This window comes from Amblyomma mixtum, chromosome 8 (assembly GCF_055824585.1).
Source record: "Amblyomma mixtum isolate Tamu chromosome 8, ASM5582458v1, whole genome shotgun sequence".
NCBI classification, from domain to species: Eukaryota; Metazoa; Arthropoda; class Arachnida; order Ixodida; family Ixodidae; genus Amblyomma; species Amblyomma mixtum.
Genome location: NC_143019.1, coordinates 122,793,822 through 122,938,000, shown reverse-complemented (window position 1 = coordinate 122,938,000; position 144,179 = coordinate 122,793,822). Strand labels below are relative to the sequence as shown.

Genomic DNA, 144,179 nt, shown 5'->3' with positions numbered 1-144,179 from the left:
CTTGCCATCACCTCGGCTACATCGAAATTCCGCCCCTACCTGTACGGACAACCTTTGAAGGTGCTCAGAGCTCACCCCGCGCTGTACTAGCTTGCCAATCTGAAGGCCCTTCTGGCTGCCTCGCTCAATGGAGCCTGCGCCTCCAGGATTTTGACGTCACCGTCGTTTACAAGTCCGGATGCAAGCACTCTGACGCCACTGCTTGTCACGAGTCGCTGTAGACGCACCGCCGCCGGACGACGATGAAGACGCTTTACTGGGACCCATCAGCTCCTGCTCTTTTGCACAGCAGCAACGTTCGGACTCCGATCTAAACGCCTCATCGAGTATCTGCAAGGCATGGTTTCTTCACTGCCCACCGTTACTGAAGAAGATAACGGCGACGTCGCCTGCCTTCAACGCGCACAATCTCGAAGACTTCCCCGATTACGGATCAAATAACAGCAGCGGAACGAAGCCAGACGTTGCAACCTAAGGAAACGCAGTGATGAATACAAGCCAGGAGACGGAGTCTGGGTTTGGACGCTCATTCGCCGCCTCGGCGCACAGCTTTTCCGCCGCTATTTTGGTCCCTTCAGGTATTTTCGTCGGGTAGGTGTGCTGTACTATGGAGTCGTCGCTGACGAAATGACTGCATCCCAGCGACGCCACATACGAGAAGTGGTCCATGTCGTACGTCTTATGCGCTATTATGCGCGCTAAAGGACGCTGTGTTTCCACACTCGATTTATTTTTGCACAATTCATTTTATTTTTTTGTTGTCGCCTTAGGTTTTAAAGAATAGGGCGGCGCTTCTTTGAGAGGGGAGAAGTTCTACGAAGCTTTGTAGTGTTTGCTCATTTTTCGAGGCTCGCGGCAGGCCGCTTTATCACTTTGTGACGCAAGAAGCAACCACATTTATCTCGACTGATCGTATCCAGGCGCAGCCGATTTTAAGTTGTTCCAGAATGTTCTATTAACTTTGCGCACTTCATCTCTAAAACTCGCTATCAGCTTTCAATTCAGCACTGCCGAGAGCATTCGTTTCGCCGATCATCGAGCACACTTGTCGCTGCGTTGCCGGCGTCTCATTATTTTTTTGTGGGGGCAGGTCAGCCCAAATAAATAGTTATGTTCAGAAGCCATTTTCGCAGTTTTCCTGCTCTCCAGACTGCAATCACCACTATGCGACAATACTTTTGAATTGGCCAAAGCTCAACTCCTCTCGCAGAAATACTAAACCGCACCAGCAGAAGCTGGTACCGGGTAACCCCTATCTTCCAAAAACAAAGCATGGACCCAAACGAGCACTGTCGCAGGAGGCAAGCAAGACCCCAATAAAACGAAAAGAAATTTATATGTATGAATGCAGTCCGATGAATGCAGCGCACCTTTGTTGAAACTCCTCTAGGATACTGTAGTATGTACGTGCCGTACTAGAAGAGCGACCTTTTCCAGCGTTAGCACCATGACCCTGCATGCGTCAAGGAATCCAGAAAAGAGACAGGCTGTCCACTTAAATGCAGGCACGGCGCGGCAGACCTTGCCGCACTCGGGGCAGTAGAATAAGTTCCAGGCACGTGTCCTTCAGGAATCACACGAACGTCGTTGTTTTCCAAAATTGACACCACTTACACTCTGAGCACGTACCTCTGAGTTAAAGAGAAGAACATGAAATCAACGGTAAAAAGAACTGTGAGGATAACAAGCATTAGCATTCTGATGGACAGAACTAATGCCAATCATAGGTATACCTGGCAAATATCGCATGATGGCAGGCTGTGATGGCAACACGAAACAGATGACGAGGAACGCTTGTCGACAACGGATTGTCACACGTGGTATAAGATGTCATGCGTGGTTCGGGGCATCTGAAAGACTAAGAAACGCAGGGCGTCGACTGAGGATGCCGGTAAGATGAAATTGTGACTTCATGCACTGGAGAAATAATTCAGTTTTCTTGCCTAACGAACACCGGGTGGTCCTGGTCCCATCAAAGTGACGACTGCCAATGCACTGCGTCATTACCCACCAACCCCCATCCCCCGTGAAAAATTAAAAAAAAAGCAACGTCCAGACGTTACAGAGGAAGTTGGAAAAGATGCCGAAGGGAAGCGGTTGGCCGCACTGAAAGTATTACTGAGCAATGTTGTGACTCGCAATAACTTTTGTACACGTTAAAGAAAATAAATAATTAATTACAATTACAATACCTCAATCTGAAATGTTTATGGATTTACAGAGTTTTGCGTCCCAAAGAGGCTGAGGCTCTGGGGACGCCGTAGTGAAAGGCTCCGGATATGGCCACCACCTGGTGTTGTTTAACATGAGCTGGCGTAGCACAGTACATTCACCTCTAGAATTTCGCCTTCATCGAAATTAGACCGTCGGGGCTGGGATCAGCCGAGTCAGCAGCCCAGTGTCATAACCACTGAGCCACCGCGGCGGCCCACCTGAAATGTAACTGCTTACAACAGCGAGTATGAGCCCCACAAAAGTAACTGAACAATTACAGAACAGTAACTAATTACTTTTGAGTTAGTTTCCTTCGAAACTTTCATTGTCATAATATCATTTTACAAAGGACAAATATTTTGCGCCATATTCTGTTACCCATTGTAAGTTTTCAAGAAGTTTTCGCATGTTTCCTCGTGAAAACACTCAGCAGCTAAACTGAATACTGCCAGAATACATGGAGTGGAGGGCAGGGAATGGTGGTGCTATAACGTAAGAACACTTTGCACATCTGATCACGTTGCGCAATGATTCGATGCTAGTCTCGAATATGAAGGTCCTCGCTTCCTTGTCGCCCTGTGCTTTGTGTGGAAGCCTCCGAGTTGAATTCACTGGGATTTAACTTACCGCGCCATCTCACGAGATGTGGTGTCCCGAGAGAGTGGTCACATGTATCAGTCGGAGCGAGAGCTGCAGTAGAAGATGGGGTGACTCGTTTGTGGTCCGGACATGATGGCGCACTATGCTTCCGCTGCCTGATCGTTGTCGTTTTGTGGCAAAGGAAATATCCTCTCTAGTGCCAGCGTTTGCCATTAGCTTGGGGTTCTTAAAGGTGTACCGTTCGTTAAAATTTGTTTTGAGAAAAATAACTGATTACCAGTAACCAATCAGACTAAAGTAGTTGAACAGTGATTGATTACAAATTACAAAAAAATCAGTACAAGTAATCAATTAGAACTATTTTCGCATTGAGGCTTGAAGTGCACCGCATCGACGACCTCAGGTTTCAGTGGATTGTTGGGGCTTCCGATATTCATCTGGAATTGGTTCGCTAAATGGAGGTCGCTAATGGCCTGATCACTCAGATTGAGCACGGTCCGAAGTATCGATGGAGGAGTCTACGAGGTCAATTAGAAAAGTATCCGACCTTTGGCCGAAGAATAAAAAATGACATAACTGGAGCGTTGAAAACCTAATCACCTTCAAAGCAGTCTCCATGGGACTCCACACACTTCTCCGAGCGGTGCTGCCACTGTTGGAAGTATTCCGAAAAGGCCTCTTTCAGAGTGGAGTTTAGCTCAGCTGTCATTGCAGCCATAATGTCCTCTCTTGTCTGAAATCGCGCTCCTTTCAATGGCCTCTTGATTTTGGGAAGCAGCCAGTAGTCGTAAGGGGCCATATCAAGAGAGTAAGGCGCCTATTGAACTACAGGAGTCTGGTTTTCGCCAAAAAAGTCTGAATCAAGTGAGAGGAATGTGCAGGAGCATTGTCATGATGGAAGCTCCAATTTCCTGTTGACCTCAACTCCGGCCTCTTGCACCACACAGCACCACTAGGCGACGGAGGACATCCCTATAGTACTCTTTGATCATTGTTTGACCCTGTAGGGTGCGTGCTCGTGGTGTGCCACACAGAGGGAGTCAAAGACAGCTGTCAGCATCACTTTGTCATTGCTGCGCACTTGGCGGGCCTTCTTTGGTCTTGGTGACGTGGAATGCTTCCACTGTGACGACTGGGATTTGGTTTCCGGGTCGTATCAGTACACTCAAGACTCGTCACCAGTGATTATGGTGTTGATGAAGTCGGGGTCACTGTTTGTGGAATCCAGCATGTCTTGTGAGACTTCCACACTAAGCTGCTTTTGCTCCACCGTGAGCAGCTTCGGCGCGAATTTCGCCGCAACTCTCTTCATGGCCAAATATTCGGTGATAATGGAATACGCAGAAAAAGTGCTGATGTCCACCTCTTCCGCAATTTCTCGGATAGTCACACGACGGTACCGCATCACCACAGCGTTCACTTCGGCAATGACCTGGCCATTTAGGCATGTTGATGGCCGACTGGAGCGTGCCTCGCTCTCCACCGATGTGCGGCCATCTTGAAACCAGTTGTACCACTGCTTAATCTGTGTGCTGCTCATAGCATCGTCACCGAAAGTCGTCTGAATATTCCGAATGGTTTTCATTTGGCTGTAGCCTCGTTTCAGGCAAAATTTGATGCATTAACGCTGCTCCTGTCGCTCCGCCGTTTTCCTTCCAATAAAAAACCGACGAGAGCACTGCGCACTACTTCACTCAAACGCTGCGTCAGAGCGACTGACGCTATTGGCTGGCGGGAAAAAATTTGTGCATGTGCTCGAAGGTTCAAGGTCGGCTGATGCAAGCGCACTTGTTTCATATCCTTCAGGTGTTCGCAAAAAAAAATAAGGTCGGATACTTTTCTAACAGACCTCGTATATCTCAGCCCTCGTCGCCGCGTAACGAACCAGACCCATACAGAGTCACCCTGTGCGTAATGGGTATCGCGGCGTCGGAGATTGTATCGCTTGGCATTCCGGCATTGCTGATCCTTAATTTGCACCTCGGACAACTCATGAACATCTTCAGCGTGTTCCAGGAATACGTGGACATCACCGTGCAGGAAGGAGTCGTCCTGATGTGGTAGCATGGCGTCGAGCATTGTTATCTCATTGTGTTCGTAACATTTTCACGCGTTAGCGTTAAGGAGCTCATGTCGCAATAAAGCCGGTGTAGGCGTTGTGGGCCTTTTCGTCGTAACACGAGAATATCCAAATAAAATGTCCTGTGAACATAAAGGGAACCGAACCAATGTCTTTAAGACTGCCAGGCGAGCACGCGAAGAACACGCTACGAAGGCTCTTTTTTTCTTTATTGCCTGTTTCAACAATTTACGATATGTAACAAGCTTATGATGCTCTGCACTGCTGTCTCAAATATCAGGAGCGGAGACGTGTTTCACTCACATGAAAAAATCAGAACTGTATCAAGGAACACAACTTCCTCATGTAACTGATAACTTCATCTCGAAAACAAAGTTACTTGTAGACTACACGCAGCTTAAATACGTTTTCTTTGAGGTAACCTCGGACAGACCGCGTAACTCCATCGCAGTGACCTACAACCATCCAGCATCTATCTGAAGTCCATTCTGTCGTATCTATTGAACCTTCCACATAGAGCATTCTAGATAATATATTTACAGGGCTACCCCTGGAAGTAAAGTAACTTCCTATTTTATTAAGAGAAGAAGATGCATCGATCCAACTAGCTGGAGCTAGTACTCATATGATAACATACCTTAAACGCATATTAGAGAATGTTGGTAGCCAGTGCGAACGCAACTTTATAGTATCTATTATCTTAGCTTTTTTCTGAATTTTAGTTATCAACGGTATGCTACGCTTGGCTTGTCGTGGGAGGTGCGCATCAGGCGACAGTTCTGCATGGAAGTGTAGAGGTCACAGGTCATATAGTGACTACTCATACCCCGGTGCCATGCGTATATTTCAAGTCGACAGACTCTTGCTTCCCCCCATTCCCGATGAAGGTCGCGATACTAGCCCAAACCTTTTTATTTAGCTTTTGCACATACAAGCATTTGTACATATGAGACTGATTAGGAAATGATTATAGCGAGTGCACAATACAATACAAAAAATAGTGAGCGCAAAGTACAACCATGCTGTGCTAGCTCAGACGTTTTTAAATAACGGGTTATCATAAATGGTAACAGAGTTAGATAGAAGGAGATTCGAATTCTGACATTTTCAATGTGAAAAATAGGAAACACTTTTCTTTTATCCATGGCTAAGCAGCAATTTTACAGGCTAATTCACGCAGCAGTTAAATATCGAACGAGGCCAGTGAATGATTCCTAAAATCCTGTAGTGTAAAACGAGAAAAGTTTTGCACCAACATGCCTTACAGTGCTCGATACTGCAGAATGACCTTATCGCAATATGTCGGTTGGAATTGGAATAGAAGAAATCACCTTTAAATAAATTTATGGCGCCATTTAATCACATATAGGAAACTCACACGTGAAACACCAAGTGCAGCTATAGCCTAAGTCCTGGCAATATTGATGCGCCAGTTTCACAACTCTTTGTAGAAGGCTTCCTCAAAATGACAAACTTAATTCGCCTTAACTCTGCAAAGCTGCTGGCTTGTTCAGAGACGCACTTTTGCTCACTGCTGTCTTCTCACTGTTCGCTGTTTGTTTCGTGCTGTTTATTGCGTTAATTCTTCCCTCCGACCTTTTCCGCTTTTTAATTTCAAGAGGTGACACTGTGCGTATGCATATTGATAAATGCACGATTACAAAGCAGTGCTTGCGTGCCCTTGAAAAAGAAGGCGCAAATTACCTATGCCGAAATGAATAACACTTGATTTGTTTTTAGCGGTTCTCTTACAGAGCCTGCCAATAAGGAAGAAAGTGACTTTTCGAACGTGTATGTTCCCTATTTCAGGCTAACAACTAATGCGACCGTCCAAGCTGCAAGCAACCAAGATCTTTATCTCACTTCTGAGAGAGGTGAGTTTATGAAGTCAGAAGCATATCCGCGCCAGTATTCTCAATGCCACATAAATGTTCTTACCTTTGCGCAAGAACACATAAATGTTACATAAATGTTACATAAATATTCTTACCTTTACCTTTGCTAGAGGTGTTTTTCCCGCGTTAGTGAGAAAGCGCACCGATTCTGAAAAATTTCGGCATAACCATGCGCTCGTGCGCCGAGGAGCAGCGTTTTTTTATTATTTCGTAAATTTCCCTTAAAAGCCAAATGCCGAAATTTTTCATAATCGGTGCGCTTTCTCTTCCAAGTCCGCTGTAGGTGAGGAACATTTCCCACCGGAGCCGGTATGGAAAACCTCGGGAAAGTGGTGTGTCCTGCGGCTTCTACAGAGCCCCGTCGGCCGGGGGAAGCGATCCCAAACGCGCAATTCATTAACGTAACCACGTTCAATGGCGCCGAAGAAGTAGCGCGCCGGAGCTATGAGCTGTTCGAAAGCAAGCCGTGCCACCTAGCCGTGTTCAGTGAGAAAAAAAAACAGCATTCGCGCTAGCACCCGATACCGATACGCAGGTGGCAGCACTAAAAAACGCTCCTAGATATCATTCAGGGGTTACGCCGATAAGAACGAAGAAAAACACGCGATTTCAAAATCAAGGCAATGCGTCGTAACCCAAAGGGGCGCTGCGCAGTGCTTCGATGTATGTGTCGCTATCGGGAACCAGCGCACACGCTGTTTTCCGCACTCAACGCGACAATATCACAGAGGTACTGTGACCATACGTAGATGTGAACAGCTTTAGCATGACTATATTTCGCCGAATATAGTTTCTATACATGAAGAACCCTTGGAAGTCTCCCAACACAGCTACGTACAAGCAGCTTCACGCCAAATAAGTCTACACCATCTCGAAAAGTGCTTCAGCTTTTTCCAGGTGTTGCGTGGGAACAATTCTGACAGAGGATTTTAAACGCCGAAGTTGCGGGGACCACGGAAGCCGACCCTGAGCTTGCAGATTTAGTATTTTTTGGACAGGGCGTCGGCAGGGAACTGCCGAAGACTCAGGATTCCTAGTTAGCCGTATACTACAGGCAGACGATGCCACCCTTTGTGGAACTAATTTTCTCTGCAGATAAACGCTGTGAATGCTGACTTCTTTAGAGAGAAAAAAGAAATATATGACTTCAAAACATATTGCTAGTCCTAGCGCTTAGATGTTCGACGTATCCTAACTCTAAATTTAGCGTAAGCTGGAAATGGCGCCAAAAATGAACAAAACCCGCTGAATTTTGTGTCTTTAGAATGAAAAATATTATATATTTGGCACTGGCTTCCAGATTCAGGAGTCAACCAACTAAGGATTTTTTATTTCGTTAAGAAGACCTGCTATGTTGCACAGTCAAACCAAACTAAAGGTGAGTACAAGTTAAGCCGCCAATTTGCTAACACGTATTTGCATGTTTAGAGTTTGCGTCATGTGGTACTTGTGTTCAAGGCCACACTGGCCGAATTTCACACTACGACAGCGGGGCACTACAATTTTGAAATAAAATTATGACCATAGCACAGAGCCTCACAACCTTGGAATAGCAGAACGCCTGGCTCCCCTCTTATCAGCTTTCAAACTGAGAACGTCAAGCATTGTGGGAGCATTTTTATCCTGCGCTTGCAAACGACCCCGGAGCATTACTCACTCCTAGTTAACTAGTTGACTCACAGCATTCCGGCGCACCGCTCTGAGATAAACTGCGGGAGATCGTTAGCTGCCCTCGCAGGTGTCACGCGGGAATCTGCTCGGGCCACCTAAAAATCACAGTTTAACATGTGCCTTCAGTTAGTGTTCAGTACAGGGCGAGTCGCACTTGAGTGCCGACGTCAGTGGAAGTTGCAGCAACGCATAAATAGCAAATAGCTGAATACTACCAGAACGTCAGGAAAAACCGCAGTCTTACCCCAGAGCCCCCCCGTCACACAATACGGAATAAGCGCACCTCCTTCACAAAGTTTAAACTACTACCTTAAATTTAAGGTAGTAGTAGAATTAATTACTACTACCTTAAATTTAGATGTACACTGCGGGGTCTATATACGTGTAAAAGTTAAAAGTTCGGGCTTTTGGACGACATATAGGTGAGGAATATGCAGCTGTCTTTTCAGTATTGCACAGTTAAGCATCAAATGGCCAACTTGATTTGAGGCGCCAGGTGCTGACAATGCACCGCTTGTGGAAAATGTGCGTAGTGCGTATAATGCATAATGATCTGTTGCGGACAACGTACCGCGTATGAACTATTGGCCAGGTGCGCAGCGTATACTATACCAAAATTTACAGTGCGACTACTTACTGCACTCAGAGCTGAGACCGGATAAACTAAGAGTACGGGGACTATGTGAAGTGGACTATGGACAATCACTTCACCAGCAGCCTATGCGAGTACCTCGCCGAAACTGGTCTACACTCCTTCTTTTAACTTTCTGTAACCTACATTCCACTCCCCCTTTTCTCAACTTATGCCTCAAGGCAGACTTCACGAATAAAAAAAAAAAAACTGCACCGCTAAGCCATCAAGTCTTCACACGGACTTCTCAAGACCAGTCCTCGCGGTGACCATATGCGGCTGATGTTTTATTACAGTTAGCACTTAAGCGAGTCACGTTGCCTCTTTTCAGGAAACAATGGCCCTGACAATACAATTACTCCAAAGGAACTGCATCCTTTGTTGTTTTTAGTGAATTCTAGATTACAATGTTCTTGCGCTACTGCCGATCGCGCAAAAAGGGAAGGGGATGATAGCTTCATGGCTGCATAATTCGTTTAGACTGCGAATCTTGTATGGCTTCTACATATTTCGCTGACTCAGTGCCCGTTTCCTTCTTGTATTCACACACACACACACACAATGTGCATTTGCTTACCTAGACAAGGTGCCACTACGCGCGATGAAGTAACGATAGTGTCTTTATAAAGCAACCACCTCGAACCGTAGATAAGCAAGTGGTCTGACGAGATAGCGCATAGAGCTACACGCAGACCTGCATTGCTTTTAGTATCCGATCAAATACTTCCTCATGCTTAAAAGTAGCTGGGTTCTATGTTGCGGTTAAAACTTCCGGAGTGAAGTACTGGCACATAGCATTTCGCTATGTTATGGAAGCGGCTTTTCTGGCAAGCAGAGATCTATAATGCCTGGCACAAATTTCAACGTCGTCTTTTATTCGACGCGCTTTACAGACGCGTGCTTGGCCCCAGTAGTTTTCTGCGCTGCTTCGCAGATTTCATTCAGTACGGCGTGCAAGCTCCTTTTCGTCGTCTTGTCGTCTCTTCGGGACCCCGTGATCTTGTGTAAAATTGCATTGTTTTCGTCTCCTTAGCATTTTATTGCATTAAAGACCCTTTTAGGGGCATATCAGACGTCGCGAGAGTACGAGATTCTATAGCGCAAAACGAAGTGGCAATACACTACCCCTAAACTTCCAGTAAGCGCTTTATTGGCGCTCACAGGGTTTATAAATGTGCATAAAAACTGAGATTGTGGGATTGAGGAGGGGGCGGAGGGTGCACATGAAGGGCTATGAGGCTGACAGTGTGAAAAAGACATCTAAGAGTCAAAAATGAAACTAAACCAATTGCAACCGAAGGAACCCAAAAACTTGTATGCGCGTTTCACGAGTTCGGACAGTGCCCTGCATCCAAGTAGGAGATCTTTTTACTGAGATTACTTGTCGATTGTGATTACTTTTTTCGATAATGAGAAGTCACTGTCGTCTCAAGTTTAGCAATATGAAAAGGGAAGGTAGTGAGGTAAAGTATTTCTGACCGTTGTATTTTGTACAAGGGGTCATTAATCAAATTGTGAAATACATTACAAAACCGGCAAAGGCTGGCGATATAGCTAGTTTTGGCAATGCTTAAAAACTCCGATTGAAATTTTAATGCTTCCACGTAGGTATTAATGACTGGTGAGATTTAATCAATATTACATAAAGACCCTGAGAAGTTTCAAATGCGTTGGTTATGCACGCTTAATGTGGAAACCACATTGGAAATTCGTATTCAGCTTCGATATGCTGGGTGATTTAAATTCCAGTCCACGGACTGTAGTGCATGGCGCTGGTAGTGTGTGAGAAGATGTGTTTGCAGGTCATATGATCATAGGAAGGTTGTGCCATGATATTGATGATATGATGAAGTTCATTTCGGGAGGTGGTGACAGTGCAGTTAAATACGAGGGGCTCTTGGTGACGGTCAAACGATACAAACCTAGCGTTTAGTTTCATGAAGCATTGGTTACACTACCTCTAAACATGATTAAATTTGTTTTGAACAGCTTCTTGGGAGGATATGCGATTCATTCTGCGACAGTTGACGCATTCGTAGGGAAACATATAATCTCTTGCTCGATTGACGCCATTTTAAATCACTAAATGAGTGCAGGAACAACAGTGCACCAATTACAGAGACTTCTCAGACGTCTCATGTTACACAATGGAGGGAGGAATTTTTTTGTTGATGAAAACTATGCAGCTTCCAGTGGTTAGTTACGACACCTAAATCCATGCTAGCGTGTTAAGACGGAAATTTAGCTCTTCTAACTTTTGCAGTAAACGAGCGTAGGGGAAGTTGAGAAGGTCTTTGCACAGCCTAAAAAAATGGGATGGCATCAGTCTAGATATTGCATTAAATATTAAATATTTTTATATTGAAGAGTTTAAAATGCCACGTGTGTATTCTGCATAATCTAAAGCAGTTTGCTATCAATTAAATGCTCACGAAGGTGAAGGCGAAACATCGGTCACTAAAGAATTTATTTTGCGTTTCAGTTCCTGCATGCTTTTTCACATTCTTGAAACATCAAGAACATTTAATCACTTTCCAGTATTTTTCCATCCCATTCATGTTTATCCTGGAGCGGACGGGTTTCCGTCAAACCTTAGATTTGAGCAAATGTTAATTTTGGGCTTTTTTTTTCCAGCCTTTTACTTGTGTGACAATTTTCTTAAGGGAATCGAGAATGACCATACATGCTTTGTGAAGCTCTTGGAGTACTCAGGTGGCAGCATCACATATTTGCGGGATCAATACCAGTGCAAGAATATACCGACTAACCCATGACACCAATCTGCGGGAAGCGCTAACAGCGTCCTCTGTCTTGAAAAACTGAACTGCAGATTTTTGGAAAACACGAAGGCTGCCAACTGCTTTGCTGTGTTTCTTTGAGTTATTTTACAATTATTTTAACTGTTTTTCTCTTTTGGAAATAAACACTCTTTCCTGATGTGGCTTCAATTCGTTATGCAAGTCGGGTGCGCATTTCCTTAGTGATGGATGGAGCGCGAGCTCTATTCGTATACTGCTCACAAAATTTGTTCTTCATTTAAAGCCGCATCTTCCATAGAGAAACCGTTCGCCTTCCTTCTTTATTTAATTAAACGTACTGAATTATACCGTCTCGTACTATTCAATCTATGCGATAGCCAAGTATATTGTGAACTTTAATGGTTCGCAATGTGATGCTGTTTGCTTCACTAAACATTGCCGGACACTACACTCTTAGCAAGGTGAGCTGGGAACGCTTTTTGATTGAACATACGCTTGTCCTGTTCTTGACTCCTGTTTTCAGAATCGCCGCTTTCCTTGTACACCTGAGCACAGCACACGACCTCGGCAAAATTGGATATCATCAGTGCATGACGAAACTTTCGGGAAAAAAAGCAGCTTTAACCGAGTGGCTTATCGAACAGTTGAACTTTTCGTAGTTAGACGGCGCCCTACCCCCTAACGAACGCTTTTTTATTACCTGAATATCATAAACACTTTTTGCAGAACACTAAAACTGAAAATAACAAATAAGACAGTGGCACCTGTGAACTGACCGACACTGAAACTTCAGTATTATTTAAGGCCTGACAGGGGTTCCACCCTAGGCAGCCACTGCTGCACACACACAACTACTCTTTTGTTTTCGATAAACCGGATACACTCTCTCAGATATGTATTGTCGTGGGCGTCGCCTCGGAAGCAGTGGAAACCGGCCACCTATGACGCCATAAATTGCTCAGGCCGGTGATAAAAATAAAGTTAATTGAAAATCCGTCGTCAGTTCTATCGCCAAGTACCTAATACCGTATGAATCCTACGAAAAATCTTTTTTGGCTGTGCTGCGAAGAACATCCGAAAAACGCATCTTCTCCGAGAAATGCAAAAAAGCCTGATACAAAAGTTACGTCTTAAGATACTAGGTAGGGAATGGGTAATGACAATGGGCATATCGTTGGTAACGCTGGAACGAAAATCAGTGCTTCAGAGCACTTATTTATGCATAACTTTCAGTCTCGCGGGGCTTTCTGCGTACATTTTGTCATCTCCAGTGCTAGAACTGGCCTGTAATTTCTAGATCGCTTCCGCGGTAGGGTTGGCATAGCCCCATCAACAAAGAGACAGTCTAGGCATCAGGTGTACAATGGAGAAAACATTCGCTGGAAAAGAATTTAATGTGCCACGTTACGTTGATTGCTAGCCTTTCTTGAATGGAGATTACTGGCACCCTGCTGCGTAATTCAGTGCAATGGGCTTGGCAGCACCGCAGCTATGTCGACTACAACTCACCTGCGACGTTTGTTCGTCCTGCAGGTATCCGTCTGCCTCCTGCGATGCAGTGACTCTCGCCCGAGCGAACCCTGGAACCCGACTTGGACCACAGTCTGGCTGCCAACGGTAGACCGTCCGACCCCCGTACCGCTGCATCGCTTCCGTCCTCCTGACTACATGCCAGCAGCAAAGCCCCGTCAGTGCCCGGCAACACCCATTCAAGAACAAGCTCCGAGATTATCGCTGCCACTGTCAGCATCAGCGATAACTAACGACCGGAAGTCAACCTCCTCGCCGCATCACCCCTTTATAAGTCCAGCATCACCCCGCGCCGCCTTCAATGGGCTTGGCAGCACCGCAGCTATGTCGACTACAACTCACCTGCGACGTTTGTTCGTCCTGCAGGTATCCGTCTGCCTCCTGCGATGCAGTGACTCTCGCCCGAGCGAACCCTGGAACCCGACTTGGACCACAGTCTGGCTGCCAACGGTAGACCGTCCGACCCCCGTACCGCTGCATCGCTTCCGTCCTCCTGACTACATGCCAGCAGCAAAGCCCCGTCAGTGCCCGGCAACACCCATTCAAGAACAAGCTCCGAGATTATCGCTGCCACTGTCAGCATCAGCGATAACTAACGACCGGAAGTCAACCTCCTCGCCGCATCACCCCTTTATAAGTCCAGCATCACCCCGCGCCGCCTTCAATGGGCTTGGCAGCACCGCAGCTATGTCGACTACAACTCACCTGCGACGTTTGTTCGTCCTGCAGGTAAACACTTCATGTTCCCTATTTGCCCGCCGCACCCGCTATGCGGCTTTAGTGGTGCTGCCAAGCCCAATGTGTTGTATTGGTATTGCCTGTGATTGCTATCATGTTATCATGCGCTTACTAATTTTATCAGGCGACGTAGAACTCAACCCTGGTCCCACCACTCGCCACTGCGATGGTCAGCCACCTAACGATATACTTAAGGCCCTGAATGAAATCCAGTCCAGTCAAGCCACGCTCCTAACCGAAATGAAATCCATCCGCCTTAAGCTCTCCGAAAATGACCAAACGTTTGCAGAAATCAAAAATCGACTTACCAAAATTGAAACCGACTGCTCATCACTATTAGCAATAAAGGAACAGGTAGACGACATCCAGGCGCTGTCTGAGCAAAACGCGAATGACATTGCCACTATCACAGCTAGACTTGATATCTCAGAAAATCAGTCCCGAAGGTCAAACCTACTTTTCTTTGGCCACGAAGATAACGAGCAGGAAACATGGGCCCAGTCAGAGGCCACTATTATCGAACACTGCAGCTCAAAATTAAAGACGACTATTCTTCCTGTGGACATTGAAAGAGCCCACAGATTAGGAAAGTTTAGGGCGGACAGGAATAGACCGATCATTGTTAAATTTGCACATTTTAAAGTGAAGGAAAAGGTTCTTTCATGCGCCAAAATGTTGAAAGGTACAGAGTTTAGCATATCTGAGGACTACTGCCCAAACACCGTCAAGGCCAGGAAGCATCTTGTTGAATTCTGCAAAGCACAAGACGAAAAAAAATTCAAACTTCGACAAGACAAGCTAATCATCGGGAAGAAAACATACACGTTCGATCACAGTACTCAGAAGGTAGTGCCGCACGCTTTAAACTCGTAGAAGCCAATTGTCCCCGCTCTAGCCCTTCCAACACTTCCTTTTTATACACTAATATTAGAAGCCTCCTGCCTAAACTTGATGCTCTTCGTAATCTGATTCACACCACAGAGTCTAACCTCATTATTCTCACAGAAACATGGTTAAACTCTTCAATTGCCGACTCGGAGATCCTTTCTCTCTCTTCCGATTTAAATGTTTTTCGCCGTGACAGAACTAACAAAAGGGGAGGTGGCGTTCTAATTGCTGCCAAGAGAAGCCTTCAATGCATCGAAATTAAAACTTCATCCGCACTGGAAATAATATTCGTTCTCAGCAACTCCTGTTATCCCCCCTTAGTAATCGGCGCTTGTTATAATCCCCCAGACGCTAGTAGTTCTTTTGTCGCTGAATTTCACGAGGTGCTTTTTTCCGTTACCGCAACCTATCATCAATCTCCCATTCTGATTTTCGGTGACTTTAACTTCCCTTCCATTAACTGGTCAAACCCCGCCTCAACCCTATCCAAAAACAATGCTGAAAGCGATTTCGTAAACACATGCCTTAACTTTGGACTAACACAAGTAGTTTCACAGCCGACGCGGTCTGGCATAAATTCATCCAATACGTTAGACCTGATACTTACAACTCAATCTGACAAGCTTTCCCCAATCACATACTTGCCTGGTCTTAGCGATCATTCTGTTGTTCATGGTTCCTTATACTGTAAATTACTGCATCCATCGAAAATAACAAAAACAATAACACTTTATGAGAAAGGCAATTATTCTGCAATTAACACAGCACTCGAAGAATTTTCCATCTGGCTGCTTCGTGACTTTTCGATACGCTCCGTAGAAACTAACTGGTTGCTGTTCAAGACTAAAATACGTGACCTGGTACTAACATACATACCCACTATCACTGTAACAGAAAAACAGTCATCACCATGGTTCAATCATGCGCTCAAACGCCTCAATAATAAAAAAAAAAGACTTTTCCGCTCTGCTAAACGAACTAACACGCAGTGCACCTGGCAAAAGTATTACGCTGCAGAAAAGGAATTCGAATCACAAGCTAACAAAACAAAGCGCCATTTTTATTCTGAAATTCTTCCGAACATGATAAAAACTAATCCTAAAAAATTCTGGAATACGATTAACCCAAAGCGCTCTCAGCCATTAAAACTGTACGACAGCCAGAATTGTCCTATTCCAGACAGTCAAGCAGCCGAAGAACTTAACACCGCATTTTGCTCTGTTTTCACAAAAGAACCTGATCATAATTTACCAGATTTTCCCCAGTGCCACCATTCATTCATGTCCGACATCACTTTTAATGCCTCCGGTATAGCCAAAATAATTGAATCACTAAAGCTAACATCCTCATCCGGAATTGATGGTATCAACACTAAAGTACTAAAGAGCACAAAAACTGTTGTAAGTGTGATCCTATGCAATATTTTTCAGCAGTCATTGTCATCAGGAGTGGTGCCGGAAGACTGGAAAGTGGGCAAAATAGTTCCAGTCCCGAAAAAAGGTCCTTCACATTTATGTTCCAGTTATCGTCCCATTTCACTAACAAGTGTTTGTTCCAAGGTAATGGAACACGTCCTCTACTCTCACATAGTAAAATTTTTAATATCTGTTAATTTTTTCAATCCTAGACAACATGGCTTTCGCAAGGGCCTCTCATGTGATACACAATTAGCTTCATTCATAAATGACATAAGCTCTAACCTAGACCTGAACATACCTGTAGACGCGCTGTTCTTAGATTTCGAAAAGGCCTTCGATAAAGTTCCCCATCAGAGACTACTACTTAAACTCTCAAGATTGTGCATTAACCCCCTTGTATTAGATTGGATTTCTAATTTCCTTACGAACCGAAAGCAATTTGTGTACGCTAACAACTGCTCCTCGTCTTTTTCTCCAGTCCTCTCCGGAGTCCCCCAAGGTACAGTACTCGGACCATTGCTGTTTCTAATTTATATTAATGACCTGCCTAGTAACATATCCTCTAACATCCGCCTTTTCGCAGACGACTGCGTACTTTACCGCCCCATCCACACCACCTCTGACTCTAGAATTTTACAGGATGACCTTAAACGAATTGAAACTTGGTGCGACAAATGGTTAATGTGCCTAAACACTAACAAAACGTCTTTGCTTTCCTTTCACCGTCGGAAAAACTATCAGGCATCAAGTTACACCATTTGTGGCTCGGTAATCTTATCTGTCCACTCTTACAAATACCTTGGCGTCACCCTTTCAGATACACTAACCTGGTCAGAGCATATAATGAAAGTTACTAACGAAGCCAATCGCACTCTTGGTTGCCTCCGTCGAAACTTGCGCCTAGCCTCTGCATCCGTGAAAACACTTACTTATCTTACATTTATCAGACCTAAAATAGAATACGCATGCTCAGTCTGGGATCCCCATCAAGCTAATCTTTCTAACACCCTCGAAGCTCTACAAAATCGCGCTGCAAGGTTTATTTTCTCAGACTACTCCTATCATTCCAGTGTCACTGCACTCAAATCACGGGCTAATCTTACTAATCTTGAAAAGCGACGCTGCATCTTCAGGCTGTGCCTTTTTCACAAATTCTACCATACGCCACTTAATGTTTCAGCAATCTTACCACTTCATCGACAGTCAAGCCGCACCAGCCATCCTAAAGCCGTCTATCCGCCCCCAGCACATACCACAGCACATCTTCGTTCGTTTTTTGTTCAGACCGCTCGGGACTGGAACAAACTGCCTGTCGACGCTGTGCGCCACTCCGACCCACATTCCTTCAAGACTGCCATCGAACCACTCTTCACTTGAACATTATGCCCATCCCTCATGTAATACCCCACACCAAGGGGCATTTGAGGTACTAATAATAATAATAATAATAATAATAATAATAATAATAATTCTCCGCAGTAAAAATTTCTGTGCTGCTTCACTTGCGTTCACGCCGAGCCCTGGTTGTGTAGAATAGCACTGCAATATAAAGTGTTCATAGCTATGTTTCATTTATAAAACTTATTCACTTATTAGTACCCTCAAGGCCATTTGACATTGAAACACGTTAAACAAAAGGAAGAAACGCAGCAAAAGAAAAAAATACTAGTTGTTAGGCTCCGAATCATACAATGCTAGCTAGTGTGTTTTTAAAACATTGTCTTCAAAGGCGGCGATGTGAGTGGAATAAAACTGTGGGAACAAGCCTCAGTGCGACAAGACATAATTCCAACTTTGTGAGAGGGATCAATGCGGGCACATCGATAAGACGGATTAGAGATTAGTTCATTGCGCAGGTGTGTGTTATGGAAGTGTACTTCGTGAAAAAGGCGGAGGCGTGAACTACAGCGGCGATAGGCAAGTGACGGTAGACTCAGGTTCTATTTCATCGCAGCGATACTGGCCGTCCGATTGTAGCTATCAAGAAGGAACCGAGCAGAAGGATTCTGAACAAGTTCGAGTGAGTTGGCTTTGAAGAGCTCGAGTCCCATGCAGAGGTGGCGTACTCAAGCTTAGTGCGGACTACTGCTTTTTTAAGGAGCGATTTTAGTCATGCGGGTGCAGAAGAAAAATTACGTCACAGATATCCGAGCATTCGATTAGCTTTGGATATTATATGGTAAATATGAAGGTACCATCTTAGGTTTTACGCAATATGTAGGCCAAGGTAGCGATAAGATGTTACTGACTCAAGCATAGTGTTACTAAGATGGTAGGCAGCTGGACGTGATTCACTACGAGATACGCGCAAGACTTTACATTTATTGTCATTGAGTGACATAAGCCAATGACTGCATCAATCAAAAATAGCGTTATGATCAGTTTTTAACTTGTTAACATCGCGGTCACTAGTAATCTCTCGAGACACTACGTAGTCATCGGCAAATAGGTAGATTTTAGAAGTAATATGCTTAGCTAAGTAAGTCGTTAATGCAGATTAAGGAAAGAAGGCGACCCAAAACCGGGCCTTGAGGCACTGCAGAGCAGACAGCGCTAAAAGATGATGTATGATTGTTAAAAGACACAAACTGAGAACGGTGACAAAGGAATTTTTCTAGCCTCGTAATAATTTTGGAGTCAAGGTTAAGTTGCGCTAACTTTAAGGGTAGTAGTTTGTGACCAACTTTACCGAAGGCCGTGCAAAATATAACAAAATGCAATGGGCGAGGTATCGGCGGTCAAGGTTTAGGTGGAGACTTTGCGTAAAGGTTCACAAGAGAGTGTTTTTCGAAAGCCGTATTGTGCGTGTGAGAAAAACGAATTTGAAGCAAGAATGTGAAAAAATTGGGAATAAAGAATGTGCTCTAAAATTCTGCATAGGATACTGGTTAGGGATATTGGGCGGTAGTTATATGAAGAAATGGTACTGCCGAATTTTTTACCGAGTCGTCAGGACTTTCATCTGTATCAAAACACTGTTGAAAAATTGATAACACAGTGAGGAGTAAACCTTTGTACCCTTCAGGAACTCGGCATTAATGAGGTCCATATCTGGCCATGCAGACACATCCCAAGGCTGTTATTTTCTCGATACCACAACTATCAACAATTGGAACCATAGGCAAATAATTGTAGGAGGGCGGATTTGGTAAAAATAACCCATCATAAAAGGCAAACTTCATGCAAACTATATTATGTAAAACGGGTTGGGCGATGGAGCCTCTGCTAGAGTAAGTTCGGGTTACTTAGGTCTTAGACGGAGGGTTAACAACGCGCCAGAATTTTTTAGGGCTATCTTGGAGCATGCGTTGCTTTGCATCTTTCAGTGCCAGAATATAAGCTTTGTCGGCGTCTTTATAAGCAGCCCAACGGTCGTTTGAAGGCGCCAGTTTTTTGCCGCGTGATAAAATCACTTCTTTCGGTTAGATTATTGGCGCAAGTAAGCGTTATACCAGGGTGTTCGAGCACGAATGCTGCGAAAAACATTGCGGGAGGTCTCTCCCTTAAACCTAAGATTTTCCGCCTCTGCGAAGTGCTTTTGCTCGTAAGGGCGACGTTTGTAAAATATGTGAGAAAATGTAAAAAGCACCCACGAAGTGCCTAAAATATTGTCACCACTGAATTACCTACATTGTTTTGGCAAAGTTACAGTTACAAGACGGTCTCTTTATACAATTATGTGCGCAAGGCGATGCTATCACTTAATGGTACTTAGTGAGAACTTTAGAGTCAGATTTATTGTATTTTAATGACCGTTCAGAAGCTCAATTCATATGTGTTCAGCGGAATCAGCGATGGGCGTATTTAGCATGAAACGCGGTTCTCAGGCGACCTTAAAGTGCCGCTGCATTGCCCAAACTAAGAAGGTAAGTGTAATCCAACTTCTTTTTGCCGAAGACCGAGTGCACTGGCGATTGTGCTCTTTGTCGAAGGAAGCGTTTCAACCTTTGAGGGGTAGCCATAGCACCTGCAAACCTAACTGGTGTCTTTGAGATGGCACAAAGAATGAAGGAGAAGCATTGGCACTACCGCTTGTGCCGCCCCGGTGGCTCAGTGGTTATTGTGCTCGGCTACTGTCCTGAAAGACGCAGGTTCGATTGCGGCTTCAGCGGTCACATTACGATGGAGGCGAAATTTGCAGGCCCGTGTACTGTGCGATGTTAGTGCACGTTAAATGCCCTCAGGTGGTCAATATTTACCTCAGCCCTCCGTTATGGCGCCCCTCACAGCTGGAGCCTCTTTGGTACGTTAAAGCCCACACAACCACTACCGCGTCAGTTTTAGCGGGAATCTGCGGCAATGTGCAGAATTTCAACTAGACATAGAAACTGCTTCTTTTAGAACTCAGTGAACCCGGTAGTCAGTAAAGCCTCTACAGCAGCGTAAAAGTATTCCTGACCGCTAGCTTATAGGTCCCTAAGGCGTGCTTTTAGAAAATGTCTCGGTAGGAGAGTGATTTTGTTGTTGGTGCTGATAATTATGATGATCCCTTGTAATGGCGTATACGCTACTTTAGCCAAAACGTCTCATGGCACAAGATATGTTTAGTCTCCACAAAGTAAGGTGTAAGATCCAATTTCAAGCATTCCACTCTAGAAAAGCTGATCACCATGCCAGGAAAAAGCTTCTAACTGCTGTGGTTTTTCCGGCTACGCGGGAATTTAACCTTGCGCCTCTCACATAGGAGACTGATGCTAAAAGACTTTGTTAGTAAGCATTAGCGTTAGACGAGAAAAGGAAATTTAGTATGCGAGACGACAAATTGTTCGGAATTTATTCTTCCCAATCTGGCAAGGAATCGGCTCAACCACGGCAAAACCTGCTCTCATAATTTTTCACTAGAAAGGTAAAAGGAAAGATAAATGACGTGTTGTGCTCTCTGTCGAACACTTTCGGGTTAAAGGTGGAGCTTTTCTTCCGTAGAATAAAGAAGGAATCTTGCCTTTGCTCAAAATGATGAGATAATATTGTGAAGAAGAAGATGAAGCTGGCAGTGGCGCGGGACAGAGCACTCGCGCTAGGCCAGCGGCCATATATCGTTTTTACCTTCGTTCATCGCGCCTCATTCCTCGTCTCGCCGCAACGTATCATTTCGTGGAGGTGCGGGGTTATCATCGCCTTTCTTGTGCCGGAGCTTCGGCGTCCTGCTTCTGCAGGGGTCATGGGCGTGTTCCTGGTCCACACCGAACGGCTGTGCCCCAGAACACCCGACCAGAACCAACCTCGCCGCTGAACTCAGCCTCATCTCCCGGCCCGACCAGTAGACACGAAGAAATTACGGCGCTCCGTGACCAGAACCATTCACCCCACCGGCCGGAGAAGCTGCCCATACTTGAGGACACCACCCCCTGGACCATGACGTTCGATGCGTCCAAGAGCTTCGACCGTCGGCTCCTGGTGACCTGTGGTCGGAAAGCTTCGCGGACAACGAGACATTCGTCCATCTCTTTCATTGTAGCAGTCAGTACTTCGCCATTTTTCATTCGTAATCTACCATTCTGTCAAGCCCATCAACATTTCGCGCGTCTCTTTGTCAACGATCGCGACGATCGCGCGGTGGCATCTGGTAGTGTGGCGAAGAAGACGAAGCTGGCAGTGGCGCGAGACAGAGCACACACGCTAAGTCAGCTGCCATAAATCGTTTCTTTGCCACCGTTGTTGCGGACGGAGGAGCCCTGGAGTTGGGAGGGTATCGTTCAGGGCCGCAGGTCCAGGCTCCGAAGGAAGATGACGAACTCCATTAGAGAGGAAACTGTACAGAAGGTTTATTCTACATATTTACAGTCGAAACGGGAGTGCTCTGATCACAGAGCAACATACTGTTAAATACGCTTCGTATTCCCCAGATCCCTGACTGGGGAATTTAGTCCGAAGGAAGCTGTCCAATCCGATGGGCAGTTGATGACGCTGGTGGAACCACCCACGGCAGAGGCGGTTTCGGGCTCTCTCGCTCTCTCGCAGCTCGGGGGTTGGGAAGGGGTAGATCAACAAACACTGATGTGTCGCCTTGATCACCGCGGCAAGTCCTCTGCTCGCTCCCTCCCAGCAGGTGAACGACCGTCCTCGTATTCCCTCGTCGGATGTCCGAAGCACGAGGCCTCTGTCGACGGACACAGCCGTCTCTCAATTAGCAGCACCGCTCCGTCGTTCGGCGACCTGAGGGTAGACTCGACCACTGCTCGTCGCCGCCGTCGCTGGTACTTCCGCCGGTGCTTAGCCTTCGCCGCATCTTTGTTTAACGACGACCCACGTCTGGTAGTAATCTCTCCCAGGCCCGTGTTTTCCGACCTTGACTCCGCATCTTGCTTCACGATGACAAACGTCTGGAAGCAATCTTTCCAGGCCCGTGTACTACGACCTTAACAGCCCCTCCGCGGCCAGGAGAATCTCGACCGGCCAGTGGTCACAATCACTCGCCGAGGAGAGATGGGCTTGAGTTGTAGAGTGGGATGCCTGTCCTGATTTTGTCTGCGAGCACACAGCAGAATCCTAATCCTCGCACAAGGGAGGCATTAGTCGAAACCAACCACAGAACATAGCGCCACTCCCCAGGCAGTGCAAGGAAATTCACCTGAGATCCACCAGGCTGTTAAGCAATACAAATGGGAAGCCTAAAATTGAACTCAGAATTTTGCAGTTGACAGCAACAGTCGTGGCCATAAAGCGAAACTACATGTAACCTCATAACGGCCTAAGTCAAACCGCCACGTAGCACGATTGAGGTGCTGTCTTTCAAAGCTTTGACCCACAACTAAAATTTCGATGAAAACTGCAAAGCTGAGATCACCCTAATACCCACTGCAAAACTAAAAGGATCATCAAAAGTAAGTGTAAAGTTTTGCCCAGGCTGTCCTGCACTAGCCTTCTGAGGAAACACTGTCGAAAGCTTGCTGTCTCGAAGTTGAGAGTACATTGAAGCATAAAGATATAATTCTGCGCCCTGTCATTGAAGCAGCGTGCCCGTACATCATGCTCTGCCGGCCTCTTTCCGTCAGAGTCCATGAACACTATCGGCTACAAATTGTAAAAGCAGTGTTGCAAAACTGCACCGCAAATGCACTCGCAAGACACAATTTATTCTCAATTTCCCTGACTGGACATAACATCACATTCTGTCCCAACATGACAGTTCGTTACACATGTGAGAGTCAACTATGTTCTTGGCAAAATGAACTAACTCTACTTTTCACTGCTGTCTGCTTTTCGTCCTAAGGTAGCATTATAAACTCAACTAAAAAGACAGTCCTTGGTCCTGACAATTTACTCTCCAGGACCCAGCAGAAAATTTCAATGAGCTGGAGCCTGTCACCGCGAGTTCAGTCAACACAGCCAACATGTTGAAAAACTCCCCAAAAATAAGAAAAGGATTAGCCTAAGTACCCTCTCTTTTGTGTTCAGGGATTAACATTTCAGCCGCGCCCTTCGGGGTCGCGTCCGTCTGACTTACCCTCTGGCTGCGGAAGCGTGACGAATGAAGTCGCCCCTCGCGTTATTCACTTCCTGACCACTGTCTCCGTCTGTGTGCCCCGTCCAGACACTGGGAAAGCCTCGGTTGCGCGCGCAGTGCGGAACCGTACTACACAATGGTGTGCCAGCAAGAGGATGGCCTGTCCCCCCTGCACAGTTTGAGCTGGCTGCACTGTCCCGCTTCCTACCCGTCTGTTGACACGGCAGACAGAATCGAGTTTTCCGCGCCCTTTTCAGTAGCCTGGTACTACAAACTTGCCGTCATAGCTTTCGACGTTGTTTTCTTCGCCTGGGGATCGTGCCACTCATTTTCAGGGAATCGCGTGGTCGGATATTTTTGCAACGAGAGTTCTTTGCTTTTACTTCTCTCCCTTTTCGATGGCTGACCGCACTTGTCTGAAGACACCACGATTTTGCTTCTTTCGCACGTCGCGGCCTTTTTCTGGGCTCACTACCACTTTCATCTCTAGACGACCAATTCCTAGCAATTTTGGGGGTTTGTTCTCGGACCTATCCGAACGCGTCGCACGATCAGAATTTGCTTTCTTACACGCAATGCGGTTCTTTCCTTTAGGCTTTAAACCAACCCCATCTCTCTCTACGTTAGTGACAGTTAGCACTGCTAACTCAAGACGAGAGCCTTGCAGTCCTTTTTGCTCCGGCAGTGGCGCGCTCTTTCCTCCGCTTTGCTGAGAGACTCCCCTGTGCACCTCGGGATCAACCACCCACTCATTAGGTTTCCCGCACATACTAATGGTGCACTTCTCTCCGGGTTGACAAGACACTATCTTGTTGGTGTCGCAGCTACTCACTAACTCCATGCAAGCTACCTCCGGACGTTTCATTGCCTATGGGTTATTCGACCCATACCTCCGAGGATTGTCCTGTTGCATTTGCGCGCCTACCTGACTGCCCTCGAGCACGCGTGGCTCTTATTTGTCATCCACCCTGCGGTGGGACCATTCTATACGGTTTAGTGCACACTTTTTAAGGTTACCCTCGTTTTCACTGTCTGAACCTGTAGATATGGGCACCTCTACTTTTTCCTTTTCACGCCCGTGCCACGGTCTCGCGTGCCTTTGCCTTAAGCTGTCGGGTCGGGTGTTCCCCGTTTTCAGCTTTACCTCTTTGCCGGTCACACGCTTGCACTGCCCCGGTTTCTTGTCAACGCGGTGACCCGGCTCGGGGACGGTTTCGTGTGCCTTTTTCTTACACTCTGGTGTCAGGTTCTCCCCTTTTCCTGCACCTTCTCCCTCTATCCGAGCGTCCTGTCGATCCGGCTCGGGAACGGTATCTCTGGCATCTTTGGAACCTCGCTCTTGAGTTGCCGTGTTTCGTTCCCACTCGGGCTGATCACGCGCCTGTTTCGTTTTTGCAGCGTTGAGATCTTTACATTCCGCGGCAGTCTGATTCTTAGCGGGCGTTCTCTGGACAGAAGCCGCATCGCGCATGCCTTCTTTCTTCACTCTAGCGTTTGAGCGCTTCTGGCCATTCACGCAATCTGTCCTAACTCCGAAGTGACGGAAGAAAGCTGTCTTAACTGTGCCGTAATTATCCATATCCTCGTCGGACAGGCTCATTACTACATATGTCATTACTACATATTTTTTGACATAGCTCCAAATGTCTTTGTCCAATTTTGACTTCTCACAGCTACTTTCAAATATCTCAAGAAATTTTGAAATGCTTTCGCCTCTCTTGAAAGCTCGCAGCTGAGATTGCGGCACATCCCAGTTTCCCTCGCCAGTGCTCTGGCTGACTTTTGCCATTCTGCGCTTGTGTTCTGTCTGTTGCGCCTTTTCGCACAGTTTAAGACTACCTCCTCCTTGTACATGTTCTAGGCACCCCGCTTTCTCACTCTCCGTTTTTGTTGAAGTTACGCGTCATTCATTCTTGACTGTGCCTCGTAGCATTTAAACTTTAAGCTGCAATCTTTTCCACTCCCGCTCCTGTTCCTCTATTTGCCGCTTCTCTAGCTCTGGCTTTAGCCGTTGCTCTTCTACTCTTTTCCACTTATCCTCTGCTTTCTTGAGCTCGGGTTTGAGTAGTTCCCACGTAAACCTGATTGTTACCTCATCGGCAGTTTCAAAAAGCGATTTACAAATATCGGCTTTCTCCAGCTCTTCCTGTACAACCGCACCCAACTCCTCGCACAGCGCTAGCAAATCTGCCTCCGGCCATGTCACGAGGTCCATGCTGGCTGCTCCTAGCGCCGGCTTTGGTGTTCAACTGTTGTCGTGAGGTTAACACACACACGCCTCATCGAACAACTTCCCTCGATTCCCAGCAGTTCAAAGTTATAACCCAAACGTTTGAAGCCTGGCAAATCTCAAGCAAAGTCCGAGCACTCACCCAAAGAAGTAGCACCACGAAGCATGGTCGATCCACCCGCTGCCAACTAGTTCTTGCTGTCGGAGGGGCCCTGGAGTTGGGAGGGTATCGTTCAGGGCCGCAGGTCCGGGCTCCGAAGGAAGATGGCGAACTCCATTAAGGAGGAAACAGTATAGAACGTTTCTTCTACATATTTACAGCGGAAACGGGAGTGCTCTGATCACAGCACAACATCCTGTTAAATACGGTTCGTATTCCCCAGATCCCTGACTGGGGAGTTTAGTCCGAAGAAAGCTGTCCAATCGGGTGGGCAGTTGATGACGCTGGTGGAACCACCCACGGCAGAGGTGGTGCTGGGCTCTCTCGCTCTCTCGTAGCTCGGGGGTTGGAAAGCGGTAGATCAACAAACACTGATGTGTCGCCTTGATCACTGCGGCAAGTCCTCTGCTCGATCCCTCCCAGCAGGTGAACGACCGTCCTCGTATTCCCACGCCGGATGGCCGAAGCACGAGGCCTCTGTCGACGGACACAGCCGGCTTTCAATTAGCAGCACCGCTCCGTCGTTCGGCGACCCGAGCGTAGACTCGACCACTGGACGTCGGCGCCGTCGCTGCTGCTTCCGCCGGTGCTTAGCCTTAGGCGCATCTTTGTTTAACGACGACCCACGTGTGGTAGTAATCTCTCCCAGGCCCGTGTTTTCCGACCTTGACACCGCATCTTGCTTCACGATGATACACGTATGGAAGCAATCTTTACAGGCCCGTGTACTACGATCTTAACACCGTTCATCGCGCCTCATTCTTCCACTGGCCGCCACGTAAAAAAATCAAGAAATACGAGAGTTCGAAGCTGAAGTTGTGAAGCTTCTTGCAGATTAAGATCTAATGACACTTTAACTGCACTAATTCCTGGAAAGGCGATAAGCTACTCGCATTCGTTACAGCGAAAGTCCGCACAGTCCACTACCCGCTTAGAACTGTCACCCTGGAGACTTTTAATTCATTCACATTTAGAAATTTGTATTAGTTAATTGTGGTGCTTAAAAAAAATTTAAATGCCTATATTCCCTTCTCCATAAACAAAGAAGAACTAAACTAGTTGGTGCGATATGACCAGTTGCTGTGGGTAAGATGGACCTCGTCGAAGAATCATTTGCGGTAAAATTCAAGAACCTGTGTGCATACTGCTTTGAATGATTCTCAGGAGCTAATACGTCCTGCCTGTCATCGATTGTTATTTACTTATTAGTCGCGCGTGTTTCCAAAAGAAAGGAATTGCTGTATGGTTTAGTGGAATGTCAGTTTTACCTTTCTATGATGTTCTTCTTCATTTTTTCCGAATATTAATTATTAAATTGTTGAAAGACTGTTTTTGTGCGCATCAAGTCGTTCCTTTGTAGGCCACTGTGTGTTGTACACCAACAAATTTCAGTGGCTTGCTGCTCGATCTCTTTATCGTAGCGTTTGCAGGCAAACCTGACATCCTCATACCATGCCATTTATCGCAGCGCCCGTACTTTGGCGCAAAGGTTTTTCTACTTGGTATTCGCTATCTCTCCAACCTCCGCAATTCCCTGTGTTTACTTATGCTCAGCTGGCCTATTCCTGAATGGACAACCGGCACTTCAAGATCGTGTTCCGCATCTCTCGATTTCACACCATCCTCCCCTCTTAACTTGTCCAGTTCGTTTGGTGTCATCAAGAATTCCATCTTCCGATCCTCTGTCTGCCGAGGGGGTGCGTCGCAATATTGGCTGTTCGGATAAGAAAACTTACCTCCATACTTCGCTGGCACATTTTAATGGTGCGAAAGCTGTGGCATGGCGCTTAATGGAAAGAAGACAAATTTCCATTACGTGACACGTAAAAAGGATACGTTTACTCGCGCCCATCAAGGTTAACAATAAAATTGTATAAAGACAGAAGCCATAATCTAGGTTTGACATTTACTGGCCATCTATCCTCGAATCCAAGTGTGGAAAATATGAGGCTTGTACCCAAATTGATGCACGAGTTGGTGCAATGTTTTTATTAACTGACGTACTTCGCTCATAATCTGCATGCTTGTATGCCAGTTATATATCCATACAAATGTACCACTCAGAGTGGCCTTTCTCTCGAGTGACATATTTTGGTCATTGTAATTTGATATACTCACTGACGATTCATGTCATTGAGACGAGACGAGCTAAGTGCATTTAACAATGCACATATTTCTTGTCAGTGGCTGCGTTCTCGTAAGCATTCAATTGCCTTCTGCGAATTTCAGGCAGCCTACATCCTTCCTTTGTCAAGAAGTGCATGAGGACCGGTAGCTTCTTCTTTGCACATTTACGTACATAAAAATATCCGTTAGTTACTTTCTAAAACAATAAGCTTCTCGCAAAAAAACCTTGCTGCAACCCTGCTGTATCTACGTAATCTCTTTTCGGAAACAACGCTGTTTTGAGGATTATCCTTGGAATGCCCACTTTCAGGTAAAACTACTCGGATATGATACGCTAACCGACAAACGTTCTAGTACGAATGCATCAGACGGTATGCTTACGGAAAAATAATATTAATCATTTTAAAGAACCAAAAGGAAATACATACGTAAGAAATATTTTATGCTTTAACCGTCTGACCTTTACCAGAGCTCATAAAATCTCACGGCATCCAACCACTCGAAGCAAGAAGAAAACAAAGGCATCGGGGATAGCTTCCTTCGGAATTACTAAACAAGAAACTGGCGCTTGATTTTACTTGCATTTATCGCCTTTGGAGCCACGACTGACCTATTATCAACGACTCGAATAACCTCATCCGCACTTTGCTCGCTCAAATGCATTGACAATTTCTACGATAATTGATACGATAATTGAGCAGAATTTCTTAAGATAGCGAATTTTTTTTCGAGCTCGCTTTGATGTTTCTTTGTTTTCATGTAAATATACTAGCTGTCTTTTTCCTTGGGTCTCTAAAATATTAAGCGATATGCATTAAACGAAAATAAAAAATATAAAAACTTCATCAGTTTCGAGAACCTTTTTACACATATTTTCGACAAGAACCCTTTATACAGCGACGCCGGATGTACACAGAGTGTTTACAGGGTGTTTCGTCTTTGAATTTACACAATTTTTTAAAATAGAATTTTTAGTTATGAGAGTGCTCTTTTCGGCATACCGTGTCAGTGGTGCAGTGTGTCAGAATACAGCTAAGATGTGCTAGCATGGTTGTTTGCTAATACTGAATAGTAAACTTTTAACTATTACCTAAAAGTTCCATAATTACTGAGAGGCGTGTAGCACATGGTAAGTATTATTCATATTAGTTTCTAGAACTTCAAAAACGCTGTTACCCTCAGCGCTATTACGACCAGTTACGTGCACTGGTGAGGTTGCTTTCCCTGCAAAGCTTCTCGAAAGCGCATGCATTTTGCGGCGGTATTGGCAAAATTTGTTCGGCCACAGCGGCGATTGTAACAGTGTTTTCTAAATTCTAAGAACTGATATGGCTATTACTTATGGCTGGCTATAAGCCTCTAAGTTGTTAAAAATCCCAACAGTAATAGTGAAAAAGTTAACTATTCATTGTCAGTTATCCAGCCTGCTAGTTAGCACCTCTTAGCTGTATTCTGATGTATTACACCACTCGCAATGCTTTGCTGAAAAAAGCGCTCTTTTAACTCAAAAAGCCTATTTCTAAAAATTGTGTAAAGTCTTAGGTGAAACATTGCATTTATTACATTTGAGCAGTTTTGGATGCTTTACCCACTGACAGTGCAGAGAGCGCCGACAAGGGTTTCCGCATGAACTTGTTTCATACCGGCGCTGTTCATACGCTAAGGGGTCTATGAGACAACAGGGCGGGGAAATGACCAGGGGCCGTATTCTATAAGCTGTCAGGTTTAAAATGGCCATTTCACGTCTGTATTATATCCTGCCATTCATAACTCAGATATGCCCGGGCTTTCAAGCATTCTTGTGGAGGAACCCGGCCATTGGGTGGTTGTCGATCGGACCTCACCCTTGGCTCCATACCGCAACCAATGGCAGCCAGTGCTCATGACCGGTTGCCTCCTGTTGAGAGAGCGCTGCGATGCACCGCACCATCCATTGCATATCGCAAGCAATGCAAGCCAATGGTGAGCTCCGGAAGCCAACCGACCAATGACCTGGTAGTTTTCCGCATAAGCTTGAAAGCCGCGGGTATATCAGAGTGGCCAATGACAGAGGATTCGACGGACACAAAATCCCAATTTTAAAATGGACAGGTTATGGAGCACAGCCCCAGACTACGGTAAAGTTGCAATTTTACTACTCGCAAGAAATTTCGTACGTGCATTTTAACCGAAAAAAACCCAACTAAATTCCATGTATTTATGCACTCAATAGTAACATTGTACTTTTTTTTTACTACAGAATAGTTTTCAAAGCATTTTAATCCACTATAGTCCCACCTCAATTTCTAGGGGTCCTTATAAATGCACTTTTGCAGTTGGTGTTACTGGCAATAACTTATGCTCCGCGTTGCTACCAGTTCATGGACCTGCACACTGTTCCGCACCCAATCAGCACATTCTGAACCTATCATATTGAAGTGATAATTCCCTGTTTCCGACCTTGGCTTCCCAATTTGAGTGCAATAAGGTGGATAAAAGTTTAAATCAAGGTTTCTGGAATAAAAAAAGTCTTGCAGAACTTTATTTGTCCATAATTGTCACTTAACGTTAAGAAGTATTATCTTAAAGTTGCGAACACAAACTTTGGTATAGCTTAGGACATAATCAGCCAAACCAATGGTGCGCAACGTTTTGGAAGAATTTTTATTATTTTCTTTTCAAATGAATTCCCCTATCAGCTTAGCTGAAAGTCAGCGTGAAGCCATGTTTTTTCTTCTAACGCTCTCATCCAGTTTTCGGATAGAATAAGTGTTTTATACAGTAATATGCGCTGTGGGGCTAGTTGCTTCATACTCAAATTTCTTTTATGCGCACAGAAAGACGACACAATAAGACAAGGTAGACAGGACGGAGCGCAAACTTTCAACTGTTTTATTCCGGAAAAAGTACACGAAATTTATACCAAAAAGAATGGATAGTCATCAGTGCCACGTGCAAGCCAACACCCGGGAAAAGCACATAGGAAGGGCACAGGTGACTCACCTCTTATGTAATTTATCTAAAAATGCAAAATCTTTATCATATATTGTCACAGATGGTGCACTGACACATGAACTACCGCTTTTCCTTATATGGTAGGCTTCAGCCAATTCTCGCGCAAGCGTGTCAGTGCTCCTGCACTAGATGCTTGTGCCTTGGAGCGTTGCATCACACAGTTTTCGTGCTTTCTGTTTTTTGTCGTTATCTTTTCCCAACTCACTGATGTGCGCCGGCAGGTGCGAACCGGTACCGTTCTTCAAAGACAAATTGTGTTCCTTTAGCCGCTCATTAACACATCGGCCCGACTGCCCAATGTACACCTTTCCACACTTCAACGGAATTTTGTACACTACCCCCTTTTCACACTTCACAAACTTATTAACATGTTTGATTTTGCAATCTGAGTTGCGGCTACCATCTTGCGAAACTAGACGACACATTGAAGAGAGTTTCCTTGGGGCCGAGAAAACCACGGGTATACCTTAAACTTGCTAGGCACGCGTTTGAGGTTATGAGCCACTTTATGCTGATATGGGATGACCACAGGTATCACTTTCTTTTTTGCAACTGCAACCATTCTCTGGTTCCCATTCCTTTCTTGTTTGATCTTTTTGAGAAGAGCTTCAGCAACTGAACTCACTACTATCTGGGGAAAGCCTGCCTGTTTTAGCTTAGCGATCTGATCGTTAAAGCTTCCCTGCGCCATGTGACAACAGGACTTTCTTAGAGATGACTCAAGGCACATCAAAGCGATAGCACGTTTAACAGTTTTCGTTATGCTTGGAATCAAAAGGCAACAATTTCTTCTGTGCACGCGGTTGGTACTTCCAGCAAAAGCCTTCATCCTTAAGGGATATTTTCAAGTCTAAAAATTGCAAACAGCTGTCATTGGCGAGTTCAAAAGTAAAATTCAATCCTTTGGAGAGTCGTCTAAAATTAGTAAGTATGTCCTCCACGACTTGTGGATAGGTCAAAGGTGATAGTTTCTTCGAAACAATGCAAAAGTCGTCTACATATCTAAAAATCTTTAGCGTGCTACCGTTTTGATGCGCCTCGGCCAATGATCTGTCCACACCTGCGAGAAAAATGTTGCGTGTGAGAGTCGAATTAATCATTGGTCGCTAGAGGTTGCTCGGGGACAGTAACATGTGTCGTACAGGGCCCACCGGTAGCAGCACTTGCCATCGCAGGGCTGTAGAGAATCTGCAGCACCACTGCTCCAAAAATGGTATCAGAACTCCCGACCATCTATGAATATATAGTAAGACAAATTCTGCATGAATTAAAACTATTCTACTAACGCTATCGCGTCGTACCCTGAAGGCGGAGCTTACGTGTACTTTACACTTTCTGAATTCGATTTGAGTTTCGATTTTTCCTTCTGGTGGTGCCATAGCCTTGAAGAAGGTGGAGGCCATGGCAGGGTGGAGGCAGGTAGTTTCGAGCAGCGTGGCGCTCGTGGTGAGTACAGGTTACACTCGCAGATATTTCACGTGGACAAAGCGAGTATTTTCTTTTAGTGCCGCTAGTACTGTTATCGCAATAAGACTATTTGGGGTTAGGCTTAGTGTGGATCACGTTTACTTCAGGCACTTGTGGCGGTATGAAGCGTAGTGGTCTTGAAATATCGGGCAATTTGGTAGAACAAGCACTTATCCGGAGGGCTAGACTTGAAACTAGAAACTGTTTTAGACGGCAATCTCTACAAGGGAAATTTGGAGTTTGTGTTAGCGATGTGCACATCGAAATCATTACCTGCGTACAGTTTGTTTGTTTCTTTCTAGTTCCTGTATTGAGAAGCTTACAAGATCCGATGTTAAACAGACAAGATTGCAGGAACATAGTGTTCGGTGTTATGAAAATGATCAAGTATGATGAAGTATATCGTAATGCTAGTTTTCTATTGCCCATAGCGTTCATGTCGTCAATGTTTACTGAAGGTGATATTGTTAGGCTGACCAGCCGATAGGAGTGCCCGTTGTGAAATACAGTTAATCTGCAGCCTCTGTGAGGGCAAAATGGCGGAATGCTTTTTTTTTCAGAAATGGAGTGGTTGTATTGAAAGAGTATCGAGTGTGCACCCAGAAAATGTTCAATGGTGCAAACTGTAAATGTTTATTTTTGACACATGCCCAATAAATGTCCACGGGGGTAGGAAAAAATTAAAGAACCGTTCTCCGACTGTGCTTTTGGAAGCTTTTCTTTCACTATTGCCACAGATGTTTTCATCAATACTGCGGCTTTCTGGTTTATTTAAGGGGTAGGCGGTATCTTCTTGCACAAGTACTGGTCCCGCAGATGTGTAATGTTGCCGCGTGCGTACTCCATCAGCTTCTCATAACATGCGTGGTCATTCTTGATGCCCTTGAGAAAATTGTCGCACAAATAATAGGCTGAAAAAAGAAGGAAATGAACCTTTGATTATACAATTGACACAACTAGCGTTTTCTCATAATGGCGCATAAAGAATGTTCTGTATAGATATTTTCAATAGTGCACAATGAGCGCAGCCATCTTGGGTACTGGGCTGTGCTGGCAGTACCGAAAACAGCTTAGGGATAAGTTCTCCTGCGATATCCCCGCCGCCCAGAGAACCGGTTTTACCGAGGATCGTGAAAAGGTCCATAGGTGGCACTAGAAAGGACACACTATGTAATGCTATTGTTACGAGTTAACATCTAAACGCTTTTTCTCGGTCTCTTGAAATGAGGACAATTTTTTTAGGCTTTCTAATATTCTCAGAATAAACTTGAAATAGAGATGAAAACTTCTCCTTATTGATATATCCTCCGCTTTTGTGCATTTTGCTTCACTTGGGACCAGAGATGCAGAGCACGACAGAATGGTGAACGACGCGAGGTTGCTCTTCCGGACCAACATCGCATGCCAGATTGCATGAGAACGTCATTTTTTATGGCTGCCATCGAGTCTTGACGCACACACATAGACCGGTTTTCGCTCAATGGGGCATGTAGAGCTTACGCCTTGAAACTGCTTTATGCCATGGCGCGCTTTACAAAGCGGTTTCACTAAATTGAAATCTGTCATCAAAATCACCACGTGAGGTTGCCCGGGAGCAGTCTGAATCGCACAGGTATCACCGATGACAGCACCTGCCATTCCAGGGCAGTGGCGCACCGCTTAACCACTGCACACTGCTCCAGGAGTGGTGTGGGGACCTCTAGGGATGCATGAAATTTAAGTGCAGAAAGACCAATTCTGCATATATGCGCATTAACACACTAGCTATCGCGTCATACCCTTAAGGCGGATGAGCGCGCAGATCGAAAGGGGTGCGGCGGCGTCGCGGCGGCAGCTACGTAAGCCATGCAGAGGTAGAATTGCCATATGCGTGGCATCGGGTTGCACCAAGCAGCACGGCGACTGCATTCACAAAGTTAGCGTGAAGGCTGACGCCTTCTCATACGTAAGCAGCTTTAAATGTCTCTGCTGACTTTTTTTCGACGCACGAGGCTCGTTTTCCGATCATTTTGACGCAAAGCAGCCGAGAACGGGGCTAGGGCAAAGCTTGCAAGCATTGTTTCATAGCTTTTTACCACTCGAAAATGCGGATCGAACCCTGTACCTCCCGCATACAAGACGGATGCTGAAACCACTACGTCCCCGTGGCGCTCCAAGTGTTGAACGCGCTTTGGGGTTGTGCTATAAGACTAATATCACCGCACAGCACACAAGGTAAACCTTTTTTTTTTATCTAGACTAGTTGCCGGCATTGAACACGTTACACCAGCCAATTGGCAATATATTTTCGTCAGTATTCCTCCGTACGTTAAGCTTTTCACGGATATTCGAATAGAAATGGGGATAACACATAGTATACCCGAGTACTCTCTTTAGCATTGTAATTCACGATCGTAAACTCTTCCCTGGAAAGTGAAATATTTTCAGCTGATATTCTTGAGCGTTGACGCTCCTTCATTGCTTCAGCAGTATGCGGGATGGGGGCGCTTCACTGCTGGCAGTGCATAAATATTGCTGTTGGAGGGATTAGCTCTGCGTCTTTCACGCAGAAGCTCGTCCTGCACTTCTCATATTTTCGAAGTAAAAGGTGTGGACCACGCTTAGAGAAGGGAACGCGAAGGTCAGAGGAGGCTCACGTGCGCCTCCCGCCCTTCGTGGTCCGTTTGCGTTGATACAGCGGGAGCAGCTGTGGTCGAGGATGAGTGCCAGGCAAGAAGTTCCAACGTTGCAGTTTTATCTGCATCCGCAAACTGATGATGTGTTCGAAGGCAGGTTTACTCGCCCCTGTTGCCGTGAGCGTCATTAGCGCAGAGGCGCTATTTATTCCGGCGAGCAGAAAATTAATGGTTACGAAGCCATGAGTACAGTAGATCTTCATTTAATTTGAGCAGTAAAACAGGCGATAATAGCCGAATGTACACGCATTACGGTGACATTTGTGCTCTGGTGAAGCGGTGTAGGTAGCGACGAATAGCGTGCTGCACTTCATCAGGAGGCACCACTCACAGAGTAGGCGTTGCTCAGTGTAGTGCGCTCGCGGGTCGGTCCTGCATCTCTTTTCCTCGACCATATACTGAGCCGCTGCCTTCTGCGGGAGCTGAGCGAGCGGCGTAGGAATGGTGTCAGTGTTCCATAGTTGTGTAGCTGTGTTCCCAAGCGCTACAGCCCACTCTACGTCTTCACGCGAATCGGCTCTTCAAAAAGAGAAGCTTTAAAATGTTTGAGCAGTAGCTAGTTGCACGATAATTCGGGGTTCCGACGGTGAGTCACATAACTTAATTCCCAGTAAGATGTAGGCCTATTGGAAAGTGATGGCTTGACGTGGCACTCACCTTCAGTTTGATTTGACTGTGCAACAAAGCAGATATTGTTGACTAGATAAACAATATTCAGTTCTTCTACTTCCGGATCTGAAAAGAAAAATCAAATGTGAAATGAAACTTGTTTACTAAATAATAAAAAACAACTATAAGCTTTATGTCCGCATTTTGATCCGTCATGAGCTCTTAAAAAATTGCAATTTAAAGGCTCCATGAATGACTAACACCATAAAAATTAGCCGTACGAGCATGTTTTCAAGTGATACGTTTTTTTTCTATTCGAAAACCCTCTCGTATTTCATGTGTGGGCACTCCGATCACAGCATGCCTTCTCGATGTGTTTTTGGTCACAAACACATGAATACAGGTCCTGCACATCCATTGGGCCTCTGCCGGCGCACTCAGCCGTGACACCAATGCCCTCACTTCAGGCCTTCCATTATCCGCAGGCACATTGCGCCGTTTCTTTGGGACATGCGTAATAAAATTAACGAACAGATATGGTTTCAGCCAAACCATAGAAGTTGTGATCTACATTTCGTCGATCCGTTGCTGCGGTTTAATAGTATATTACCTATCAGCAGAAGTTTAGAAACCCTCGTTCACCGCTTGCGTTTAGGAAAGGCTTACACAAAGCCCTTTCTTGATAGAATTACTCACGCAGACAGCCGACGGTGTGCGTAGGGCCCAGAAAACGACGATCTGGCTCACCTGTTATTGGATTTACGAGTGCAGGCAACTTCACGTCGCGATTGAAGAGAAACTTGAGTGCTATAGACCAAAGACCCTTAAGTCTACAAATTTTATTTGGCCCGTGGCCGACGTGTGCACTCCAAAGGCGAGCACTTGTAGCATAGATTTCATCTCTAGGGGACAGCGGCATCCTTGGGAAATACTAGTTTAGTAGTGTGTGAGTGAGCGCTCTTATGTTGATGTGTTTGCTGCAAACAAGCTTTGTTTTTATTTGGGAGTGACTGCTTAAGTAGAATGGTAGGCAAACCAGCGCGACTCCAACCAGCCCGACTCAGCCCTCTCCTTGGACTGCTTAAGTAGCGTTGTTATTTACTTTTGCTGTGTGTATCGCAAATGATTTTTTTTTGTTCTTCTGTCCTTGTTTACTCATATCTGTTAGTATATCGCATTGTGTACTGTTATATTAACATGTACAGCGTTTCTGCTGGCTCAATAATATTACTTCTCCTGACGCTTGTACTTTGGTTTATAGGTTGTGTACTGTTTGTATTTGAACTGTATACCGTCGGGCGAAGTGGTTTCTAAGAATTGGCGGGAATGAGTAGCCAGAGCCGCTATGCGGCACTAACCTCTCCTTTCTTGTTCATATAAATAAAAAAAACTTCTTAGTTCTCAGACTCACCTTTCTCTGAACTGGAATGCAGAACCGTCTTGTTTACTGCTTTGAAGGTAGCATTATCTCTAAGCCTGAAATAGAAGGTGTAATCATCCCAAATATACCTTCTAAGATTTAAATATAGGAACAGCAAGGAAACCACCGACAGGAAAGCAAAATTATTAACGTTTTTCAGATGTTGTAAATTATTCAATACAGATTTTTGCTGGAAACGGCGTGAAAGATACGTATGTGCTGCATGCCCAGACTATTTGTACGACAAAACGGAGAATATTTACTTATACAAATGCTATGAAAAGCCGATTAAGGAAAAATAGCTACTAAAATTTTCATTTTCGCTGCTAGCGCTCAAAGTTTAGTCGCGATTTGAAAGCATTCTACTCCGAAACAAAGCCCAAATTATAAACTTGCTCGTCAAGTTGGCTCTTTCATGAGAACTTTCTTTCGCTTTGTCCAACACGTAAACAACATATTTATTGCATTGAAGTGATGCCAGTTTAAATCTGTGCAACACGGGAATACTAACTAGAACAGCTTTCAAAGGCGCGTTTATTCTAGATCCGATATGTCGAACTACAACGCCGGTTATGAAATTTTATTAACTATACGGGCTTCCCATTTGGTATCCCTCAGTTTTTCAGTATAACCTTCCACCCTATAACCAAAATAAAGAAAATAATATTATTTAAGTAATGATCGTGTTACTAAACGCTGACCGCCTGAGCGTAAAGTCTATCTTCATAGACCTAACCCCAATACATTTCGATAATATCAAAAGAAAAGTCTGCATTGAACTTCTCCGAAAACCTCGTATATATCATATTGTCACGTAGTGGTGACTGCAGTCCAGCGAACAGGAACACAGCGAGAATGTCTTCGATACGAAACTATTTATTCGGGCTGACTTACGCCCGCAAAGAACTGAATGACTTGGCGGCGGCGTAGCAACAAGCGTGCTCGGCGGTCGTCGAACAGAATGACCGCCGCTGTCGGCCGTGCTCTTTTAAAGCTGACAGCGAACCTTCGAGATAAAGCTTTAGAAGTTACTAGAACATTCTGGCGCAAACTAGAAACGGCTCCGTTCGGTTGCGATCAATCGAGATAATTCTAGGCGTGTCTTGCGTCACAAACGAAGCGATAAAGTGGCTTACCGGAAGCCTTGAAGCATGAACAATTAAACACAACAAACAAACGCTACAATGATTCGCGCCATTACTCCCCTCTCAAAGAAGCATCGACTCGATGCTTTAGAACATAATGCGGCTATCAACAATCAAAAACGGATTGTGCAAAAATAAAAACCGAATGTGGAAACACGGCGTCCTTTAGCGTGCATGATAGGGCTTTAGGCGTACGACATGGACTACTTCGGGTCGTACGCGGCGTCGCTGAGGTGCAGTTATTTGGTCAGGGACGACTTCGTTGTCCAATTCACCTAGCCGACGAAGAACCTTGTACGGGCCGAAATAGCGTCGCAAAAGCTTTTCGCTCAATCCTCGGCGGCGAATGGGCGTCCAAATTCAGACTCGGTCTCCCGGCTTGTATTATTCCGCGTTGCGTCTTCGTAGGTTGTAGCGTGTGGCGTCGGTCCGCTGCTGGTCTTTGATCCTTAATCGGGCAAGTCTGCGGGCTTCTTCTGCGCGTTGTAGGTAGGCGGCGACGTTATCTTCCTCGGTAACGTTCGGCAGCATGGCGTCCAGCGTGGTCGTGGCCTCTCTGCCATGGACGAGCCTAAAAGGCGTCATCTGGGTGGTCTCCTGCACTGCAGCGTTGTAGGCCAAGACTACGTAAGGCAAGATGACGTCCCAGGTCTTGTGTTCGGCATCGACATACATGGCGAGCATATCGGCGATGGTTTTGTTGTGGCGCTCGGTCAGTCCGTTGGTCTGCGGGTGGTATGCAGTTGCTCTCCGGTGGCTGGTTTGGCTGTAATGGAGGATGGCTTGCGTCAGTTGCGCAGTGAATGCTGTTCCTCTGTCAGTGATGAGCACATCGGGGGCGCCGTGTCACAGAAGAATGTTCTCCACAAATTTGGCGAGTTCTGCTGCTGTTCCGTTCGGTTGGGCTTTTGCCTCGGCGTAGCGGGTCAGGTAGTCGGTCGCTATAATGATCCACGTATTTCCAGATGTTGATTTCGGGAAAGGGCCAAGCACGTCCATGCCAATCTGCTGAAAGGGCCTTGAGGGGGGTTCAATGGGGTTCAGAAATACTGCTGGTCGGGTTGGAGGGGTCTTTCGTCACTGACAATCTCGGCAGGTTTTCACATAATGTGCGACATCGGCAGACAGTCGGGGCCAGTAATACCTGTCGAATGCGGCGGAGGGTGCGAGAAAACCCGAGACGTCCAGCTGACGGCACGTCGTGTGAGGCCTGAAGAACTTCTCCGCGGAGATTTACAGGTACAACTAGGAGGTGGCTGTCTTGTTCACTGCAAAATTCTTCTTCACGAGGACATCGTTCTGTAAAGAGAACGAAGACAATTCTCGCTTGAACGAGGTGGGGGTGAAGAAACCTTGCCTTCCAAGTATTCGATGAGGCATTTTGTGTCGGGGTCCGCGTGCTGCTGTTGTACAAAAGAGCTGAAGCTGATGGGTCCCAGGAAGGCGTCCTCATCGTCGTCCGGCGGTGGTGCATCTACAGGGGCTCATGTCAGGCGGTCGGCGTCAGAGTGCTTGCGTCCGGACTTGTAAACGACGGTTACATCAAACTCCTGGAGCCGCAGGCTCCATCGAGCGAGGCGGCCGGAGGGGTCCTTCAAACTGGCGAGCCAGCACAGTGCGTGGTGATCGCTGACCACCTTGAACGGTCGTCCGTAGAGGTAGGGGCGGAATTTCGACGTAGCCCAGATGATGGCAAGGCACTCCTTCTCAGTTGTCGAATAATTAGCTTCGGCTTTGGACAGGGAACGGCTAGCGTACGCGATGACCTTCTCCACTCCGTCAATTTTCTGCACGAGGACAGCGCTTAAGCCCACCCTACTTGCGTCGGTATGAATTTCTGTCTCGGCGTTTTCATCAAAATGCGCAAGGATCGGTGGGGTCTGTAAACGGCGCTCAAGTTCCTTGAAGGCTTGTATTTGCAGCGCTTCCCATTTAAATGACACATCTGCCTTTGTCAAGTGGGTCAGTGGCTCGGCGATGCGCGAAAAGTTTTTGACGAAACGTCGGCAATGCGCGCACAGTCCGAGGAATCTGCGCACAGCTTTTTTATCGGCCGGTGGCGGAAACATTGCGATAGTAGCTGTTTTCTGCCGGTCTGGGCGTACTCCCTCCTTGCTAACGATGTGGCCTAGAAACAGCAGCTCTTCATAGGCAAAGTGGCACTTCTCTGCTTTCAAGGTTAGCCCGGACGATTTGATTGCGTCTAGTACTGTTTGAAGCCTTTTCAGGTGCTCCTCAAAGCTCGAGGCGAAGACAACGACGTCATCTAAATATACCAGACAAATCTGCCAATTCAGGCCTGAAAGCACTGTATCCATTACTCGTTGAAATGTCGCTGGTGCGGAACAGAGACCAAACGGCATCACCTTGAACTCGAAGAGGCCATATGGAGTGATGAATGCGGTCTTCTCGCGATCTCTTTCATCGACCTCAATTTGCCAGTAGCTGCTCTTGAGGTCCATCGATGAAAAATATCTGGCGTTGCAGAGTCGGTCCAGCGTGTCGCCGATGCGAGGGAGGGGGTAGACGTCCTTCTTTGTGATGTTGTTCAAGCGCCGGTAATCAACGCAGAATCGAAGTGCACCGTCTTTCTTTCTCACTAGAACAACAAGTGCCGCCCAGGGGCTCTTTGAAGGCTGGATAACGTCGTCGCGCAGCATTTCTTCCACTTGGTCCCGGATGGCTTGTCGTTCTCGCGGCGACACTCGGTATGGGCTGTGGCGGAGAGGTCGGGCGTGCTGGTCGGTTATAATGCGATGTTTTGCAATTGTCGTTTGTCGGACTTTTGGCGACGACGAAAAGCACTGGCTGTAGCTCCGAAGGAGGTTGCGGATCTGTTCTTGTCTGGTCCGGGGCAGGGCTGGGTTTATGTCGAAAGTGGGCGAGTTCTCTCGGTCAGGTGAATCTTCAATGGATGGATCGGAGAGGGCGAATGAGTCTCGTACGTCGGATATTTCGTCGAGGAAATCAATCGTCGTTCCTCTGTTAACGTGCCGGTATTCTTCGCTGAAGTTTGTCAGGAGTACTTCGGCTTGTCCTTTCCGGAAATGTGCGATGCCTCTGGCGATGCCGATTCCTCGGTCGAGAAGCAACTGCATGTTCCCCTCGATAATGGCCTCTGTGTTATTCGCTTCCGTGGCGCCTACGGTGACAATGACGCTTGAGCGGGGTGGGACACTCACTTGTTCCTCCAGGACACTGAGTGCAACATGATGTTCCCGAGTTCTCATCGATGGAATGGCCTCGTCCGTGGAAAGTGTGATCATCTTAGATCGCAGGTCGATGATCGCCTGATGCTCATTGAGGAAATCCATGCCCAAGATCACATCGCGGGAACATTTCGTAGCACTACAAAGGTCGCGGGATAGGTATGTCCTTGAGAGTCACTCGCGCTGTGCATCGTCCTGATGGCGTAATGAGGTGGCCCCCTGCGGTGCGAATTTGTGGGCCGTCCCAAGCGGTCGTTACATTCCTCAGTTGCGCAGCAAATGGTCCGCTCATCACCGAATAATGGGCTCCTGTGTCGACTAGAGCGGTGACTTTCCAGCCGTCGATAACCACTTTTAAGTCGGATGTCCTGGCTCTGGAGTTACACGTCGTCCTCGGAGTCGGATTACGGCTTCGTCGGGTATGTGAATCGTGGGCGGAGCGTGTGGTCGGAGATTTTCTTGATGGCGGCGTAATTTGGAAGGCGGTTTGCGTCGTGATCGAGGTTGTTGTATGCGTCGTCGGTGTAGTAGGTGCGGCGTCTTCATACGGCGTGGTCGCTGGAGGATCTTCGTCGTTTCCTCGGCAAGCAACCTGACCTCCACAGGTTGCTTTGTATAGTTCCCCCTACGGGGTTTGGGGACCTTCCTCGGGCAGCCGCGGCGTAGCTGCGGCCCGGTGATGCAAAACGTGCGGTGGACGGCGACGGTGAGTGGGAAAAACGGCTTGACGACGCGTACTCCCCTCTATGCAAGTAGTCGTCGATTTCGCGTGGTCGCTGGCCGGGGAATGGTCGTGGGGCGTCGATGGCGAAGCCACGCAGGCCGATGCGTCTGTATGGGCAGTGGCGAAGTACATGACCGGCTTCGCCGCAATGGAAGCACAGCGGGCGGTTGTTGGCAGTCCTCCAGGCGTCGCACTTCCTGGGGCTTGGTCGTCGTTCGTAGGTTGGGCGGGCGAGGGCAGGGGGACGGCGTTCGGGAACAGCTGGTTCACGTCGAAGAGGCGGACTTCGGCTCTCGCGTTGGGGCTGAGGACTGCGTAGTGCAGCGGCATAGGTTAAGGGTGGAACTTCAGCAGGAGGCGGAGATGACGGGGTGCCCAGCGCATGCTGGACTTCTTCACGTACGATCTCCTCAAGGGTCGCGACTTGAGGCTGGTTGGAAGATGGTAGCAGGCGACGCAGCTCTTCCCGTACAATTTCGCGGATAACATCCCGCAGGTTGCTTCCGAATGCTGTGCCATCCGAGAGGACAGTCGAGGTCACTTGGGCCTCTCGAGGAAAATGACGGGCTCGTGCTTCTAGGAGTTTCTCAATTTCGGCTGCTTCAGTGGTGAATTCCGCGACCGTCGTCGGTGGGCTGCGGGTCAGACCGCCGACAAGTGCCTCTTTAGCACCACGCATCAAAAGCTGCACCTTCTTCTCCTCCGTCATGTCAGGATTGACACGTTGAAAAAGGCGCTTCATGTCTTCTACGTACGCGGTCACAGTCTCATTCGGGTGTTGGATGCGTGATTCTAGAAGCAGCTGAGCTCTTTCTTGGCGTACGACGCTAGTAAACGTACCAAGGAGCTGCTTCTTGAAGGTCGCCCAGGTCGTGAGAGAAGATTCGTGGTTTTCAAATCACGTTCTGGCAGGGCCGTCCAATGCAAAGTAAACGTTTCGGAACTTAAAGCTGTCGTCCCAGGCGTTCAGTGCTGCCACACGGTCGTACATGTCCAGCCAGTCTTCTACATCTTCGTGTGGCTCTCCACGAAACGTCGGTGGCTCCCGGGGCTGGCGAAGCACGACAGGCGTTGGCTGTGCACCAGGTTCCATCTTGAGGGGCATAGCTGGATAGCAGATCAGCACCTCCACCAGATGTCACGTAGTGGTGACTGCAGTCCAGCGAACAGGAACACAGCGAGAATGTCTTCGAAACGGAACTCTTTATTCTGGCAGACTTGCGCCCGCAAAGAACTGAATCACTTGGCGGCGGCGTAGCAACAAGCGTGCTCGGCGGTCGTCGAACAGAGTGACCGCCGCTGTCGGCCGTGCTCTTTTTAAAGCTGATAGGGAACCTTCGAGATAAAGCTTTATAAGTTACTAGCAAATTCTGGCGCAAACTAGAAATGGCTCCGTCCGGTTGCGATCAATCCAGATAATTCTAGGCGTGTCTTGCGTCACAAACGAAGCGATAAATGGCGTGCCGGCAGCCTTGAAGCATGAACAAATAAACACAACAAACAAACGCTACAAAGATTCGCGGAAATATTCGCAATCCGATCGCCATGATTTATCTATTTCTTTACTGAACGCAAAACAAATGAAGGAATGGACTTGCAGTCAACAGTGGGACGGATAACGTATTTCATAATAAAACCACGGAACACGAAAAAAACAACGAAGAGTGATGAAGTATTCTACAGAATAAATTTTACAGAATTGAGTTAAGCTTGATTATGGTTTTTATGGTTTTATGGGGTTTAACGTCCCAAAGCGACTAAGGCTATGAGAGACGCCGTAGTGGAGGGCTCCGGAAATTTCGACCACCTGGGGTTCTTTAACGTGCACTGACATCGCACAGTACACGGGCCTCGAATTTCTCCTCCAAAGAAATTCAACCGCCACGGCCGGGATCGAACCCGCGTCTTTCGGGACAGCAGCCGAGCACCATAGCCACTGAGCCACCGCGGCGGCCTTAAGCTTGATTAATAACCTTATACCCTCTACCGCAGACTGCTAGCAGCTGCCGTGTCCGCAGCGCGATATGACAACACCCCTCATTGTATAAAAATGTTCGCGTAAGTTTTTCTGCTCATTAGCTATTATGAATTATGATTATCTTGTTACACTGTGCACCTTGAGTCCAAAAACTGCGCCAACCCTTGGCTATAATTTGTCTACATCAAAAGACCGACGTCGCGCAATTTGTCGAACCCTGCATAGGATTTTTATGATGCAAGATGACACATATAACATAATAGCAACCGTCAGAATCTACGAAATCCCTCGTGCGATAACGAACTTTTCGGACATTTTTAAAAAATCATCTGAGGAGATAAACGAACGTATATAAACCTGAGGCATTACAAAAGGTGATACGCCCAACCTTGTGGTACTCGATTGTAACCGCTGATTATTTCGCAAAGTGCTGTCCTGTGGCATCGCGCGCACCGCCGTAATTAAAAGGACACACGCTCACCTATAGAGCCCTGATTACAGGCGAAATTCCTGGCTGCTGCCCCAGAAACTAGTGGAAGAGGAAACAGAGCAACACGCTAGCAAAAACTATCATAGAGGGCTACATAAATGCACAAGATCACAAGAACACTAGTAATGTATAGAGCAACTGTAGAAGCAATTGAGGAGTGATATTATAGATAGAACGGAGACAACGTACAAGATACTGCGCGACTTGATCCCTGACAAACAAGTTACCTCCGCTCACTCCGCATGAAGTGAGCTGAGGTTACTCGCCCTTTCCATGCGGCTGCAGTTCCTGCTGAGCCTGTTCTCTTCCTTCCGCAGGACACTATCAGGCTTCACCAGCACTCATAACGACTTTCAAGCTAGGGACCCCTAATTATAGCGCAGCGAAAGTTCCCTCTCAATGCTTTGTCACCTGCCAACCATTGCAGCTGGAGGCTCCACCTAACAGTCTTTGCACTAGCGGTATGCTTTGCTCCTGCGATACATCTAGTGTTGGCGCACTACAAAGGGGTCACCACAGCAAAGACGTATACTGCGCCTAAAAGTCACGGTGCCACACTCGAGACAAAGATTGGGTCGAGTTTTAATCTAGTTCTTTTTCGAGCAGTTTTGTAGTCTAGCAGCCACAGTGCCACTGTCGCGACAACTTTAGTCGGGTTTTCAACCAGTTTGTTTCGGGAAGTTTTGTTGCTCCAAATTCATACTTTGTGCCCCTTGATGTAAGGTCTTTAAATGGAAATTGATAATTCGAGAGTAACAGTTCTCCGAAGGTAGCTTACGGGGTGTCATCGCAACCGGCATTCTTGTACACCACCTTGTAATAGGCCGTGGTGCCGTCTTCAGAGACAGAGGTTTTCTGGTACCGCTGGCAAAAGCGCTTCGGGTCGGCGTTGGTGGTCGTCACGAAGTCGCAGCCACCGAATCCCGAAATCACCTGCAGAAGCCGACGTACATGCATTCGAGATGAAGGATAAGCATGCGAAACTAGAGTTGCAGAAAAATGGCGGAAACAGAACACTAGGAAACATGGAACGGATTTCAGTGTTTCCATTGCTTTCTAAACAATTGGAGATGCCATTTTCTTGAGGGTAATGCTTTTATTGGCAGCCACTCAATTATTTTTGTTTGCCCATATGAGTTTATCTCCCAACGCCACCTTAAAAAAATCATTTTTGATATACAGAGGGAAAAATGAGCGCAAAGTTATTTTGTTGATTTTACTAATCTTTCGCTGATCTAAGTTATATTACGCCCGCAGAAAAATTATCTGGCTACTGTAGCTATGAAAGTCGAGCCCATTTAAGAATAAGTGGTTAGAGGGTTGGTATGAAAAACTTTTCATCAGGGTAGAAACAGAGCATTAAGATATGGTTCTTGATAGCGTTAAGCAAAGTGGACAAGGGTTAAGCGGAGTTTGTTTCTCCAACGTTTCGACAAATAGAGAGAGGAGTTGCTGTCATCTGATCCAAGACGACCTGTCTTTGTAATCAGAGCTGAATAAATCTGCTTTTGCTCACGACAATATTTTCGATCATGTTGTTTACTTGTAAGCTGTATAGCTCTGGTCAATTATGTTTTTTACGCCTTTCAAGCAAGCTACTTTTTTTAACAGAAGCAGACCTAGACGACCACGAGCGCTTAAGAAAACGAACACGGTTATATTCAGGGTTGTGTAAAGAAAATTTATACACCAGTTTGTCCAGAAAAAAAGCTGCTCTCTCAAACTCTAAAACAACACCCTTCTGCATTCTGTTGCTTTTAAATATCTCTGTGATTTTCATTTGTAAAATAATTTCGTATTTTATTTCATGCATCTATGCTATTCGACTAGTATGCTGACTGCATGTCCACGAAATTTTATGGCTTTCCGATATGGTTAGATGGAAGAGCGGAGGACGGAGTGCATTAAAAGAGAGGGCAAGCGTGGCAGAGTGCGGCAGAAAGTTAGGGGCGCGGATGAGATTTAGAAGTTTGCGGGGATACTATGGCCGCAACTGGCGAAGGACATGGTTAATTGGAGGGACATGGGAGAGGCCTTTGCCCTGCAATGGGCGTAGTCGGGCTAATGACGATGACAAGGACGGCGGACGAACACATCAAACCAACTTCCTCTGAACCGCTGTTCACAGTTTTATTAGCGTTGTTGTCAATTTGCATCGTCAAACATCACAACGAAAGCTGTTCGAAAATTTTAGTTGCGTAGGAAGATACCTATCTACACTTATGCAAACACTGAAATCTGTACTCAAAATCTTCACGGTAATGACAATCAATGAGTATAAACTTTTCAGATTCTTTAAGTCTGGAATATAAAAGCGCCACAAAACAGACCGTTTCGGTCCACTTGACATAGGCGACATGCCTCCGTGCGTAGATATCGCACATGCAGATGATGCCATTTATTCTTCCACAATCTCTCGCTCAATGAGACTTTACTGCAGGAGGCTTATAGAAGTTGCGAAGAGGACTTTTCTTCCATAATACTATGTCATGCGCAGCGACTTATGTTTGCCTCACTGTGATTTTTATGATATCGTGTGACTAGTTTTTATTGATAGCCACTTTGATTCTTTATTGATTTCGTTTTTGCCATGTCTCTCCACAATTCCACTGGTGTAGAAGTGTTACCATTAAGCCATATAGTCATGACTTTCTCCATGTCTTTTATTCACCAGCTTATGGTGACTGCTTTTCCTATTTTGTGGATTATTATGCTGCAGGATTTGTGAAAGTTACAGCGCACCGAACCGTTGCAACAAAAATAAGACTCGGTGAGCAGTGAATCGGAAGTCTGGCTCAGAAGTATTTTCAAGCACAGAATTTGCTGATTGAATGATGTCTGAGTGTGTTCTGACTACAAGACTTTTCCACTTTAAAAGTGAAAGGACCCAATATGTTTGTTCCGAAAGGTACAATAGGCTTTTCAAGAATAAAGCAGCTTCCCACTCAGGAAATGATCAAAATTTATCAATTCAATAAACACCACTGCGCCAATCAGACAACGTTTGGTGGCCCTGATGTAGAACACAGTGTGTCTTGCAATCTCACAAGAATGTCCACCCTGCTGACACCGTTCTATGCTGTAAACATCGCTTTCGTATATTGCTTAACATAGCTTATTTTATGCGGGGCTAAAATTGAACAGGCGCTGGGGAAGATACACCACGGCGTGACACTAACCCCAAGCTAAGCGCATAAGCATGGATCATAAAGCAAAGTACAGAACTTCGCATTGAAGTCCCTGGGCTTGTGTCTCTCACAAGAACTAGCCAAAGCTACTCCACCACATCTCTTAACTTTTTAAGGAGCCTTTTTTCTAATGTGAAATGAGAAACAAGATACCAGCAAGACCCTTGTTTCTCGGCGTTTATTGATATGTTATGGTTCCGCAACCTATCTTTCATTTCCAATAAGCCATTCCAGAACATTGCAGTCAGGGTGGGGAAAGCACCTTTATGATGGTTTGCAACACAGGACTTTTTCTGGCTCTTTTTGCAGCTTGAGGGCAAAAATTAAGAGATGAATTTATTCGTTTCAACCCCTGCGCGCCGCATTCTCAGGAGCACAGGCATGTATATCATCGACTACTGTGTGGTGTCAGTGGATTTCCAAATTGCGTTTCACCGTGATTGTCGCACCAGCCACTACAACCTAGAATGTGCACCAGCTCGTACTCATACAAAAAATGGCAGCTTATGTTGCATGTTTGTTAAATGATACAAGTAGGTAAAGGTAAACGGCAGTGAAGCTTTCCTTGAGGCCTACTCACCAAATCAAATGCACACGGGGTATTAAGAGTCCCGTCGATGGTGGGTCGGTACTTTATTTTGCGCGATAAAATCTTATGTTTTAGGGAAACTTGTTACACTTTTCTTGAAGTTTGCAATCTTGGCAGGCTCAAGTCACCGCGCACTTATACTTTCGTCATTTAGCGCACACAAGCCTCAATACTCTCACGATTGAACCCGCTGCTTCCGAACATGTAGAGCGGTCCTACTTGACATCATTTTTTAAATGAAGCGCTGAAATCCCAGCCATCACCGGCACATGTAGGGAAGGCGGCCAAAAGGACCGGGTTTCACCACAAGGCGTAGCCGTGGTAAGAAACCGAAACCTGCTGCCTTGATTTGACAGTTACAGTCGTTTAGAAAATACCCGTTCCAAGGCTCCGGTGAAAGGAGTGCCTGCGGGACCGCACCGCGGGGCTGCTATCTTCGTCGGGTTATCCAGCGCTCTTTGCCAGGGTGCACCGAGTGACGACAATCTTCGCCCTCACTCTCGCGCGGCCACGTAACCGGCTTGACAAGTAAATATGTCGCTTCAGTCTGTGGTGGGGATAGGGCGGACGCAGCTGGCAAAGGACAGGGTTAATTAGAGAGACATGGGAGAGAACTTTGCCTGCAGTGGACGTAGTAAGGCTTATGATAATAATGTTGATGACTGCTGAGGTTCGCTGCGAAGGAGGTCAGGCCGGATGCTTTCTCGGCTTTACGCGAGTCGTGGGTGGGGCACGACGCGCGTGCATAGAAGCGCACAAAAAAACATGCGCCAGAGAAAGTTGGTGTCGCCCGTTGCACCCCATTGTGTCTATATTGTAACGGAAAATAGGGCGACAGGACGCTAACCGGCAGAATACAGCAAGCAGGCAGCCAGCCAGCGCGAGACACTTCAACGTCTTCCAAGACACTTCAGCGCCACCTGAGAACACCAAGTGGCATTACTCCCCCTCCCAAAAAAAAGGAAAACATAAAAGCGGGGTTGCAGTACGGGCAGTGGAAAGAGAAAAAAAACAGCACAAGCACATAAAAATGTACAAGGGAGGTGGGCGAAGGTGTCCCACGCGAAAACTAGCGGAACACTGAGCGTACTATCCATTACCGCGTGAAGTAGGGTTTCATGCGGACAACGTGCACAACCTCAGAGCGGGGTGGACGACGCTGAGGCTGCACAGTCGCGTCAGGAAGAACTTCGTAGGTCACTTCGGTGACGCGGCGCAAAATTCGGTACGGTCCAAAATAACGGCACATCAGTTTTTCAGACAAGCCTGGGCGGCGTACCGGGGTCCACACCCAAACTTGGTCACCCGGATGGTATTCGACGTGCCGATGACGGAGGTTGTAGCGGCGCGCATCCGTGCTCTGCTGCCGCTGAATGCGAATACGGGCAAGTTGACGTGCTTCCTCGGCGCGCTGCGCGAACTGCTCGGCGTCTGGCGTGAGTGGGTGGTCATCAGTGCAGCATGGAAGCATTGCATCCAGCATCGTCTGAACGTCACGTCCGTAGACCAGACGAAATGGTGTAAATCGGGTCGTCTCCTGGGTGGCCGTGTTGTAAGCGTATGTGACGTACGGGAGAATCTCGTCCCAGGTTTTGTGCTGCGAGTCTATGTACATTGCGATCATGTCGGCGATCGTTCTGTTGAGTCTCTCTGTGAGCCCGTTCGTCTGTGGGTGATAGGCAGTGGTTTTGCGATGGTTCGTGTGACTGAGCTCGAACACGTCGCGCATGAGCTGTGCCGTAAACGCCGTACCTCGATCAGTGATTACGTGGGACGGTGCGCCATGACGCAGCACGATTTGTTGCATAAAAAACTGGGCGATCTCAGATGACGTACCGCGCTGCACCGCCTTAGTTTCCGCATACCTTGTTAAATAGTCGGTCGCGACTATGATCCATTTATGACCGGCCGATGACACAGGGAATGGGCCCAGAAGATCGATGCCGACTTGATCAAATGGCGTCCGAGGCGGTTCAATAGGTTGGAGCAAGCCCGCTGGCTTGAGAGGAGGCGCCTTACGACGTTGGCAATCGCGGCAGCCTCTGACGTAAAGCTGGACGGCGTGAGAAAGTTTGGGCCAATAATACGCCTGGCGCACGCGTGCAAGTGTGCGGGCAAAGCCCAAGTGGCCGGAGGTCGGCTCATCGTGACAAGCAAGAAGGATATCGGCGCGGAGATCTGCCGGAACGACGAGGAGGTGCGCTCGGTCAACAGTGCTGGAGTTTTTCTTAAACAAAATGCCGTTCCGGAGACAGAAGACTGGCAGGTTTCTAGAAAATTGTCGGGGTACGACAGAAACTCGGCCCTCCAGATAATCAATGAGAGGTCGCAGGTCTGGGTCAGCTCGCTGTCGGGTCATTAGGTCTAAGTCGCTGACAACTCCAATAAAACCACTCTCGTCCTCTATGCTATCATCCGCTAACCCGACGGGTGCGCGAGAGAGTGCGTCAGCGTCTTCGTGCGTCTGACCAGATTTGTGCACAATGGTGTAGTCGAATTCTTGGAGGCGGAGGCTCCATCGGGCTAGGCGCCCCGATGGGTCGCGAAGATTGGCAAGCCAGCACAACGAATGGTGGTCGGTAACTGCTTTGAACGGGCGGCCGTAGAGGTACGGACGAAATTTCATGGTTGCCCACACAACCGCAAGGCATTCTTTTTCTGTGGTCGAATAGTTTGTTTCAGCGCGAGAAAGCGTGCGGCTTGCATACGCGATGACCCTTTCCACGCCACCTTGGTGTTGGACGAGTACGGCGCCGAGGTCGACGTTGCTCGCGTCGGTGTGGACTTCGGTTTCAGCCTCTTCATCAAAGTGCGCAAGAACAGGGGTTGTTAGCAGTCGTCTGCGCAGCTCGGCAAAAGCCTCCTGCTGCTCGGCAGCCCACACGAACTGTGTATCATTGCGCGTGAGGTGGTACAGGGGTGCGGCAATCTTTGAAAAGTCGGCGATGAAGCGGCGGTAATATGCGCACAGACCCAAAAAACGTTGCACACTTTTCTTTGTTGCAGGAACAGGAAAGTTGGCGACGGCAGCAGTTTTCTCGGGGTCGGGCTTAACGCCATCGGCACTCACGAGGTGACCGAGAAACTTCAACTCTTTGTACCCAAAGTGGCACTTCTCTGGCTTTAGCGTTAAGTCGGCCGATCGGAGGGCATCTAATACTGTCCTCAGGCGTTCAAGGTGTTCGGCAAAGGTTTCGGAAAATACGACGACATCATCGAGATAAACCAAACAAGTTTGCCATTTTAGTCCAGCGAGAACGGTATCCATCATCCGCTGGAAAGTTGCCGGCGCTGAACATAGCCCAAAAGGTAGCACTTTAAATTCGTACAGTCCGTCGGGTGTCACGAACGCCGTTTTTTCGCGGTCCCGCTCGTCGACCTCTATCTGCCAGTACCCACTCTTTAAATCAATGGAGGAGAAGTACTGGGCGCGACGAAGTCTGTCGAGCGAGTCGTCGATACGAGGCAGCGGGTAGACGTCTTTTTTAGTGATGTTGTTCAGTTTTCGATAATCCACGCAGAAGCGGAGTGTCCCATCCTTTTTCTTCACCAGCACGACAGGTGAAGACCAGGGGCTGCTGGAAGGTTGAATGATTCCATCTGAAAGCATCTCCTTCACCTGCGTTTGGATCGCCTCACGCTCCTTCGGTGAGATACGGTACGGCTGCTGATGGATGGGGCGGGCATCGTCGGGCGTAATGATGCGGTGCTTGAGAAGAGCCGTTTGCCGGACTTTCGACGAAGAAGCGAAACAGGCAGCGTATTCGAGTAGGAGGGCACGTAGTTCTCGCTGTTGAGTCACCGAAAGGTCCGGGCTGATGCCAAGGGATGGGCGCACAGGTCTAACAGCTTCGAACGCGAAACATTCAGAAACCTCCGCTAAGGGGTCGGCGAATGCGATGGCAGTAGCACGAAAAAGGTGCCGGGGCTCGTTAGAGAAGTTAGTCACCAGGAGCTCAGAGCAGCCGTCGCGGAGATGGATGAGACTTCGCGCTGAGCAGATGCCGTGGGTGAGCAAAAGGGACAGGTTGCCCTCTGCGACCACAGTCCCTTCACGTAGTGCGTCGCAGTGAACACTCACAAAAACACTGGCGCGTGGCGGAATCCAAACGCTCTCGGCGGATATTCGAAGGGCGGCGCGGCGTGGACAGTCCTCGGAGTAAACATCAGCTTTCTCGGTAGAAAATGTGACAGTGCGCTTTCGGAGGTCAATAATAGCTCCATACTCTCGCAGAAAATCAACGCCAAGGATACAGTCACGGGAGCAGTCAGGTAGAACTAGGCAGCTGACAACAAATGTGGAGCTGCGAATTTGGACTCTTGCTGTGCATAGGCCAAGCGGAGTCACGACATGTCCGCCAGCCGTGCGAATCTGCGTGCCGGACCATGGCGTCATTACTTTTTTAAGAAGCGCCGCTAGCTTTCCGCTTAAAATCGAGAAATCAGCGCCAGTGTCCACCAAAGCACTAACCTTATAGCCATCGAGAAGCACGGGTATATCCAACGAGAATCGATCTCCGAGTTCAGGTACTGCAGTCGTTGCCTTTAAATCGCGGTCGGTCGCTGTTGGCGTTGTCGGGGGGTCTTGTTCGCATCGATTGCCAGCGGCCTCGCCCCCTGAGGTCGCTCTCTTTAGTTTTCCCGGCGGGGACTTGGCGACCGTCTCTGCGCCATCCAGGAGGAGCTTTGGGGCTGTGGCGAAGGTCGGCGTGGTGATGGAGACCGAGACTGCCGCTGGGGAATTGTCGCCATGCGCTGCTGGGCTACGTAGTCCTCGATCTCCCGGGGTCGTTGACCTCTTGGTGGACGGGGCATGTCGATAGGGAACCCCTGCAGCCCAAGCTGTCGATACGGGCACTGGCGATACAGATGACCGGGTTCCCCGCAGTGAAAGCAGAGACGCCGCCGATCTGGAGCACGCCACAGGTCCGTCTTCCGCTGGGGCGATCGTCGATTGTCGATGTAGTGCGTGTCGGGGTGTGCGGAAAACAGCGAGCCTTGATTGGACGGAGGAAACTGCGCCGAAGAGGGCGCAGGACGTTGCAAGGCTTCAGCATACGTTGGGCGACGGCACTCCGTGGGTAAAGGCGGCGGGTCAATGGACGGGAACGAAGGTCTCAAGGCTTGAACCTCTTCGCGGACGAGGCTAGCGAGAGAGCCGGCCGTCGGCAGGGGAGCACCGAAAAGCGCCTGGAGCTCTTCGCGCACAACAGAGCGGATCAGGTCGCGGAGAAGACCAGGGTTAGCCCCGAAGGCAGGAAGCGGCTCTGTAAGTGAAGCGGCGAGTACCGGCCGGTCGTAGGTGGTAGACCGCCGCAAGAGCATCTTCTCCATCGCGACCGCTTCCGTGAGAAACTCAGCAACAGTCCCAGGTGGACTGCGCACGAGGCCAGCGAAAAGTTGCTCCTTAACGCCGCGCATGAGTTGGCGCACCTTTTTATCTTCGGGCATGGCCGGGTCAGCTCGCCGGAAGAGCCGAGTCATATCCTCCACGTACATGCTTACAGTCTCATTAGGCATCTGAATGCGAGACTGCAAAGCCCTTTCAGCCCGTTCTCGACGATCCGTGCTGGTGTAGGTCTCCAGCAGGCGTCGGCGGAACTCGTGCCATGATGTTAGGGCGTCTTCTCGGTTTTCGTACCAGGTACGCGCACCATCCTCGAGACTAAAGAAGACGTTTCGAAGCTTGGCGGCGTCGTCCCACTGGTTGAATGAGGCCACGCGTTCAAACTCGAGAAGCCAGTCTTCTACGTCTTCGAGCTGACTGCCGTGGAATGGTTTGGGCAGTCGCGTATTCTGCAAGGTGTAGTAGGCTGCAGCTGGCATGGCAGGTCGATGAGTGGGTGCTCTGGCAGATTCCAAAAGCCCGTGTTCGGGAGGTAGGCCTTGGTTTCTCCGGCTAGCACGGTGCACGGGGGTGTCCACTAGCGAAGGACTGGAGCCCAGGGTGTCCGGAGGAGTATGAGACATATACGGGGATCTTTACCCAGCGCCTACACCAAAATATGTAACGGAAAATAGGGCGACAGGACGCTAACCGGCAGAATACAGCAAGCAGGCAGCCAGCCAGCGCGAGACACTTCAACGTCTTCCAAGACACTTCAGCGCCACCTGAGAACACCAAGTGGCAATATTTGAAGTTATAATTTATGGAACATGAAGACCAGGAAAACAGCGAAATAACGTTTAAACAAAAGCAAGTTAACTGTGTTTTGTGAATAAATATTCAACTCAAGGTGAATGGCATGGTTTCTAATCTCCTGCGTCGAGTTCGAACGCACGAATAAGACTACGCTGGTTTGCGACATTTATTGACTTCGGCAAGTTCGTAACAACAGATAGGAATCTCCAATTTATAAAAGGAGTTCTATGCGGCGTTCCTTACCTAGAGGAAAAGCTGCCTGAACCTTGTTAATTGCTGTTTACTTTCATTTGTCATCGGGGATATGCAGTAAGCTAATGAGCTTTAAAAAATGCATTCCATTTGATTTGCTTCTGGATAACGGACATCTTTACTGGAAAATGGTATTCTAATATTGGTATCTGAATTACGGTCGGGACAGGATGTAGTGTTTTAGTATTAGCTGGCTTTAAGGAGTTGTTTCGAAGCAGCTTCCTGGCTAGCAGAGTTATCATGGATCATCAAAAAATCCTGTTATTCATGAGCTAACAGACACTTTCTTTATATTTTTTCTAAGACGATAGAGGAGACAGCTGCCTTAGCGACAGCGATTTCGATTAAAATCCTACTTAAGAGGCGAATGGTGCTGAAGGGAAATACGTCAGCTCAGGAAAATCTCAGATCCAGTTCTTAGGTGCACTCTGGCCGGTAATGCGGAAATGACGACAAAATGAAGGCGAAATTATTAAGAGAAAAATACCTTTGTCAATGGAGTAGATGCCAGGGTCTACTAATATTACGATAAGCGTTGGCGTAACTCTGGCCAGCACATTCTACAATGCTGCGTGAATAAAACAATACAAGAGGTGTGTAGGTGTATCTTTCACCGCGAGCATCCATGGCCAAGCAGAACATTACCCACATAAGGATTTTTTCAAGCATGTTTCATAGCCACTTTCTTGGTCCTTATGCTGCCTAAATTATACGTTCTAATGTACGCACAGTGCAGAGTAGCGGACGCTGTCTTAAAGATTCAACACAAAAAATATCAAACGCGCTTTTTTCATGACTAGACATGCGAAGCGGCTATCATAAAAGAAAAACCAGGCTACACCACAACTCGGCCCAAGAGTTGCTTCTAGAGCGCAACCGAAGACAAACAACAAATCATCCTGGCCCTGGAGCAATTTTTGGGGGCATCGATGCACGCTCCGTGCGCCGTATGCCTCTCACGGCGTACTCAAGACATGCGAGCACTCAGGCGCCCTCCTTTATAGGAACCGCAAGCGGCGAAGCCGACGAAAGCCGCCCGTGAAATTTTTCAACCTCTTCACGTGTCAATACGCGAGACATGAGGAACTTTTCCGCCATTCGTGGAAAGCTCGCAGAGAGCACCCGACAGCCCGACGGAGGTAGCAGCGCAGTGGTGCATCCCCACAGCCGCTACTGCCGCTGACGCCGTCGCTTGTGAATTTTTGAAAACGACTGTACTTCCACGTATTGGATAGCTGTTTTAAATAGCCTTGGAAACGAAAGTTTTTAAGAGTATTGTGCTAGTAATATATTGGTCGCAATAAACATGAAAGCAACCAGAATTTCTTGGAATAAACTACGAACAACACAGCGTGGTATCGAAAGGAAAGGGCGAAAGTTGAGCCTGGGATAGTAAACAAACAACGGTTGTCAATGACGCAGCTGAAATATTGATTAGATGGAGATGGGGAGGGTATGTCCTGCGCAGAACAGGCAACCCTTGCTGATCAACATCTCCAACACCATCAGCAGCCTGACAACGACAACTGCAGGGCAAAGGCCTCTCCCATATGTCTTCGATTAACCCTGTCCTTGACAGCTGCGGCCAACGTATCCCTGCAACCTTCTTAATCTCATCCGCCTACTTACCTTTCTGCCGCCCCCTGCTGCGCTTGCCAACTCTTGAATCCAACTCCGCTATCCTTATGGACCAGCGGTTATCTTGCCTTCTTATTTATTACATGCCCTACCCAAGCCCATTTCCTCCTCCTGATTTCGACTAGGATGTCATTAACGCGCGTTTGTTCCCTCACCTAATCCGCCCGCTTCCGGTCTCTTAACGTAATACCTATCTTTTTGCTTTCCATTGCTCGCTGCGTTGACCTTAACTTAAGGTCAGCCCTCTTTGTTAGCCTCCACGTTTCTGCCCAATAGATAAATACCGGTAAGATACAGCTGTTGTATACTTTTATCTTGAGGGATATTGGTAAACTGCTTTTCATAATCTGAGAGAACCTGCCATATTTGCTCCACCCCATTTTTATACTTCTAGCTATTTCTCTCTCATGATCCGGATCAACAGTCACTGCCTTTCCTAAGTACACATATTTCCTTACCACTTCCGGCCCCAGAGCCAGTTGTGAACTGCTGTTCCCTTACGAGACTTTTGAACATTGCTTTCGTTGTCTGCATGTTAATTTTTAGACCCAGTGCTATGCTAGGCCTGCCTAACTCAGTGATCATGCATTTCAGTTCACTTCCTGAGTTATTAGGAAGGAAATGTCCTCAGCAAATAGCAATTTCCTCAGGTATTTTTCATAACTCTTTTACCCAACTGTTACCAATTCAGGCCTCGGAATAGGTCCTGTAGAGACGCGGTGAATAGCATTGGCAAGATTATGTCTTCCTATCTGACGCCTTTCCTTTTTAGAAACCCCTGCTAAGTGATGGTGATGGATTTGGTTTCAAGACGTGGTAAACATAGTAACGTAGCAAACGTAGTTACGTAGTAAACGTAGTAGAGTGCCTCGCGGACAGAGTAGCGGTGCTTACCACAGGAACCGTTTATTGACAGGTCAACAGGAGCGGCACTTTCTCGCAGAAATGTTCCGGTGCTCCTAATAGTGGTACTCATGATTATTATTAATGATCCCAGAGAAGGTGAACTTATCAGACGGTGACAGGGATTCAGGTCAGTGGATGCGAATGGAGTGTTTTTGCAGCCAGTGCGGTTGCATCCGTGCGGTTCGTAATCATGATAAAGACGACAAATTGTCAATGGTCCGACAGACGTCACGAAAACACTTAGAGCCATCGTTCAGTGAAGCCCTATCGTTGTTTATTCAGCATGAATCAACTGCTAGGCAACTTGTCCCATTCACGCAGTCCTGAGACCCAGCCCGCAATGGTCTCCGTACCTCTGTGCCTGCTGCAAGATATCCAGGAGATCTTATTTCATTAAGCTTACGAGAACAGATGAATTCTCGGTGGGAGCGCCCTGTAAGGGTATCTGCAGGGTATGAGTGGCCGCCCGTGGTACTCCAACTAGCCCCGCCAAGTGTGAGGCCTCAGTTAGCATTTTTTTTTCTCTAGAGCATTCGTGTGCCTAAATGCATTCAAATTGGGTTCTAATAACTTCCAGAAGTAAACACTGCCTGAGTTTTAATCACGAATCTGCGCTTTGCCTAACCTTGAAAGATGATCTCCTCGGGCTCTCTGCCACTTTTGCTAACTGCGCAAAATTAAACTCGATTAACTTTTTTTTTCTCCGATAAATACGTCAGGCGTATCTCCTGTATAGGATTGTTTATAAAGACACTCACATTTGAGGAGTCGCAGCTGTCTAGACTTTGCTGGCAATCTTGTGCCTTGATGTCAGTGAACAGGACTGCTGTGGCTGCCATGAGGGCCAAAAAAAACCATGCCGAAATTTCTGCGCGGCGGAATCTTGCAGAGCTCGCAGTCAGCTTGAACTGGAAAATATGAAAATTCATGCGTAGAAGTGAAAAAAAGGGACGTTACCTTTTTATGGGCACAATACATGTGCAATGAGTGAGGATAATGAAACATTCAGCTGGTCTATATGTCCTAGAAGAAGCAGGTATAGAACAGTTCATGATTGCTTACCAAAATGAACAGTAATTACAATTTATGAGGACTACTCAACACAAGCGGTCACTGCAAGCGTGCTCCTGAATATGAGCCTCAACAAATGTCGATGAGGTCTCAAATATTTAAACCTCTTTTAAGTATCTTAGCTATCGCGGTTATGTACCAAATTTACAAATTAGTAGGAGCTAAACTTCATTTTCATGCATACAGAAATATAAATAAAACTTACTTTCTTCGTAGTGGATGCTTTAAACAATGGCGTAAGGTTTTTAGCGAAAAATTAATAAACTATACCTGACACCTGAATGGACGCTGGCCAAAAGACGGAGACGAGCTTTGGGGCGTTCAGGGCTCTGATGTCTAATTTCTCCGCTATTTAAACAAGGTTTTGGCGGGAACGGATTGCCTTCAGACCCGTTCTGATTTCAACATGTCAGAATTCTCAACATACCTTATTCCTGGAAAGCACACGTGTGGCATGTACAGGAAAAACGAACGTAGCATGCCATAATACTGTGGAGAACAGCTGCTCAAGTTTTATTTTTTCGTTGAGACACAGAGGCTGCTTGGCGACGCCATTAAGAGGCAACCGGTATATTACAGCCTAGTGTTTCCTGTTTTTTTTCTCCCGCTGTCGCCAGTACTTTTAATAATATACCGACGAGACGATTACCCGCTCATGTGACTCTTTTTTTTGGGCTTTCGGGTTCGTATTGCGTTATGGCAATCTAACGTTGTACGCCAGCGGCTGAAGGACATCAAGTTAACGTGAACATTACGTCAACGGCCGGAGGACATCAAGTTAACGTGAACATTAATTGCATATAATTCTTCTTTGAATGACTAGCAGTACGCAGAAACAAGAGGTCCCTCAAACGTCAAGCTACGTATGGACGCAGATCGCGCCTGGACCTCTTCAGATTTCATATTTTAAATAAATCTATTTGATGAGACGGCTAAGAGGCGTTAATGCTAGTGTCAGGTAAGAAGTTAGAGAACTGAATACCGTTTGAGGCGGCTACAGTTGAATGAAGGAGAATTTTAAGTGTGTCCTAGTACTATGCCCTGTTGCTCCACGTTAAAAAACCTAACATGGTCGCAAGATAAATCGAAGCCGGAGACTACGGCTTCCCTGCGTATCCTACGTGCAGGTTCTGCATGTGGCACTCAGATACCTGAACACCACCCACAGCTGCCTAAAGAGGCCCCTTTGACAAATGGACTTCAGATATAAAAAAATTATTGCCTTTAGTCGGCTTCGAGTTCTACTGTGAACTAGAGCTGTCGTAAGAAAAGCAGCCGCTTCCTATAAGGGTCGTAGCCTGGGGGTGTTTCAGTGTCAGAAACCCCCCCGAAATTTTCTGAGTGCGACATGCCTTTCCTCCAAGCCTCCTTTCGCCCTTTTATTCGCGCATGCTATTTACACGCCGCATCGATATAATAAAATGTAGATACGAAAACAAGAGTGTAGGCTTATTCTCTAAAACACTGATGTACGTTGTCGTGGCTCTATACTAGGAAGGGGAATGTATTGCCGAAAACACTCACTTTTCTTCAATATCCCACGACGCATGGCACTCCATTTGATTGTAGCATGGTTCACCCAATTAAACACAACTTTTCATCTCAGACTACTTTTTGATTCCTTTCATTGTCCGCAAATGACCTTAACCTCTCGCGAAAATAAAAAAAGTGCTTTTTTAAAAAGCGCCTCTGCGGCCGGATGCAGTTTCGCATGCATGGGGTAGATGTTTTGACAAAAGCCGTTCGGTCGCAGTTGCTGAATGTGTTTGGAGCAGAGGCTTTTGTGTTGTTCTATATGACGTTGAAATATTGTCAATAGTCACGATTTTTGATGAGGGGTTTTAGCAATGATGAGAGGGGTTTTAGCAATAACACAACACACACGACAAAGTGGTGAAGTCCTGGCCGCTACGATGAGAGGTATGAGCAAATGAGTGCCGGTTGACGAAGCTTCAAGGCTGCAGGTCGTCATGAGCCGACGGCCGCGGCCCCAGGACGTGCCGAAATGCAGGGGCAGGGGAATAGTGTCTGCACATGTAAGCGGCGTTTCGTTTCGTTTATGAAGGTTTAGCGTCCCAAAGCGACTCAGGCTATGAGGGACGCCGTAGTGAAGGGCTCCGGAAATTTCGACCACCTGGGGTTCTTTAACGTGCACTGACATCGCACAGCACACGGGCATCTGGAATTTCGCCTTCATCGAAAATCAGCTCCGCGGCCGGGATCGAACCCGCATCTTTCGGGTTAGCAGCCGAGCGCCGTAACCACTGAGCCACCGCGGCGGGGCGGTAAACTAATACGGAATAGTGAACGCTTAACTATTACTGTTAGGTTCATTAATCAGTGAGAGCAGTGTAGCCGACACTAAGCAACAGCCATATCAGGTTTTAGAATTTCGAAAAGGCGGTTACCGTCGGGGCTGTGGCCGAACAAATTCTGCCTATTTGTGTGATTTACGTGCACTGGAGACGTTGCTTTGGCTGCAAGCTTGTCCAAACAGCATGTATTTTGTAACCATGTTGCCAAAATTTGTTGGGCCACAGCGTTGAGGGTAAAATCGTTTTCAAAATTCTAAAAACTTGACTGGATATTACTTACAATGGGCTAGACGCCTTTCAATAAATAGAGCCCAAAAACAATACTTAAAAGGTCAACTATTCAATATCACTTAACCAGCAGGATAGCACAGTTTTGCCGTATCCTGATGTAATACACCGCTGACAATGTTATGCCGAAAAACACCCTGTTCCAATTCAGAAAGCCTTTGTGTAAAATCTTCGGTAAAACAACCCAGATTTCGAATACAAAAGAAGTCTATATCAGTAAACTACAAACGAGAAAGAAAAATACCAGCCTTCCTAGTCTGTCGACATATCTTATTACACCCACCAAGCAAACGAGAAAAATGTGAAGTTGGCGCATGTGCTTTTTTCTTCTGCTAGGAAAGGCGAATACCGCGCAGCTTGTATGGCTGTACGGTTTTACTGCACCGCGTTCCTGGTTGTGCCGACTGCCTCGACAGCAGACTATCAACAGGTGTTCTTGGATGATGGATGATGATTTGAGCAAATGTTCTTGCTTTTTTCTTGTATTTAACTCCATACCGCAACTACTTTGTCAGACAGCTTCCACGTGCAGGACTGCAGGCCAAAAAATAAAGTACAAACCTCAGTCTGCAAAAAAGCCCGATCCACTATTCACTGTAAACCTCTTCTTTCCCCCAAATAGCACATGTAGTGTTCATGACTGGGGCCGTTGCTATGGGCTGGGTATTCAAAATTAGGATCATAGGATTTTGGTAAAGGGACACGGTAAACCGTACGCTAAACCTTACGCTAAACCCGTTTTCATAATTTAGTTATTCGACCGGGCAAAGGCAAAATGAGAAGATAAAAATAGTGATTCCATGCGTATTAGTTCCCCAACAAATGTGAACAATTAAGAAAGGGGCTTGTTGAACGCTAGTTGCAAGTAGCATACCCGCGCTGTCCTGACTGTGGTGCTCAATATTTTTGTCAGAATACGCTCGTTATTGGCAAAATATTAAAATCAGTATGTGATTTCATATACATATGAAGACACGTGGCGCAAAGGGCATTTCGCAAACGTCTGACACTGGACGAGGGAGCGTGTAAGGCTATTTCTTACGTAATGAAGGCTCCTATTTGACAAACTTATTAGACATTCATATTTTAACGACGTTTGTGTTGTGTGTTCCTCATTTGCTGTCTTATCGCATTGTTAAACCGTTATTCATGCATAACAGCTTAACTATGCCTTTTTCAGACGCATACGTTATTGAAAAACGTAGAAATTACCTGCATACTGTTTGCCGCCGAAGTATTTTGAAACATTTGAGACAAAAACGATTTTCCTCACAGTGGCAGCAGCGCGTCAAGCTCAAACTGCGGCCTGAAGACATTGTACCGCAAGCGGCCAGCTTTGCTCAGATTGCTACGCAAGGTGGCTCACCCAGTGCTCCAGGTACTCTCTCCGAATAAATAATTTCATGTTACCACCTGTGTTTGGAAAACTAACACAGATATTGTTTCAATACCAAACTCGAACCCTAATATTCAACAACAAGGCGATCATTGTACTCTTCAATAAGTCCAAAGCTCTGCGTCAAGCTCATTTAGAAACTCCGAATGTTACTGTCTCATTTGGCAAACCCCCCCCTCCCCCATACTATTTTATAGCGTTGCTCAGAAGTGGTGTGGTTATTATATACAAATCGCGCTACAATAAGAAAAAGTGGCTTGCGGAAAATGTGCCAATATTATGTGACAAAAACTATACCAAGTGGACGAGCTACGAATTGCCCTAAATATATAAAATGCAGCTCGGGACACATCGGTAGGTCACCGGGATCTATGCCGGGCCGTTGTAAGGTTTCCTTTCGGGGCGGCTGAAAGGAGTTGGGGCGAATACAATGCCTGGCAAAAATGATTCCCCTCATTCATAAGCTTATATTCGATTGTTTACTATTACTACATCACACAAGAAGTGTGTGTATCTAGCAAGGTCTCTGCGACAAAAAGTAAAATACGGCCGTGAGTATACGCCTCGATCATTAAATAATAAGCACTGCTTTGTGGCAATGATCTCCTGCCATTGCGCAAGTTAGAGAGTTATTGTCGCCAGGTCACCTCGCCCCACTTTACTCTGTCCATTTCATGACTTCGTGTAGAAGATGATCGTTCCAGGATATCACTGCGACCCACCGCCGCCCAATTGCGAGACCACGTGTTTCGTGAACAGGTTCTACAAACCATCAGCGGTGACTATGGTTCGCTTATGGAGAAGGCTGCTAGTCCGGCGGGAAAAGTAAGATTGGGGAGCTATACGAATCACTTTCAAGAACACTTCGAAGAATTATTTATTTTTAATACAGAAAACAGTAAGGCCGTTACAGGGTGTATGCAGATGAATAAGCTCAGCAGGTATGCGCAGTCAGAAGTGTGAAATATATGCTCACTTAGATCAATAAACTAGAAATGAGCAATTATCATGACCCAGTCGTATCGCTACAGAGACACAGCCACAAGTGCACAATATAGGACTAATATTCACAACAATATTTTCGGTTCGAAACCACCGAAAATCGGAACCGCAGGTAATTAATAGAAAACAAGAAATAAAAAGGTTTCCATACGATTAAATAACGGGAGAAACGGTTTTCAGTTTTGGAGTATATTGTCTGCTTATAAAAGGGCCTGAGGCAATCAATTCCAAACCGCCGTGGTGGCTCAGTGGTTACGGCGCTCGGCTGCTGACCCGAAAGACGCGGGTTCGATCCCGGCCGCGGCGGCTGAATTTCTTGAAGGCGAAATTCTAGAGGACCGTGTGCTGTGCGATGTCAGTGCACGTTAAAGAACCCCAGGTGGTCGAAATTTCCGGAGCCCTTAACTACGCCGTCTCTCATAGCCTCAGTCGATTTGGGACGTTAAACCCCAATAAACCAACCTAAACCAGCAATCAATTCCATTCTGCTATTGTTCTGGGAGAGGAAAGGTTTATGAAGCAGTTGATTCAGGCCATCCTGACTGCAACATTATCCTTATGAGATCTCACAGCTGGAGAGAAATGCTGTTTCAAGTTGAGGCTTGTGTTTAATCTGAAGTGGTTTTTGCACGACACAAAAAAAAATTTAGCCTGGCGACCTCCCTTTGTTTTGAAGCTTCAGCTAAGCTTTGTTCACATTGCATGTCAGTCAATGAATCTGCAAACCTGTATTTTGAGTGACTGAACCTAGCCGCCGTTTTTTGAGCTTTGTCAGACTTTTCACCTTCGTTTGTCTTATGCGGATCCTATATGACCCTGCATACGCCGGGATAGGTCGTACAAGCGCGAGTTCGCTGCTAGTTTTGCTCTTGTGGAAGCAAGCTTCAGTTTCCTTGAGATCAGAAACACACTTACATTTCAGCTTTTGTGCATGTATATTATTGATGCGTGCATGCCAGTTTTGTTTTGAGATATAGTGGCGTCTAAATGTTTGAAATGATTGGCATGTGTTGTACAGTCAGAGGCTATTACATAATAAAAGGAAAATATATTTGTGGTTTTATTACTAACTTTAATATATGAAGTTTTTGCATAATCCATTTCGATTTCGGGTAAAGTGCACCATTGATTATTAGCACTGAATGTCGAATTTAGTGGGAACTGTTTTTCTTGGTTCGCGATAAAGGAATGAATTAAAGAATCATCTTCAAGAAGCCAGACCAACATGGGGTGGTACAGAAACTGCAATGTCCTTGATATAACGTAAAAATAACCCAAGACCCAACACAGACCCTTCGGAACTACCGATGGTACCCCAAGAATGCCCGATTTCGCGCCCTTCGCTCCCACGAGCTGAGTTCTGTTAGTTGGGTAAGCCTGTATCCACCACACAGTATTCCTCTTGATGCCAAGGTAGAGCAGCCTATTAACAAGTTCGCCATGCGGAACACTGTGGAATGCCTCAAATATGTCTGGGAAAATTGCGTCTACTTGATCTCTGCTGTTTATTGGTTTAGAAAAACTGTGCAGCTTTTCTACAAGATGAGTAAGAGTAGACAACATACCTCTGACACCATGCTGATTAGGAAATGGCTTTTTCGTGTAGTAAAGATAACCGGATAAGCTGTTTGCCAGGTCAGGCTCAAGTATCTTGCAACAGGTGTAGAAATATGTTTTCAGAAAAATTAATTGAAAAAACTTTTGTGGCATTGCTCCACTCTTGCGGCTCATGACTAGAAAGGGGGAATAGCACGTTTTCCGTAATAAATTGTCAATTTAATTCTCATTTTTATTCTTTAGGTAGACAGCCGAGTTTTCCAGGGCTCTGATTAAGTCACAAGAAGCTGTTTTGAATTTATAAATGAGACATGGCTCACGGACATCTCTACCATGATGCATAAGGAAGTTTGATTCAATGATGAAAATTTTCAGGTTACTCAGTTCGTGACCAGCATGTGAATTATCAGGAATGTGCTTGCTTCCAGATTTGTATATCGCTACTATCCTAGCCTGGAGCCAATCAATTTGTAAAAGATGTTGCTCTAGAACTGGTTTAAACATAATTAGTATACACATAGTGACCCTTTTCGCATACTATCTAAAAAACTCATTACGAATAGAATGAGGAACAGAAGACTTTTTGTGTCTAATACAAGCAGGAAGGGAATTATACCCTGCTCAGAAAAAGTACCATCTGGCATGTCGGATGGCGGTGTGTACTTTTCTGAACTATAATTTCATTTCATTTCATTTATTTCATTTATTTCATTTATTTCGTCCTTAAAGGCCCGAGGGCATTACATAAGGAGGGGGTTACAAATTGTTTTGTGTGAACGCACTCATGATGAAAACATAGACAATAAAAGAAACACTGCAACTGCAAACACTAAAAATAAAGATAAAAAGTATCAAGTGGTTATATAAAAAAAAAAAAACACAAGCGAAGAAAGCACAGAAAAATACAAGAAAAACTCAGGGAAAATACAGAAAAAAAGTAAAGGCCAGCAAATGATTCACGTGTTCTGAAAATGACTGGTGAGTTTCGCGCGAAATGATTTGCGATCGTTGCATGATACTATGTCGTTGGGCAGGGCATTCCAATGGTTTATTGCGTCAGGAAAAAAGGAACTGCTCATTGCTAAAGTACGACTCTTGATGCTGGCTATGGGGTGGCTGTGGCTGAGGCGACTGGAAGTTCGGATCGGTGGTTTCAGCAGGGGATGTTTTGATATCGGATGGTAGAAAAAGCTGTGTAGTAGGCAAAGGCGTGAGATGATGCGGCGTGATTCAAGTGTGGGGAGGGAGATAGAATGTTTGAGTGCAGTGATGCTACTTTCTTTTGAGTATTCAGAGGTAATAAAACGGGTCGCGCGGTTTTGGATGGCCTCAAGTTCGGTGCTAAGGTACGCTTGAGAGGGATGCCAGATGGATGATGCAAATTCAAGTTTGGGACGAACAAATGTTAGGTAAGCAAGCTTTTTTACTTCAAGAGATGCTGACTTGAGGTTACGTCGGAGATAACCCAAGACACGGGAGGCATCAGAACATATTCTTTGGACATGGTTCACCCAAGATAGTGAAGATGTCAGATGTAATCCAAGATACTTATATGACGTTGTTGAGGCAATCGGGATTGAGTTAATATTGTATGAATGATGAATAACTGCGCGTTTGCGAGAGAATGACAACAGTTGGCATTTATCTAGGTTTAAAGGCATGAGCCATCGGTCGCACCATGTGGCTATTATGTCAATATCTTTTTGTAGTAGGTGACTGTCGGTGGGATCACGAATGGGGCTGTAAATTACGCAGTCGTCCGCGAACAGTCTTAATTTGGCGTTTGTGTTTACTGAAAGATCGTTGATGTAAATGAGGAATAGCAGTGGTGATAATCCAGCGCCCTGGGGGACACCTGATGATACATCGGTAAGGGGTGAGCGGTAACCATTGCATGAAGTGAATTGCATGCGCCCATTTAAGAAATGATCGATCCAGGTTATTAGGTTACCAGGAATGCCTAGGGAGGAGAGTTTTGCGAGCAGGTGCGAGTGAGGAACACGGTCGAATGCTTTCGAAAAATCTAAAAAAACGGCGTCTATTTGAAGGTTATTGTCCATAAAGTGTAGGATGTCATGAGTGAATTCGGCCAATTGGGTTTCACAGGAATAGTGTTTTCGAAAACCGTGTTGGTGGGGATAAAAGAAGTTAATTGAGTCTAGATGGCTCATTAAGTTAGATGATATAACATGTTCGAGTAATTTTGAAGGAATGCTGGTCAAGGAAATGGGGCGATAGTTGGACGGATTTGTGCGGTCACCTTTCTTGAATATCGGAATGATATTCATAGATGAAGAAGCAGGATGGCTGAATACGGAAAGAAAATAAGTATTGCACCTGTTGGCAATTTCTCACTGATCAGTAATAACCTGGCCATCCACTTCAGTAAACTTCCGAATCTTCATACAAGGGTGAAAGGTGACACCAAAATCGCTGTGGAGAAGATTTCATAAAATGTATTAGCTTTTTGAAAAAGTATTTTTCCTTCGCTGGCGCCAGCATCTGTTTAAGCATCAAGGAAAGACGAAAAATTTCGCTGTGATTCATTTCTTGATCACTTTTCTGCGTTTTAATTTGCGCCTTAGTTGAATAATTAAGAGAATTTTCCAAGGGTTCTGCTTTCTGACAGTTTTAATTCAATGGGGAAAAATTTTGCAGACATTAGTTGACAATGGGCAGAAACGTGGCCGCTGTGTTTTGATATCATCCCCCACATCAAATGAGTCTAATGCCATTTTTGAACAGTCTAAGATGCCTTCATCCTCAGCTCTTGAAAAATGTTATACAAAAATAGTTGGCCTTTTTTCATGTTTTGGTGGTCTAATCTGTTCGAGGGAAACTAAGAGAAGCTTATGATCAGAAAGCCATTCCTGAACAGACGCCTCATAATCCGTTATTTTAGGGCTTATAAATGCCAAGCCTAATATTGTTTCCATAGTTGCTGTTATCTTTCTTGCTTGCTTAACAATTAGTGTGAGATGGTTATTAAACGCAAAGCCCAGCAAATCATCACAGTGCTCAGCATCAGTTGGATCTATGTCAAATGACTGCCAACCGACATGTGGCAAACTGAAATCACCTGCAATGATTACTCTTGGTCAACTGTTCAGGGGAGTCCCCCAAGATGGAGTAGCAGGAAAGGAATTCTACTCCATCTTCGGGGATTCCCCTAAATATTTGACCAACACAGTTCCCACTTCGAGTTATTGATCATTTCGCTCTCGCCCTACCATAAGCTTGCCATTCCGGTTCGCTGAATTGGTAAAGCGACTGCTCCGGTGAAGCGATGGTCCCGAGTTCGAACCCCAGACCAGGATGAATTTTTCTTCAACTACGAAGTTTCTAAGAAAGCTGTATAGCTTTCCTTTGTAGCCGTATCGCTGCGCTCAGGCGGATGTCAATGAGTAATTATTCCCTTATTAATGATTACTCTTGCAATGACAGAAACATGTCTTAAAAGATACTCTTACACACCGCTGCAATGAAGCCGGAAGAAACACCATGTTTTATCCTGCACCAGAGGGTCTCGGTGTTAGGGCTCTTTCGTAGGACCAAATTCAATTCTTTCTTTAAAAAAAAGTGCGACACCACCATATGTAGCGCGATCCTTCCAAATAATTCTGTATGCATTCGGTATAATCTCACTATCAGAAATTTCAGGACGTAACCCCGTTTATGTAACTGCGATGACGTCCGGCGGATGATTCATGATGTGTTCGATTTGGTAGTCTTATTGCATGCACTGACATTTGTCAAAGCAAAATACCATTCTTCTGCCCCACATTGTCACGTTCTTTTACTCCATGTCACAAGCGCCCGCTCTACCTTCATGCGGCAGTTGTTTTCGTCATCCCCCAAAAAAGCTCCTTGTTCGAGCGGAACCATTGCGCCATTGACCTTTTCATAATTTGCATTGTTGCCAATTTCATACGCTTTTGTAAAGTTGCCTGAGAATAACTATGTGTTAACGAAAATTCGCTGTCCTTTAATTTCTTGCAGTTGCCAAATAATTGCATCCTTTCGTCAAAAAATCGAATTATCACTGGACGCACCCTCTCCACACGATTCATTGCAAGTCTGGGTACCCGCTCAACTCTCTTAACTTCAGCACCAAGGCGTTCATGAAAGACATCATGCAACGCTTTCTTCATGAGAAAATAACTGGTTTCGATATTGGTTTCGATCATGGCGAAAATGAGAAGGTTATTTCTGCGACTTCGCCCCTCAAACTGAATTGTCTCCTGTTACTGTGAGCGGAGAGTTTCTAGCATGCTCTGCACCAAAGTGTCAAGTCAGTCTACCTTTTTTTGTACATTCACAAAAGTGTTCTCTACCTCAAGTATTTTTTTAACTGACTTTTTCCAAATTTTTCAGAATGAGAGCTCTTTTTTTCTTGAACTGCCCTGGTAAGTTCCATTAGTGTTTTGTGCTCTTCCAAGAGTTCACTATTAATTTGCACGACATTTTCATGTCCAGTGCTCAGCTCAACATCCCCAGCAAGCATTAAAACAGTGAAATGCACTCCACCACTATACCAACACAATATACGGGCCAAGGCAGAAAAACAACCAACCAACCGATCAGGCAACGGCTCGCAATAAGAGAACTAAACACGGCTATCACTGAGTAAAACAAGAGAACGTCTCCGGGCAATGATAAGATGAGCTATGAAGCTCTTGCAAAGCTACATAGAAGCTGCCTGCTTTGCCTGCTATATTACAGCTCTTCCTGGCTTATTGGTGAGGTTCCTGCGGACTAGAAGCTGGCTAAAATTATGCCCATTTTGAAACCCGCAAAGCAGCGAACCAATTACTCATCTTCCCGGCCCATTGCCCTACTGACTTTTCTAGGGAAACTTACGGAGCTGATGATCCACAACTGCATAATATGGTTTCTCGAAAGCCATAATGAATACCCCCAAGAAATGAACGGCCTGTGTCAGCAGAGATCTGCCATTGTCAACGTAGTTGCCTTCGTCACGTTACTTGAAGAAAACATACATGCGGGCTGCATCTCTATCACTGTTTTTCTCGACGACAAGGCTGCTTTTGGTTCTGCTTTCAACCACGCCATTTTCGCAGCCTTGGGCAGTTTGTAGGCAAGCTGTAAAAGTGGATCGAAAAACTATTTGAAAGAGCGACAAACTTTTGTGAGCACTCCAGAAAGCCCAATGCTGTATCACGCAGTAGAGAATGGTGTACCTCAGGGCACTGTGCTCAGCCCCTTGTTATTCATTATCAACCTAATACAAATAACACATAACCTACCACAAGGTGTAGACATCACATTATCAAGATCGCGCCACGTCACGCAGCGACGTCTTCACGAAGCATTACTAAACATCTCTACGTACTTGACTCCCCAATGCCTTCATCGCTTCTCGTAAAAAACAGTGTTGCCATGGCACACACCAGCAAAAAAAAAATGACTAAATATTCGTTGCTGCTTGATGCGAAGCTGCAACTCTAAGTACGTGAAGGCCAAACGATTTCGCGGTATTGTCATTGACCGAAACCTCTCTTAGACACCCCTCGTTAAAAACCTCCGTGAGAGAATATCAGCAGCATCACAAATCTAATTTATGGCAGGAACACGTTGGGGCTGCAATCGCCCCTCTATGGTGCTCCCTCACGAGGTTAATGGTCTTTAGCGATACAGCTTACCGATTTTGCTGAAAATGTCTCCAACAGATAAGAGGACCCTGGAGGCAGCGCTCAACACCATCCTGCAGATCTGTCTCAGCCTCCCGAACAGCTCCTTCACCTTGTGAACAGTTATGGAATCAGGATCTCTGCTGCTCGAAGTCATCGCCGCACAGGTAAAAATTCTAACCCATTAACGTCATGTACTTCAAGGAAATAAACACTGCGTGGACCGAGTCCATACAACGCACAGGAAATCTGGCTTTCGCCAAGCTGTGCAGCTATTGCACCTTCCTGCCAACAGTCAGCCACGTAAACTACTGCCTCCAACTTTTCCACCTTGGGCACTCACACCTCTTAAAATAAGTCCGTTGATACCAGGCGTCTCTGCAAAGAATATCATGCGGCCTTTATGTGCCCTCATTGGGCCAAATGCTTTCATGGCAACTGCAGCGTAGGACTTCCTCGACCACAGCAGAGCTTTACGGAATAAAAGAAGCTCTTTCCTATATCTTGCGCCATAATCCAGGACACTGGGTAATCTTCACGGACTCACAAGGAGCGCTACAAACCTTGTCCAACCTACTGAGGGGAATAAATCACTAGCCAATTTCTCATGCCAGTGAATACCTGCATCACTTGGCTGTTGCTGAACGCCACAGTATTGTTTTTCAAGATTCCAGCTCACAGCGGTATCGTGACCAAGGAGAGAGCAGATGAAGCTGCCCGCAAAGGTCTACAGGGTCGTAACTAAAAGTGCATCTTCACAAAATCAAATGCGTCCCAACTGGCCAAAAAATATACCCGGGATGAAAAGCACCGCCACTGCATCTTTCCACGTCATCATTACCCTTTTCCTTGTTCCATCGACCGACAGCTCAGATCAAGTCTACCACTCGGGCTTCCGCGTCATCTACAAACAATGTATCATCGCCTTCGTGTTAATGTTGACTGTACGAACAGTCTGTGATACCGTTTTAAGCAAGCGGACAGTCCGTACTGTGGCAAATACGGCTCAATAACGACTGTATTTCATATTCTCTTCGAATGTCCGAAGTACGCGAACGAACGTGCGCACTAACAAAAATGCATGCAGTCCTTCACCCAAGTACCACGAGTAGTCGACAATATTAGGTCCTTCAAGCTGCTACAGACGGCAGCGACGTTCAATGATATTCTTATTAGCCTTTTTCGACGCTATTGATATTTTAGACAAACTTGACCCCCCCCCCCCCCCCCCCACACACACACACCGGCTGTACATGCACACGGCTTGATTTAAGTCTCATCCAGAGAGGCCATTATGCCGTGAACTATTGTGTTGCAACCCTCTGCACTCTTTTCCAGCACCCTTCTTCTCTATTTATTCCCTTATTGCCTCCTCTAGCAGAGTAACATGTGATGGAACATTCACGCCGGCTAAAATCTGTTTTTCATTAAAGTGCTTTCTCTCTCACAATGAAGCTATTATCACTTCTTAAATATGTTACAAGCTTACTGCAACAGTATAAACGGCTCTGCAAGCTTCTTTCTGAAAGCTTCGCCGTGTCCGCGAGCCGGCTGGATATCTAGAGAGCTGAAGTAGCTGGTGCTGTCCGTAATCATTGCCGCGGTATCCAGACAAGAAAACGCTGATGCAGGTTCACTCCAGGTGGAAGCTTTCCACGTAGGCAGCCGTGAAAGGTCGTCGTATTAGCCTGTAATGACAAAGCGCGTACTTAAGTCGTGACCCAAATTTGAAGCATTGCACAGAAAGGCCTGTGAAAACAGGATAAACTGTTTAGCAGGCTTCATTCTGGAGGCCTTGCCGTGCCCCCTGCGTTCATATTGATCATAGTAACATCCTATGCCTATGTCTTAATAGGGATCATAGTAATATTCATCGGTCCGGCTCTATGCACAAGGGCCCCTGTTTGATGTGTTGGAAATCAAGGTGTGCTTCGGCGGCGTGGATTCGGAGATAACGGCAACGCTTAAGGATCCCAACGCCTAAGCACTTGGAGATACAAAAAACTAATTTTCTTGCTGTTTTCAAGATGGGGGAATCTCGATGGGTAGCGTCCTTTGAGTCAATGCATCCTGACGTCCACTGACACGCGCAAGCGTTACTTGGCTCCAATATACGGCAAAATGACATGTGCTCGGTATCTGCTGCATCACGCTGCCGTGGAAGTCCTACACCTAAAAGCCTTTCTTCACAAGCCACGTCACTTCGTTCTTCTAATCTGCAACGAGTTGACAGGATTGCTGTCCCATCTGCCTGACAATGTCTGCCCGGCTACCCACATTTAGCCACAACCGTTCCTCAACAGACACCAGTGCACTCTAATCTCAAAACCCTTCCTGAAGCACTTAAGTGCAGTGTGCGCTAAATGTTTCCAGACCACAGGGTCTTGTTTCCAGCAGTATAATAGGCTTTTATGATGGTTATCAAGCTAGCAGCGTCACTAACGCTGAGAATGGCACTTCGCTTTCACCATTCCAAGGGGTTCAGATTCGAGGGTGTGCCGTAAAACACCAGTAGACGCCTCGAAAGCTCTCCCTGTGACTTGGGAATTTCTGAAGGGCCCTGCATAAACATACTTTACAATCCTTTGCAAACAGAGCCAATCTACAAGAATACACTCAGGAGAATAGCTGCCATAAAAACATCTGCTGCATGAGTTTTCAGTTCAGGCGGAAATAGAGTAAAGCCCATTTCAGTATCGCCGAAAGCGTTGGCGTTCTATTTACACCAGTTTGGCATAGCAGCCGTGCCCAATATGTTAATGATTTTAAACACCGAACCTTTGTTAAAAATTTCTGAAAGTAAATTCGCTCATGCTGGTACTCAGTAAGCTCGTTCTGTGCTGGATGCACAGCCGTCACCTCTTATGCAGGAAGCATTCGACTCCAATAGTCGACTCTCGATGCCATTGAAAACGAGCGTGTTTCCCCAGCAAAAACAGGCGCCCACGCACGAAGCGCCCAGCTTTGCCGGTATTAAACTGTTGAAAGTCTCCACTGGCTCTTTCGCCGACTTTTCCCAGTCTGCGAACTGGGGTTAAAAAGGCTGCATATGCTTAAAAACCTCGAAAACATTGCTGGAGCATGGCCACAGGTATTGCCATTGCACGCAACCGAACGTCCACTTTCTTCTAAAAGACCTGATATTTGTTCCTCTGCTCTGAGCGTTTCAGTGGTAACTTCTAATTGATGCAATGTTTGAACAAGCCGTACTTTATGCTTATGTCTTCTCGAGAAGGAAATATTTTCTTCTCATTGAACCTTTATAGCCTACTTATAGGGACATTAAGAGAACAGCTGACTTCAGCCTCATCAAAAGAATCTATCATGCAGTGAACTATTGCACAACAACGCTCTTCAATAGCCGCACTCTTTTCTAGCACCATTCTTTAATCTTTACCACTCTATTCCCTCCTCTAAGCAGGTTGGCATGTCAGCGAATATTCACGCCGGCTGAAATCTGTTGTTCATTAAAGAGCTCTCTCTCTCACTCTAACTCCAATGCGTAAAAAAATTATTGCGTTAACCAGGAGAGCATATTATTGGCAAAAGTTCCAGCATGTCGGGTCTCTCAATTGGGTTTAACTCGCGTTCTTTTCTCTACCTCTCCTTCTTTCAACTTGTTCAATCTTATTGCGTGCAACATAAGAATGCGACATAAAGCAATACCAAACGCTATTGACATCCTCCAAGAGCCGACAGGTTGTACTTCAAAGCTACGTCCATTATTTCTGGCTGAGCTATAGGTTTTAACGGATCCAGTACAGGTGTTTCGCGCACAATCAACACAGCTCGCACCTGCAGCTGCAACAGCGGTTATATCTTTTTCCGCCGCCGCCGAATGCAGGGATGCTCATGAGAGGAAACAACTAAAGAAGCATTAAATACAGAATGTAGGCCAAGGTGAGCGTATACAAAGCGATTTGTGATTCGTTCGTCAGTGGGCCTAGCGACAAGCTGCAGTGGTGCAAAAAGACGGTAGAGCCCCGCGCAGGCTCTGAAGCTGCAGTGCGGGCGAAGCATTGTGCAATCAGGCTTGCTATGCCTGCCCCAGCGATAAAAAGGAAGAGTGGTTGAGCAGTGTCCTGATATCTATACTTCTTTTGAATGTTTTGCTTTTTATGTGCAGCCCACCTGGCGAGAGACACGGTATCACACAGATGTCTATGAAAGGCTAAAAAAGAAATGAAATGCGCAGCGCTTTTTGGCTCTACGAATTGTAGTCGAAGTGGTGAACAAATAGACAAGACACCACAATGAAGAAATGCGCACATAGCGCCTCGTTACATCTTATCCGCTTGTGGAAGCAATTTAAGAAAAGATATGCAACAAAAGTACGCTTTTGCTCATGACAAAGCGCCGTGTTTTCGTCTAGGTTCCTGAAAACATTGAGATCACTGCGACGACCCGCATTAGAGCAGTGCCAAAGCAAAACGTGCACATACTATATCGACGTGTGTGGCTGTTCTGACGTCCATGACACTATATCGACGTCCATGGCTAGTTTGACGTCTAAGTGAATTTTTTCGCGTTCGCGTTTAATTAATTAACTAAATACACACCATCAACCAAATTTCTCCCACGGAACATTTTATAACGCACTACTTGTCATAATCGCACTTTCTCACAACTTCAGAGTACGACGTAATCGTGCGGACAAAATTTCCGGACACAATTTCCCGACACTTTTTGCTCATTCGACAGAGCGATATAAAGATTTCCGTTAATAACACCTGGAAATATTCACCTACTTTTCTTTGCAGCTGTTTATAGAAGCCATTTTAGCATAAATTATAAACGCGAACAGTTTTTGAGTGTTGTGAATAAAAGTTATACTCTGCATTTCCTCGAATCTTAGCAAAATTTTCTATTGTCCAAATCACAAAAATTGCTCTTCTAACTTGACCACTACTGTTTTCTCAGAAACAAAAGTCATATATGTTTTGTAACTAGTTTACAACAACAATCTCGGCCCATAATACCATTTTTCATCTTAAATGGATCAAATCTGAGCACCCTAGTACAGCAGAGTAAGAGTTCATCCAGGCTTCTCAACCTCCGCTTTAACGCCTTACCACTGATAGTAGCTCTAATTTTTCATCTACGCAGAAGGCATATTTTGTGTGGCAACGAATAAACGCGAACTACGTTTACATGTCAAAGAAACTTTGGACAAATATATAGCGTGAGTACCGTGTCTTACTTAAAATTAACGTAGCAAAGAGTGAAAGATGGTTTTCCAAAAAACAAAAAACAAACATTGCACTGCGCACTTTACTCATAATTAGGCTTCATGCAGGAAAACATCTCAAAGCTGTCATATCTGTAATTATTGGTGAGAACGGAAGAAAACATGCCGTACGACTTCGTTCTAAGCTGTATGCTAAGCACCGTGATAATTGTGCATTGTATGTTTTTAATTGCCTCCTTTGGTTACTTTCAGTAAACAGGGATACATGGATGCCTAATCATTTGTGACGGTCGCTTAGTGTAAGGCACTATGGATCACAGAAAGGTAAGAATATGAAAGATTCGTTCGCGTAATAGATGCCCATAAATATGACTAAAACAGAGGAAAGCATCGAAGAATTGGATAAAACAGCTGAACGCAAGACGAGACAGGAGAAGGACAAACACCACCATCCTTCTCTTGTGTCGTCTTCCGTTGAGCTGTTTTAACCAATTCTTCAAACATGTACCAACCAGCCCGTATTTGGCCTCTTCTGGAACTCATCGCAGAATGCATAGTGGTTTGAATATTGTGATACTGCTAATTGTGGGAAGGGCCGTAATCGTTAACAACGAAACTTTATAAGATCAGAAATAAAGACAACAAAGCCGCTGAAGGGTTCTTAACATGCGCGTCCTTTATGTCAAGTTCCGGTATCAACCAACTGGTCTTGACATCAACTGCCTTCCCTTCGCTTTTCTATTATAGTTCTACTATTTGTTGTCTCATCTAGAAGCTGTTCACCAGCGCCAGCAGAAATCACAGTGATGCTCAGGGAGCGTTCCTTTCAACCGCAGGTGCCACGTTTAGCCCGCTTAGCCGTTGTGGGCGCCACATGTGCGAGGCTCCTCTTTTTACTACCTATGCCACAACTACTGCCCAAACTGACCACCTGCTTCTGCTGCTGGAAGTTAAGGGTAAGGAAATAAGAGTCTCCCTAGTAAAGCCATCCGGGAGGCGCCAACATTCCTCGATACCCAGGAGTACTGAATTGCACTTAAATAGCCATGGATAAAACAGATCATTTTGTATCCGCAGGCGATGCTGAATGTCAGGCTGTGAATTTGCTGTTAAAGACAGCGAATAAATCATGATTGCTTGCTTGTTTTGTGGCTGAAAGCAAGTTACGCACTAAGAAGTGTCTACAGAGATAGATCACAATATTTTTATAGAAACAGCGCATCAGACGGGACCAAGAAAAGAAGGCACAAACACTGCAGCGCTTGTGTTTGTGTCTACTTTTCGTGGTCTCGTCTGCATGCACAGTTAGGGCTCTCCGGGGCTCCACGAAATTGCTCACACCTAGCGTAGTGTTGCTTCCGCAACAAAAAAACATGTGTCGCTTGTCTATTTTTAGTTGCGTGCCAACGCCAGCAGATTCTAGGTGTTAAACCACCTCTACGCTCTTTGAAGTGAGTGGTCATGCTGGGCTTCTGCATGAGCTATACGTTCACGTTTTCACTACCATCACGATGCCTAAGTCATCCGAGCAGCGAGTAAATGTAGTCAGGAAGTCGTGCTCCACAGTCGTTACCTACTCACCCAAAACAGTAAAACGGTCGGTCCTCGTTAATTCGTAGGGGTGAATGGATCTCGCGGAAAGAGAAGGAAAGCACAAGGCTTGAAACCGCGAAGTGTGTGGTTTGTCAGAAGTTAATGCGTAACATCTTGGCATTTGCCGTTTTAAACACGCGCATCCTAACAGCTGCCTGATTATGTCCAAATTTTCCGTGGATTGCTTGCACTGCAGATACGGACCCAATTTTCTGGAGTGACATGTTCGCGTTGTGATGATTATTAATTTTTACGGCGCAAGGGCTTCCGTGGCTAAACAGCGCTGTGGCACAAGGTTTCCTCTTCTACTCAAGATGGGGTCAAATACCCATTTCCCAATCATTTCACCCTGATTAAGCCGAGCACCAGGCTGGAGAAAGCTGGTACCCATAGTGTCACCGGTGGGTACACCTGGCGGCACTGCCGGTCGAACCCCGCGTTTTACTGGGCCTGGTCTGATTGCTAGCGGCATCGTTAACCGGTAGAGCTTTCGATGTAAAAGGTTATTATATCTTCTCTGTATCTCTTTAACGTTCAACGAATTCAGGGTATCAAGTAGTACACTATGCGCATGTCATGGCCTACGCTGCTCCGTAAGCGAGGGATAGCAGTTCAGCCAGAGTTGAGCCAGCAGTGCCACAGTTGAGGCGCGGTCAAGTGCACCCGAGGCTGGCGGTACTACACATAAACAGCTCATTTTCACCAGTGGCACAACAATGCACGCGACTGCCAAAGCGAGTGGAGATAGAGGCCCTAACTAGCGTACGACAAGGTTGTGCCGCAAGAGGTCAGCTGTGGTCTAGTCAAGATAGATTTAGAAATCATAGTCTTCGCTGCAGGGTGTGGCTTTCGAGACAATCCTGTACCTCGCATGCGGAAGCGGCGTTGTTCATTTTTTTACAGCCTTTGGCCACCGCCGTCGAGCATCGAGGCAAGCATGACTGTGTTGCCAGGCGCTAGTGGCTGTATCGCCCACAACGCAGACATCGCCGCACGCTGCGCTTTCAGCAGCTTAAAATTACCTCGGTGGAACTTCTTTGACTTCGTACGCACCACAGAGCTTTGTTATGAACAATGCGACTTCGGCGGAAATTTAAAAGCTAGTCTAGCTAAAAGACCAGGCTGACGGCTCTCCCCTCATTTATTGTTTTGGTCCTAGCTTCACTTGCTATGCTGCACTTCAAACTTGGTTCCTGGCCATGAAAGAACAGTTGTTTTAAGACTCATTTGTTATTTGTTACTCCTCAGCAGATACCTTGGTTTTCAATTTATTTAAAAGCCAGTACCTTCAACCGCTGCGGGTTTTTGCTTCTTTTATGCGGGTGCCCATTGGGCGCACAATCGCTGGTCAATGACAACTTTGTGGAAGTGGGAGTATTAGAGAATTTACATGCTTTCGCGGCGTCATGGCGGTACATAACAGCTTTCAACACAAGGTTGCAATCAGCACAAACTAATTTTTATCCAAGGGTCCTGACAGATATGCCCATCACCTCATCGAACATGTTGGAAGAATTTTCATCCTCTTTCTTCAGCCGCCTCAGAGCCGACTCTGCTTCAGTGTTTTTGTCTGATGATGTGTACGAGGGGTTAGCAGAATCTTGCAATGGAAAAGGAGCACCAGCTGAGTTCTGATCATTAAGCACATCGGAGGTGGTATTTCAACTTGAATGTGTGGTGATATGTCCAATTCTTTGTGTACTCGCTTGGTGTTCATATCTGCATGCGAGCATACCTGCAACTTGCGCTTTATCAGCACCTAGATGAACAGCAAGACACAATGACAAGCTTTTTCAAAAAAATGCCACACTCGGTGTCTGCCTGCAAGAAAAAAAACAATATAATTATTAAACCTCTAGAAAACTGTAGAGAGATATTTCGGCCGTTGTGTTTGACCACAGCGCTTGAGTCATCAGGAAATGATTGCTCCTTCGCCGCGGTCTCTCGAATAAAACCTGATAATTCTGGCTCCCGCTGCTTTCAGTGAGGCCTCGGCAAATTTTCCTTCACGAAAGGTGACTGTTGTACAATTTATTCCCGGAGACAAATAGAAATTTGCTGTATTGTTTACCATTAGAACTATTTATGAGAAGGAGACAAAATTATTGCTTCAAACTTTTTCTCATTTTGCGGCTCCGAAGCACCAAAGAGATAGTAAAAGTGGGAATAAAATGTTAAAAAATAGATACTCGAAAAACCACACGCCTGTTTAAAGAGTTGTCTGCTTTCGGAGTGTTCTTAAGAACAAATTAAAAAAAAGCTAAAGTTCCGTCACAGCCATGGACACCTGCACTAAGTACCAGCGTCATTCCCAGAAACGAATCGTAATACTTATGCAATTTTCTGGCGAGGAAATTCTGCCGCACTTAAGCTGCTGGCAGTGGCAGGTGGTCGTTATGATTCTGCTGAAGCTTATTTTGTCCTGCCTATAAAATGGCTTAGATGCCGCTCTTGATACAACGGTTGCATACAGAGTGGCTGCAGGTGACATCTATTGTTGGCGGAGAGCACAAAGGTATGATTTCTTGTTTCAGTGAGACACACTGTTCCGTCTCTCTTCTCGTATTCTAGTAGTATGCTGTTGGAATCCTAGCAACCGTTGGTACTTCGATGTGACTGTCTCGGTGCCGCTTTCGACTTGCTAAAGTGCGAGATTTTTTACCGGATGCGTAAACTAAACGATGGTCACTGTTTCCTTGCCGCCCACCCCATTTCCTCTAATGATTTTTCTCTGTCCTCTTGGAGTCCCTTCTTTTAAAACGGTTTGCAATTCACGTCTTTTTCATTTCTATTTTTCTGCAATCCAGTACAGAGAAAACCTCTGTAAAACTTAAGATTTTTGGTCTCTGTACTTTGAGCCTGCATGATAAAAAGGCTGATTGCTCACCACCTAGCTTAAGGCTGTGTTTCTCACAGAAGATTTGAATGCAGTTGTGTGGAACTAGCTTGCCTCCCGTTCTTGTTGTCTTATTTTTTCGCAGCTTCAGCATGTTTCGCAGCTTTAATGTCGTCGCGGTGCTGGCGGTAGCGGCAGTGCTCATCACCTCTAACCACGCTGAAGACTGCACGGAAGGTCAAGAGGAATGCCTTACAAACACTGTAAGACGTGCTTTAATATTAACATATAGAATTACAAAGGGTGTTAGCTTAGAGTGAGAACTTCTAGTGAAGCTAACATTTTGCAAGTATATTAAAAGGGTACTGAGAGAAACGCTTTCAATTTGTTTGCTAGTAAAATTTGATAGTTCGGCATTTTATGGCTTTGCTGCAGCTTATCCGGCAGCGAAAGCTACATTTATTTCTAAGAGGTTTGGATTCGAACTTCAAAAACTTTTGCCGCCGCTATGATTCAAACTCGGGACTCTCTGATGGCGGAATAGAAGAAGAGTGAGGTAAAGCGGCGGAAACGGAAACGAGGATGACGTGATTGCTGGCGGCGAGCGCGGCGCTCTCGCCTAGCAGCGGCCGAATTGAGAACAACTGCCGTCGTCTCTTCGTTTACGTTTTCACCAACGCCACCAACGGCAAAGAAGTTCTCGCAAAGAACTCCGGCCTGCACTCGGCGACCTCAACTCCGCACAGCGTGCGATGCTTTTTGGGGTTGAGGCGGCGGGTCTGGCAAGAAAGTCTTAGCGCCTATGAGACGGCAGCGTCGCTGTCACCGCCGAGCCACCGTCCTGACTGATGTGTAGCGAATGTTACAGGCGGGGATATTTAAATTCATTAATAATAATTCTCATAGGTCTGGTTATGCAGTACAGCGTCTTTTTACGTTGAAAATGTGAACATGCCAAGCTGTGCGTTTTGCTTACGTGGAGGCGCGTTGAACATTGGCTATACGCAGCTCTTTTTCCTTGTCGCAGTGGCGTGTCGTTACACGAACTTTGTCCGAGGAGCATTTAGAGAGGCACTTGGAGGTCCTGTACTGCTCCGTCCTTGTAAATCGAGGTGCATAACGAAACTAAACGGATACGCAGAACGGATAGCCTCGAAGCACCCCAAAACAAAGAAACTCAGTGGGCCGCCTGTTGCGCTGCTAACTGAACGTTTCCACTGACTTCCAACACTCTGGTTGTCTTTTTTCCGTCTTCTTCATTTGATAAATGTGCACTAGTGGTTTCAAAACATAACTTATAAACTTCAATATTCATAAAACACGAAACCTTCATGCACGTTTGTCAGCCACAGAGACCTGCGCTGTCTTGTCTCCTACTTCAGCATCACGCTTCTACTTGCGAGATGGACCTGTGGCGGCGATACCTGTATTTCAGTTCTTGCCTTTTTCTACCTTACAATAGCTTTTTGTTCAGAAAGAGTGGTGTTTTTGTGTTTAGGAGCTAGTATTCTATCGACATATTTGACTAATATTTCCTTCAGCACTCATCTGGCGAAAACCTTCTAAGCTTTCTTCTCGAACAATAGGTGCTGCTAAGTGGATGCGAGCTGTTCTGAATGCTCATATTGGTCCTGGTTTGAAGGTTTCTTTGTTTCAATCAATTCCCACACTGTACAACACCAGCTAGATCATGCACGTCTTTGCAGAGAACCTATTAGGCTTTAGCTCCCTTTTAATTAGGAAGCGAAAACAAAACGCCTCCAAAAATAAGCCCGTTGTACCCTTGAAGATTGTAAAATTAAGTAAAATCATTAAAAGAATTCGTAAGGGCATTTTGGAGCTTCGCATTTGTTCATGTGTTTACAGCGAAATAACATTTTTGATGCTTTTCAGCACGATACTTGCTTGTGAGATGCACATCATTAACTGTTGCAGAACTATGTGGATTGTCGAGACTCATGTGCCTGCAGTGGGCACAGCGCTACCAACACTAGAAACATTTGTAAAAATCTCGTTTTTTTAAATTAGCGGGTAATTTTATGTTTGGGGTAACTACGTCCTTCTTTACTGGGTACCAAAACTGAATGTATGCAAAAGATTGGAACTTTGGATGAGTACTGGATGAGTACTACTTCTATAAGCTACCTGAGCGTTGCACTCCTGCCAACCACTTCCTGGTGCGCCTGTCGTATGCATTTTTTCATCGTATTCACTCTTAAAAGGAACCATAACAAAGGAGAAAAAAGTTTTTGTTTCTTAACAAATGTGGGTACTGGGCACACAGTAAAAAATAAAACGGCAATTATGCCTTTTACGAGCATATGCAATCTTTTCTTTAGCTATAGCTTGGTAGAATAGAAGAACTTGGAAGTCCCCTGTAAATCTCATTAAACCAGCGATATGTCGGAGCGTTGTCTTTGCAAAGGGTTCCCATAAATATTCTTTTTTGTTCGAATTAATGTCCAGTGTGCACATTGCTGACGCTTATAGGAGTGCTTACGACCTTTAGGCTGCAGTACTGCGTGCTTCCTACTATGCTGAGCTGAGCTGTATTTTTGAAGTACTTCAACTCGCACTGCTTTTCTTAAAGGGAGTGCTTCATCGTCGGTTTTTTTGTATGTGTGATTTACCGGGGACATGACAGTTATTACTGTATTTCTAATTCACGCGTAGAATATATCCATAATTGGCACCGATATTTAACATAGCATACTGATTACATAGCTGCTGTTTATTTTACGCTGTCTGGAATAGTGGCTAAGGAATTACAGTTAACTGCATTGAAAAGTAATCACCAAAGCATCCAGGAATTAACGAGCAAGAGTACAACTTTCATGACAGCATAATCCAAAAGGCCTGTTCTGTGAAATGAGGCTATAAGTGTTTATTTCAAACGCGTGCAGCAAATTAGCCTAGAACTTTGAAAGTCCAGTGTGCATATTAACATGGAAACGCTCTTTACAAAAATCAACTTAAAATATATTGCACGAGTAGGTAAAAAAATGTAAAGCTGTATTGCGCTCTTCAAAGTCAGAAGATTCACGCTCAAATAGAATCGTAAATGATTCTACTCCCATTCGCCAAGAAGCTTTCATGGAATGGTTGGTTTAATGGTTTGATGAAGTTATACATCCCAAAGCGACTCAGGGTATGTAGGACGCCGTAGTGAAGGGCTCCGGAAACTTCCACCACCTGGGGTTCTTTAACGTGCATTGACATCGCACAGTACAAGGGCCGGTAGAATTTCCCCTCCATCAAAATTCGGCCGCCGCGGCCGAGATCGAGCCCGCGTCTGTCGGGTCAGCAGCCGTGCGCCATAACCACTGAGCGACCGCGGCTGGACTTTCATGGAATGAGTGATAGCACTCGCATATAAAGTGAAAATATGAAAAGAAACCTCTACGTTTGATTAATCATTTTCCTGTGTGTTGCAAATCAGCTGAAGCTCTGAACTTCAGCTCTCTCCTCTACTCCGTGATACTAAGATGGTGGCACACCGTTCGTCCGAAATCAGCGGAATTCGCGTATCGACGAAAGCATGATTCGCTCAAAATTATCGACAACCACGCACAATACACTTCGTTTTCTAAAGTTGTAATGCATACTTAGCTACAATTTTTCCTCAAGAGATGGAAGACCCGCGGTCTTCAGAAAAATGAACCTAAACCTAATAAAATTTGAGCAAAGGAGATATTCTGGTTGCCTCGTGTACACATAAGAATATAAAGGCAAGCACCCTATCAACTTAAAGATTTATTTCGTCACGTCTAGCTCTGATAGAACACTTCGTATGTTTGTTGCAGGATGTTGTTACGCCGAAGTACAGCCACGCAGCAGAGGGAATGTAGATTAACATAATGCGCTTGGCTTAGATCGCTAGTGGTCTGAATAATTCGAGGTGCCCATCAATATTCGTTCTGGAAAAAAACAAACAGACCCTCGAGATCGTATTTTAGTGGTTCTGGAGCTATACCCCAGCGCCCCATATTCAGTGCCGTAGGTACCAGCATGTTGTCAACGGGTGTAAGGAGTGTTTTTCATGTTCAACAGTCCTGCTCACCTCATTGACCTAGCCGAGAACGTATGCGTATTTTACAGGTCAAATCCAGTGTTGGTAATCTGATAGCCGGTTAGGGTTAATGTGAAATATGGTTTGTAATATATTTAGCTCGTAATTCAGCTGGTTTTCTCGGTCGTGTCCATGTCTTCTTCTCTGTGTCCTGCAATCCCGCGCGCTGATTTGCCAAGAATCGTGCACTAACTCGACCGGCTATTTTCTATAGTGCCTTTATAACTTGAGTTCCGCAAGGGGCGATATTATTAGAGTCGGCTCCTGAAGTCTGTCGTAACTGACACGCTTGAACTCTGTGCTTGTTTATGTCATCTCCAGCTCCTCGAAGGCGGCGCAACCGCAATAATCGCACTGACCAGCAACCCGGAGCCTCAACAGTTTTGCCAAACATTCCAGAGAACCTCTATTTCTGAAGACGGCAACGAGGCCAAGTACAATGTGACATTTAGGAAACCCGGCTCTGACGACACTCCGTAAGTTACGTTTAAGAGCCTAGTGCATAATGTCAGGGCAACACAGCTATTGTCCAAATAACACGGTATATCTGAAGAGCACTGCATGTGACATTCCACATCTAAATGAGCATTACTCATAAACGATCAGTGTGATTAGGTTGAAGCGGCATGTTTAATTATATTCAGAAATTTGTAAGGCGCGCAATAAAATTGCCAGTTTTAGTTGTAGACGACGCTATTCGCATATCCCGCTTTGAAAAACGCGATCAAGGCAAAGGATGCAACAAATAATCAGCAGCTAATGTACCTTAGGTTCCTTATCAGTGGAACGTACAGCACAATGTAGAGCGTGTACGGTATTGTCATGATGTAATTTTTATTCCATTAGACATTACGTTAGCTCGTGTATATATACGTTTAGTTAGCCGAGAAAAAATTGTTTACCGATGACTAGTGGATACCCAAACGATGACCAACCGCTTCTAACGGAGCAAAACTAAGAAACCCGACGACAGACTTCAAGAAGAAGGTTCTCGTCGCAAATCTGTCAGACTTGAGGAGCCAATGTGTTTCCGAATCAAATTTCATGTGGATGAAGTTAATTACACAGAGTTTATTTTGGAAAACATGGTGCGAAAAGAAAGCTAAGATCCTCAGGAAATCCATGACTAGATCTGATTAAAACACGTACTTTTAGCTGGTCTAGTGTGGCAATGACATCCTTGAATAACCGGCTCACAATTCTATTCTTTTCAGGGGTTTTACGTTGTGAATTTATATAGTATTATTCGCTTAGTATAGACGTACATTAGCCCCTAAATTGTTTTGTCGTGTTCATAGGATGGTTCGTGGAAGCTTAGCGTGTGTGAGTTTGAAGCTGAGCGTGTGTGCACAGCAGTACATCTGCAGAAATACAAGTGATGCGGGCCGCAAGAGGTAGAGTGTTGAAGTTTTAAAAGCGCTGAAAATGCTTCCTTAACGCAACATTCTCCTCAGCAGCACAGCTGATGATATCTGCGGATTAAAGCCCCAAAAGTTCAGCATAGAGGGAAAAGGTGCGAACAAAAATGGAAATGTCCCCACAAATTATGCAATGAAAAGAAAGCCCCCATGCCTAAAGAAGGGCGCTTATTTTTTCACGTGATCTCTCTTACACACCAGCAGAAGAAAATCAATGAACAAGAGCGGGAGTTCACATGTTGTTCTCTTCCAAGTGTTGACGCAACGTGCACTCACTACAGATGCTGTTTTCGCATCGAAAACAGTGCTGTGCGGGCAGGTATGAGCTTAACACGTGGTACCTTGCGGAGCTTTCTTCGGCGAAATTTTAAATATCTCATCAATGATGCTGATAATGTTATATGTGGAACGGGCAGCTCTCGGCAAAGAGTGCCATTCGACAAGGAAGTTTTCTTTGCGCAAGGTAGGGCGAAAGGCCCGTTTCCCAAACATTGAACCACATACAAACCGAGCACCAGGCAAGCGAAAAGATTGTACCCATTTGATCGGCGATGGATACCCGGCGGCACTGGGTATCGAACGCCGCTTCTCCTGGATGTCGGAGCCAAGGTTGAGGGGCCTCTGTAAAGCTAATCCCGCCTGCATACTTCCAACACCACCACCACCAAGTATGCTTATACAGCTAGGCCACCGCCGTGATACATATGGCGTGAAACATTATGGAAGGAATAGTTGGAAACTAGAAACCGCTATGTAGTGTTCTGCCGAGCTTTCTAGAGCGAGGTAAATGTTTTAATCGTTTACTCTTTCAGGATCGTCGTGAATGCAACACTTGAAGTGGAGGGCAACAAGACCTTAAGCGTTGCATATGGAAACGGTGAGCGGATAAAGGGATAAGTGCATTCTGTCCAAGATTGTTTTTAACTTCCCTTTAATGCCATCTGGTTTTCACTACCAGATTGATTTTTAATTTTATCGCGTTAGCCGAGCCAGACATAATTTAGCAATGAAGAACTGAACTGAAAACAATGAACAATTTTTGAAAGCAGCATCAGTAAATAACTGGCCGTAATAGGTCAAGTTAGAAGTTTGAAGTTTATTTTACCACAAAGCAAAAATTGAGATGTGAGATGTGGCAGGGAAGGTGGGAAAAAAGCTGCACATTAGTAGCCTCACTAGCCTCACCTCCCAGTAACTGAGCGTGGTTTACTGCCTCATTCGTTTCACCACGTGTCGGTCAATTGTTGAGTATAAGTTTCCCGACGCCACCTTAGACGTAAATCTAAATACTGTTGACGGATAGGCAAATAAGCATTCAAAAATTTTTGTCACCGTATTTTTGTCCTCGTATTTGTTAGAGTTTAAGTATACGTTGGAAGAATTAATTGCGTATTTACGAAAACTCGCTTTAAATATATTGCTAACATCCAAATGCGATTTCCTGAATCTAGATTTCGAGCATTTTATGGTTCAACTGCAGCTTGAAGTGTGCAGCAAATATGCTCACGCGTACTGCCCATGTGCCAGAATTGAAGTACGCTTTGGACGAATTAATTTTGTATTTAAGAAAATACACTTTAAATATATTGTCACATAATTATGGCTGCAGTCCGGTTAAGGAGGAAAACAGCGAGAATGGTTTCTAAATGAAACTCTTTATTTGGACTGTCTTGCGCCCGCAAAGGACTGATTGAATCGGCGGCGGCGTAGCAACAGGCGAGCTCGACGATCGTCAAACAGAATGCCGGATGCTCTCGGCCATGCTCCTTTTAAAGCTGATAGCGAACTTTCGAGATAAAGCTTGGAAAGTTACTAGAACTTTCTGGTACAACATAGAATCAGCTCCGCCTGGATGCGATGAATTGAGATAAATCTGGGTGCGTCTTGCATCACAAAGAAAAAAACGGTAAAGCGGCCTGCCGGCAGCCTTGAAGACTGACCAAACAAATACTACAAAAGATTTGCGGTAATATTGCCAACATGCAAATGCCATTTCCCGAAACACGATTTCGAGCACTACATTGCTCTACAGCAGCTCGAAGTGTGCTGCATATACGCTTTAAATGACTGCCCTTTTGTTATAACTGAAGTATACCTCGGACGAATTAAAATCACATTTACAAGAGTATACTTTTAATACATTGACAAGGTACTAAGACCGCATACATATTGTTTCATATATTTGAAACGTGCGCGAAGAATTTTTTAGGTTAGGCATTTTTGTCAAATTTTAAGAATTCGAAGTTTGAAATTTCAGAAACCTATTTCCTACATATTTTAGGGTATTCATGAAAACAAAGTATGTTTAAAATAGAATGTAATTATCCCGCCGTATATTCCAAACGTATTAGTTTTCACTGAGTGAGAACATAGAGAAGATATGGTTAAATGTGCAGCTGGTGCGAACTTGGCAAGCGCAAAGCAGTAAGGCTTTACATGGTAAGAAATACTGGCGCCCTATTGGAAAAAAAGGCAATGATGTAAATATTGGAAACCAACACTGGAAACCTTGGTGGATTATGGTAATGGAAAATGCGTTGGAATGACTGGGCATGTTGGAATGACTGGGCATGTTGGAATGACTGGGCATGTTGGAATGACTGGGCATGTTGGAATGACTGGGCAGGTTGGAATGACTGGGGCAGGTTGGAATGACTGGGCATGTTGGAATAACTGGGCATGTTGGAATGACTGGGAGATGTTGGGGCAGGGGCCATGCAGCAATGTTATGTCTGTCGCAATGAGACAGCAAAATTCAAAATAGATGAAGCTCCTACAGCCAGTTTTATTTTGTGTTCATGCTCCTCTTGCTCTTCTTTAGCCACTTGTCAATGCAGCTGGGCCCCATGAAACAGCCTTGTTGATGTACCACCGCTCGTCCTGTCCTCTTCTCGATCTTCAGTCCTGTCAAGTTTGTGGTTATCCCTCCTCCCCAACATACCACCGGTGCATGAGGGCTTGGGAAAACTGGGCGATGCACTCTGCAGAAAAGATTGAAATGAAAGAATTAGGATCCACAAGTTTTTATTCTTGCCAGTATTAGAGTGCTAAAAAAGTATTGTGGCCACAGGAATAAAGTGAGCCTAAATCAAGAACCACTGAAGCTATTCGCACTCAAAAAGAAAAATAATTTGAGGTTCTTATTCAATATATCATATGCTCGTCATTAAGTACCATCATCAGCAGCATAACTAGCACCACTGCAAGACAAAGGCCTCTCCTATATCCCTAAACATAAGCCTGACGTGTGCCATAATGAGCAAAATAAAAAAGCCATCGTTTTTTGTCCTCTGAAGGCTTTTAGTGGGGTATTAATAAGAGGGACAATATAAAGGTAACATCAGAAGGGTGACTGCAGTAGCACAGCTGAGATGTCGCAGACGATACACTACGAAAAGAGGCATACAATCCATTGATACATCAGTTGCAAAAAATAAAAACAGCAGCAAAGAAAAGGTAAAACAAACCAGTGTCAATGCTCCAAGCGATATCACTTATTTCCATAATTTTGAGGGACCACATGCAATGAAAATGTGGTGAGGTAGAATCACAAGCGAAGGCCATTCTGTTCTCGATTTAATTATTACTAACTCTATGCAGCTGAATGCTTTTTCTGGTGTTTTATCTTGTTGTGTTAGTGACCATCTTCCTGTGTTTGCTTGCATTGAGAACACTAGTACAATAGGAAGTAAGTCCACATCAATCACATACCAAGCTATTACAGAATCATCATTGAAATCCTTTAGGGATGCGCTCATGAAAGTATATTGGAGTAAGATAGCTGAACTTCATGATGCAAATGTTGCCTATAATACGTTTGTCGATTGCTGTAAACAGATATATCACGACTGCTTTCCTCTTGTAACACGCGTGAAAAGTCGCAGAATCCGCAAGCCATGGGTAACGCCAGAGCTTCGCGGAGAAATACAAATGAAAGACAAGCTGTACAGAAAATTTTTGAGCAGCCGGAAGGTTGAGGACCTTGCGGTATTTAAGAAATATAGGAACAAATTGACTAAAAAACTGCGGTCTGCACGAACAGCCTATCACGTGTCACTTCTAGATGTTAAGAATGCTCGAAATGGTGTACTATGGTCGAGATTAAATACACTTCTGCAGCGGGACAGTTCACGCACTGCATTAACAAAATTAAATATTGATGGAAAGGAAGTTTCTGGCGTCGAACTGGCTAATGTATTCAATATTTTTTTAACGAGCTTGGCTACCCGTGCTATAACACGTGCTGCCGGATCTGACGCTTGCAAATATGTTCGAATTCAGAATGATGAAACAATTTTTCTGCACCCAGTCACGGTAGACGAAGTAGTGTCGGTGATAACAAATCTTAACAATAGCAGTAGCTGTGACATTGATGATATCCAAATACGGCCAGTCAAGCATGTAGTTGACATAATTGCTCCCATACTTGCTCACATCTTTAACATCTGTTTAGAAACTGCAGTTTTTACGGAAAAAATGCAATTAGCAAAAGTTGTTGTTCTTTACAAAAAAGGAGATCGCAACGCCCTCGCCAACTACAGACCAATCTCTATTTTGCCAGTGTTTTCGAAAGCATTTGAGAAAATGCTGCATCTAAGAATGTCAAATTTCATCCATAAATTTAACTTGCTAACACCATTTCAGTTTGGCTTCTGCAAAAGCAAATCCACTGAACTTGCATTACTCCAACAAAAGGAATATATAATAAAGCAACTTGAAAACAAATCTATTGTCATTGGTGTATTTGTGGACTTCTCAAAGGCTTTTGACCTGGTAAATCATAAAATCTTACTAAATAAATTACACTACTATGGTATCCGAGGAAAAGCGCTCTCATTGTTAAGTTCTTATTTGTCGTTTAGACAGCAAGTGGTGTACATAAATGGTATACAGTCTGAACCGAAGCCGCTCTTCTACGGTGTCCCCCAAGGCAGTACGCTAGGGCCTCTACTCTTCAATATTTACCGAAACGATATTGTCAACATTAGCGATAATACAAAGTTTTCCATCTATGCAGACGATACGAGCGTATTTTTTTCGGGTGAAAATGTTCATGAACTTATCAAACAATGTAATGCCACAATGCCTCTTGAGGTCTGGTCTGCAGTTAACCTGATGCAAATAAATGAGAGTAAGACCAAAGCTGTCATATTTAGGCCGAAAAATAAAGTTATCCCACTGCACGAGAATATTATATTAAACTCGCGGGCTGTAGAAATTGTTGAGCAGTTTAAATGCCTTGGGGTCATATTTTCTGCCAGTATGTCATGGGATTATCATGTCAATTATATCTTGAAAAAAATAGCTCAAATCACTGGTGTTATAGGCCGTCTAAAATACATACTTCCCACAAAAACTAAGATGCTGGTATACAATTCAATATTCAACTCGCATTTAAACTATTGCCAGTTGGTGTGGGGCACTACAACATTCACTAACCTTGAACGTATTCATTTAATGCAAAAAAGATATCTCCGAAATGCATATAATTTACCGTTCCGACATCCCAGTGCAGCTTTCTTTTGTCGTTCCAGAGTTATTAAAGCACATAATCTTTATAAATATCGCCTCAGTGTTACTTTTAAAACAGAAATCAAGAAGAATGTAACAAATCTTAAAAATTTTGCAGAACTAAGGAAAAAAGAATCAGTCTATCCAACAAGACGTGGCGAAGAATGGACAGTGCCAACACCTCGACTAAATCTTGGTAGGGAATGCCTTCAGTACACACTTCCATCTCTTCTAAATAGGTATATCCACATTAACCTCGATTTGTTTTCTTTTTCACGTCATGAACTACATAATTTGTTTTTGCATAACATTGTTTAAGTTTCATTATGTATACATATTGCTGTTTCGTGTATTCTCCGGTGCTTCCTTAATGTGCTTGTTTTTTAAAATTGTATAAACTCTTGTGTTGCCTCCCTGTCAATAATAAGGATTGTAGACTCGTCAAGCTGCCCAAGGGCAGCTTTTTTCTACGATTCCTCCATCTGTAGTGCTAGATGGGAAATAAACTTTGATTTGATTTATTCTTCAATGGGAACAGGAAAAATTTCTTGATTTAGTTGTGATGGCATCCTGGTCTGAAGCGGGGCAGCAACATTTAACATTAAGTTGTGGAAAAGTATTGTAGAGTATATGGAACACACCTAAACGAGCGTTTCCCCTTTTATGCAGTGATGTCTGGTGGTCAAATGAGATGACTGATTACACATATGCTGTACCAAGTGTCGCTGTTGGATTAAAGGGAGTTGGTGGCGTAGCATCAAACAGTTTGGTGCAAAATTGAAAGAGCTAGGGAATAGTTCAGTTTGGAATCAATAAAATTTTTATGCATAAACTGCGCAGCATGGCAAGAGCACACAGATCATGACATCTCCTGATAAACCCGAGTGCCCTTGTGGTGCCAGCAGCATGTATCGTGACATGCTCCAAGTATGTGGGGCTGCATCTGGTTAAGGTTTCTCCATACCATTAACCCTAGAGGTGGGAAAGGAGGTCAATACGTTGTGACAAAACAATGCAGACAAGACAAGGACAACGAAGGAATAAATATGATGGCATGAGTGCTTACTATCGCCAATGTGTATTGGAAACCACGTCAAAATATATACACTGTAGCCTAAAAAAACAACGAACAAAGGGCACCTTGTGTCAACCACATTGCATGAGTGTAAAACAAAACAAAAACTGACAAAGAAGCATTTAAGAGCATGAACTCTTCCTTAGGAAGCGATAAAGAAGGTGTGCTAACACAGTGATTGCGGTTTTTTTTTAAATTTCAGTGGCTTCGATTATCTCACGCACAAACTTTTCTGTGTCTGTCAGGCAAAATGCAGAACATGAATTCCGGTTCACAGCGTTTAGGATCTGGCAAACAATTGCAATTGCGACAGTGAATCATCAAAGTTCTCCCGCAAGCTTTGTTCACATCGTCGTGGTGGTCTTTTAAACCTCTCAGTGACACACTTGCCTGTTTTCCCAATGTAAACATAGCCGCATTTCAAGGCGTTCGAACACACTATGTCTTCTGTGCAGTGCACGAAGAGACTCTGATGGATAATCTCGGTTGACTACAGGTACTGAAACTTCATAGGGTTAGAAAAACAATATCGACGCCAACTCGACTGCCTATTTAACCGGTGCGACCAATTGTGGATGTAGGGAAAGGTACGTACAAACTTCCTTTTGGGAGTTACAGTCTCGACGGGGGCACAAAAAGAATGTTTCAACTTCTGCTTAAAGCAATCGGCTAAAGACACTGACAAAGGTTCTGAATATCCAGTAAAGGACAAACGGCATATGAGCTGGGCAAAACTGGATGTCATGGCAATCAAACAGGATTTCATTAAGGAATTTTTGAAGCAAATGTTAGTGACACCTCTTGACCAGCTTAGACTGAACCGAAGAAAATGGTAAAAGTAGCTTGTTTTCCCTTGGCTCGTAAGCCCAACAAGTGTAACCACCCAAGATTGAGATCCAATAAATGTGATGACATATTATCCTCTATAATTTCAGTGGTGATTCAAAGTGGACTGAGGCTTTGACTGAACTCCTCTCTCACCTTAGACAATGCTTCGTCAGGATTGGAGATCCTGCAATAAGCCACGTAACAGCGGCGCTAATAGTTTTTTTTGCAAAAACAAGCTATTCTGAAATGTAATAAAGATGGACTGAAGGTATGAGCTTAAAAGTGCGACAAAATTATTCACCAAAACGCCTGAGACGTTTGGAATGCCACTGCTCCATTTAGGTTAATGAATTCTTCAACACATTATTGATCCTGATTGAGGGATGGCGTAATATAAATCCTTGATGTCAACATAGCACCCCATGAAACTGGTGCGAGAGTTATTGTGTAGAAACTGCGTTACTTTCTCTGCAGATCTGACACGAGAGGAGTCATCAATGCTCAGCAACTTAATTTTATGTCGCAAAGAGAAGGCGATTTGTTTCTGACAGGTTCCATTCTCTTAAACTACAACCCTCAAGGAGCAGTCACCTTTATGGGTCTTTGCGGTAAAGAAGATAGCTGGACAATTTTTCTTACTGAAGTTGATGGCATTAGCCTGATGGTTAAACTCTAGATTGTTAATGTTTCTTTGCACTGGATTTTGCTTTTAACAAATCAGATAGTAAGTGGCACTCAAATTCAGAATACACTGCATCTGTGGCCTTGGACTGAAAGGCGCCTTTCGATACGACCACAAAACCACCGTTTATCAGCAGTTGAAAGCAAGAGGGCCCACCCTCTTAAATACGACACAGTTCGGCCTGTGGGCAAGTTCCTAAAGAGGGTTCAAACCGTGACACTGCATCAAAACATCCCGAAACACACCTGTCACACTCAGGTCTGTGCGTGGAAAAGGCAACTCGTCAAACCATGGCAAGCATCTCCACAATAGTTCTCTTCGGAGGAACGGAAAATTTTGGTCCATAAGCACTTCAAGGACCAGACGAGGCAGCGACTCCAAGCTGAAGGTGTGCACCTTGTTGTCAAACTCTTGTGCCTGAAAACAAGCCAGGGAGTGGCTGGTTGACGGTGTCACGCACCGTTGACCAGGTGAAAGCCATCTGGAATGCCACTTTGCGCTCACTAGCCCGGAGCAGAGAAGCCAAGGCACGAGTGTCTGAAAACAAGGTGCACAATGTTGACACTGAGTTGCTGCCTCGTCTGCTGCTTGAAGCATATACGGGCCAAAATTTGCCATTGTTCCTTCGAAGAGGACTATTCTGGAGCTGTTTGCCATACTTTGACGTCTTGCCTTCCTGTGCCTGGACCTGAGCGTGACAGGTGTGTTTCAGGGGGCGTTGGTTGATGGGGTGTCGTGGTTTGAACCATGCCAGGAACTTGCCCGCAGGCTGAACTGTAACGGGTTTAAGACGGTGGGCCCTATCGCATTCAACTGCTGATAAAGAAGGTGGTTTTGTGGTCATGTCTAAAGGCGTCTTTCTGTCCAAGGCAACGGAGGCAGTTAATTCTGAGTTCAAGTGTCACACAACAGCTGATTTGTTAATAGCAATGTCCAGAGCCAAGAAACTATGTAATAATCTAAAGTTGAACCATCTGGCTAATGTATCAACTTCAGCAAGAAACTAGCAGAGGTGCCAATGAGAGGTCAAAAGACCACCGTTACGATGTGAACAAAGCTAGCAGGGGGAATCTGATGTTTCCTTGTCGCGACTGCGATCGTTTGCCACATCCTTTATGCTGTGAGGCGTAATTTCTTGTGCTGCATTGTGCTAGACAGACACAGAAAAGTTTGTGCATGAGATGATCGAGGCCACTGAAATTGTAGAAAAAACGCAATCAATGTGTTAACACACCTTCTTTATCACTCCCTAAGAAAGAGTTCATGCTCTTAAATGCTTCATATTCAACTTTCGTTTTGTTTTTGACAGATCCAAAGTGAATGTTACAAGGCGCCCTTTCTTCATTCTTTTTTTAGGCCACAGTGTATATATTTTGATGTGCTTTCCAATAAACCTTCTTGAAAGTCAGCACTCGCACCGTCGCATTCCTTCCTCATCTTTCTCTTCTTTGCGCTGTTTTGACACGATGAATTACAAACAAGACCATTCATCCGTCTTGCAAAAGCTGAGATAGTTGGGGCATCCTTCAGAATAATGCAGTCATAAAGACAAGGTTGGGACATAAAGACAAAGACTGTTATTGAATGGCTAATATTAATGTACTTTAGTAATGTGCTTGGTTTGGTTTATGGGGGTTTAACATCCCAAAGTGACTCAGGATGAGGGACGCCTTATGATTTTGCATATTGATATGCTGGGCTTCATAAGAGAAGAAGTACAATAGTTTTTTAAGGCCAGCCGTAGAACAGGAAGCAATGAATCTACACTAATATCAAAGAATGAAGGCTCAAGCATGAGAGTGTAGCTAAAAGGTTATAATGACAAACATGAAAAGCTTTGGAGAAATTCAAGTCGATGACACTTGCCTAAAATAAAGAATCTAAATTTGGGTGAAAATCTGTTGTGAATTCAAAAAGTTGGATTGCACATTAGTAAAGAGAATGGGAGCCGTGATGACTGGTATAGAAATATTAGTTTGAATTATGGTGGCAAGTAATATGCGGACTCATTTCGTGCTCTAACAGTTCATGCAAAATGCACATCAATAAAATAGGAGAACAGTTTGGGGATCAGAACGGTTTCCAGCCTTAATTATTGACAGGTCAGCTTCAGGTTGTCAGGGATAGAACCAAGAGGTTTGGATTGGCTAACAATTATTGGTAAAATCTGTCTTCAGATATCCTCAGTAGTTTAAAGTATGTCAGAAGGCTTCTCACACAGCCCTCAGGTACTCGAAAGCTTGTGCTTATCAATGACTTTCGAGACATGATGAGAAGCAATGGTTAATGCAGTGAAATGGGAAACAAATAACTGATTTTTCTCAAGAAAGTGCCCATGGAATATGCTGTCAAACAAATTCCCAAGGATCCTTCAATTAAGCCCAAAATGACAGTTTATGGGTAGCCACTTTGTTATAACCATCACATACAAAAAAAAGAGACACCAGAAGCCCTCCTTATTCACTGAAAACAAGGGAGAATTATGAGACATCATTCCGGCACACAAAATCACACGGATGAAGAGAGTAGACTCCATGGACACCATATTTCAACTGAGGTTTATTCCACAACACAGGCTTTTTATGTGCAAAGGGGTACTAGTGATCCCTGGGGCTGAAAAGTATTTCCGCCACCAGATAACAATTATTCAGGACGGCAAAAACCAAAACACAAAAAAACAGGGGTAAAGGTATCTTGCCACTCACATTAAACACATTGGCACGCCTATGCATCACCTACCTGGCTGACCCAACAAACATATTTGCCTCCAGATAATCTATTTCTTTCTCTGGAGCGCTGCAGAAGGGCTGCTGACGTAATTCTCTTTTTCAACAGAGATACAAAAGGCTTAAAAAATTTCCCAGCCCTTTCAAGTGCTAAACTTGCACAAGGCATGTGTTTCTTTCAAAAACGCCTTGCATGCTCGCTTGTGCGAGCAAAGGCGAATGTGCTCAGCTAAATGACCTCTGCCACTTAATGAATCAGCTGTCCTGCAATGTTCAAGCAAGCGTTCATTGATGCAAGCCTCGTCTGTCTAATGTAATGTTTGCCACAGGCAAGGAGGATGCTGTACACCATGTCAACCTCATGTTTAACGAGGGGTTTGGTGTGCTTAGTTTTGTAGGCAGGCTTTTTCGTAACGTCATTTATCAGGTGGCACATGCATCCCAGCTTTCCCAAGCTGAAAATACAACATGTACATCGTGTTTGTCACTGGCCTTCTTGAGGCGGTGTGACACCTGATGGCAATACGGCACAATGACAGGTCACTGTTGCGAATGTGCGTTGTCTTCCGGCTTGCGCTGCCCAGCACACTTCATCTCTCGAACCTGGCTTTCTACCACTAAGGCTACAATTTCTCCTGTGAAAACTGCCTGCTCCAGTCTCCTTACTTGCGCATTGATGCTGTCACAGAGTCGTGACAGCGTCAATGCCGAAGTAAGGCGACTGGAGCAGGCAGGCAGAAAAAGAAATAGATTATCTCAACGCAAATGTGTGTTGGGTCAGCCAGGTAGGCAATGTTTAGTCACGCCAATGCATTCAACTTGAGTGACAAGCTAACCTTACGCCTATGTTTTTGTTTTTGCAACATTGAATAATTGTTACCTGGTCGGGGAAACACTTTTCAGCCACAGGGGTCACTAGTACCACTTTGCATGTAAAAAGCTCATGTTGTGAAATCAACCTCAGTTGAAGTATGGGGTCTATGGAGTCTACTCTCTTCGTTCATGTGTTTTTGTACACTGGAATGATGTCTCATAATTCTACCCAGAACCAATTAGCTCAGCTCTCCATGCTTAGCAAAAACAAGGCAGCAGTAATGAAACCAGTTCTCATGTGTGCACTTTTTCTTTTACATCTGTGACCTGCGATGAGTGGCATAAAAACACATATTTAAGTTAACACACATGCATCATAATGTTAATATTCGTAGTCAAATAGTATCACATAATGCAGCCAAAAACATGCAGACATTTCGCACTTCATGCATAGAATGCAACGGTTAAAAGACGAGCAATATTGAATGTAAAACTTCAAATGGCCTGCAACCGGCCCATTCTGACAGCCAACTAATATTACTCATATAAACATGTAAACATATCAGGCCAGAGCTATCCAAACTGCTCCAAGCAGTAGCATTAAGGAAAAGAGCAATGAAAGTAAGAGAACATTTCATGGCAACCACAAGAACAAAGCACAATGCAGTAACAACTTACAACACAGCTTTTGACTTCATCTGGTGGCCACAAAATCCATGCCATTGACTCGGACTGGAAGACAGATGCGCCACCTGCGGATACCAATTTCCCATTATCACTATGACAGGAGTACAAAAACAAGCATGCGAACTCGGTCCAACAGTGAATATCACATGAATGTAAAAAGATCAGGAAAAATATACTTGCCCAAGTATACGCCTCAATACAAAGGAAAACTACCCTGTTTAAAATGCATCAGTTCCCCTAGCGCTAGTAAAGGAATCTTGCTATGAGCAAAACAAATCTGCGTTCGAAAGCGTAGATAAACATCGTAATAACTGAGACAATTATTGCGTCACTTGTTTTCCTCAGAAACCAATTTTCAAACAGCAGAGTGATCAAAATGCAAGATCCTATACTCTGGGTAGCCAGAAACGCTATCGGTATCATAAAAAAAAAATCTTCACATACTCATTTAAAAATTAGATCCTGACGGCCGGAAATTAACTTTCGTTGGTAACTGCAACCTGAGACAGTGCTTTCTTTATAGTGGGGTTTGAATTCAGATGCGGAAAATGGGCACTGATCGTATTGGAGGGTTCCGGATTAATTTAGACCACCTAGAATTTCTTAACGTGAGCTGACATCGCACAGCACAGGGGCATTCTTTTTTTCATTTCACCTAAATCGAAATGCGGCTACTGCCATCAGGATCGACCCCACGACCTAAGGTTCAACAGTCTAGGGCCAAGCAAAAACCGCGGCGAATAAAAAGTGTTTCAATCCCCCTCAAAGTGCTAACGCTATCTTGAAAGACAATCATACATTTTACGCACAGCCAAAGTGCCGGTCCTTGAAACGTGCGCGGTGGTGTGAACAAGCATTGGCAGAAATGCGTAGAACGAGGCATATACGAGGACAAATCTGTGCTCAACAAGAAACAAAACGCGCAAACATGCGCATACCAAAATCATGCAAAGCTAGCGCACGCACGGTCGCATCCCCTTCGCCAAAACAAGTACCGACAGCGACAATTCTTGGCAGAGCAACTCACCGCGGCGACAACAAAAGCGCCTTAAACGCTTTTTATAGCATTGAACACGAATACTGCAGCAGTACGACAGGTCACCGTTCCAGCATTATATGCTTCGGATAATGCACGAGTACTGCTTACCTTTTCAGATGATTGCGTAGTCGTGCAGAACGCTGTTTGCCTTCGTGTCACGGGCACTACACCAACCAGTGAGATTTCAGCACGAGTGCTACGTAGCCGGCACTCTCTACCACGTAGTCACACAGAAGAAAATATTCCGGGCCTTATTTGGAACATTTCCACCGCGACACTGCCCGCGCGTCTTTGTGCCTGGACACCCATCCTGGACTACACAAAGAAGCGCACAGACTGAAAAGTTAGAGAGACCAGAAAAATGACACTTTGCCTCGAATAGGCTACGTCGACAGCACTACGCGATTGTGCACCCTTGAGCAAGAAGAAACACACGCAAACCACAACACAGTTCACGACGGCTCACAATCCAAGTACCGAATTGTAGCAAGCGCCGAAGCGCGATGAACGCGACGCAGCACCCGAACCGCCATGAGGGTTATACAGAAAAACAGCTACCGGCAGCCACCTGGCGGTGACAACCAGTTTTTGTTTCGGTTTCGTTGTGAAAAAGCTTGTATCCTACTTTTTATTTTATTTTTGGTATTTTTATTGGGTATTCAGCCGTATCGGCATCCACAGAAATTGCAGCGATTGCGAGCAATTACCACTGGTAGAAACGCGCGAATTAACGACCTGTTGCTTGCGCTGCGGTTGAAAAATGCCTGAGTTCTCACGGCAGTATGGCTTGCTGCTTTGCTCATTCACGAAATTACATGCCGATTTCTGTTTGTATGGGGAAGTTTTTTTTTATATTGATGGGAGATCAGCAAGGCTAACAAAATACCCAACGTAGCAGTCGTAGAGAGTAGGTTGTCGTAAAAACATGGTGACGCTGTTTGATCGGCAGCACGACGTGAGAGGCGGCAGCGTTGAAACGCGCGTCGAGAGAACAACCTCCACGGTATATGCTTTCTTGAGACTACAGTGAAGGTGTGCATTTTTTATAGTGGAGTTTCTCATCCAACGTGAAAACCAAATCAATTCTTAGTATGAAATATGCTGTGTAATTTATATCCTCATATTGAGTTTATATATATCTGCATTTCTATTTTGAAAAACAGTGTTGTACTGGTAATTGTGTACCGAGGTGCATGTATAAGAGTGCAGCCTTGTCGAAATATTCTGTGTATATATTTGTATTCGTAACCCTTCTACAAAGAAGCTGTGGCCAGCTATGTGGTTAACAATTTGTTAATTGAATTAGTATATGTCTTGAAATGCACGCTCAATAAAATTTTCTGAATGAAATTGAGTGTTCGGATTCAGGCATGCAGGGCTCTGCAAACCTGCAATTTATTATTTTGTGAACAATGAAGTTAAACTTTTTCTCAAATATTTTGCTAATGATAATCTAAGCCCAAGTATATAAGTCGTTACTTTTTAAAAAAATTTTCTGAAACTGTCAAGTCAACAAATGCACGTGTAAAAAAGAGAAATTTGTCTTGCAGTTTTTATTCTAACAGCATAAAGTGCCAAGTGTACAGTCTTTGTCAAAAGTAACCAGGCTGCATGGTTTGCTTCTAGCTCGTACAGTGGATCCCTCACAGCTTCCCTAAAGCTGGAATGGTAGCTAAAGGTAAGGACTGAGGGTCTTATTACCTTCCAACACGTTTTGATCCTTAGGAATAACACAAGGGCTCCACTATACAACCATGCAGCCTGGTTACTTTTGACAAAGACTGTACGTTTGATGGATTTGACCCACTGAGATTGTTAGTGCATTGATGAGTTTCATTTTGTCAACCATATAGGCACATGCATGCAGTATCTGCTGCCCAGCATCGGCCATTCAAATACATCCATGGTTTGTGCCATGCCAAACAAGTAGGTACAGTCGTGGGTAAAAAAGATTAGCACACATGACGGAACACCAGAGCGCCGGAATGACAACGCCTGGCACTGCGGGTGGCGGAGAGGCTGATAACGGGAGTGCCGGGCCGTTCCCATTCTACAGTATTAAGGGGGTCTGCCACGGACAGTAAAATTACTGCGGACTGCCACGGACAGCAAATTAGCGGACTGCCACGGACAGCAAAACTGCTGACTAAAAGCAGCGCTATCATATATTGTTCCCGCGAGTTCCTTTTGACAAACCATCGCGGACATAAAAAAACAGTAATAAAAAGAAGCCATCTGTGCTCATGATAACCGAGCCAAAATAAATTCCGCAAGCACAGTCACGTAGGGTCGGCACTTCAACGCTCGGGCGGTGCACGCTTGATAAAGCTTACTTCCTGCCGCCCCCCCCCGTAGGCTGCAAACATGGAAACGGCCCGTTAGGCAGTTCTGCCTACCGCAGCGCCGCGTGGTGAGATATACGAATTCTGATCGCCAGTGATCTGTGCTAATATTTTTTGCTCGCGACTGTACACATCCATAGGCTCCCACCGTGGTTTCCACATAGTCCAGTGTTGCCTGCCAGGCCCACCGAGATAATCACGATGGATACCACCAAGCCCATCCCGTCCCACCGTGTTCACTGAAGTGTCCAGTGTGGTTTCCATTCAGCCCAATATTGTTTACTGGAAGTGCCAGTGCAGCCACCACAATTTCCACTCAATCCAGGGTGGCCCAAAGTCGCCATTAGTGCATCCAACATCTCTCCCATTCGCTCCAACAGCACCCAGCGTGGAAACCAACACTTCCAATCAGCCCACCGTTTTCTCCAACATGGAAACCAACACTTCCATTCGGCCCACCGTTTTCTCCAACTTGACTTTTGCTGGAATTTTCAACAGGGCGGCGAAGATATCTTCCCATTGACGCACAGCTTATGAGTTCCAAAGCGCCACGCACGTTCTTAATATTTTGGTAGAACAATCTTTTCTGCTATGACTAAGACATTCCCGAAAAAAAATATTTTTGCGGTCTTCCTTTTCATTTCCAGAGACAGAGAAGGACATTCAAAACATTCTTTATATTGAGCCGGGAAACTGCTTCGTTGGGCAGTCAAACCGCACCGGCCAGAGTAAGTACCAAGCTCACCATATCTCAAACTGCAACGCGTTTCCTGGTTTCGAATACATGCCACGTAATTTGTAACCAGACCAAAAAATGTGGTGAAACAAGGCGGCCTCAAAAAAATGCTGCGAGATGATTGAAACAATGATGTACCTTGGTGTGCTATAGTATTAAATGTTTTTGACCCTTCATCGCAGCATTAGGGAGACACCAGAGAGAGGTTTTTTACCGTTTGTACCTCCGATTTTGACAGAGATGAGGTGCGGTGCGGTTTATAGCCAGAATATAACAGGTATTCCCAATCTCAACAGCCAAGGCGTTAGAGGATGATCATTCTGCAAGAAACTGCCATGTGGTTTTTTCTGTGTTCGTGAAATATGCTTGGGAACCTGTTGCGAAGGTGAAGGAGTCTGTTCGGCCTACAGGCCTTCTGTAAATCTTGGGAATCGGTAGCTCATCATCAAAAGTCGCTTGAAAAGTATCAACCGGCCTCCACCTCTCTTTAGTGTCTCTGATATTGTTATCGACAAATATGATAACAAAACGTGGGTTATGTGCTTTCTGGCTTAACTCCAATCCGTTTCCTGCTTAGGAAACTGACATCTCAAGCACTTTTCCGCATGATCGTTCTCATCGTGTGGATGAGGAAAAGTGATCACAAGTTTCAAGCCACTCTCTGAGGAGTTCTTCATCTTCTGACATACATTAGGAAGAAACTGGAACAATACATCGAGAATTATAACGTAATAGAAAAGTTACGACTGGAAAGAGCGGTAACGAATGAGAGTTCGTGCTCTGTTTAGGACGCAGAAGATAGGCCTCGCACAATATGGCGCCCTTAAAATAATGAAGCAAACGTAATCAGTCGACTTTGTTTATAGTTTTTTTATACCATTCATACAAAGCAACCTTTCATGAAACCTTTCATTAAAGTTTCATGAAAATGAGAGATTTCGGTGGGTTTTCAATACTGCGTCTATTGAACTCAAGAACTTATTTTGATTTGCATGTACGAAATTACAGACAGAACTCATGTGCTCATGTGGATTTCGGTGCAAGAAAGAATGGAGACAGAAGAAAAAACCTGAAAAAGATGCTGGGGATCACCAAAAATAGAGAAGAGCGAACCGTCGTCTGAGTTTAGCAATGCTTCACCAAATAGCCATGAAAAAACTGCACCCATGGGATGCCCGCACGTTCTACGCTTTTTGATAAACCACCCTTCGGAAGGCGCTGTATGCACATCAGCATTGTGTTAGTGCTTGCGCTGATCCTTAATTGAAGTCGCAAAAAGAATTCCATTAGTGCAAACAGTTTTTACTTGCAGGCGTTATGCAATGAGTAATGTGTGAATGAGCATGAAGACTCTATAGCGCCCGGCGACGCTATAAAGCGCCGGCGCTAAGATCGGCGTTACAGCGCGCGCTAGAAACAGAATAAAGGTGGACCGCGCGTGCTCGGGGCGCACGCCCGGCACGGGCAGTCCGGAACTAGAAGCCTGCCACGCTGGTCGTCTCTCTCTGGTGCTCCGCTGCGACCCCGCAAATCCTCAACAGTGGTGACTCCGGCCTAAGACATGACCGACCCCAGCAACCTACCGCCCTCAGGCGGCCTTCCGCCTGACGCTACCTTGCGCACACGGGACGTCGCAGCTCTCCAGCTCCGCCTACCAACATTCTGGCCCAAGTGTCCGCAGACCTGGTTCGCCCAAGTGGAAGCCGTCTTCCATCTGCACCACGTCACCTCGGAGGCATCTCGGTTTCGTCATTTGCTTTCCAACCTGCCTTCGGAGGTGGCTCAAGCGGTAGCGGACATCATCGCTGCACCCTTGGGCGATACTCCGTACCAGCGTCTAAAGCAGGGCATCCTGGACCGCACCACGGCGTCAGAGAGTGCGCGCCTCCAGCAGCTGCTCACCTACGAAGAGCTTGGAGACCGCCGCCCCTCCCAGTTACTCAATAGCATGCGGCAGCTCCTGGGCGAAACCAATGCAGACCCGAACGGCGCACTGTTGCGGCAGCTCTTCCTACAACGCTTGCCGCAGTCCACCCGCCTCGTCTTGGCTGCTGCGGGCGACTTGACCCTTGACCGCCTCGCCCAGCTCGCTGATCGAGTCCACGACGCGGTTTCTCCTTCCGTCACCGCCCTCTCTTCTCCACCGGAGACCGCCGTCATTTCACGGTTAGAGGCCCGGATCGATCAGCTGGCCGCTTCTATCGATGCCCTTCAGACGTCCTCTCATGCCCCGCATGGTTTATCCTCAACACCTCGCCGCCTTTCGTCTTCCCCAAGTGGTCCGCACTTGTCCAGTCCTCGCCGTCCGCATCTCTGCTGGTATCACCGAACTTTCCAGCACAACGCTCGCCGCTGCACTCCACCATGCAACTGGTCGGGAAACGCGCAGCGAGATCACTGACGGCGGCGTGTGACCTCGCTCTTCAACCTGGCCGCCTTTTCATCGTCATGGATCGCATTTCTGGCCTGCGCTTCCTCATCGACACTGGTGCCGAAGTCAGCGTACTGCCGGCCTCCAAAGCAGACCGTGCTTCCAAGTCACATGGACCTACTCTTCGTGCGGCCAACTCAACCTCCATCGCAACGTATGGTCTCCGATCCCTCACTCTGGACTTTGGCCTACGGCGCACGTTTCGATGGGTCTTCATCGTCGCCGATGTACATCAACCCATCCTCGGTTCCGACTTCCTGACGCATTTTGATCTGGACGTCAGCATGCGTCACCATCGTCTCATCGACAGCAAGACGCGCCTTTCCATCACTGGCGTTATATCAGCTGTCGCTTCCACTGGAATCCGAACTCTGCTTCCGTCATGCCCGTATGCTCAAGTCCTCGCAGACTTTCCCGAGGTCACGAAGCCTTGTAATTTACATCAGCCACCCAAGCACGGTATCACCCACCACATTATCACGCGTGGTCCACCTGTCGCAGCTCGCCCGCGCCGCCTCTTCGGTGAGCGTCTGGCTATTGCAAAACGGGAATTCGACCACATGATCCAGTTGGGTTTTATTCGCCCTTCATCCAGTAGTTGGGCTTCACCACTCCATCTGGTGCCCAAGAAAGATCCGGGTGACTGGCATCCGTGCGGCGACTACCGGGCTCTCAACGCTCACACGGTCCACGACAGCTATCCCCTTCCACACATCCAAGACTTCACTGGACATCTGGATGGCTGCAAGATCTTTAGTAAAGTGGACCTTGTCAAGGCGTACCACCAAATCCCTGTTGAGCCGGCCGATATTCCGAAGACGGCCATCACTACACCCTTCGGACTGTTTGAGTACGTGCGCATGCCTTTTGGGCTACGCAACGCAGCTCAAACTTTCCAACGATTCATCGCTGAAGTGACGCGTGGTCTCCCGGCGGTATTCGCCTACATCGATGACATCCTCGTCGCGAGTCGTACTCCACAGGACCACGAGCGTCACCTCCGGGAACTCTTTCAACGCCTCCAAGAGTTTGGCTTGGTCGTCACTGCCCAGAAATGTGTCTTCGGCTCTTCTGAGCTCGAGTTCCTGGGCCACCACATCTCGGCGCTGGGATTTCGTCCATTGCCTTCTCACGTCCAGGCCGTTAAGGACTTCCCAGCACCAACTACCCTACGCAAGCTCCGTGAGTTCCTGGGCCTAGTGAATTTTTCACGGCGCTTTATCCCACACTGCGCCGAGCTTCTTCACGCCTTGACTGACCTTCTCCGCACCACGAAGTCCTCATCCTCTGCGATTTCCTGGTCTCCCGAAGCTCAGGCCGCTTTCACGGCTGCCAAACAAGCCCTCGCCGATTCAGTCGTCCTCATCCACCCTAGGACTTCCGCGCCCACTCGCATCATGGTGGATGCTTCCAGCGTGGCCATTGGCGCGGTTCTCCAGCAGAAGATTGACTCCGAGTGGCACCCACTGGGTTTCTTCTCTCGGAAGCTCCAGCCTGCTGAGACTCGCTACAGCGTATTTGGCCGTGAGCTGCTTGCTATCTACTCCACGATCCAGCACTATCGCCACTTCTTGGAGGGCCAGCCGTTTTACGTTCTCACGGACCATAAGCCTCTGGTGTATGTGTTCCGTACGAACTCTTCGAAGTACGTCGCCCGTGAACTTCGTCAGCTGGCCTACATATCGGAGTTCACAACCGATATTCGACATATCAAAGGCACCCACAACGAGGCAGCTGATGCACTTTCACGCATTTCCACCATCGGCGTGTCTCCACCTGCTGTGGACTGGCCCTCCCTGGCGCGGGCACAGCTTGAAGACCCTGAGCTGCACGCCCTGCGTGACCACCCTCGAGCACTCCGTCTGCAGCTCGTGCCTCATCCGTTTGTGCCCGGATCACTCTGGTGCGACATATCATCGGCTCTACCGCGACCGCTCATCCCGGAGGCCTTTCGTCGTGCCATTTTCCATTCCCTTCACGACATCTGCCATCCTAGCATTCGGGCCACGCAGCGCCTCGTTACCCAGCGGTACGTCTGGCCGAACATTAACACCGACGTTCGCCAGTGGGCCCGCTCGTGCCTTGCTTGCCAGTCCACCAAAGTGACACGCCATACCAAGACTCCCCCTCAGTCTTTCCTGCCGCCTGGATCACGCTTTGACCATATTCATATCGACCTGGTTGGACCGCTTCCCCCTTCTCAGGGCTACAAGTATATTCTGACGATGGTCGACCGCTTCACCCGTTGGCCCGAAGCCGTGCCCATCCTGGACATTACTGCGGAAACAGTTGCCAGAGCCTTCGTTTCGACGTGGGTTTCCCGCTTCGGCTGCCCCGGCATCGTTACCACGGATCGCGGCCGCCAGTTCGAATGCGCCCTCTTCACTTCGCTCACCCGGCTACTCGGCACTAAACACTGCCGCACCACATCGTACCATCCCTGTGCCAACGGCATGGTCGAGCGGTTCCATCGCCAGCTCAAGGCTGCCCTTACTGCGCGCCTGGATCGCGAGCACTGGGTAGATCACCTCCCTATGGTGCTCCTAGGCCTTCGCGCCGTCCTGCGTCGTGACCTTGGCTGTTCGGCGGCCGAACTCGTCTTCGGTACCTCCCTGCAGCTTCCCGGAGACTTGTTCGTACCTTCGGCTCCCTCGTCCCAACCCCTGCAATACCTTCACCGCCTACAGGACTGTCTCCAGCACCTGCGCCCAGTGCCGCCTCGCTCAACTGCCCATCAAGTCTTTGTGCACCCGGCCCTTGCTTCCTCGACGCACGTTTTTCTCGGGCGAGACGCTGTAAAGGCGCCTCTTACCCCTTCATACGATGGCCCGTACCGCGTCCTCACCCGGACGACAAAGTCAGCGACAATCCTGCTCGATGGTCGTCAAGAGGTCGTCTCCCTCGACCGACTCAAACCAGCGTACCTCGAGACACCTCCCCAGGAGCTCCCCTCAGATGTTGCCGGCCCACCTGCAGACCTGCTTGCCGCTGTGGCTAATCCATCTCTGCCCCGTCGGCGCGTACATTTCGCCGTTGCGTCTAGGCGGGGGGCCCTATAGCGCCCGGCGACGCTATAAAGCGCCGGCGTTAAGATCGGCGTTACAGCGCGCGCTAGAAAGAGAATAAAGATGGACCGCGCGTGCTTGGGGCGCACGCCCGGCACGGGCAGTCCGGAACTAGAAGCCTGCCACGCTGGTCGTCTCTCTCTGGTGCTCCGCTGCGACCCCGCAAATCCTCAACAACTCCTATGAATGAACACTAGAATGGTGCAATTTCTCTCACAGCCGCAAACATCGTGGACGAGTGTGAGTGCCGGATGAAGAAAAGTTCTGTGTGGCTCACTTGCTTGAGTGGCTTGGTAAAGTCGGCTAATGGGGCATTTCACGGAGCACAAACGATGGCCTGACACTCTGTTTCCTTCGCACGCCGTTGCGTACGCAGACGGCGCTGTTCACAGGAAAAAGTGTGGTGATAAGTCGCCGTCCTAAAGCGTATAGGGCTTCTGTCTGCACTGACAAAGTGCGTTAAAAGAGTAGAAAATTTGGACAGCCTACATCATCCTTTGCAATAATGAATAAGACATTAGTTCACCTCAGTCACCAGGTTGGATTCGCCCACGTCCGCTAAATAGCTTAGAACTTTTTTTTATCCATCCGATTTATAATTTCGTGTCAACAGACGAACGATGGCTGAAGCGTCAAAGGTCAGTGCAGGTGGCCAGAGGCATGAAGAAACTGCGATATAGTCGGAGCCTCTACGTTCGTAGTCATTTCAACTTTGAACGTCGGCTACCTTTGGGGTAGCCGTGAACTGAAACAAAAATCACCAAAAGATGAAATGGTTAGCTTTCAGGCGACATTGAAAGAATTACTACTTTTTCTGTATTTTAAAACTTCTCACGGCGCTGGTTACACAGCTTGAAGGCGAGACACTCACCAGTGAGTACCAGAGCCACATGGACATGGCTGAAGAACGTTGGTGCTGGTGATAGCGAAAATACTACAGGAACCTTCGGGATGAGAAATCCCTATTTTCAGGCCAGAGCGCAAATAAATATTCGTACAGGCCGACCTTAAATCTCCCAGAAAGAACTTCATTTGCTTCGACCAAAAAGGGCGCTGCCAGAATACATTCAGCACGCAGTCACCACCGGCCACCCATTACACATAACATCCATTTGTCGATATGTCTTAAAAACTAGAGAGATAAAAACAAATGTGAAAAAAAAATCGCACTGTTCAATAGGAGACGTTATCTAGGAACTCATTAGTGCAACTCCAATACATTCTTTCTAGTTCATAATTGAATCATGCGCTATTTCTGCCTTCCAACTTTCACGACAGCACTCAGCGTGTGGACTAGTAGTAAAGCCGGAATTTAAGCGTTCTTTGCCTTTTGGCGTTGTTATAGACAGCGCCATAAATAAGCAAGACGCATAACTTTCCTGATGGCTCACGTCTTATGTGCCAACAATTGTTGAGGATTATAGAAAATGCCTGCGTGACAGAAAACCTACGCCTACCAGTACGTGAAATGCTGCTCACGCTGACTGCATTGAACCCTGCATGAGGTAGACGAGTACACCAGTGGAAAGAGCGCAGGCTCGCCCAGTCCATTATACTGTCACTTGATTGGATAGGAGAGAGAGCAGCAGGATTATGGCGCCAAACGCTTTAATCTCGCGAACACTCCCAGAGACAATAAAGCAGCAGGAATTCAGTGATAGCACACGCACACTAGGCGGAAGTCAGGATTAGAGAGAGAGAGAGAGAAAGTTTATACAAAAGTTGGCTCCAGGCCTCGTGGGGTAATCAAGGCTGTACAGCGTGAAAAGTGTCCCTCTTTGAGTGCGTCACACACGATCCGCTATAGCAAGTAAAGTGCATCTTTGTTAACACTGTGCGGGTGAAGGCAGAAATCATTGAGCATAACACTCGAGAGGCTCGTTTTATGGAAGATCGTCCTAATGCCCTCGCATGCCCTAAGGAATTGGCGAAAATTGCGGATCATATCACTTCAGAAAAGTAGACTCCTGCGTTTTCGCATATTTCGCTTCAACCGCTGCAAAGCCTCGCGAACATGGAAGAAGCTGTTGCACGTCATCCTGAGCCTGTCAAGCCTATGTGGTTGCTTTAACTGATGACGCCACTGATAACGCGCTTCGTGTAGCGAGAGCATATCGAGAGAGGAGGGTTACGGGGATGACGAGCTTTTATTTCGCAACCCAATAATATTTTAGGCTTTGCAACCTGCAAACATGGGTATTCTCGACTTCATAGATGATTTTATTCCTTTTTTGTGATCATGTCTGGAGGAAAGCCCGCAGTTTTTAGAGGTTTTATTCTCATTTTCTCACCCATGTGATTTTGATATTTATGTTTGGCAAGCTTCTAACGGCGCATGTTTTTTTTTAAGTTTTCAGAAAATATATTACACTTGGCTACTCTTGATTTCAGAAATGCTTTCTTCATACCTTTTATTTGTCGAGGAGAGACGATGGGTCATGCGAATTTCGCTCAAAATAGCATTTTTTAAAATCATGCACGTGTTTCTGCATGATTTCACTGCAGGCGTTAAGCTGTTAGGCGGAAGCGATCAAAACTTTTTACACATGTTAATTCATGCCACTTACACAACTGCTACCGAAATCGATATCCTAGGTTAATCCTTATGTTTTAACAAAAAAAAAAACCCTAGGTGACAATTTTATCACATTGGGATACGAAAAAAAAAACAAGAAATCGAAAATTTGTTTACGAGTCCATAATTTTGGAGACAGTTGTGTAAAGCGTTAATTGCAACTCTCGTACAATATTTTAGCACTCTGCAGATAACAAATTTTAAGGAAAAGGTATATTATGGATCAGGATCAAAACAAAGTAGAAATACTAGACAAAATTTTAATTTTGTTTTAAAGTCTAGTGCGAGCTGTGTCTGCCTTTAGGACTGGTTGCAAATTGTATAGCCATAGCTTTTATTACAATTGGTATGCCGCCAACTCTTGAAAACCATTTCGAAAGTCTCATTGCTTTAAGAAGCATTCGTAGAGCACAATCAATATTGGAAAAACGACGGCGAAGGTGGAAGGAAAGCGCACTTTGCCTGAAACTTCAGTATTTTCTTGTCTTCTCATTTTGATTTCCAAGTCAATATTTTGTTCCTCTGTAGGAGAGAGTAAACTGACAACGTTAACTAACTATAAGCATTCAAGTGCTGCCACGATGGCTCAGTGGTTACGCAGCTCGGCTGCTGACCCGAAAGACATGGCTTCGATCCCGGTCTTGGCTTTCGCACATCGATCCAGGCGAAATACTAGAGACCCGTGTTCTGTGCGATGTCAGTGAACGTTTATGACCCCCAAGTGGTCGAAATTCTCTGGAGCCCTCCACTACGGTGTCCCTAATAGCCTGAGTTGTTTTAGAACATTAAACCCGATAAAACTCAACAAATCATTCATGTCTAGCGATTGCGTCTTCTGACGTGGCAGTACTGTGCTAATGTCCCACATTCTTGAATCAAGAGCAGTTCAATGTTTCGTGCTCCAAGCCGTAGTAAATATGCCAGGCAATACTGTCATTTATGTTCAGTTTGTTCGAGAAAGACTGCTAAAGTAAGCCTCCGACTTTTGTGAAATGTGATGATTTAAGCAAGTGATGAAAACACCTTATTCTGATCTTCTTTCTTTCCAGCCCTTTACTTGTTCAAATTCGTGCCGGGTGAAGAGGACGACTGTTCATGCATTCGAAAATTCAAGCAGCTCTCCGGAGGCAAAATTACTGTTTTGCGAGACCAATATATTTGCAAGGACATACCCGCTCAGCCCTAGTGCCATCTACACTAAGATGAGTTCAAATGCGGAAATGTCACTTTGGGTAAGAAATAAAAGCACTTAAATTCACCGCGGTGTCTGCTTTATTCTGCAAATAATTCCTGCATCAGTTTTATAGTCTCTTGTGTGCTTCGGTGGCCTTGTCCGTCGACTGGTTCGAGCATCACTGGTCCTATTTTTACCGCGGAGGTATTGTTTTGGTGGAGGCGAATTACTAAACATCCATGTGCTACATGATATCAGCGCACGTTAAAAACTAAAAACCTTACAACGTGGTATAAATTAAGCAGAAGTCTTCACACCATCTGGCGTCTCGGGAAGTTACATCTCACATGGAGCATATATTTTTTTGTTTAACTCTATGGGGATTGCAGTTTAAAGGCCAACAATCATGGTACCCTTAACGATATACCTTGGGCTTTGTTTTCTTCCTCAACAGTGTTCATGCGTCTTTTTCCAATCAAGAAGTTAAAATAAGACCTTAGTTTCCAAACGACTAATGTAACAACGTTTCGGCTCCCCCATGGTCAAGTAAAACTCTAGTTTGGGCGAGTTGGTTCATGATGCAATAAAAACTGGTAAGGCGCAAGAAACGGGGACACAGAAGGCACACAAAACACAGGACTGACGCCAACTTTTGTTTTTTTTTGCCTTGGTTGATGTTTCTGCTGGCCAGAAAATAAGTTGGCTTCCCAAGCTTTGTTTAGATTAGATTCTGTTATGATCAGCGTTACTTTATTGCGAGTGGTCGCATGAATTGCCGTTTTATATGTACAACGTTTACGCATTTGTTGATATGGCTTGGTTGTGGTATAAAAGGCAGGTTTGGTGCAATAAACCCCAGTTGCAAGTAGGCAAGTTGGCGTCAGTCCTGTGTTTTGTGTGCCTTCTGTGTCCCCGTTTCTTGCGCCATACCAGTTTTTATTTCCCCCATGGTATCCGTGATAAAAGTGGATATGGGTCCGGTGGGTGACAGAATTTCACTTCATTTGCCAATTGTGCAGCTGCGCTTTATTTTCCATCATCGATTGGCTCGACCAGATGGCCTACCGTGAAAATCCTCACTTCAAACGCTCCTGTTACTCATCAAGGGGCCTCTGGAAAGAAGATATCTGTGCAACCTGGAGAAGTTTTAAACTTTTCTTTCCCTCCATAAGATACCCTCTGCGCTCTTGAGCTACAACGGCAGGTAAAACATCTATTTATTACGCTGCTAACATGGGAAATTTCGCTAATAATCCAAAGAGCCTAAAATCGTGGAGCCGCCTTCGCCGCCAATTTCTCCCGCCCTTTCATCTTCGACTCATCCATCGGGACACAGCACTCCTGAGCAGCGTCTACCTCCCTGTCACTTCTTGAGCCTCGCCGCAGGCTTGTCGCTACTTTCTTTGGACTCCTACCCTCTACGCTACCCCTCAAACGCCTGTCGTCATCTGGTCCTTCTGTGCCACAGGGGCCGGCTGCGTGTAGCATCAGGGCTCACACCTCTGACTTGCCCCTCAGAGTGCACACATACCACGAAAAGCTCGGCCGCTACGGCACAACCAGAGCCATACACCCAAAGCTTGCATTTGAACCCCGGTTGCTCCTCACGGCCTCTCAACTACTTTTCATGATATACTTCGGCATTCAGTATATCGCGTGTTTCACCTGAGATGTTCTGCCCATATTAGATAGACTTTTTAATAAGGACAGCGCTTTTTCGGCATAGAATTGTCCGCGCTGTAGATGTTGCTCTCATTATTTATTAAGGAGGGTGTAGCCCTTCGTAAAAAAATGTCCATATCCTTTTTACGAACTTCAAAAACACAGTTAGTGTCTGCTCTGCGGGCCAACAAATTTTGACTCGTCTAATGAGTTACGTGCAACCGGCGGGGTAACTTTCAACCCGAGCTTCGCGAAATCGCATTTCTTGCTGCGCGATGTAGCCAAAATTTGTTGGGTCACAGCGCCGAAAGTAATCTGTTTTCGAAAACCTGTAAACTAATCTTCATATTATTTACCGTGAACTACATGCCGCTCAACTAACAAGTCGACTAACAGTAATATTTGTAAAGTTAACTATTCCATTTTCGTTGAGCAGCCCACTGGTTAGCACCTCTTAGCTGTATCCCGTTGCGCTACACTGTTAACCGTGCAATGTCGAAAAAAAGCATTCTTCTTACTCGAATAGCCGATTTTAAAAGTGCCAGAACACCTTGGGTGAAACACCGAGCATAGCGATTGCGTCTCTGCGGCCAGAAGACCCTGTGGCGGTGCTTTGTTGTGCTGCTTTGTCGGCGGTCCTTTGTCGGGCTCGCAAAGGTCGTCCCCGCAAGAAAGAGTTGCACTTGCGGCCCAGCGAGTAGCCGATTGATGACGTAGCCAGACCGAGGAACGGCGTGAGGTGAAGACTTCGCAGCAGTGACAATGGCGCCGGTGAAAATGCATAGAGGGCGAGCCTTCGACATCAGGAACTCCCGTCCGACAGAGACAAGGCTCATGTTTCGACGGCCGCTCTAGAGCGAGAGCACAGGAAGCGTCAGCACGAAGCAGATACTGTTGCCACCACCCAGCCACTAGTTCCCGCCAATAGTCTAACTCAGCCGTTGCTTAGTGTACGTAATTTTTTTTGGTGTAAATGTGCATATGTCTAAATTTTTTTATATATATAGGGATCACCAATGACGAATTAATCGGGTTTTAAAGACATTTGTCCTGTGCTTTTGTTTATTATCAAACTTATTTATTATTATAGGTTTATTATCAAGTTTACGGTTCCAAATAAGAGCAGTTTAAATTACCTTTTGCATCCGTCTTAGTCCTCAACCTTGTATCACGTTTTTTTCTTGTTGCGGAATGGTCGTTCCCGCAGCAATATGCCGCCTCATTCTCATTCACTTTCACTCCATTCATAGTTTCATGTTTTTAATGTCGCTGTTTATAGACAGGATGGTAGTTAGCTTATGTTCCTTGAGTTTGCTCTTTTCTGCTCTCGCGATCTGATTTGGTTTTGTTTGGTTTATGGGGTTTGACGTCCCAAAGCGACTAAGGCTATGAGAGACGCCGTAGTGGAGGGCTCCGGAAATTTCGACCACCTGGGGTTCTTTAACGTGAACTGACATCGCACAGTACACGGGCCTCTAGAATTTCTTCTCCAAAGAAATTCCAGCTGCCATGGCCGGGATCGAACCCGCGTCTTTCGGGTCAGCAGCCGAGCACCATAACCACTGAGCCACCGCGGCGGCACTCCCGCGATCTGAGAATGCGTAAGAAAGTTCTAGGGTTTTAATGTAACGAAACCGAGTAGACGTGCGAAAGTATCTGTTTAGCCTAGTTGGCTCATGCTTTTGCGCTATTTGGGTCCTTGGCTCGTCTGGCGATGATATGTGTTCAATAGTAGCATTAGTTGATGAAGTCGACGACATCCAGCGCACAGCGCGAGAGTGTGTTGCAGCCTAATACATTTCCGCGACTAGGTTACGAACCCCCGGCGGCGATCTATTCGCGCCGTCTGGGGTTCGAAACCTAGTCGCGGAAATGTTTCATTTCATTTGTTTATTTACTTCATTTAGGCTTACAGGGTCTTAAGCGGCAAAACAGCTTTTGCAGCTTTGTCATGAAGCAGTTTTCGCTCTAAACAGCAGCACTGCCACTCCTCGAGGAACCAAGCAGCCTTCAGATAATAATCTGGACGTCATTTCTGCCAATCGACTTGAACTATAGAAGTGTTTTAAGACATAATGATAAAGGAAGGTGCAGAACAAAAGCTTAACACCTAACTAAACATCAACACTTGATTTTAAAGGGCAAGCGGACATGATGGAAGCGAATCAACGCATCATATTTGGCAGGCCGATTTAGATAATGCAAATGTCACTTCCTCACACGGTACAATGCCGGAAAGAGTGTCTGGGACAGTCACTCTGAAGCGGTACTGTTTGGAGTCTGCAATCTCGAATTGTACAGTTTTCATGTAGCTGAACGATAAACGGGTGGCAAATGGCGCCAGCAGAGATGGCAGAAACGGCTTCAACTGCACGGGAAGGCAGTTAAGCTGCTTATTTAAAAAACTACCAATTATCTCGCATCGACGAAATCGGAGTGTCGCAGGAAGTTAGGGGCACTCAGGTGCTGCATTTGGTTGACAACGGCCAGGAGGAGCTCAGGGCTGGATCGCTACTCGAAATAATCACTCGCTAGCGTTGTTTACATAACTTCCTGGAGTTTAACGTGAAGGCTCACGGCAGAATTACAATCAAGCGGTAATTTTCACACCATTCGTACGTAGCTATCAGGATCTTAAAAACTAAAACTAAAATAATTCCTGCCTGTATGCCAGTCGAGTGTTCACCCAAAGATGTACCCCAGCTGCCGGAACCGATCGTCCCTAAATCAAAAGCCACAACAGCATTGTATAGTTTATTTATTTAAATTACACCTCAAAAGCCCTAGGTACAGGGTATTAAAAGAGGGGTAAAGTTGTTACATGAAGAAAACAAACAAAAAAGAGATACATCGCTATTACAAGAACAAAATAATTTTTCGAGTGATGGCTTGAAATATTGTGGCTTGGAGTGGTGCACGGCGTCGGCAGGAAGATCATTGCAGTCTTTTGCAGTCTGGACTAAGAATGAAGAAAGATGCGCAGAAGTATGGGCAGATGGCGGGTAAATACTTTTGGTGTGGCTGACACGTTGCGAGGTCCGATGAGAAGGCGGGATGATGGAGTTGGATGGCTGTGAATGATAAAATTTGTGCGAGAGGCAAAGTCGAGAAATTTTACTTCGAGTAACGAGAGCTGGCAGGTTAGCTTGAAACTTTATATTGGAGACACTAGTGAAACAGCCGTACTTATAATACATAAAATGAACAGCTCGATTCTGCACTTATTCGAGAGTGTTAATAACATATGATTGATGTTGGTCCCACATAGCTCATGCGTACTCTAATTTTGGTCGAATAAGGGTTCGATAGGCCATAAGTTTTAGAGACGGGGAGGCGAGTCTTAGGTGACGGCAGAGGAAACCAAGACATCGGTTAGCATTTTTAGTGACTGCTGATATGCGATCGAACCAGGATCGGACGGGCAAGCATTCGACACTCTTTGGATAGCGTTCGTCACATTCTGCACTATCCAAGTAAATAACTGAGGAACCTAATGGTTAGTCTTGAGAATTGAAATTATATTTACAGTTTTTTTCACATCTGCATGCCTAAAAGTAAAACAAAGTTAAAATGTGTCAAGAGATTGGCCACACTTTATGAAATCTTTTTCGAGCCGGGAGCATAAACTTATACGAACATCGCACGCTTGCATATTTGGTCCCCACTGCGACCACATGACGCGCACTCACTAAGCCTAGTAGTTGTAAAATTGGGGAAGCAATCATGAAACTTGCTGCGTTGCGTCATTAGGAGTTCGTTCTGTCCAACTCGGAGGAAAGAAGAGCTTTGTGGGCCATGCATTTGCTGGGAACGAGAGGGACAGCGATGCGGCAACGACCAATGGGTGTATAATCCAGCTTGCTCCACTTCTACGTACTCTCTTTGGTCTCTCACTGAAAGAGGTTTGAGGGCGCATCCTATTTCTGAACTGGAGCGCTCGCACTGAAAGCATACAAAGGCGTGAAACGTGCTTTAGGTTCTGTGCATATACAGTACACGCAAAAAACATTTTGGCAGGCCGCAGCCTTGGAGCCGCCTTTTCTAAAGCTCACCATTATCTGCTCCGCTTCCCACAGCGCAACCCTACGCTCTCACATCAGATACAAGTGCACTCAAATGTCAGATCCTTTCATCACAATCTTGCCGAATAATTCCATGCACCCAGTGTACAGCGGAGCGTTCAAGAGCATATCCCGAAGCGCTTCAGTACAGGTGCAATGGTTCGACGCGAATTTGTAAGCGCTTAACGAATACGCATTATGCAAAAACTGTTGATATGAAATGGTAAGTCGCGCGACTTCCACATTGCTGGTGGAAGTACACGCCACATATATCGCCACCCAAGTATGGCAAAGTGCACTCTCTCCTAATCAATATGACGACATGAATCGCCTGTGATTTCATATCTGCAGTAATACCACAATTTCGATGAAATGCTTACATCGAGTACGATTTAGCCCCAACTACCAATTCACTGGAAATCTCTGAATGCGGCCGAAATGAAGTAGCTGAGAGCATAGACAACTTTAGCAGACCAGTTATTTTCAGTCCAAGATGTCCACAAGGTTCCCCTGGGGCTTCTCACAAGGCATGAGCTCTATCGTCATTGTATTATTCTCTTTCTTTCCTTCTTTATGTATTTATTTATTTATTCCCTTCTTTCTATGTTTCTTTCTTCGTTTTCTTTATTTCTTTCTTCCTTTACTTATTTCTTTCTTTCTCTCTTTCTTTATTTCTTTCTTTCGTTTTCTTTCGTCTAGTTTAAAGAGGGTGCATAAACTAACACGCAAGTGTCGACAGCCATGAAAGGTTAGTACACTTCAGTGTCACATTCTTTACTGTTGACTCAAATATGTGTTTTGAAAGGTACAGGAAATGTTTTTTGCACACGCTCACCAGAGATACCACCTGCCCCTCCGAGAGCGCTTTTGGCTTTCTGCGTATGATCGAATTCAGACGCGCACGTGGAAGATGAAAAACAGAGAGATATTAAATAAAAAAAGGGACAAGGTCAAATCCAGCTCAATGTCAGTTGTTATTCGCTCGCTCAGGCACTAAGCGAACGGGAATTATTGTGTGGCGGAGACAATACAGGCCGCAGATCACAGCACGCCCTGAATAAGCCTTCCAGTGAGTTCACAAAGATGTTTAGATGTGCTCTTCTCTTAAATTTTAGATTTTTATTGAACGTATTGCCTTTTATGGGAACTGCATGTCATGAGATGCGACTCGGGGCATTGCACAAGAGCGCATGAAAGGAAAAAAAACCACCCGCGCATAGTTTTGGCGTGGTCAGGAGTTGTGTTCGTTGTTGTGGACCCTTGACGAAAAACCGGTAAAAAAAACAATTTCTCAATTAGCTATCCAGTCGTACTGAAAGTGCTAGATAAGATATGCAGTCAGGCATGTTTGGCGGATGACAAAGCATCGTGGTTTTCGTCTTTGCTTTAAAGCACACTAGGAAATAGTCATATCTTGTTTGGTTGAATCTGTTGAGAAATATTTATAGAACACTTAACACTTCACGAAATTACGTGGGACTATTATGAGAAAAAAATACATTCCAGATTTATATTTTGCCAAAACAGAGGCGTGTATATATCACGCAGAGATATTTTTTAAACTTAAAGATTATTTGATTGTCCAGAAACTTCGTTCATTTTATCGAGCCAATTTATTCCACCACCAATAACGCCCTATAATTACCTATTCTAATTACGACAAGCAACCGATTGGCTGAACGTGTGACACTAAAGTATTCTAGGGCCCTCAATACTCGCGCTGCGCTTTAAAGACCCAGTTAACAATCGTAATAACACAGATTTGCCATATACGCAGAGGGCGTAAATAGAGTAAACTAACTGTCTGTCCATTCTGAAAATATTAGACACAATTTAAGATTACCCCCCGGCACTGAGCTTTTCAAAACCTTGAGACAAATTTTAATGCTGGTCTCATACAAACGGCGGTCCTAAGAAATATTTGGTCAAAAAGGCATAAAATTGGTTATGATGCTGCGTATTGTCACGGGCCTAATGATTGCTTTCGGTTGCCTCGCTGATTTACCAGATATTGACAGTGATATCAGGATTACTTCATATCATCCTATTTTAAACAACTACCAGCAAGTGCCATTAACACGAAAAAAGTATGAACTAACAACATTAGTCAAATTAATATTTATTAATCTAGCTTGCGTGTTTTTTTCCAGGTGTATAGTGAAAGATGAAATGAACGGCGGCGCAACAAGGGCACTAACAAGAAAAGGACACCACATGCGCACTACTCTCCTTAGTGTCGTTGTTCTGTCGCAGTTCATTTCATCATTCACCAACTAGCCCCACAGGCCATTCTTCTGTTGTGTATAGTATGCGTCTTCTTATGACTGCGGAATGCTACTTGCGCTCTGAAAGAAACAGTTAATACCAAATCTCTGCTATTGCCACTCGAGGTAGGATGTGAGTAAGCAGACAACGATACTGAATAGAAGAAATTGTATAAATATATTGCGAAACCTCTCAGTAACCTAACGGTTTGTGATGAGATATTGGATAAAAGAAAATGATATTTATTCTCTTTGGAGGCCCCCATAAAAATGATGTATTACATATCTCACATTCTACCAAGCATAACTGACCTAAGAAAGGATTTACTGACCCCTAAGTCCACTGAACTCGTTTCTTCACGTTAACTATAACAATTTGAAATGACGCTCTGCAGTCTGGTAACCATTCGTTGCATCAAAAATGAAATTACCGCGAAACAGACTCTCCTAGAACCACACAGAACAAGCTCTAAAATTCTCACCGTCTAAAGCAGGCCCCGCATGTAAGGTATGCCCTGAGACTTCTGCGCCTGCGCCGCGACTAAATTTTTAAACAGCGGCTCTATCCTGTCTTTACCCAGTGTGCGCGTCCTGCCGTACTACCTCAGCTTTTTATGACCGGTCTATAAAGTACCCTGGAAGCAACCCGCCGCACTGCCTGTGAATAGAAAGATACGTCAACGAAATCGACGGTTGACTGCATGCATCAAATTATCGTTGGTCTTTTGAAACAAACACACTCCAGAGATTTTATTTTCCAAAATTTCGTTAATATTGTTGGCTGGCGGCCAGCTGACGAATGAGGCGCGATGAACCATGAACAAGAGATGATTTAATGGCCGCTGGCCTAGCGCGAGCGCTCCGTACCCCTCCACTGGCAGCTTCGTCGTCTTCGTCACACTACTCGGGGCCAACGGGCGATAGTCCCGATCGTAAATAAATGAAGACACCGGTGAAGGGAGGCGCAAAAGGGCGATCGGCTTCAGCAGGCCAGGGCCATGTTACCACCGGCCGACCTCTCCACCTTTATTCTCATTAAAATTCCTTTCTGTCTCAGAAATGGCAAGTTTGTGAAGAGCTGGTCACCACGATAACAGAGAGATGAGAAAATGAGTCTTGTTCCACGAAGCTTCCGGGCCGCAAATTGCGAGGAGCTGGCCGCCGAAGTCCCAGGACCCGCCGAACGGCATGGGCAGGGGAACGGTGTCTTCCCTTGTGGGCAGCGGCTAGGGTCGGTCGGGTCACAGGTTCTGGTTTCGGCAGCGTCGTCACTGCGTCCAGCAGAGCAAGCTGCTGGGCTAGTTGGGGATGTATGTTGTGAAGAAGTCAGTGCAAAAAACGGAGGGTGAGCGGCGAAGTCGGTTCAAGTCTGAAAAGCTGGGACACGGCCGGGCGACACAGGCGAAGTCACGGACGACGACCAAGGCTGACGCATGACGCCGAGTCTACAAGACCGGGATGCCGGTAATTCCCCAGCACCTCACATCAAATGTGTAGCGGGGAAGAATATATTTGCAAGCATTTACAGGCGGACATATACCAGCAGCCGGGATAGCTTGCGAGCAGTGCCGAGCAAACCGAGCGAGAGATCTTTGTCGTCTTCGTCACTCGTCGACTCGTGGCACAGTGCATCTCTGCAGGCTAGCCATATTTGCATTTTTTGAAGACGGTGGATAAGTATATCTTAATTTTGTCAAACACTAAGATGTCAATTTTATTTGCAGAACACAAACTGTCTCATTATCTCTTTCCCCTCCCTGCCTAACAATCTTTTAATCTGCTTTCAGAGATTTTTTGCAAGCTTGTGTTGCGTGTCCTCGCCGCTTATAGTAATGAATATTGTTGCAGGGGGCCGAATGGTTCTACTCGTTCTGTCTACATCAAAGTGCGTTGCTGGACGAGTTCTTTTAAGATGTTCATTCTGCGCTTTTGCATATTTTAACCATGTTCAATAAAGGGGACGTATGGACGTATCCAGTTTCTTTAAAAAAATCCTAGTCGCTGAAGCTCCACCTTAAGACTGAAACGCAAAAGTGCGCCGCTTTTTCCGCCGTCGATATGAAAGCATCTCTCCACACTGCTCCTGGAGGCCGTCGTGTTCAATGCAAATTTACGACTCCGCTTTCCTAAAGGATAACACTGACACCACACCAGTGCTCCTGGTGGCCTGGACAAGAAGCGGAAAGCTTCCGTTGTCTCCAGCTCCTCACGGCCTCCGGTGCCCGTGCTCCTGGGATTTTTCACGCACTAACATGACAGCCGGGAAGCCTTAGACTGGCGACGGCGGCTTTTCCGCCTCATGAGCTCCTTAATACTTCCCGTTCGGAAGCTCAAATTACATGATTGATAATTGTGCTAGTCTTCTGCCGCATGTAATTTTTTTCGTTGCAGCTTCAGTGTGCTGCTGCACGGAAACTTGGACGGTATCGTCGTGGTGACACTGGCGGTAGTTGCTGTGCTGATCACCCCTTACGGTGCACAAACTTGCACGGAAGATGAAGAGGAATGCGAACTTGCTGACACTGTAAGCCGTTCTTAACCGTCGCCAAAAAATGTTAAGGTAGTCCGGTGAGACTAAACACTGCACCAGTTTTAGTCATTGTAACTGAAACTACTCTAAACTAACACCATCGATTATCAGAGACGGGGCTGTCAGTTCTTACACCCTGTAAGTGAGAAAGACTGGCTTCTAAAATGCTAGGCTCTACTAACTGTGCATAAGTAGTTCATAAGCACTAATTATTTCTTATTTTAAATTATATCCTTCAAATACTGAACGCCGCACCATGCAACGCCAGTCAAATGGCACAGATCTGTATAGACACCACTTTAACCTTCTGATCGTCTTTATATAGCGTCAGAAATGCAAGGGAAAAAAAGCGCCGGCCGTGGTTGGAATGCAAATGGGAAATTAACTAAACGTTGCTTGCAACGCAATTGAGAGTACATAAAGAACTTCGCAGTCGTTAATTTCATTTCGCATCGATAAAGCGCAGCCAATTTTTTTACCTTGACGCTTTTTAAGAGTTACGTATTTTTAGCGCTTGGTGATTCGTATCGAAAAGACACTCTAGTGCGGAAGTCGACGCTGCGGCACCTACAGTCCATGTAAAGGACGTGATAGTTAACTTTTGTCAAGTAACAGAGCTCCTTGTAAAAATTACCTTGAATTTCTGTCCTCAATGGAGGCGCTTGTTTTGTTTGGAAGTAAAATGGTGTAAACTTTTTATGGAAAATAACGCCTTCAATTATGCTCATTCAAGTAGAAAGAGGCGGTGATATATGAAGAAACACCGGCAGGTTGTATGCTGCCTGCTGTTTCTGAAGCGAAACAATCATGCCTAGCTCCTTAGCGCAAAAGAGAATGCCCTGATTCCGCCAAAAATTTTTAATGCTCAGGAAACCTGTGAATGGCTCTTAAAAAGTCGCATTAACTGTAGCCGGGCCTGTTGCATGTGAGGCCATGATGACTGCATGCAAGCAGTGCAGGTCACAGTAACTGTCTTACTTAATGCTGAGAACAATGAGCCATTTTACAACCGAAGGGAGAAATAGCAGTAAGGTAAGAGAGGAGGGCAGAAAAGATAACTGTAAAAACAAGCAGTATGACAATTTCAGGGCATGCAGCGTATCGGGACGAAGTTATTGCAGGCTCTGAATGTGTGATCAAACTTACACCATGGAACATGGCGGTAGGTAAAAAAAAACATGTGAAGTGTTATAAAAAGCCAACCAAAACTACTAAATAAAGCTACCTGCATTGTCAACTTGCAGTGTGCGCTGAGGAATTAATGTCTCCTCGTACTAGGTTAGTCATAGCATAACCGCTTAACAGCGAGACATCAGTCTTATATAAAAAGAGACTACCTGATGGAACTTTTCATGCAAGCCTATTTTTAAAGGAAGCCTAACGCGAAAATAGTGCTGTGCTGAATAGGTAGAAATATAGTGCATATAGTCAACAAGAATACGAAACTTCCTTGTGCTAATTGAATGCCATGGACAGAAGTTCCTTGCTCCTGTTCAAAAAGCTCTCCATAATTAACAAACAGTAGGAATAGCGGATGGGTCAAATAAGAAAGCGTCATACACAGTCCCAGTAAAAACGTGGTTATCATGTGCGAGCCAACAAGGAAGACATCTTGTTTCCATACCGCTACATAACTCATCTTAGACGGCTCTGGTAATACTGAGATCAGAAGACTGCGGTACTGCTACCGACCCATACCTATCCATGCTACGCCACCCATGCTACCCATTAGCCGTTCGGCTGCTCTGCCTAGAGGTTGCGAGTGCATTCTGATGGAGAACAAATAGAAAATTCCCGGCGTGCTGTTTGATGTTACTGCACTGTAGTGAAGAGAAGGCGGCCAGAATAATCCGGACCCCACCATGATGTCGTGCCTTAAAGGGCATGCTGTGAATTTCACCTATCGTCCTCAGGCTGCTATTGCTACGCGTCATGAGACTTTGATCCGAACCACCTGCGCAGTCCCTTTTCTCCAGTGGACAGCTTTATGATTCCATATGGCACGGGAAAACGGCATTGCAAAAAGCAAGCACATCCGTGCGCTAAGTCGTCAGTATTTTCTGGTTTTCTGTCCAGGCTGCCACATTGAAAGCAATTCCAGCTAACCAAAAACATGCACTTTGAGAAAGAAAAAAAAACAGCATACGTAATTTCTCCGTATCAAGGTTCTAGATATTCGTAACGTCAGCATTCTACGACGTCATTGCTTCTCATTCATATAGGCGGCTAAACAGAGACTTGCGGGGCAATCAGCGGTCCTGTGGTGCCTGTTGTCCCGGCATTTGAACCGAAAGAAAAAGAAGCAGTGGATCGATGATCTCCTCTAAGTGCTCGGTCGTCTTTGCGTTAGTTAGCTAAAGATGATGTCCTATCCTGTTGATTCCCTAGCATGAGCTGGTCCATTATCTCATAAAGTGGTAGCGTCGCGCGTCAGGCCGGGATTGGCGGGAGGAAAATGTCAGACGGAAGGCGCAGACTTTTGGAGGCGACAGGTGGCGAGAGGGACACCGTGGTCACCAATCAGAGTAGAGGTGTAAGGAAGCTGGAGACGGTGTAGGAAATTCGACGTTGTGACTAGCTGGAAAAGATCGGGAGAGTTCAGGGGGAATGATACATGCCACATGGTGATTGATGGATTTTAACACTCCACGTCCTTGTACGGTATGAACCGGTCTGTGGCGGTGGCTCCTTCATTCGCGCCCAACACTAATGCCAATTATTACTCTGCCACATGAATCGCATTGATTATCTGTTAAAATTTTCTTGCGTAACCCATCGTTTCTCTTTGAGGTTCGTACTTCCTAGCGAAGACCTCTATCGTCCCATCGGAACGTCCTCCAAACGCTTATTACTAAAAGTTTTAGAATGTTATTTTTCCTTTCAGTGCGTAAAATGTATGCATTTCTGCCCCACAACCTAGTTCCTCACCAATTTCTCTGGCGCTACCATTGATGCTACAAACGACGCGGAACCAGATCAATTTTGCCAACGCTTCCAGAGAACATCACTTTCAGCAGATCACAGCATGGCCACGTACGATGTGGTATTCAGGGCCGCCGGTTGTGATGACACCCCGTAAGTGGCCTACTGCACCTTCAACGATGAAGAATTGGTGTGCTAGCAGTATTAGAAATTTTTTATTTCATCTTTAATGGACACTGAGGTACTCCTGTATGGATAGGCTGCGTCGGTGTATTAACAGCTGCTATAAGCATGAAACAATCAAAAAACAAAACAAAATCTCGAAAACAACCGCCGTTTTCTGGCGCAAAATGCGTACATCAACTTGAGTTCTTGGCCGTGGATAACAGCGGCAACGCCGCGACGCATTTAATTTCAAAGCGATGGCAGTTCATCTTTTTCGGTAAATATGTCACGGGTTTGAGTCAGCACGCGGTAAGCTTTCTGAATAATGTTTTTGGCGATAAATCGTTTTTTCGACGATTTCATCCTCCTTAGGCACTAATGAAATTTAGCAAAAAAGCTAATGCCTGATGGCAAGAATGATAATCTTGCATTCAATTGCGTGGGAACACGATAACAGCGGGGCTAGAAAAAGAGCAGGCTGGCTAAAAGTGGTAACAAAACAGCTCGCCTAAAATCTGTCAGGCTGCAGCGGTTTAAAATATTTTATAACGTAACTAGCGCGTACCACAAATTCACGAACTTTCGTAGGCTGCATGTTACCTTAGCCTGCACTCATACGGTCTCTGTTCTCAGCTGAGGACAAAATATGTGGTGTGGGCAGCTTTTCGCCAATAAAGCATGTCTGGTGGAGATTTTTTTTAAACATATATGCTGATAAGTTATCGGCGTATAAAGAAAGCTTAAATGGTTTCGGCTTTGAACCGCTAATCAATTCACCGACTAGGTAGTCTCCACATGGTAATGACACCTTACTCAATCACGGGGCAGCTAAGTTATCTCCTAGATAGGTATCGGATGCCACTCGCACTCATATCAGTGATCACTGTCGCATCATTGTCCCATCTAGGATATAAATTCCACGTTGGAATGCCGTCTACGTTTCGTCCAACTTTGATAGCGATAGATTTGTTACTTCCGTTGTTAAAACGCAATGGCCAGTCGTGAACTCCATACGTTACCCACAACGAGTGGTCAGAAAAATTTCCTCTCGTGTTCTGGAAACTGTCTGTGCGAGATGCACATGTCTTGGAGGGCAAGAAGCAAACCATTTTACTTTAATCATGACCTTCGGTTCCATAAACACTTATTAGCAAGCATGTGAACTAAAGATGGTCTGCCCTTGAACATGACTGTATTAATTTTTGAAGGAAAGGAAACAATCTTTTTTTTCAAAAATGTCCAAGAAGGAACGCTAATAAAAAGAAATTCTCAACAGAAACACAGCTTTAAGAAAGAGCGGCAGGCCTTAAACGTATGTATGAATGCCGCACAGGATAACACTGAAAAAAAAAATAAGTTATAGGGAAGAAAACTTCACTGAAACATTCCTCACGTCTAGCATTCATTCAGTATAAAATTTTCAGCCGTGACAAAAATTTATCTTTTCTCCCTTAAAGCCGATGAAGTCTGATCTTTGGTTTATCTCTTAAGAATACTGGCATGTCGTAGATAATGTTTTCTAGTATCATTTAAAACTTGCTGCTAAACACATATCCGGAGCACTTAGCGATATAATGAACCCGTTCTTTAAATATAGAATGTTGCGTTCTCTTTCATAGCAACCTACGGTTATCCCTCTATCTAAAAAGGCGTATAGATGTTTAACAAACAACCTTCTTACATCAACTGTGCAGGCTTTAGTAAATGATATAGTTCATGTGCATGAGACTCTTGTGTACACAAAGTGAACAAGGAATAGGAAAGCCTCATGGAACCTGCCAACGTTTCAACATGTCGATTTGACTTCGCCTAGGCAAAGCGTTCATCATTTGCACGGAAGACAAGTCCTCTTGCCGAAACGTTGGCAAGTTCTATGAGGCTTTCCTCTGCCTTGTTCACTTTGAGTTTACCTTTCGCACAATGTGAATGCTTCGAGGTATGCCTGCTGTTCACTGCTATTTCCATTTATTTCTTGTCCTTTTTTCATTTCAACGGCTCCTCTTAGAAATTTGCTTTGTATCTTTCGGTGTGTATTTAATGCTTTGCTCTTTTCTTATCTCTGCCATTTGCAATACAAAGTTCTGTTTATTGCTTGTCGGTTGAAATGTTTCGTTTCAATTCGCAACACCTAGTCCAGGGTGCTAAGCCTATGACTTTGGAAGCCTCGTAGGTATCTTTATTCATAGATATGTGTCGTATTAAATGGCATGTTAACAAATTGAAACTGAAGATTATTGAAGAAGTGGACCGAGTTTCAGAAGTGGGTTGAAGGGCCTCTGTGCTTATTCCCCGTAGTCATGGCTGTCTTAATGACACAACGTTTCTTCCGCTACTTCTTCCAGGATGACTATAAATGCAACACTCGAAGCAGAGAGCAACGAAACGATACGGGTTGCATACGGTAACGGTAAGCTTTACGGAACAGCCAGTTTTCCACATGAGAAATTTATTGGGTCCTAGACTGCCAACTAACTGCGCTTTCGTGACTACGCGGCCTTCCACACCGTGTCGTGTGAAAAAAATTCAGGGGGGCACTTTGTTGACGCCAAGTGCCGTGAGGCGAAAGCCTTTAGCGCAGTGTTGCTGCTTGTGTCACTGATGTGTGGTCAAGATGTTAAATAAGTACGCAATTGTTTGTGACTTTTAAATGCTGGAGAGATTGGAGGGCGTTCAGGAGGCATCCGTCATATTCGACGTCGTTTTGTAAGCACTATCCAGCGTTCTAGACAAGGAAAACTACATATGCGTTGGCAGGAAGTATCGCAGAGATTAGCACCCTCGGCTGCGGAATGGAATTATGGTGGTTCAAATCCCATCGTGCTCAAAGATTTTTTTTCTGGTCTCACTAAAAACTGGCGAGCGCGGCGGTGGCCCCTCTGAGTCACCCGCGCAGCGACGGTGGCGGCGCGCCAGCTGTGCGCCGTGTGACGTCACTGCTCCTCGCGCATGCGCAGTATGGCTTTGCCTCAGCTCCGCGAAATGGCTCGGCGACTTGCGTAGTGTTGTTTTCGCCACAATAAAAAAAATTAAAGGGTCTTCCAAAAGGGACAGCACAGCAGACGTCTGGAATTTCAGAAAAGTTAAATGACTATGTGGTTCAATTTTCACAAACATATAAAGGAAACTTTGCTAATATAAAAAAAGTTTGTCCAGAAAAAGTAAATTTGCCTCCAACTAGTGGTTTTTCTGTTGAGCCCCATGTCAGAGCAGAAAAGGAGCATGGGATCTCTACTCGGGTGGTCAATTCAAAGAAAGTGGGTCAGGCATACAGGATCACTAACAGCTAAGCAAGAGAAGGCGAACAGTTAAAATTCGAGGAGAGAGGTGTAAATCGGAGCCAAGTTTGGGGGGAAAAACAAAGTAAAAGCACTACGTTAAGGAAAGCCGGGGAGTGGGAACGAGTACAGAGGTGCTTAGCCCTGATGCCTGCAACATGAGAAGCTATGGCGGGAATATATTGGTGGGAATAAAGGTAGAAAGTCGAGTAGGAGTCTAGAACTTCCCAGTGAGGAGAATAAAGAAAAGTGTTAAAAAATTCAAAAAACCAATTGTCGTATAATACTACTTTGTGTAACCTGGTAATGGCAGTGGGAGGTCTAAACGGTCACACAGCAAGAGCTGTTGAACAATTTTCACAGAAAGTTAAGAATATGCTCGCAATAGAAATGCTGGTGCAGATCATTTGTTTCGAGAATGCAACACAGTGGTAGAGAATAAAGCAGTAGCAGTAAATCAGGAGATCTGTAAGCACAAGTAAGTGTGGGGAGTGGCGGTGGCCCAAGTTTAGAGAAAAGTTGGGCCATTCTTTCTTTCTGGAAGGGCGGGAGCAGAGGTAGGCTGGCACCTACAAGCTGGGCAGTACCTTCCTTATGGTATCCGCGGGAAAACCGGTTGTAACAGTTGGCGACGGAGGATAAGAAAAAGTTGTAACAAGGCCAGGGCAACAGACTAGGCTCTAGGACGATCAGCAAAAATATAAAAAAAGGTTAACGCCGATGTGCATTACGTTAATTCTGAAGGGGGCAGAAAGCGAGCGAAATGATTAAAAACGGAACTGCAATTAAAGGAAGAGGAAAGAGTGTACACACGCTTACCGCGGTGCATCTCAGAGGTCTAAACATGGGCCGCTTATCGATGGCTATGTCTGGGAAGGGTACAACGAAACCACAATAGAAAAAAGGGAGAAGGACTTGCTGTGCTGATACATCGGAGATTGAATTTTCAAAGAAAAAAATGAACTTGTAGCGTACATATCTCAAATCCACCAACAATTTCAGACAGAGACATAGGTAGCGAGGCCCTAGTTTCGTACAGGAACCAACTGCAGACGAAAAACAAGGGTATTCTAAAATGTTTTATTGAAGATATGAAACGTTTCGGAAGCGCGGCGGATGAAATTCTATTTGGAGGATATAAATGGTCACATCGTTCATAAATACTATGCCTGTGTGAGAGCGCAACCTATTTATTGTAAAGAGGGGACCCAGATGTTGAGAATAAATGGCGTAGGAGTTCTGGAGCATGCAAACCACCATTGGCTACTGCCTAATGTCACAGGTGATCTATAGCAAGCTTGCAAAACCTAAATAGATATGAAGGGGAAGCACAGTTTGCGAAGTTATCGAAAATGTAATGTGCAGAAAAACTATCAGCGATGGCGACTGCCAGGCAATTCAAAGCGATCTGGATTCAATACACGCATGGTGCAAGAACTGGAACATGAACTTAAACTTAGAAAAAAATGTGTGAATGATGTTCACGAGAAAGAAGGAAACAAATTATTTCCGCTATACCATTAATGAAAAACCCTAAAAGTAGTTCGCGAGTATAAATACTTAGCAGTTTATCTGACCCCACCTTTAAGTTGCCACCGGCACGTAGACTACATCGTTGCTATAGTATCTAAATCTCTTGGCTTCTTACGCAGGAACACTAGCAATTTTCCACAAGTGACCAAAACAATTTTATTTAAGTCAAATGTGCGCTCCGTTTTAGAATATGCCTGCGCGGTATGGGATCCTTCCACTGCACTCAATAAACATAAGCTTGAGAAAGTTGAAAACAGATCTGCCCGTTGCGTTCTAGGTAAGTCAGCCAAAGATATGTTATTTAGTGCGACGCTTTCTAAACAAGCATTAGGCTGGGAATCTCTAGAATATCGCGGAGCCGTGCTTCGCTTAAAGCTCTTTCATGACATTTATCATTCCCGAACAGGTATCCCCCGTGAAAATTACATCTTTTCACCTCATTATATGTCCTTACGCCTGGATCACGACAAAAAAGTGCGCGAATGCAAGTGCGTAACTGAATCTTTCAGTTATTCTTTTTTCCCCAAAACAATTCGACATTGGAACCTCTTGCCCTCGGCTGTTGTGGCGTACACTGCCAGTGACGCATTTTCATCTGCACTAAATGGTTTAGCTGGTCTGAAATGACTCATTTCTGCTTTTTTTATATCCATTTCACTGCAGATACGGTGTGCTGGTTGCACCTGGATGTGATAACTATTTTCCTATGCTTCTCTACGTGTGTCTTCTCATTTAGTAGTTTCTGTGTCTTCCCTGGCATACGTCACGATTACATGTGACGATAGCCTTGTCCCTCTTGTGTAAGCACCTGCGTGCGTTCCAATTTTCGTGTGTACGACCACGTATCTGCTTTGTTTTGTTATTATGCTGCATACTTTTTTCGTTATTTTCATCACTTGTAAGGGACGTGTTTTGCATTGTGCTTTATACTTTTGCGTTTGTAACCCCTCCACTGTAATGCCGAAAGGCGCTGTGGGTATCAGATAAATAAATAAATAATTCGTGCCAGTTGACAAAGTCCGTGGTGCGTGTAACCTATTCTTCCTTTTCGTTTAGCCACACAGAGCTCTGTAACGCTTTGTTGAACGTGCACGTGATAATGCTAAATAATTAGAAAGGTTCTACATGCAACCGGTTGCTAGTTGCACGGCACCTAAACATATATGTTTTACAGCATAACAGTATAATTCATGACATCAAAGGGCACCGAAGGGATTTGTGTTTATTTTCGTGCCCCCAGTGACGTAGCGTTGTGAGGTACCGTATGGAAATTCCATCCCGTGTTAAAACTTCTCGGAGAGAAAAAGAGTAGTTTTTCATTTCTAGCATTCTTGCCCAATTAATATTGTTCGTGCTCTTGTATTCCTCTGGACTCAGATTTAGAGGCCGACATTTTAACCATCCTTTACGTTGAGCCGGGAAACTGCTTCATTGGACAGTCAAATCGGACAAGCCTGAGTAAGTACCGATCTTGAACTAGTTGGCAGCATCACGCGCTGAAAGATCAACTGCGTGCCTCTCGCTGGTATTCGTTGAAACATGTGTAATGGAAGGAGCCTATATGGAATCTTTTACATCGGAGTAACATCCCGTGGAGTTTCGGTCATTAACCCACAGAAGCCAAGCGTGAAAATCCAGAACACATTCACTGCCGTATGCCAGGCTTCCATATTGGCTGAAAAAGAGAGGGAAAGATTGTGGCTAGGCTTGAGAGAAAAAAAAGAGCAGTCAGACAAGGCAGGCAATGATAAGCGATTGACAAAGTAAGTGCCAGCGTTTACCACATTTCCCTTTCCCTATCACTGTATACGGTTAACAGCTTTGCACTGCCGCTTCAAACGACGTATTATAACTTGCTCTGCGTAAGCTACACAGATGACTCTCGTTTTAGGAGCGTTAGCCCTTACTCACCACGTTTCGAGGTTTCGTGGGGTCCGCTACCACCCTGAGATCACAGCGCCATCTGTGGCAGCAACCAAAAAACACCAAATCTCGCATTGAGACTTGTAGCGTCATCTACAATAGCATTGTAGGCACAGCCATCAAGTGAAGAATTAGATTAAGGTGCCAGTGCAGATATTAAGCAGTGATCTGTGTGATACTTGGTTGCAATATGCACAAGAAAAATGTTTGTGAGTGTGTTTATTATACTGGAAAATAAAGGTAAAATTCGTATTTGTATTGGCGTACCTCCCTTTATTCTCGCTCATATCAATTCTGGTGAACCAAAGAGCCAGTGTTTGTTACTTCAACGTCTTCCAGACGGTGGCGGCCTTTTCTACGTCATGTTATAGTGGCCGATGCTGGACACGCCTGCCCTGTTTTGGGCTCCATCTTTCCTTGTTGCTCCGCAAGAGATTCACCCCGCGTCGCATTTCAGAGACTTGCGCGCAGCTGATCAATGCGCCGCTTCATATGCACTTCTGGCCTATCGAACCTCACCATTCGGGCAAATCTAAAAAGGTAAATTGGTTTTTGCGGAAAGGAAATGTCGCAGTATCTGCCTCACATACCTCGGCGGACACCTGAACCGCGCCGCAAAGGAAGAGAGGAAGTTGGGAGTTAAAGAAAAAAGTGGTGCCGTAGTGGAGGTCTCCGGAATAATTTCGGCCACCTGGAGATCTTTAACGTGCACTGACATCGCACAGCGCACGGGAACCTCTTGCGTTTAGCCTCCGTCGAAACGCGGCCGCCGCGGTGGAGTTCGAACCCGGGCACTCCGGCTCGGTAAACGAGCGCCTTACCACTGAGCCACCGCGGCAGGGACCATTCGGGCTCCAAACACGGTTCTCGTGGCTCCCGGTATCCTGTCTGTCTTCCATGTCGCAACCAGGGGTGCATACTGTAATGTTTGCTCGCAGCCTCTACTCGTGTTATGCTTCAGCGGGGCCTCCGTCAATGAGAGGAAGCAATGAAGCAAGCGAGACCGCATCCGGTAGCCCAATAGTAGCTTAGATGGACATGTACGACCGATGAGAAGGATTATCCGGTAATCTAGACGAATGCGATCCAGGCTGTCTTTAAATCGCTCATCGGCTATTGTTCTTGAGGGTGCCCTTAACTATTTGGGTGGCCCTTTGAGGGAGTCTGCTTGATTGCGGCTGGTATACGAATGTACCAATAAAAGGTATATTATTCCTCCCAAAGGTCACAACAAAAGCCTTTCCAGTAAACAATGTGTCATTAAATGTTTTTATAATAGAGAGAATGACAAATGTGGCTATAATATTCAGCAAGATGCTGCTCAATCCCCCCCCCCTTCAGAAGAATCGCCTCTCTACAGCTACTTTGTGCGTCCCCGACCGCAAGGATAGTTGCGAATGTGAAACTTAACTCTGACCCAACCATCGTCAGACCATGGCAAGCTCCATTGCACTCAGGCTTCAAGTAAAGTCATGTTCTGTCGGTACTTTTTACACAAAGGCGATGGGTAATAATTGTCTTTGTTCAGACCACACAGCAAACCTAAGAACCTCGCTATCGCCATAATGACTATGGAGTCGTGAGGGTTCCATAGAGAGGTGCAACATTCATTTACACCTTTTTCATCGGCCGCTCTGCGCCCTTAATGCACTTGGCTTGTGCTATAACCAGCTCTAGTTATCCTTGGAAAGTGCTTTCATGTCTCGCAGTAGTTTATTTAATCATGCTGGATATATAGTTCACATTTCACATCTTGAAAGCACTTACCGGGCTCCCGCTCCTTGTTTGCACCAAAGCAATTGGGTCTTTGAAGATTTCTAATGCCGAAAATAATCGGTAGGCAGGCTTTCTGCTGGTGATTCCGTCATTCTTAAGGCAATCGACTTAGGACGTAGCAATTGTAGAGCAGCTTTCTAGGTTAATACTGCACTTTGTAGCAGATTTCCCGAAGTTAGTGCCGGAAAAAAGGATTGCGGGATGGATATTTACGAAAAAAAAACCTATTTTGGCGTTGTCAAAGAAAGTAAATCCGCTGAAAACCGACGGTACTACGGGACGTACATGCTCCATCTCCGGTAAGAATACACGCGAGTAGCTCGCTAGGCGCCACTACAAATTTCTTTCGACAACATGCATTCTGTAAACGGTAATCTTGGCCCCAAAGCACTATGATCGCGAGCAGCCTCCAGCGGTTTCACCGTCCGGTTCAACTTGAAGGCCAAGACGGGAAATGGTTGAATGAATCGGTGACATAGAAGTTATGGTATATGAGGGTTTAACGTTTCAAAGCAAATATGGCTATGAGGGACGCCGTTGGGACGGGCTCCGAAAATTTCAACCATTTGGGGTTCTTTCAACCTTCTGGGGTTCGCTGTACACGGGCATCTAGAATTGTGCCTTTCGGGTCAGCAGCCGAGAGCCATAACCACTAAGCCACCACGGCTGCCGACTTAGAAGAGAGTCTTACAATATGTAAGCACAGTGGAAATACTGACGGAAAATACTGTTCGTTTCTAGCGAAGGACTATTACGAGTCATCGAAGAATTTAAAAGGTGCAAGTACATTGTGTCTAACTTTCGGACTGCCGATTCCATAAATGTCCAAACAAGTGGTCACAATCCGCGGCTGTGCAGAGCGTGATACACGCTGGTGGTTGCAGACACAAAGACCTACTAAAGCCTAACGCATGCACCCTGCGGGGTATGCCAGCAAACGTCTGTGGATATCAATGTTTGTGAAATCTGCTGACATATAACCTAGCGGAAAATTCATATTATTCCATCTGGCCAGTATCAAGGTGTAAAACTTTAAAATGAAAACACAACGAATGCGAATCGGAGTACCAATCCGCAAAGGAATTTTGGATCATGATCGCAGTCCCTGACACCGAAAAGTAAGAAATAAAAGTTTAAATAGTGCGCTTTTTAGCGAGAATACTGCATGTTTATTGCCTGAGGAGCTGGAAACGTTTGAACACTTTCTTAGAAAATGGAGAAGGGTAAAAACGTCGGTCACGTAGAGTGAGGTCAACGTCGAGGAATCTATCTAGCCCGCATTCACTCTAGATACGGAGCCGAAAAAAACAACAAAAACTGTAGCTTGCTGTAGGTGCGTGATACAGATGCAGAAATGTACAGAAAATATTCTGCACTAATAAAACGCGGACCCTATACTAAAGGGGTTTACAGGAATTTGATTTATAAGAGAAGGTAAGAAACGGCCTCTGAACCCCCCGATGCAATATATTTTACGTGAAGTACGACGTTCAAACTCATGCACTCTTTTTACTTTTCGGTAATAAATGATCCGACATTCCTGTCAAGAAGGAATAGCATCCGTAGCGTTGCACTTCCACCAGCTCATTTCTTATTGTGATAAATTCTCTTTGAAGCCCTCAACGCTCTCTAAATTTTACTCGTGAGTATAGCTATCAGCATGCGATGCAGGGGCACAAGCGTAACCATAGATTAATTGGGATGCAAAACGACTCCCTTATGAGCCAGCAGTTTCCCCTTGGTTGCTTCATAGGTAAATAAATATGTACTAATCCGAGTAAAAACAACAAGCTTTAAACAATACACTAGCCTTGGCAATGTTTAGGCTGTTTTACATACTGCGTTGGTTTCAGGCCGTCAAAAAATAAACGCCATTCACACTCATTGCATTCTTTGGTTCGCTGAAGAACTAACAAACGGATGTTCGATAAAGAAAAAATCCCAGTTTCACGTAATCCATCTTTGCATCTCTTGGTGGTACCGCGCATTATAAGTATCCAGGAAAGCCGCCGTGCTAATGGCGGTTTACGGGGGAAAACACTCAGAACAGTCACTAGCGAATATCTAGAACGAACAATCACCAATGTGCTATGAGTGCGCCTAACAGATAGTCTACAATGCTCACAGGACCGCTAAGAGAGCAATAAGCTACCTCCGCCACAAAACAGCCGTGTACAACACATTCCTGTAAGCGTACCATGTTAGAATCGCTAGCGCATAGGAAGATGTGGATGATTGGTGGCAACTTTCTGAGACCACGATTACTTTGTGTAAACGAAGCGCTGACGGCGAGTTACTGACCGTTGGTCATTATTTTAATGCAAACTTAAAAACTGTGTGCTTGCGAACTTTTTTAAGCCTACTGAATTTTTTTCCAAGTGGACTGACTTATGCGATATAAAGCCCTTATTCTGGTTGTCTTTCATTTCAGCCCTTTACCTGTTCAAGTTTATCCCGGCCCAACCGGACGTCTGTGTATGCTATCAAAAGCTGAAGGAGTACTCAGGAGGCAATATCACTGTTTTAAGAGATCAATATATGTGCAAGAAAATACCTGCTTAACGTTAACGCCAAGTCTGTCGAGTGGCGAATCGACGTCAGTGTTTGCAGCAATACTGAGGTGCTGCTTTCCATAGTAAACAAAGCAAGTTAATTTTTCGGCAACACTTGCTTTGATTTGCACATGTTTTGTCTACTGCCATTATTCTTTCGCTCCATTTTGAAATAAAGCGTGCAATGAAGAGTTAGTTTGTTGGCCTTTACACTATAATACAGACTTAATCACGCTCCTCTTCGTTTTCCTGGACGGCGTTGTCATTTTAGAGTTGGATCAGGCTCTGGTCAAGCTCTTTTCGTAGTGTGGAGTGTGATTGTAGTGAATGCGGCGTGGCGGTATGTAGTTGTCCGCGGAGGATCTGCGATGTTTCTCCATGGACCAAAATTCCTTACAAAAATTGCTTACTTGATTTTGCCTACAAAGTCTGGGGGCCCTTGCCCGCACGGCCGATGTGTAGGTGCGGCCATGTGACGCAAAGAATATGCATGACGATGTCTATGACCTCGATAATCAGCTGTACGAGTGCTCGGCGTGGCTCAAATAGTCGTTGACTTCACTGGTTTACAACGCAAAAAACGGCAAATCGCTACAGTTAATTAGAAACAACGTGGTGGCCTGATCACACTAGAGGAGGCCTAGTGGACTACGAGCGGCGCTCGTAGCCTGGCCGGGCAGGGAGTGGGGGTTGCCATTTTCGGACAGCTGGCTCTCGCCGAAAGTGCATGTGAATTCTCGTCAAGGAGCAGAACTGCGTAGAGCGGCGCCTAGGTCATAGCTCGAGCTTGAGTTAGAGTCGCGGAGACGAGCAGAAAACCGTATGTTGCACTAGGGTCGCTGCATGAAGTCCGTTGGGAGACAGTAGATTTTTGTTCCTAGACGATACCTGTGAAACAAGCTATCGCTATTTGCTGTTTAAGATTGTTTCTAATGAATGAATTTAAAGGATATAAATAAATATATTTTGAGCTATAAATGCAAGGGGATTTTATGACTTTCGCATTTCCGTTACCACAGTGTCCAAAGGAAGGATCTGTGAAAGTGTTGATTACTCCAACAACATCCCGAGCATCAACAGTGAATGGAGTATCGGTAAATGCTGGAAGTGTTTAGTAGAAGTGAAATAAATATATTGTAGCAGATGAAATGGCTTTTATAATGGTGAAGCTTGGACGGAGCACAGCTGGCCGGAAACGGCTCAGAGCCCAGATCAGTCTGCGCGCGCCTCCGTCTTCTTCCTCCAAATCCACAGTCAGCCACTACGCGGCATAACAATTTCCCCGGGGGCAGACGATTCTCGTCCGCGAGAAATTCAGGCAGATCGACGCTGTCAGCGCTTCAAGCGGGCCATATGAACGACTTGTGTCTTGCGGGAACGGCGTTTATCCGTCATCACCTTGGCGATGGCGTAATTCACGTCATTCAGTCGGTCCAACACGAAGAAGGGCCATCGTATTTATACAGAAACTTCTGATATAATCCTCGCCTGCGGGTCGGCGTCCAAAGCCAGACAAAGTCTCCAGGAGAATAAGTGACTTCACGATGATGTAGGTCGTAGTACTCTTTTGAGCCTCGTTGAGAGGCCAGGGTACGTAAACGGGCTATACGACGGGCTTCTTCGGCACGGAAGAGTATCTGGGAAACGGACGGGTTGTCGTTGAGGGAAAACGGGAAGATGGTACCGAGGAAAACGCGGGGAGTTGGGTATATAGCAAATAGAACGGAGAATATCCGGTGACCTCATGATTTGCCTTGTTATAAGCGTACGTCACATATGGCAACACAGCGTCCCAGTTGCGATGGTCGGACGAGACGTACAGGGACAACATAGTTAACTGTCAGAGTGCGGTTGGTGCGCTCGGTAAGATCGTTGGTCTGAACGGTGGTACGGTGTAGAGTGCCGGTAGTCTGATCCACAAAGCCGGAGCACTTCTTCCACGACATCAGCAGTAAATTGCCGTCCACGGTCACTTATTATAACACGGGGTGCGCCGTGGCGAAGAATAACACAGTGGAGAAGAAACGACGAAACATAAAATGCCCTGGCGGTAGTGAGAGCAGCGGTTTCGCCGTCTCGACTAAGATGGTCGACGCATACAATCACCCAACGGCGTCCCTCGGACGACTTTTGGAAAGGACCAAGCAGGTCGATTCCAATCTTTTCAAAAGGGGAAGTGGGTGGTTTGACGGACTGCAAAGGACCGGCCGTCGTGGTGGTTCGTGCCTTAAGGCGTTGGCATGGTTCACATGTCGCAACGTACTGCTTGGTGGTCTTGTAAACTTGCGGCCAATAAAAACGCTGGCGAATTCATTGGAGGGTACGAGAGAAGCCTAGATGGCCAGATGTGATGGCATCGTGCATAGCGTGCAAGACTTGCGACCGGAGACTTTTCGGGACGACCAAAAGCAGAGCAGCACCATCGACAGAATAGTTCTTGAACAAAACACCATCTTTGATAATAAATGGGGTTCAATCTACTCCTCCTGCTGCCGTTTCTATAAGGGGCTTCAGTGAAAGGTCGCTAAGTTGCTCGCGGCGAAAGGTCGCCATACTGGGGAACGTTGGCTCGCACGAGGCTAAACACTCTTCGAAACCGTGTTGATCATTGGCCGAGGTGGCCAACGGGTGGCGGGACAAGCAGTCTGCATCACTATGACGGCGCCCACTTTTGTAGCAAACAGCAAAGTTATATTCTTGTAGGCGCAACGCCCAGCGCGCCAGAGGACCAGATGGATCGCGAAGTCCGATGAGCCAGCAGAGAGAATGATGGTCCGTAACAATGGTGCAGTGGCGTCCATACAGATACGGTCGGAAATTGCGCACAGCGTACACAATGGCGAGGCACTCCAATTTGGTGAGAATGCAGTTGCGATCACATTTTGTTAACGTGCGGCTGGCACAGGCAATAACGTACTCAGCCCCACCGTGCAGCTGGAGGAGTACCGCCCCAAGACTGACGCCACTGGCGTCAGTGTGGATCTCCGTCCGCGCAGAAGGGTCGAAGTGCCGCAGGAGGGGTGCTGACCTGAGAGAAGATTTCAGCTGATGAAAGGAGGAGTCGCACTCGGGGGTCCACACTGTGGGTTTCTAAGTGGACACAGGCCACCAACCACCGCGGGTTCGGGCTTCCCACGAGCCAAGGGCCCCGATCAGCCGTCACCATACACTCACTGGGACACCGATGCGGCGCACTCAACCTCTGCAGGGAGGAGAGCGATTCGCCGCAAAGAAATAGGCCTCCATGTTCACAAAGGAGACGTTTATTCACGTCGTCCTTCAGCAGATACACACACACTCAATCGTCACCCCGTCCCGGGGGCGCGCGAGGAGCAAGGCTCCGCTGCGCACACGAAGCGACTTGAGCAATGCGCGCCGCTAGCACGCCGCTGCAGGAGAATTTCCCCGAGACAGTGCTTTGATCTCTCTCTCGTGTCGACCGTTGGGCCGGTTGCAAGAGGGAGTGGGCAATCAACGCAAGGTACGCCTGTCGGAGGTCGCTGGACCCCGCTGTACAGGCTCGAGCCGCTGCAGGTGAGAGGACACGTGCGGGCGAGCTCGAGTAACCACTAGTCCGAACGGCAAAGGCCGGCACGGACAAACAGTAGCGTACGCACCTTACGCTGTCTCGGAGGGATCTCTCTCTCTCTGGGCCCCGCTCGAACGGTCGCGCGGTGCGCGGCCGGCAAAGCGGGTCCCGAAATCCCGCCAAAAGGCACCAATGGCAAAGGCCGTTTGGGAGCCGGAGCGGAGCTGTGGCCAAATGACAGTGATTAGTCACTTAGCCGCCTCTCCACCGCCTGAGGCGGGAGCAAGGGAAAGAGGAGAAACAACGCGGGAAGCCGGCACAGCCGCGCAAAGGCAACGGCGGAAAGCCAGGATTCCCACATCCCCCTCTCCTTAAATGCCCGCCTACCTATCGGCAAAGCACGCGGCCAAAATAAAGAAATGAATACACAAAAAAAACTAGCTACACTTCAGTTCCAGCCATAACAACGAAAAAAAACAACACACAAACAAATGAAAAGGAGGCAAACAAACAAACACTGGCATACGCTTTAAGAAACTAAACAGCACGCAGATTATATACACGGTACACAAGGCGATGTGAATTCAACTGTACAACTATGTGACAGGTGGATGTCAGCCTCAAAGTTCGATGGCGCGGCCCAGTAGGCCGGTCGGGGACTCACAGCTCGCAGACTTCAAGTTGAACGGGTTGGGAGGGCCGAGGACTGATGGCGGTCTTCTTTCCGTTGATGACGACGGGGCCGCGGCAGAGCACCAACCTCGCGCCCATGGGCACGACATCACGTTCGGCGACAAGACAGTTAGTGCACCTCTTTCACGCCGGCTCAAATGGGCGCGGATGTCCTGCGGCGTCGGGATGTGTAAACTTGGCAACAGCGAGGGGTCCTTCTCATCCGCGCGCTCACGCAGAAGCACAACGGCACAGCTCACAGGCGTCACCTCGGCTCATGGTTACGCGCACACAAAGCCACAAACACAAACACAAGTACTCCGGCACGTGCGCGGATGTCGGCGACAACGATCCCCTCATCAGAAGCGTCCAGAGGCGCCGCGGCGAGGGTCATAGGGTGCACTTTCCGCCCCCACCGCCCCAAACGCCCCGCCAACTTCCCCTCCATACGGGCCGCACAAAACTCGCACCGCGACACACGGCTCCTTAACGAACCAACCACCCGCAGTCGGGCCAGAAATGAGAAAAGGCGCGCCGTGCAAACGACCCCCAATCTATTCCTTCTAGAAGATAAGAGCAAGCACGAGCGGGCGGAAGTTTGCCTATGTACAAGTCTGGTAGAAAAACTGGATGCCAACGCAGACGCATGTTACCTCTGTACATCTCGGTGCGCTAGAACGAAAACAGACGAACAAGCAGGAAACGAAAGAGGCTAAAAACTGACTAAAACAAAACAAATAAATAAATAGATAAACACGCAAGGCTGGAACTGAGCATGCTGCAAAAAAAACAAAAAAAAAATAACACACCGTGCTTCGCCTGGGTAGGGCCTGACGCGAAAGCTCGCCAGCTAGCTGAGGCTGCGTGCCTTCGGTTGCGAAAAAGTCCGCCGTCCGGCATCAATCACACCGGTGACCGTCGCCTCAGATTGTACCGGTGCTCCGTACGCTTGCGTTCCGCAGCGAATTGCGTTCCATCAAGGTAGACGTCGAATTTGAGCAGTGCAAACACGATGGCGAGGCACTCCTTCTCGGTCACGCAATAATTCCTCTCCGAGGGCACCAAGGAGCGGCTGGCAAAGGCCAGCAGTTGCTGCACGCCATCGAATTCCTGTAGGAGAACTGCTCCTAAACCCAGATCGCTCGCGTCAATCTGGACTACGAACTGTCTGGTCAGGTCGGGTAGCCTGAACTGCGCTCTCTCGGCAATGGCACTAGACAGGAGGCGAAACGATCGCTCTTGCTCGGGCTCCCATCGCCACGCGGCAGTCTTTCCCAAGAGCTAGGTCAAGGGTGCCTGCACGCGGGCACCGGACAATAAAAGTTGGCCATTCCCACACAACGGCGCAGGCCGTGTAAGTCCTTCGGCGCGGGAAATTCGAGAATGGCTCGAAGTTTCTCGGCATCTGGCTCAATGGAGCCCCGGCCTCAGTGGAGGCTTGGGCGGGGTGCACGAACGAGGGAGGCAAGGCTCCTAGTTCGATGAGCGGCGTGGTTTCCACAGGGAACCGGGCCAGCGCCGCGCCGTTCCCAGAGCAGAATTGACTGCTCACGGGGCACGGCTGCTGCTGTTCAAAACTGCCGGTTGCAGCAGCGTGACACCAACTGCTTTCGCACTGGGCGAAAAGCTTGCACAGCTGAGGCATGTGACCAGCGGATGCACAGCAGGGTGCTCTCGGTACAGCTCTAATGGGAGCCGCGTGGTCGACATTTTGGGTTGTGTCGCCGTAAACCCCAATGGGGGCCGCGGCAAACCACGGTGTCTAGCTATTCGAAGGAACAGCAGCCAGCGGATAAAACGAAGCTACAACTCCGTAGGGAGCCGACATGTAGCTGCCGAGTGCCCCGCTGGGGGTGTTAGACATGGTGCGCAAGCGTGATCGTCATGGCGACCTGCTCGGCTAATGTGCCATCAAACGCGTAAGCGCCAATGACTTAGCACGTTGGGCGCCAGTTGTGGGCTTCTAAGTGGACACAGGCCACCAACCACCGCGGGTTCGGGCTTCGCGCGAGTGAAGGGCCCCGATCAGCCGTCAAAATACACTCACTGGGACACCGATGCGGCGCACTCAACCTCAGCAGCGAGGAGAGCGATTCTCCGCAAAGAAATAGGCCTCCAAGTTCACAAAAGAGACGTTTATTCACGTCGTCCTTCAGCAGATACACACACACTCAATCGTCACCCCGTCCCGGGGGCGCGCGAGGAGCAAGGCTCCGCTGCGCGCACGAAGCGACTCGAGCAATGCGCGCCCCTAGCACGCCGCTGCAGGAGAATGGCCCCGCGGCAGTGATGTGATCTCTCTCTCGTGTCGACCGTTGGGTCGGTTCCGAGAGAGAGTGGGCAATCAACGCAAGGTACGCCTGTCGGAGGTCGCTGGACCCCGCTGGACAGGCTCGAGCCGCTGCAGGTCAGAGGACACGTGCGGGCGAGCTCGAGTAAGCACTAGTCCGAACGGCAAAGGCCGGCACGGACAAACAGTAGCGTACGCACCTTACGCTGTCTCGGAGGGATCTCTCTCTCTGGGCCCCGCTCAGACGGTCGCGCGGTGCGCGACCGCCAAAGCGGGTCCCGAAATCCCGCCAAAAGGCACCAATGGCAAAGGCCGTTCGCGAGCCGGGGCAGAGCTGTGGCCAAATGACAGTGATTTGTCACTTAGCCGCCTCTCCACTGCCTGAGGCGGGAGCAAGGGAAAGAGGAGAAACAACGCGGGATGCCGGCACAGCCGCGCAAAGGCAACGGCGGAAAGCCAGGATTCCCACAACACAAACTGCGAATCCTTATGCAGAAGAGAAGTGAGGGGGTGGGCAATCTGCGCAAAGCCAGCAATGAAGTGACGAAAATACGAAGAGCGTCCGAGAAAGCTCCGAAGGCTTTTCAGGGTGCGTGGAGTTTCGAAATCTCGGACTGCAGCGATCTTCTGCGGATCCGGCCTGATACCATCCTGGTTGACGAGGAGGCCAAGAACTAGAGTTTGCCGGTCCCGAAAATGGTACTTCTTGGAGTTCAAAATCAGTCCCACCGATGCGATGCATTGGAGAACAATATGAAGTCTTTCATTGTGCTCTTGGAAAGTCTTGTCGAAAATGATAACATCATCCAGGTAACACATGCAGATTTCCCATTTTAAGCCACGCAGGATCGTGTCCATGAATCGCTCGAACGTTGCGGGGGCTTTGCACAATCCAAATGGCATTACATTAAATTCGTACAAACCATCTGGGGCTACGAAGGCTGTCTTCTCACGGTCGGATGGATGCAGGGGAATTTGCCAGTAATCAGATTGCAAATCTACAGAGGAGTAATATGACGCCGGATACAGACAATCGACTGCGTCGTCAATGCGAAGTAACGGGTATACGTCTTTCTTTGTTAGCACATTCAGACGACGGTAGTCAACGCAGAATCGCCAAGAATTCTCTTTTTTTTCGCACTA

General features: G+C 46.0%; 3 protein-coding genes and 1 long non-coding RNA gene across 4 annotated transcripts in view; 2 read left to right on the top strand and 2 right to left on the bottom strand.

Moving 5' to 3' along the window:
- LOC149334185 (uncharacterized) overlaps positions 1 to 11,865 on the top strand; it is a 15,326-nt gene extending 3,461 nt beyond the window's left edge. Inside the window, exons 3-5 of the mRNA XM_089557881.1 lie at positions 6,704 to 6,768; positions 8,090 to 8,167; positions 11,726 to 11,865. Coding sequence (XP_089414007.1) covers positions 6,704 to 6,768; positions 8,090 to 8,167; positions 11,726 to 11,865 — 283 coding nt within the window. The remainder of the gene's footprint in view (positions 1 to 6,703; positions 6,769 to 8,089; positions 8,168 to 11,725) is intronic.
- Positions 11,866 to 33,620: 21,755 nt separating this feature from the next.
- LOC149334184 (uncharacterized) lies at positions 33,621 to 58,653 on the bottom strand. The gene is made up of 5 exons (XM_089557880.1): positions 58,573 to 58,653; positions 45,878 to 46,032; positions 37,545 to 37,609; positions 36,182 to 36,259; positions 33,621 to 33,760 (listed from the first exon to the last, which is right to left on the bottom strand). The coding sequence occupies exons 1-5, from the start codon at positions 58,651 to 58,653 to the stop codon at positions 33,621 to 33,623; spliced, it is 519 nt and encodes a 172-aa protein (XP_089414006.1).
- Positions 58,654 to 80,863: 22,210 nt separating this feature from the next.
- Positions 80,864 to 111,894, top strand: LOC149334182 (uncharacterized). Its single transcript, XM_089556210.1, has 5 exons — positions 80,864 to 80,974; positions 85,102 to 85,256; positions 87,011 to 87,075; positions 102,549 to 102,629; positions 111,758 to 111,894. The coding sequence occupies exons 1-5, from the start codon at positions 80,864 to 80,866 to the stop codon at positions 111,892 to 111,894; spliced, it is 549 nt and encodes a 182-aa protein (XP_089412336.1).
- LOC149334183 (uncharacterized) lies at positions 88,964 to 99,971 on the bottom strand. Its single transcript, XR_016284994.1, has 3 exons — positions 99,668 to 99,971; positions 98,512 to 98,585; positions 88,964 to 89,179 (listed from the first exon to the last, which is right to left on the bottom strand). It is a non-coding gene; the product is annotated as an uncharacterized LOC149334183 (long non-coding RNA).
- Positions 111,895 to 144,179: the final 32,285 nt, after the last annotated feature.

Coding starts and splice junctions, on each gene's coding strand:
- LOC149334184 (XM_089557880.1), bottom strand. CDS start 58,653: ATGGCAGCCACAGCAGTCCTGTTCACTGACATCAAGGCACAAGATTGC. Junction 36,260..37,544: donor GCATTCCAGTTCAGAGAAAG/GTGAGTCTGAGA, acceptor TTTTCTTTTCAG/ATCCGGAAGTAGAAGAACTG. Junction 33,761..36,181: donor ACAGTCAAATCAAACTGAAG/GTGAGTGCCACG, acceptor TTCTTTTTTCAG/CCTATTATTTGTGCGACAAT.
- LOC149334182 (XM_089556210.1), top strand. CDS start 80,864: ATGTTTCGCAGCTTTAATGTCGTCGCGGTGCTGGCGGTAGCGGCAGTG. Junction 80,975..85,101: donor AGGAATGCCTTACAAACACT/GTAAGACGTGCT, acceptor TGTCATCTCCAG/CTCCTCGAAGGCGGCGCAAC. Junction 85,257..87,010: donor CCCGGCTCTGACGACACTCC/GTAAGTTACGTT, acceptor TTACTCTTTCAG/GATCGTCGTGAATGCAACAC.